The sequence below is a fragment of the Pyrus communis genome, chromosome 17 (genome assembly GCF_041283825.1).
Source record: "Pyrus communis isolate YQ-2024b chromosome 17, ASM4128382v1, whole genome shotgun sequence".
NCBI lineage: Eukaryota > Viridiplantae > Streptophyta > Magnoliopsida > Rosales > Rosaceae > Pyrus > Pyrus communis.
The window spans coordinates 1,197,815-1,337,500 of record NC_142581.1 but is presented as its reverse complement, the minus strand read 5'-3'; the positions used below and the strand labels follow the sequence as shown (position 1 = coordinate 1,337,500).

The window sequence follows — 139,686 nt, the reverse complement described above, 5'->3', positions numbered from 1 at the left end:
TACTAAATACTTAGATGTTGGAGGTTCACATGATGTTCAAATAATTGGAATTTGGGGCATGGGCGGCATAGGTAAAACAACATTTGCGAGAACCATCTGTAGCACATATCATCATAGTTTCCGTGGTCAATGTTACCTTGAAGAGGCGAGGATTAAAAAGAAAAATATGGTTAGTTTGCAAGAACAACTTCTTCGAGATATTTTGAAACGGCCTGACATTAAAATAAGTAGCGTTGCTGAAGGGACCAAGGAGATAGAGAAAAGACTTGGAAGCATGAAGGTACTCATCGTAGTTGATGACATAGATGATGCGGACCAATTAGATGAATTGGCGATAGAACATGACTCGTTTGGTCCAGGAAGTAGGATTATTATAATAACAAGAGATGAACAAGTGTTGAATATACAGAAGGTGGATAAAAAATATAAGGCACAAACGATGACGGATGAAGAAGCTCTTGAACTCCTTAGTTGGCATGCGTTTGGAAATCATTGTCCTGATAAAGAATATATTGAACTCGCAACAGATGTTGTTGATTATTGTGGAGGATTGCCGCTAGCTCTTAAAGTCGTAGGCCGTTTGTTGGCTACGAAAAAGAGTAAAAGCATATGGAAAAGTACATTGGATAAATTGAGAAATCTTCCACATGGAAAAATTCATGAAACACTTAGATTAAGCTATGATGGGCTAAGTGATGATCATGTGAAAGGTGTGTTCCTTGACATATCTCATTTCTTTATTAACTGGATTGGAACTCATGTCATGGCAATATTGGATAGTTGCAGTCGCTTTTGTGTAGAATCAGAAATCCGAACTCTTCAAGATCGATGTCTTCTAGATATTGATTCAGTAATGTTTAGGATGCATGATTTGATCCAAGACATGGGAAGAGAAATTGTGCGGGCAGAATATGCTATGGAACCTAGAAAACGTAGTCGATTGTGGCATCACGAAGATGTAACAAGCGTGTTAAGAGACGAATCTGTAAGTGCTTTCCCAAATCCCAATAAAAATTGTTATGTTGAATGTATGTAAATAACAGAAGCATATCCCACATCTAATGCATTGCATGAGCTGCATTTGTAGTTCATTCATAGATAGTCATGGCCCTGCTTGAATTAGATTTGTTCTTGTTTTCCCCAACAGGGAACGGAAGCAATTAGAGGGCTAACTTTAGTGTTGCCAGAAAATTCTGATGAGGATCCCTTCCGCACAAAAGCGTTTAAGAAGATGCGGTATCTGAAATTTCTCCAACTCAATTATGTAAAGCTCACAGGAAGCTACCGTCATCTTTCCAAGGAGTTAAGATTTTTGTGTTGGCATGGATTTCCTCTAGAGGTCATACCCGAAGATTTTGATTTACGAAACTAAGTTTGTATTGACTTGAGCTACAGCAAGCTTGTCCGAGTTTGGGAGGATTCCGATCTGGTATGATACATATAATTGTCGTAACCTCAACCAAATTATTAATCCTTTCCTCGTCCGTGTTTTGTAAATACCAACATCAGTTGACAGTCATTCAGCTCTCTTTCTCTCTTTCTCTTCTCTCTCTCTCTCTCTCTCTCTCTCTCTAATATGGATTATGATTTTGTTATATCTTTTTGTCAAACAGTTGCCGAAGAAGTTGAAGTTTCTTACGCTTGATCATTCCCGTAACCTGACTCAATTACCAGACTTTTCAAAACTCCCACATCTCGAGGAATTGAGCCTCAATGGCTGTAAGGGTGTGTCTGGGGGTTACCATTTCTTTACACAACTGAAGATGCTTCATGATTTAGATCTTAGAGACTGCAATATAACGGATGATGCTGTTCTTGAAAGCCTTCAGAGTCTACCTTCTTTAAGGACTTTATTACTAGATGGAAATGGTTTTCATAGGCTACCCATCCTCTGTGGCCTTTCCCAGCTTGAAATGTTATATCTAAATCATTGCACAAACCTTCAGGCAATCCCAGATTTGCCGAAAAGTTTGTTTTTACTGGAAGCAAATTACTGCACTGAACTGGAAATAATGCCCGACCTTTCAGAGATGTTGGAAATGACTGAATTGCAACTGAAAGACTGCCGCAAACGCAAAGATATTCCAAACCTGGATAACTTCTTGTGCAACATGGATACCATTCATATGGAAGGGTGCACCAGTCTCACTGCTACTTTTAAGGAGAACATCCTATTGGTATGGAACTTTCGCTCTTCCTCTCTGATTTTCGTATAGTTGCTTATGCTAACTGTGCACCTCGTGTTGTAGAAATGGGAGGGGGATGTAATTGGTGGACTTTCTCTCTCTGTAAATGATATTCCTCGCTCGTTACCCTATGTCGCGAGAGCGGATGAAACTGTCAAAGTTGAAGTGCCGCCTACTTTTGATTATATAGGAGGGTTGGCTGTGTGCATCATTTATTCTTCGGACAATTCAGACTGTACTGGGTCCCTATGCATTCTTGTTGTTAATCGTACCCAGCGAACATGTTTTCACATTTGGCCAATGGTGACCACCGTAACTGCTTCCCATGAATGTTATATTTGGTTGGGAAATCTTACAAATAAGAAGCTCAATCTGAAAGGTGGTGACAAGGTTCGTGTGCATGCAGACTTTATTGAAACAGAGGATGATCATCAAATTAAGGTGAAGAAAACAGGAGTGGATATCGTAGAATGGGAATTTTCAGCTTCAGATATGACATATGTGGACTATGATCGTATGCCATACGAGTCTGACGAGGAGGACACTGACGACGATACAGAGTTAAGCGATTACTCATCTGATGAGGTCCAACCTTGCAAAAGATTTAAGGTTATCTGATCTCAATATTGAAAGCTTTGACGATGAAGAAGAAACAATTGGGAAATGAAAGAAAGCATTCCAAAGTGTCTTCATAAAGTACTTGAATTTTTAATAAGAGTTTCAATGTGGGTATTATAAAAGCACTTTTAGCTGAAGCGTTTTGAGCGAAGCAATGCCGAATGAGTTCTTAATTAAACATATAAGTAGCTTATTTTCTTATCAAATAAATTATTGATTTTTCATTTGATTCATTAGTGACATTAGAGAAATTTACATGCAAGTGTGTCGTGTTTATCCCTCTCTCGGTCTCCCCCCACCCCATTTCAAAGAAACTAATTTCCCCTTTCATCTTTCGTCCACTCCCATTGTTGCCCTCATTTTCTATCCTATAATTAACCCTAGTTGTTTGATGTATGTGATTAACTCTAATTGTTACTAATCATACCCTGCAAATTCAGCATGGAAATTTTTTGAAATGTTATATGAACTTATACACTTCTTTTAATTTGTCATATCAATATTTCGAAATTATTAATTTGTCATATTACTCTAACTTTGTTAAGTTTTCCATCTAAAATAAGTCATGCGGCTTGCACATGACTTGTTTTCAAGGTTATTTCGGACATTTCAACTCCTCACTTCAAGATTATTTCGAACATTTCAAGGTTTTGGACATTTCTAATCTTTCTTTTTTTTTTAGCGACATGATTGACCATGTTGAATTCTCAAAGATTGCAACTTAGTTGCATGAAAAACTTAACGAAGTTACGTTGAGATGACAAATTAGTGAATTTGGAAAACTGATATGACAAATCACTTAAAATTTTAATTGTATGAGAAACTAAAAATGGCGTATAAGTGTGTATAACATTTCAAATTTCTCAACTCAATCTTCCTTCCGGTTGATGAATGTTGGGTTCGGTGGCTTAGATTTGAGCCAAGTTGAGTCCCACATCGGCTACTGAGGATGACCATGTGGTGCTTTATAAGCAATGATCACACAAACATGTTGACGAGGCCTTTTGATAAAATCCATACCCCTTTTTTTTGGTGGATAAAGTAGGTGGAATATCGGCAATACCTACTTGTGTGTGTGGGATCCGTTGGTGTGCTTCCGCATGACAATTGGTATTAGACCTTAGGCAACGCTTGTTGAAGTTGAAGAGCAAGCTCAATTGGAATTTGGTGCCTGTGGCCAAGGTGGAGCTCTATTTGCATTTGGATCGTGAGACATCATGGCTTGAATCACGCCAAGGTGGAGATTGGTGGTTTTAGTGGTTTAGATTTGAGCCAAGTTGTTGAGTCCCACATCGGCTAGTGAGGATGAGCGTGTAGTGCTTTGTAAGCAATTGTATCACACACGCATATTGCCGCTGCAAAGATCACATTCTTTCAAGGGAGGCTTGCGTATCTCTTGTTTCGATTCTACCAGATTCATTTCCTCTACATGTCCACATCCCTCGCTCTTATGAGCGCTGTTTTGCAAATTACACCGGCTTGGTTCTTGTCCATTCCGGCTGCGCTGCTGCTGGCCATGGAAGAGAGATAAGTCGAGGTAGTTTTGGTGACGGCGGTTCATCAGATTCTGTTGGAATACGGCACAGCAGCTATCCAAGATGAGATTCCAGGACAGAACGCCTACCTCACTGGCCTTAGCATACTTGGGGGCATTGCACTTTTCCCCTCCATGTTGGAAGTAATTTTCCTCTTTTCTAAACCTTATTCTTGTGAATTAATGCTTGCATTTGTGTTAATTAGAGTGATCGTAATGGCGTTTTAATTGCGTTTTTCCGATCAAATTACAGGGAGCGATTATGGGTCCTCTGCTGATGACAATGATGATTGCCTTCAAGAATCTGTATGTAGAATTTGTCCTTGCTTCTGGAAAAGAAGCCACTGCTCATTGATACAAGTAACTACTCCATATTTTCATGAAATTGGTGTTAAGTAATTTGATAGAAAAATATCAGAGTCCTAGAGTCTGTCCATATCATTACGCCGCTCATGTGGGTCAAAACTTTCCCGACAAGAAATTTCTCAACACTTCAAATCTAAACAGCATCCGCCATGTCGTGTAGCAGGAGATCGACATTGGGAACATAACCGTCCTCTCTCATTTTCGCCTCTAATTTTCCTAGTACTCCATAAATCTGATCAGAACCCCCCACCTCGACAACGCTCTGCCCGGACATCTTCTTTAACCTCTTCTCCTTTATCAAAGTTTTGAGATTTGTCACATTTTCCCATTTGTTATCCATGGCATATATATCTGAGAGCAGGATGTAATACCCTGGATGATTAGGATCCAACCGAAAAAGACTCTTTGCTGCAACCTCTCCAAGCTTTGTGTTGTTATGAATCCAGCATGCACCAAGCAAGGCTCCCCAAACATGCGGTCCAGCTGGATTGGGCATTCTCTCAACGATTTCCATTGCCTTATCCAGCTCTCCTGTCTGGCCAAGAAGATCAACAATTATCCCGTAGTGCTCAGGTCCTCGCTTAAGTTGGTATTCATGCAACATCGTGGTGAATATCTAGATGCCTTCTTCAACCAACCCCGAATGGCTACACGCAGATAAAATCGAGAGAAATGTTACATCATTAGGCTTGACATCTGAGTGCTTAACCATCCGATCAAATACTTTTATAGCTTCTTCTCCTTGTCCATGAACTCCATGACCTGCAATCATCGCGCTCCAGATAACGACATCTTTGTCTGTTATCCCTTCAAAATAATAGGCCAGCATTGTCTATGCCGCCGCTTTTTGGGTATAACTCTATGAGTGAAGCTCCAACAAAGATGTTATTATTGAAGGCGCGTTTAATCACATAAGCATGGAGGCAAAGAGCTTGTTGAAGAATCCCTAATTCCGAACAAGCTGCAAGAAGCTTGACCATAACAACTCGTCTGATAGCATGTCGCGAAAGACCCCAATTCACTTGTATGCCATTCTGTTATGAGCATACCCGCTCAACAAGGCAGCCCACGAAACCACATCTTTCTCTGGCATTCTATTGAAGAGATCACCTGCTTTTTCGAGTGCAGAGCACTTCATGTACATATCAATCAGGGCTGTAGCTACCTTGATATCTAACTCGAAACACTTCCTAGTAGCAATTTTGTGGATCTTCTTTCTTCTAAATTACCCGCCAGTGCACATGCTTGCAATGCACTTACCAGAGTCAATGAATTAGGTTCGGTTCTCATATCAATCATTTCTTTGAAAAGATTTAACGCTTCTATTACATCCCCATTATGAGTGTAACATGCAATCATGGAGCTCCAAGAAACCACATACCTAGCGGCAGTTTTGAACCTGTCTCTGCATATAGATTTAGCAATGCATTACCTAAAGATAAATTAGAGTTGAACCCGTTCCTAATAGAAACACCATGCACACAACTTCCAATTCTAAAATTTGATAACTGAGCACAAGCCGAAACAGCACTAACAAGCGTCACTCGGTCAGGATTAATGCGCCCCACCATCACCATTCGGGAGAGAAACTCCAATGCTTGTTCAGGATCACCATTCTGCTCATATCCAGTAACCATAGAAGTCCACAAAAACACATCCGGTTGCGAAAACTCGTCAAACACTATCACAGCTTCGCCCATTTCTCCGCATTTGGAATACAATTCAATCAACGCAGAACCCACAAACATATCCAATGCTACCCCCTCATGTTTCTTTACAAATCCATGTATTATTTTTCCACACGACAGCGCCCTTAACCTCGCACACGCCTTCAGAGCAATGGGAATGGTGAAATTATCAGGCTTTTCATCGTTACCTCTTGACTCAGACATCATGCTACGAAATAGACACAAGGTCTCCTGCCATAGGTCCTCTCTACGGTAGCTCCTGAGCATGGCGTTCCAGAGATAGACAGTTCTGTGGGGCGTTTCGTCGAACACCTTACGGGCATGACCGAGGGACTCATATTTTGCGTACAGAGAGTTGAGTTTTGTGGCAAAGAAGCTGTCCTGGGAAAGGCCGGTTTTGAGGGTTTGAGAGTGCAATTGCGCCACTGATTTCGCGCAGTTACATGATGCAAGCAGATTAGCAAGGACTTCCCTCCTTTTCATGCAGAAGACTCACTTGGTTACCCCAAAAGAATCTCACAATCTCATAAAACCAGATCGAATTTCGTTAGCGGTCACACTTGTGCCTATAAGTTGCCTGTGTTGAATCCAATCAAGTCGGTTTTCTTCTTTTTTTTTCACTTGTGTGGCGTGTTTTTATCTCTCCTTTACGAGATGTACAGAATTGGTATTAGAATTTTATAAACTGCGTAGCATTTGTATGAGAATTTCCGTCAAAATTAAGCAAGTGAAACATATGTTACATGCTTCGTTTGTTATAAATGGATGAAGGATAAATGCTCCACATTTTATGAAATTGAGATGCCAATTTTATGAATTAAGAGTCTGTCTTTGTTCCGTTTCGCTTGAGGAGATGAAAAAAGTACTATGAATCTAGACCATTTAGCAAATACATGAATTACTTAAATGTTTGTACAAAGTCAGCTTGTCATATGTATAACTCACAACTATGTGAACAACAGACCATAAATTATTCTCCCAAAATACCACTCTTTTCCTTTTTCATTAATTCTCTCATTGTCTACCAATTTTTATTTACCTATAGTTTTTTCCTTCAATAGTGAATAAGGTGCATTATCAACATGTACTATATAAAGCCTAATGATACTGATGAGGATGATTATCATACTATACTATATGATTTTGATGATGACGATGAAAAATCAATCAGTGACAAATAAAAAACAATGTACAATCCATGACTGATACGCTATTTCTTTGGTATAGTAAGAATCTTTTGTATTTTCCACTACAAATTCTTAGGTTCATACTTTCTTGTATGAACTTACATCAAACTTAATTGTGCTTCATGTCACAGAAAAAAAAGATGTTAACTCTTAGCCATCAATCAAACCAGTGATCAAGCTAATTACGGTCCAGAGGCTCTCATTCTCAATCCACCGCCCCCTTTTTTTTTATTATCAAGAACTAGGCTACTACATTTACCTGTTTTAGAGTCTATTTAGTTCCAACAATTCGTATCCAACATTGGTTGGTCATTTTTCCATTCTATGCAAAAGGTTTTGCAAAGCTCTTAAATTGAAGGGATCTTTGTCGAGTGATTGTCTAACAATAAATTATAAATGCAATATTAAAAGGGCACGTGACGATGAACTTGTCACATGGGAATTATTATGGTCAAATTTTAATGTTAGAACATCACATGACTATAAACATGTCACATATGAATTATTATGATTAAATTTCAATGTTAGTCGTATAAGTGACATATTACTATCATTATGTTTTGTTAATGTTAGAAATGGTCCTCAGACTTTGTCCTAATTGGAGCATTGATTCCCAAACTTTGGCTCATCTGTCCGCATTTAAAATACAATTCAGTCAATGCATAACCCACAAACATGTATCATGTCCAATGCAACCTTGTCATGTTTGTTGATAAACCCATGACATCCACCAACACCAATTGAACCAACCTATGCACCACCCTTAAAATAGAATAAGGTCGTGAACTAAGGGTGGGTTCAAAATACCGAATCGAGGCCTAAAAAAAAACCCAAAAAAAATCAAACCTAACCATAAAATAGAATAAGGTCGTGAACTAAATGTGGGTTCAAAAAACCGAATCGAGGCCTAAAAAAAAACCCCAAAAAAAAAAAAATCAAACCGAACCAAAATTACTTAATTTGGTTTCAATTTTGGTGATTCTAAAACCGAACCAAACTGAATATATACATTTAATTTTATTTATTTATTTATGTTAGGTATTTATTTTTTTACCCAATTTCAAGCCCAATTTCGAAACCCAAATATGTAAAAAGCCAAACTTCAAGCCCATGTTAAGAAAAGCCTTCTTACTGCAAACCCTAGCTAGCATGTTCTTTTCTCCTTCCTTTCTTCTTTTCTTTCTCAGCCGCAGCTTTGCATCTTCACTATTTTTCTCCTGTTCTCCCTCTCCAGCAGCCCCATCTTCCTTCCTCTCCCACTTATCTTTATTTCTTCCGTCTTCTTTCCACCGCCAATTCTGACTGAGACCGAGATCGAGATCGAGAGCTGGAACTGGAATCATTAAAGAGCAGTATCTCCTCTCTCTGCTATTTTCGATTTCAGTTTTGCATCTGTTTGAGCTGCCTTTCAGATCTTCGAGGGTTTGTTTTTGCAATACAATAATCAAAGAATAGGGGTCCTTAATTTGCTTTGCTCTCACATCTTCCAGCGATCAGGAGTTTCACTTCTTTACTTTAAATCAATGAATACCAGCAGATCCACCCATGCAACCGCCGCCTCTTCGTTTTTCTCCCGGCGTTCAAACCGCTGGAAGTACGAGCTGTGCAAGAATTCACGGCTACTTTTCTTTTTTCTTTGTTTTTCCCTTTTCTTGAAATCAGTGATTACCAGCAGCTCCGCCCATGCAAACCGCTGGAAGTACGAGGTGTTCCTGAGCTTTAGAGGAGTCGACACACGCAAAACCTTCACAGACCACCTCCACTCTGCGTTAAGCAAGGCCGACATCTACACGTTTGTAGACTACCAGCTCAGAAGGGGGGGAAATATACAGAGCGAGCTTGACCGAGAAATCGAAGGGTCGAGGATCGCCGTCGTCATCTTCTCGAAGAGGTACGCGGAGTCCCGATGGTGCCTGAGGGAGCTGTCGAAGATCATGAGTTGCCGAGAAGATCAAGAGGGGAAAGTAGTCTATCCAATATTCTACGACGTTGACCCTTCTCAAGTGAGGAAACAGAGCGGTAGTTTTGGGGAAGCATTTCGGAAGCATGAAAGGGATGAAGATCCAAATGAGGTGGAGCAGTGGAGAAAGGATCTTAAGGCTTGTGCGGATTTGGGTGGCCGGAATTTTAACACCACTGCGGACGGGTATAAATTCAAGTTTCCTCTTTTACAAAATTTAATTGCTTGCAACATCATCAGCCAAAGTCATGATGAATAAGGCATTTAGTTCATATGAATCTTGCTGTTGCATGGTGAATCATCTATTTGCATAATTTAAGTCTCATCAAAGTACTGAATCTGAAGAAGCTGAAAGATGTTAGCGATATAACAACATATACATATATATATATATATGTATGTATATACATACACCTTTGTGTTTGTCACCAAGAAGCCCCAATGATAATAGCCCTAGAAATCCAATGCTAGGATCATATTAGAAGAAGAATATAATGATTAGTAATTAGATAAGCGTCAGCCCTGACGGATTGATACCAAATGTTGGAACAAATATAGCAAAGCCTAATTCATTAGCAGATCATTAATCACATGGACGGTTGATAAAAAAAACTGAGGAAGCCATGGACGATTGATAAAAAAAAATGAGGAAGCCATGGACGATTTGATCAAAGAAGAGGTTCTAGTCACTGAGAACCTTATGTTGTTGCTAGTAATAGGGCTAGTCTTCTGTATAAATTCCCAGTGGGTTATCCACCAGTCATTCATGTCAGCTTAAAGGTCGACTAATTAATTCTTAATTTTAACATATATGATGAATTAGATTAGTTCATATGAATCTTGGTGTTGCATGATATGATGAATCATCTGTTTGCATAATTTGGATTTCCAATTGGCAGGCGTGAAGGACTGTTTATCCAGAAAGTTGTTTGAACAATTCAGTATGTCTTTTTTGGAAAGATTAGTCTCATGTAATAAACTGTCAATCACTATTTCATTTAAGACACTCCTTGAACAAAATTTCCTAATAATTCCTACTTTGGTGAAAAATTATATAAACGTTTGTTCAAGAATGGTTTTGGCAAGTTTAAAAATGGATGTTACCTATAGCCAGACCCAGCCGTTGGACATGATTGTTGCTCCTGCAAACATTGTTAGTTTCGATAACCTTTGATATGAGCTATCTCTATATATCATCAGGCCTTTCAACAAAAGATTAAGTTGCAACCGTTATTCATATTATAATTTTGTGTTTGTCACCAACATCCTTTATCTGCAAATACTGAGGAAGCCACAATGATAATAGCCATAGAAATCCAATGCTAGGATCATATTAGAAGAAGAATATAATGATTAGTAATCAGATAAGCATCAGCCTTTACGGATTAATGAGAAGCCAATAATATTGGCTCTGATACCAAATGTTGGAAAAAATATAGCGAACCCTAATTCATTAGCAGATCATTAATCACATGGACGATTGATAAAAAAAAAATAAAAAAATCCTGAGGAAGCCAATTCCCAGTGGGTTTATCCACCAGTCTTTCATGTCAGCTTAAAGGTCGTCTAATTAATTCTTAATTTTAAGATATATGATGAATTAGTTTAGTTCATATGAATGTTGGTGTTGCATGATATGATGAATCATCTGTTTGCATTTCAATTTGCCAGGCGTGAAGCATTGTTTATCCAGAATGTTGTTGGGGACATCAGCGCACTAACAAAAACCACAAACTTGCAAACAAGTCAGTCAAAAACCAGAGACTTGCAAACAAGTCAGTCAAAAACTGGGTTGGAATACCTCGTCGCGTGGGCCAGGGTTCCCTACCACTTTTTTTTTTTTTTTTAATTTTTTTTCTTGAAAGTCCAGCTCGCAATCAGACTTTTGTAATTGAATGCTTTCCCAGAGCCTAGTCAGCACTTTTTCTTTCTTTTTTTCCTTTATTTTTTCATTCCTTTTTTCTCATTTTGGTTATAAAGATTACTTTTTTTTTTTTTTCACCCACCCCACTCTCTCCTCCCTCGATTCGCTCCTCTCTCTCTCTCTCTCTCTCTCTCTCTCTCTCTCTCTCTCTCTCTCTCTCTCACCTATTACTTTTTTTCTTCTTTGATTCACCCACTTTCTTCTCTCCCTCCCTCTTTCCTTTCTCTGCTTCTCTCGAACTACTACAAGCATTTGAAGAAGAAGAAGAAGAAGAGGACCCATATAATCCAGTTCTCATATTCTTCAAAGCCTCGCTCTTCAACCCAAGACCCTGCGCGAAGACAAGCTCTCTCCAGCCGATGCCCACGATTTTGAGTATGGCGTCTACTCCCCCGACTACGACAACCGCATTCCGCTCCACATCGCCTTGCCCCAAGGCTGGATCCACGTTTCCGGTCCTTCCTTTCATGGTCTTCGGCTCTTCCTCGGTCAGCCCAATTGAGGACGTCTCCGCCAAATCCAACGCGAGCATTGATCCCTTTAACCCTGACGTGGGTTTTTGTCATTTTTTGCGTATTGTAATTGGAATTTCAATATATATTTTTTATTTTAATTTCGTTAATTCCTACTATTTGAGTTTTTGTTATTTTTGTTCATTGTAATTGGAATTGATTAGGAGAATATAAGTCGATGGTACAATGTAATTTGTGTTTGCTGTTATGAAGAATTTCTTGAATTGGAGGAATTTGTTGCAATTGTTTTTTTGGGTACAACATTGCAATTTTCAATTGGGGCAATTCCTCTTTAATTTATATCGAATTGGTGTTGAAGGAATACTAGTTGGAGTTAAACTTCAAATTTGTGACGATTGTGATGTCTCATTGCGTGTTGTGCATGCAATCTTGTGATTTCAGATTGAAGTTTATGTGGTGATTGTCTTCGAGATTGCTCCGGCAAGGGTCGCACCATGCACGATTGTGATATCTCATTGCGTGTTTCATATATCTTTTTTCGTTAAAGCTTCTTCATTGTAATTTGGTTCCTAAGTCTCTTGTTAAGCTTACCCATTGTTTTGTGTTTTTGCAGAAAAGTGGAGCCACTTTACCTTGTTGCTTGTACAAAAATCAAGTTTAGGGGTGGATTTCCATCTACATCTTCAGTTGCTGCTTCTCCTTTAAACCCGGGAAGTTTCTCCGTCCAAGAGCTTTATTGATTTTTTTTTCTTTTTTCTATACTTTTGTTGTCTATTTTCATTATTCCTATCTTCAATTTTTTTTAGTTCAAAAAAATACATAAAAATAAAATTTCGAAAAATCCAATATATATTAGTCTTGTTCTTATTGGCTACTTCCCAATTCACATATGAGATTCAGTCTTTATTTTCTTGTAACTTTCAAGAAATTTATACTTGACATTAGTTCTTTATATTATTTTTGTTTTGATCATATTTTTGGTGATCATGACTTGGAAAATTTATATGCACATAGCCATGTAAATGTGAAACTAGAGCATGATTTAATTCTTCATATGTAAATCTAGTGAGTTTATGTAACCATTGTGAGCTTTTGAGCCTCTTATAGATTGAACCATTATGTATCAATCTCATTTATTCTTGTGCGTATGATCTCATTTTACATGTAACAACCCGTTTCAAAAATTTCATTTTAATTAGTTAAAATTACGAAAATACCCCTAATGACAGAAACATTGACTTTCGTCCGTTGACGTAATATAATTCTTCGTTAATTTATTTCTGTAGCTCTTGTTGATACGAACGCGTATGCGTGAACAGAATCGAATTCGGAGCTAAAACGAAGCTCTTACAATTTTTGAATGACAAGGGCATTCTAGTAATTTCACCCGTGGAGATATTTCTCCACTTTTGGACCTCTACATGGGTGACACGTGGCACCCTATGCCTGGTGCCCTTTTTGTTCCTTCCCCGTGATCTCTCTCTAAAACTCTCTCCATTCTCTCTCTCTCATCTTCACTCTCTTTTCCTTTCCGACGAACTCACACACACAGACCATAATCACCACACTCCTTCACCTCTCCGATTTCACTCAATTTCTCTTTCTCAGCACTGTTGCACCAACACTGTGCTTGTGATCTTCGACGAGATCTCAAGCTTCTCCAACCAAGGTAAGGTCTAAAACGTTCTTAAAACTTCGTAGTTTGTGTTTAGAAGTGGGTCTAGGATGTTTTTTTAGCAACTTTCATGGTTGTTAGACACAGACTTAACTCGGGAATCATCTTTCCAGTTTTCCGGCGAAGGACCATTGGTTGCAAGCCATTTTCCTACCGATCCTGACCACGACTTAACCTCATCTTGGTATATTCTTGTTCCTTACTCTCTATCTTCATTTTGGTTTTGAAATAATTGGAAATGGTGTGAAATTGAGCTTGAATAGAGATCGGGAAGGTTTACCTAGATTCCGGCCGAACTCACAGCCTGGAACGAGTCAAACCTGACCCGAAATCCCAAAACCAGCCCAATAACTAGCCCAGCCCAAATCGGGTCCAACCCACTTAGCCCAGGCCCAACCCACTAAACCTAACCCAAGCCCAAATCAATATTGGCCCAACCCATTACTCCCAAAAACCCTTGGCCCAATCCACCCAACACAGCTTCTTGAGCCGGCGCGTGGCCTGTGAGTGGTTGCGCGTCATGGCCGGTGCGTGAAGCACATGCGCCTCCGCATGAGGTATTGTGCTTCGCCACCGTCCATGATGGCGCCGGTGACTTTTCCGATGACTTAACTCGGCGCGTAGCGGTGCATGCTGCAGCGCGTGGGGGAACCCGAGGTTCCTTCTTAGGTTATTCGACGTGTCGAATTTGAATCCGCTATCCGTTTTCCGGAATTTCATCGTTTTAGTAGAGTTTTATTAAATGGTCTCTGTTTGTGTTTAGGTGCATCGGTTGGGAGTGATCCAATCCACCCTAGTTCGAGTGGCTCTTTTATAGATGAGTATTTGTGAGTGGACCCCTTCTTAACTTACATGTTTTTATAAAATATTAGCCTAGCATGCATTTCATATTTCATGATTGAGCATGCTTTATAATATGTTTTATGGAGAATTTATGATTTCTTTAAATTACTTTTACGGAATATTTGTGATTTATAAATTTATGTTTTACTAAAGGTTATAAAATATTGGAATTTTGTATATGAATTTCTATGAATTTCAAATATGATTTATTTTGTGGGTTTACGAATATGAGATTCCATGGATTTATGGATATGACTTACTATGGATTTATGAGACGATGTTTAAGCTTTTGAGCTTTGGTGATTTGATATGAGATTGAGGTATGTTTTCGGTGCTTATCTAGCAAGTTATCATACATCACATCCACACAACACGGGTATAAATGTCTATGGTCATAGGACACAGTTGATGAGGAGGAGTGAGATATGATATATGTTATACCCCCAGCTTCACTGCCGAAAACAGTGTCGAATAGCTTCACTAGCCACAGCTAGTGTCGGTGTGTGATGTATATATTTTCTTCTCCGACGTAACCCAATGTCGTAAAGTTTCACCTTCGGGTGATGAGGCCTAACATGTTTCTTAACTGGCCTAACCCAGTGTCGTACAGCTTCACCTTCAGGTAATGGACAGGTACTACCTTCGGGCAACTATGATACCCCTAGAGAGTACAATATTGATGAGATTTATGGATTTACCTTGGAGTGATGATTTCATCGTTATTGAGCATGATTTTAACCATACTTGTTTTACGAATGAATTCATGGCCTGCTAGGGTTTTCAGAAAAACCTATTATGTAGTATTATATATGTTTTCAAAACATGGGGTTAGTATGTTCAGATAAAATGGTTTTCGTATTATTAGTATTGATGTAAATTATGATCCGCTCACCTTTTCTATTTTGCGCCCTCTCAAGACATAGCGACGAAGAGTACAATCCGAGCATCGAGGCCTTTCCCTATCAGTGACCTTGCATCCCTCTACTTGAGTATGATTTCTTTGATAATCACTTGTTTCTTGTTGTTCTACTTTTCTCTGGCACTTTATTTTGTAGTATGCTCTGGGATATACTCATGATCATTGAATACCTTTTTTCGTTCATGCTTAAATTAATTTATTATTGTTATTTCTTCTTAATATTGCGTATTCGTTGCAAATAGTTTTTTGGCATAATTTCTAGTTTGCTCGTTCCTTCATATTCTCATAGATTCATTCATTTATGCCTTTTGTCACCTTTTGGTGTCGGCCAGGTGTCATTAGGATATCTGGGTTGGACGTGTCAGTTTAGTATCATGGCCAGGTTGGTCCGATTTTTATTGATTATGTCCTTAAGTTTTGTCTCCTTGATCCGATTTTGTTGGTTCATTCCTATTGCTTACTGTCATTGGTCCAGAGCATAGTTAGGATTTCGTTCTATTCCCTTGATTGTTATTCATTTCCTCTGATTGCTATTTATTTCCATTGATTGTCATTTGTTTATGTTGATTATTATTTCCTCACGTTGACTGTTATTTCCTTTCGTTATTGATTATGAAATACTTACTTCCCCCTTCCTCACGTTCTTGATTGTGGAATACCTTGTTATGCTAAACTTCATTTTGGTTGTTTCTCAGAATCATGAATACTCGTGGCGAAAATGTGCCTCGTGGTGGTAATATTCCTCTGCGTCTATATACTGGTGTGTTAGGTGGATTTCACTAACTGGTTGCATCTTTAAGACATGCATTCCCGTGGAATAGTGGGCAGAACCGCACCTATGTAGAGATTGCCCGTAGTCATGGGGTGACTGATTTGAATATTGTGGGCGCCTGTGAGGAGGTAGAAGAGTGGCTTGAAAAAGTTGAGGATGTTTTTGAGGTGATGCATTATCCTAAGAATGAGCGAGCAAAGACAGCTGGTTATTTTCTTCGAGGTGGTGCTAAGACCTGGTAGGATTCTATTAGACGATCTCGGCCTGCCAACCCCCAATGACTTGGAGGACCTTTCGAGAGCTCTTTTCAGATTATTTTCTCAGTCCTCAGTACATAGCCAGGAAAAGATAAAAATTTTATACTCTTCGTCAGGGTAACATATCAGTGACCGGGCTTGATTGCAATTTCGGACGATACACCGTGATACCAAGAATTTTATTGGTATGGTATGAAGCGAGATATTGCTGACTATGTGAGGAAGTGTATAGTTTGCCAACAAGTTAAGGTGGAGAGGAAGAAACCAGTAGATTACTATAGAACCTTCCGATTTCAGTATGGAAATGGAAAGACATCACGATGGATTTTGTGTACGGGTTGTCGAAGACTTGGTCGAATTTTGATGGTATCTGGGTAATCGTGGACAGACTGACAAAATCCGTTCACTTTATACCCGTTTGGCAGAACTACAAACTCGAGAATATTGTCAAGTTTCACGGTGTACTGGTCATTATCGTCTCGGATTGGGACCTGATATTTACTTCTCGATTTTGGAAACTTTCCATGACGCCCTGGATACTAAGTTGTTGTATAGCACTGCCTACCACTCGCAGATGAATGGACAATCTGAGAGGACAATACAGACTCTTGAAGATATATTGAGAACCTGCATTCTTCAGTGGAAAGGTAACTGGGATGAGTATTTGTCTTTGGTGGAATTCGCCTATAATAACAATTACCACTCTAGCATCGGTATTGCAACATTCGAGGCTCTATACAGTAAAACATGCAGGACACCATTATGCTGGACTGAGGTTGGTGAACGCGTGTTTGTAGGACCAGAGATTGTGGATACTAAAAATGCCAACATCCTGCTAATAAAAAGAAATTTGAAGTCTGCACAGAACCGACAGAAAAACATCATTGATAAGCATTATACGGATCGAGAATATGCAGTTGGTGACTTCGTATTCTTAAAATTATCACTTTAGAAAGGTGTAATCCACTTCGGCAAGCGAGGAAAGTTAAGTCCTCGATATATCGGCCCTTACAGAATTACGGAGAGAATTGGTGTTGCTGCCTATAGACTGGTGTTGCCATCAGAGCTATCCCAGATACATGACATATTTCACATCTTCATGCTTCAGAAGTATATATCAGACCCATCGCACATTTTGTAGCCGTAACCACTAAAGGTGAGACCATACATAAGCTATGTGGAGGAACCTGTAGCGATTATAGACCGACAGGATAAGGTGTTGAGGGATAAAGCCATCCCGCAATTAAAAGTGTTATGGAAGAATCATGCACTTGAGGAGGCTATTTGGGAGACGGAAGAACTGATGCGAGCTCAGTATCCATTCTTATTTACATGAGGTAATGAAATTTTGGTGATGAAATTTTCTTAAGGGGGTATATTATAACAACCCGTTTCAAAAATTTCATTTTAATCAGTTAAAATTACAAAAATACCCTTATTGACGGAAACATTGACTTTCGTCTGTTGATTTATTAGAATTCTTTGTTTATTTATTTTCGTAGCTCTTGTTGATACGAACGCGTAGGCATGATCGGAATTGAATTCAGAGCTAAAACGAAGCTCATACGATTTTTGAACGACAAGGGCATTCTAGTAATTTCATCAATGAAGATATTTCTCCACTTTTGGACCTCTACATGGGTGGCACGTGGCACCTTATGTCTGGTGCCTTTTTCTTCCTTCCCCGTGATCTCTTTAGAACTCTCTCTATTCTCTCTCTCGTCTTCACTCTCCTCTCCTTTCTGACGAACTCACACACACACACACACACACACACTTACATACACAAAGACCACAATCACCATGCCACTATCACCACCACTCCCTTCCTTCTCTCCCTCACCTATCTGATCTCACTCACTCATTCTCTCTCGGCACTGTTGCACTAACAATGTGATTGTGATCTCCAATGAGATCTCGAGCTTTTCTGACCAAGGTAAGGACTAAAACATTCTTAAAACTTCATAATCTATGTTTATAAGTGGGTTTAAGATGTTTTTGAGTAACTTTCATGGTTCTTCTCCTTTCCGACGAACTCACACACACAAACCATAATCACCACACTCCATCACCTCTCCGATTTCACTCAATTTCTCTTTCTCAGAACTGTTGCACCAACATTGTGCTTGTGATCTTCGACGAGATCTCAAGCTTCTCCAACCAAGGTAAGGTCTAAAACGTTCTTAAAACTTCGTAGTTTGTGTTTAGAAGTGGGTCTAGGATGTTTTTTTAGCAACTTTCATGGTTGTTAAACACAGACTTAACTCGGGAATCATCTTTCCAGTTTTCCGGCGAATGACCATTGGTTGCAAGCCATTTTCCTACCGATCCTGACCAAGACTCAACCCCATCTTGGTATATTCTTGTTCACCAGCCCAATAACTAGCCCAGCCCAAATCGGGTCCAACCCACTTAGCACAGGCCCAACCCACTAAACCACCCAAGCCCAAATCAATATTGGCCCAACCCATTAGTCCCCAAAACCCTTGGCCTAATCCAGTTACTAGAACCCAACCTAGCTCCTTGAGCCGATGCGTGGCTTGTGAGTGGTTGCGCGTCATGGACGGTGCGTGAAGCACGTGCGCCTCCGCATGAGGTATTGTGCTTCGCCACCGTTTATGATGGCGCCGACGACTTTTCCGATGACTTAACTCGGCGTGTGGCGGTGCATGCTGCGGCACGTGGGGGAACCCGAGGTTCCTTCTTAGGTTATTCGACGTGTCGAATTTGAATCCGCTATCTGTTTTCCGGAATTTCATCGTTTTAGTAGAGTTTTATTAAATGGTCTCTATTTATGTTTAGATGCATCGGTTGGGAGTGATCCAGTCCACCCTAGTTCGAGCGGCTCTTTTATAAATGAGTACTTGTGAGTGGACCCCTTCTTAACTTACATGTTTTTATAAAATATTAGCCTAGCATGCATTTCATATTTCATGATTGAGCATGCTTTATAATATGTTTTATGGAGAATTTATGATTTCTTTAAATTACTTTTATGGAATATTTATGATTTATCAACTTTATGTTTTACTAAAGGTTATAAAATATTGGAATTTTGTATATGAATTTCTATGAATTTCAAATATGATTTATTTTGCGGGTTGACGAATATGAGATTCCATGGATTTACGGATATGACTTACTATGGATTTATGAGACGATGTTTAAGCTTTTGAGCTTTGGTGATTTGATATGAGATCGAGGTATGTTTTTGGTGCTTATCTAGCGGGTTATCATACATCACATCCACACAACACGGGTATAAATGTCTATGGTCGTAGGACACAGTTGATGAGGAGGAGTGAGATATGATACATGTTATACCCCCAGCTTCACTGCTGAAAGCAGTGTCGAATAGCTTCACTAGCCACAGCTAGTGTCGGTGTGTGATGTATATATTTTCTTCTCCGACGTAACCCGAAGTCGTACAGTTTCACCTTCGGGTGATGAGGCCTAACATGTTTCTTAACTGGCCTAACCCAGTGTCGTACAGCTTCACCTTCAGGTGATGGATAGGTACTACCTTCGGGCAACTATGATACCCCTAGAGAGTACAATATTGATGAGATTTATGGATTTACCTTGGAGTGATGATTTCATCGTTATTGAGCATGATTTTAACCATACTTGTTTTACGAATGAATTCATGGCATGCTAGGGTTTTCAGAAAAATCTATTATGTAGTATTATATATGTTTTCAAAACATGGGGTTAGTATGTTCAGATAAAATGGTTTTCGTATTATTAGTATTGATGTAAATTATGATCCGCTCACCTTTTCTATTTTCAAAACATGGGGTTACCCATTGTTTTGCGTTTTTGCAGAAAAGTGGAGCCACTTTACCTTGTTGCTTGTACAAAAATCAAGTTTAGGGGTGGATTTCCATCTACATCTTCAGTTGCCGCTTCTCCTTTAAACCAGGGAAGTTTCACCGTCCAAGAGCTTTATTGATTTTTTTTTCTTTTTTCTATACTTTTGTTGTCTATTTTCATTATTCCTATCTTCAATTTTTTTAGTTCAAAAAAATACATAAAAATAAAATTTCGAAAAATCCAATATATATATATATATATATATATATTTAGTCTTGTTCTTATTGGCTACTTCCCAATTCACATATGAGATTCAGTCTTTATTTTCTTGTAACTTTCAAGAAATTTATACTTGACATTAGTTCTTTATATTTTTTTTGTTTTGATCATATTTTTGATGATCATGACTTGGAAAATTTATATGCACATAGCCATGTAAATGTGAAACTAGAGCATGATTTAACGCTTCATATGTAAATCTAGTGAGTTTATGTAACCATTATGAGCTTTTGAGCCTCTTATAGATTGAACCATTATGTATCAATCTCATTTATTCTTGTGCGTATGATCTCATTTTACATGTAACAACCCGTTTCAAAAATTTCATTTTAATTAGTTAAAATTACGAAAATACCCCTAATGACAGAAACATTGACTTTCGTCCGTTGACGTAATATAATTCTTCGTTAATATATTTCTGTAACTCTCGTTGATACGAACGCGTATTACCGACGTTTGGTACAAGATTTGTCAACTATTGTCTTACCACTTACGAGGTTAACTTGGAAATGCGTGAAATTTGAGTGGGATGAAGACTACAAGCGGAGCTTCTAGGAGTTAAAGTATCGCCCTACTCACGCCTCTATTCTTGCCTTTCCAGATGAGGGCGGTGAGTTTGAGAGCTACAATGATGCTTCTTTGTCTGATTTGGGTTGCGTATTGATGCAACATGGGAAGGTCATTACTTATGCTTTGAGACAGCTTAAACCGCATGAGAAGAACTATCCCACCCATGATCTTGAACTGGTGGCAGTCGTGTTTGCACTGAAAATATGGAGACACTATCTCTATGACAAGAAATGTCATATCTTCACGGACCATAAGAGCTTGAAATACGTATTTACACAGAAGGGGCTGAACATGAAGCAGAGGAGATGGATTATGCTTATCAACGACTATGATCGTACGATTGAAAAAGAAAGTAGTGCCGTAAAACTAAAAATAAAATGTTTGATGAAAAAAAAAAAAAGCTATATACGGCAAGAAGAAGAGGAGAAGACAAAAAAGTGTAAAGTTCTGTTTAAATTCTTATTGCTTTCAAGCTATTTGAATTTATCTCTAAAAGGAAAATTTGGAGTGCTCTACAAGTTTATTAGATCTTTTTTTTTCCATTCCATTTCTTGTTTAGCCACAACCTTTAGCCACAGTACAACCTTGTGAAAGACCTTTTGATCCAAGAAATTACTTGGTATTGATAGCGAGCTAGGTGGACAAGCAAGTATATGGCGGGAATGTTTTGTGAGATCATTTGAGTGAAACACATTGGCCCACAAATATGAGTGAATGATTGTAAGCCTTGTGAGAAGCTCACGGGTTTGCATATGATGTTTTAAAGAAGCTTGGAATTGCATTGACATGGTTATTACACACACTACACTCCAAGTTGGTTCAATTCAAATTTGGTTAACTCTTGGATAATGTCTTGAACTATTGTTACTTATTTCTTGAAAATTATCTCACTGTTGTTGTTATCTTAAATATTAAAATTTGGGAAGTTAGCTATTATTTTTTTCTTTTGAGTCTTTGTGTTTTATTTTGGTTTGCTCGAGGACAAGCAAAATCTAAGTTTGGGGGTATTTGGTTGCGGCAAGGTTACGGCAAAGAGGAGAGCTACTTTAGAGTTTTTCTTTAATAGGGCTACAATGTAGCCTGATCGTAAATACTTAATTGCCTTGTGACATTGTTATTATCTAGTTTTTATTCCATATTGAGTATCTTTTGCTATTTGTAATGCGCTTGATATTTATTTAGATGCTTGATCACCATCTAAGTTTTAGTTAAGTTGATTTGATGGAAGTTAGAGTAGATGCCATACTTAACTTGGGTTTAGCTTCTTGCATTTGGCACCATAAACACCTATTTGTAGATGCCCTGCAATTAGGGTTTGTGTGATATTCCAATGATTTTCATAGAGTTTAATGGGTTCTTACTTGTTTAAATTGACACGCCCCGATCGTGATATTCCTCTAATACTAGGATGGGCACATGTTGGCCACCACCCGAGGGTGACGAAGCCATTTTAAACATGTCTACAAATAAAATATGTAATTAGAACGAAAATGCTAATGCACGAATGTGTTCAGAACATACAACTAATTAAGAATTATAATAAAAAGGTATGAACGAAGGGAAGAGTCATACACTGAGAAGACTCGAATATACCTATGTGGACGTACCTCGATGCTGGGATCGTGTGTCTCGAATATAACTCCTGAAGGGGCACAAATGTGTCCATAACTTATAATAATACTAATAATATGAAAAACCATTTTCTTTATGAACCTACTAACCCCCTATTTTGAAAACACATATAGTACTGCATAGTAAGTTTTTTCTAAAAACTCTAGCATGCCATGAATTCATTTGTAAAACTAGTACGTATAAAACAGTGCTCGAAGCTGGTAGTAAAACCACCCGAAGGAAAATCCTTAAATCTCAACCATATTGTACTCTCTAGGGGTATCATAGTCGCCCGAAGGCAATACATGTCCATTACCTGAAGGTGAAGCTGTATGACACTGGGTTATGCCAGTGAAGAAACATGGTAGGCTCCATCACCCGAAGGTGAAGTTGTACGACTCCGGATTATGCTGGAGAAGAAACATATACATAGATATCCTCATCTGTGTCCTATGGCCATAGACGTCAACATACCCGTGTTGTGTGGATGTGTTGTATGATAACCCACTAGATACATACCAAAAACATATCTCAAAATCTTATATCCAAATCCAGAGCTCTAAAGCTCAATGCCTCATCTCATAAATCCATATAATAAATCATATTCGAAAGCCATAGAATTTCATATATGAGAAACCAATGATTCATAACCTTTCATAAAACATAAATTCGATAAATCATAAATATTTTGGAAAAGCAATTTAAATAAATCATAAATATGAAAATCCTTAAAACATATTATAAATCATGCTCCATTCATGAAATATGCAATGCATGCAAGCCTAACATTTTATAAAAACATGCAAGTTTAGAAGGAGTCAACTCACAAATATTTTGTTGCTTGGGAACCGCTCGAGCTAGCGAGGATGAAGTCACTTTCCACCAATGCACCTAACCACAATTAGGGACCATTTAGTAAAACGGACGGCGAATTCGGATTCGGAACATCGAAAAACCTAAGGAGGGACCTCGGGTTCCTCCCATTGTGCCACTGCATGAGCGGCGGCCCGAAAGGCTACGCGCCGGCCGGCGGCCACGACTCGCCGAAAAATTTAACAACTCCAAAAATTTCCAAATTTAACAAGAATGAAGATCTCAATGATAGGAACAACTTTCATAACTGGGCCGAAGTCTAATTCAACTAGAAAAATCATGAAAACACCCTTGATCCATCAAAACCCTAGAATTGGGTGTTCTCGATTTAATGCCAAAACGAACTCCAACGCCTCATCCAATGCTTGGGCCTTGTTCCTAAGGTGGAGGGAAGTAGTTTGACGGTGGTAATAAGCTGAGTTAACTTCGAAATCAACGGATCACCACTGTGGAACCATCATACCTACCGGTGCGGTTCTTCATGAATCTGAGCCCAATTTCTTCGATTTTGGGGTGGAATTCATAGAGGAAGGGTCATGCAGTATTTCTCAGGTGGTAAGTGGCTTTAACTCATCGGAAAACTGCCATGAAAGGCGTTGGAAACCATGGGAGCCATTGGGTTAGGTTGCGGGTCAAAAAGGGAGTTCAGATTCCCTTATTCCCTTCTCCCTCCTTTCCCCTCCTTGCTCTTTCTTCTCATTAGTTCACTCTCCTCCTTTCTTCCCTGATTGGGCAGTTCCCCCTCATTTCTCTCATCTTCTTTCCATCACAGCCACACACGTGGCACCAGATTAATGCACCAACAAAATCTGGAGCCTTCCAGATTTATGGTCAAATAATCATTTTGCCTTCAACTTCGTTCGTTAATAACTCTTTCATTATAACTCCAAATTCGACTCCGCTTGAGCCCACGCATCCGTAACGTTGAGTACAACAAGAATACGTCAAGAAAACAGATCTTACATGACACGATAAGACGGTCAACAAAAGTCAACGCATTTGCCTCGAAGGGCATTTTTTGTAATTTCACATCTAAAAATTATAAAACCGTAATATTTGAGGACGGGTCGTTACATAAATCCATCTAGATGCCATATAGGGTTAACATGTAAGATACTTTTGATGCAACCAGATGTCATGGTCGTTGAATCATTTAGGAAAATCAAACATCAATATTGGAGAACTATTTGAGCATAACATATTAAGGGAACTAAGTAGAATTGGTTATGGTGAATTCAAATGCCCTAGGTCTACTTTTCTTATGTTTTCAATTTATTATTTTCAAGCTTTATTTAAATTTTAGTTAAATTCAAATCATATCTCTTTTTCATTAAAACTTCTCAATTGTAATTTGTTTCAATTTATTTAGTAAGACTTTGGAATAAATTTGATCTCTGTGAGACGATATCGGTGATTCAATGTAACTATCACTTGATTCGTATATGTGAGCACTAAAATTCGAGACTTAATGAGGTTAATTTTGGTTATCTAATTTTCGCAACAAACCACCTCAAAGCCCTTTTGAATATAAGCCAACACTGTTGATCGTATCGCTTCCACCTCCGTCATTAAACTAGATTCATATGGCAGGTCAACACCGCCGCCTACCCCCTAAAAAATACCAGCATAAGCTTTTGCCACCCATCCATATCCACCACCCGTGGTGAAGCCAGGAATTGTCAGGAGGAGGAAGAACTTAAAAGAAAGCGAGGTTCAAAAGAATGCCAACAGCCAAATCCTTTTATATAGTAATGTCTATCATAATTTATCAATACAATATAATTTAGTACATTTAACCCATTTATATAGACAAAATCCAAAGGATATATATGATTAAAATATATGAAACTATGCACACATCATGGTTTAGATAGAACCAAACTCCAAATGTCTAGTGGAAATGCTTTAACGGAAAAAGTCAACTTGATGTTGTGATTGAAGGCATCCTTTTTGATGTTCAATGTTTGAAACGGCAGTTGAGGTCAATGGAATTTATCTTCGCCCCTCGTGTTTGCAACAAGGCAGCGCATCTAGTAGCTTCTTTTGTTGTCCAAGAAGGAGGCTTTCATAATTGGGATAGTCTTAAGTCAAAATAGCTACTTAATATTTTAGCTTTGATGTAAACATTTTCATTTGAATATAATAAAGTTTCTTTCTTTTATAAAAAAAAAAAAAAAAAAAGGTAAAAAAGAGGTTTGTCAAGTCAAAGCGACAAGTTGTTGGCCACGTAAGCACCTAGCCAAGAAAAAAAAGAAAAAAAAAGTAGTAGTGAACTGTAGCCAAGCATATTCCAATGAGAGGTTTTATACTAGGATAGAAAAGTGATGGATATAATCTAATTTAATGATGGCTAAATAGTTAAAATGATCTCTGAGATTTGCATAATCAATAGAAATGGTCCCTGAATTGAAAATCAATAGAAATGGTCCCTGAGATTGTCCACCATCCATGATTTTGGTTATTTCGTTAAAAACTCTTTGAGCAATTTTCAAAGTTTCGTAACTCAATCGATTCTTAACCAAATTCAACCCATAATATATCAAAATGAAGACAGGAAAGTGTAGAACAAGATTATACCTATTTGGAAGCCCAATGGTTGCCGGAGATGGCCAGAAAATAGCCTGGAAGGTGACTGTTCCTTGGAAAAATTGGAAAACTTGCCGGAAACTGGGTAAACTTTAAACATCCATAACTTCTTCAATACTCAACGAAATCGAGTGATTCATAAACGAAAACCATACTTCTCAACAAGACGATACCTTTCTCGATGGCTAATTCACCACAATCTCAGGGACCATTTATATTGATTTTCAATCTCAGGGACCATTTTGGCTATTTAGCCTTTAAAGATTTGAAATTTTTTTGGGGCTTTAAGAGCATTCTTAATAGGGACTTTATTCTCCATGAGTACTACATTTCAAGTTTTAGTGAGAAATTTCATCCTTAATGAGCCGAAAAATGGAGGCTAGACCTACCCCTCGGGCTAGCAACTTCCTTTTTTGAGTAGCATAAATTGGGCTACATCTAGCCCCAAAATCTAGTGGGTCCCACAAAAAAGTAGTAACCTATGTGAGCAAAATTATATCACTCTCCATTCACTTGCGAATACACTTATACTCTCTTTTTAACATTTTTTTAATTCTTTTTTCTTACATATTTTTCTTGCAATTTGACTAATTAATGATTTTTTTTACAATTCCATAAGAATTAAAATTTCAAATTGATTTAATGTTCATGGGCATTAGTGTGTGAAATTTTCAAATAAATTTTTGTTTTCAAAATTATATGATACTAATTTACCAATAGTGCTAGGTAAATTGTTGTGTTGTATGTGAAAATCAAATTATTTTAGAGGCGAAATGGAGGTTTTTATTTTTCAACGGATGAGATTGAGATAAGAGAATCTAATCCAACGAATGGTTTATAAGTGATGAAATCTAATTTTGTCAGAATTTGAACTATTTAGGCTGAAAGGTTCATAAAAAGAATTTAAGATAACACGTCAAAAAATCAACTTAAGAAAAGTTAACTAACACACCTCAACTGAAATCAAGGTGTGCTAGCCGTCACGTGAGGGTGACATAGCCATGTGCACAGTGCGGAAGCAAAATATAATAATAAAAGTACGAATAAATAAAAACCAAACTACTAAACAATGTAGTTAACGTACAAGTGCAAGTGTAAGTGTGAAAAACAATATTCAGAGCACAGAAAGCCTATTGCAGTCCAGAGGAACAAATACTAACTAAACACACCCAGAGGTGGTCCTACACTGGTGATAATCTGTCAGATATGCCGTAGATTCCTCGTAAGCCACCAAAAGAGCAACCCAAACTAGAACCTGGAGGGGCGCAAAATAGAAACTGTGAGTGGGGTTTTGGTTTTCCGTATATACCTATATACTTGTGGTTTTTCCTAGAAAATGAAATGGAATGTTTATATGTTTTAAATGCCATGCATTGCGTTTGTCTATTTATTTATGCCTTAGTAGTTGCATATATGTATGTTTGGTGTTGCGGACGCACAGGTAAGTGCCAGGTAAGTTTATAGATTCTGATTGTGAATTAGTGGTTATGTGAGATGCACAGAGAGCTCATAACCTGCACCCCCGGTGTTAGTACTCCCACCCAGAGTAGGGCACAATCCTTCACGTGATGTTCACCTCCCGCACCACACGCTCATCTTGGATCCAAGTTAGGTGCATAGTCCTATTGTATAGACCACTACAGGTGGTTCCGACTCGTAAGTGACCCGCGATTATTCGCCCAGTCTTCACGTGATCATAGCACTTGAGCGTATTTATTTACACCCAGTCCTGTTGTACAGACCACTTTAGGTGGTTCCGACTCGTGTGCAGGTATAATTAGTGAGTTGGGGATTTGAGCTCTAGATTCAGCCGTACATGTCACGTTATGTGACTCCGGTGACATGTTACTTGCATTGATTGACATTACCTGGGTTACTTACATTTTATGTGGAGGCATTCAACATGACATATTTCTGAACATGTTTTTGATATATGTGTATATTCTATTTCCTGGGAAACTATACAGGTTTTACGGAGAGGAGTTAGAACTTTTGATAATGAAATGATCTCACGTAACGGCCAGCATGCCTCGACTCCGGTCGGGGTGTGTCATTAACACACACAAAAATTATCGCACATAAATAAATAAATAAATATATATAGCTTTATATAGAGTCCGAAAGAAATAGCCCCTCGTTTGAAGATATTCTTTTATAAAGCTCCAAAAATCCTCAGAGCTCTAAAATGGGTTATATCCACTACTTTCTCAGCCTCATATACAGCCCCTCATTGGGATGCTCTAAAAAGAATCTCTCCTAATGAGAGGCTATATACCCTTCGGGCTCTATATGGGCTATATATTTTTTATGTTGTAATTTGATTACGTGATGAATTTTTATCTTTATTTTTCTTAAGTTGATTTTTGAACGTATTATTTTAATTTTTTTTTAATAAAATTTTCAACCTAAAATATGATCAGAATAATTCACATGTAATGAGTTCGTTGTCACAGAATGTTTTAGTATTGTATGTATAATTTATTGTGAGATTTCACGCCATGATGACCCCTTCAATATAAGAGCTTTGCAAAACCTTTAGCATAGAATTGAAAAATGACCAATGTTGGAATGATTTGTTGGAACTAAATAGACTATAAAATAGGTAAAGTTAGTAGGCTAGTGCGAGCTACTACTTTTTACAAAATGGGCAGTGAATAGAGACTGAGAGCCTACGGACCCTAATGAGCTTGACCACTGGTTTGATTGATGGCTAAGAATTAGCATCTTTTTTTATGCAACTTAAACGTGTAATAATTTATAATAATTAATTTACAAATACAAAAAATTCCGTTGATGGGTACGTGACTGGAAACCCAATATCTTCCACGTGGTATGTTCAATAAAATCAGTCATTTAGTACCATTTATAGATGTCAACTTGGTTTATTGTTTCAATTAGTGCTTACATTTTTACTTTATAAACTTTCATGACGAATCATATTTAGTCATAAACTTTTTTAACATGTATCAATGACATAACCCACTGCAAAACCAAACTGTAGCACACAATTCATCACTACTATGACAACTAAGACATTCCAAATCACACAAGTTTACATACATTGGGATAAAACCCACAGTTATTCAGTGTTAAATATCATTACAATAAGTATACTTTTTTTGGATGCAACCACCCAACTACTATGATCCTTCAGCGCCCAATGTTGGATTTTCAAAGGCGAAGAAACTCCAGACAGTCTCCTTTTTGGCCTTGTTGCAGCTGCAGCTACTACTGTGTTACCACTTGGAAGTTGGATGCTCAGATTTTCCCGTGCATGGTGCGACTCTTGCCGAAGACAATCGCCACATAAACTTCAATCTGAAATCACAATAGTCACAAATTTGAAGTTTAACACCACTAGTATTCTTTCAACACCAATTCGATATAAATTAAAGAAGAATTGCCCCAATTGAAAATGGCAATGTTGTACCCAAAAAAACAATTGCAACAAATTCCTCCAATTCAAGATATTCTTCATAAAGTCAAACACAAATTACATTATACCATCTACTTATATTCTCCTAATCAATTCCAATTACAATGTATAAAAATACCAAAAACCCAACTCAAAGATCGTAGGAATTAATGATATTAAAATAAAAAATATATATTGAAATTCCAATTACAATATGCAAAAAATGGCAAAAACCCACGTCAGGGTTAAAGGGATCAATGCTTGCGTTGGATTTGGCGGAGCCGTCCTCAATTGAGCTGACGGAGGAAGAGCCCAAGACCACGAAAGGAAGGAGCAGCATGTCGATCCAGCTGTGGATTAGTAGGTGACCAGAAACATCGATCCAGCCGTGGGGCGAGGCGATGTGGAGCGGAGTGCGGTTGTCGTAGTCGCGGGAGTAGATGCCATACTCAAAATCATGGGTACAGTATGGATGAGAATTACGGATTTGCCTTCGGGTGGTTTTATAAATGAATTCATGGCATGCTAGAGTTTTCAGAAAAACTTATTATGTAGTACTATATGTGTTTTCAAAACAGGGGGAGTAGATGCCATACTCAAAATCATGGATATAGTATGGATGAGATTTACGGATTTGCCTTCAGGCGGTTTTATAAATGAATTCATGGCATGCTAGAGTTTTCAGAAAAAAACTTGTTATGTAGTACTATATGTGTTTTCAAAACAGGGGGTTAGTAGGTTCATAAAGAAAATGGTTTTTCGTATTATTAGTATTATTATAAGTTATGGTCCACTCACCTTTTCTGTTTTGCGCCTCCTTAGGAGTTAGATTTGAGGCACACGATCCCAGCGTCAAGGTACGTCCACATAGGTATATTCGAGTCTTCTCAGTGTATGACTCTTCCCTTCGTTCATACCTTTTTATTATAATTCTTTCATATTATTCTTAATTAGTTGTATGCTCTAAACACATTCGTGCATTAGCATTTTCGTTCTAATTACATATTTTATTCGTAGGCATGTTTAAAATGGCTTCGTCACCCTCGGTGGTGGCCAACACGTGCCCATCCTAGTATTAGAGGAATATCGAGATCGGGGCGTGTCAATTTAAACAAGTAAGAACCCATTACGCTCTATGGAAATCATTGGAATATCACACAAACCCTAATTGCATTGCATCTAGAAATAGGTGTTTATGGTATCAATTGTAAGAAGCTAAACTCAAGTTAAGTATGGCATCTACTCTAACTTCCATCAAATCAACTTAACTAAAACTTAGATGGTGATCAAGCATCTAAATACAAATCAAGCGCATTACTAATAGCAAAAGATACTCAATATGGAATAAAAACTTGATAATAACAATACCACAAGGCAATTAAGTATTTATGATCAGGCTACATTGTAGCCTTAATAAAGAAAAACTCCAAAGTAGCTCTCCTCTTTGCCGCAACCTTGTTGCAACCAAATACCCCCAAACTAAGATCTTGTTTGTCCTTGAGCAAACCAAGATAAAACACACAGACTCGAAAGAAAAAAAATAATAGCTGACTTCCCAAATTTTAATATTTAAGATAACAACAACCGTGAGATAATTTTCAAGAAATAAATAACAATAGCTCAAGACATTATCCAAGAGTTAACCAAATTTGAATCGAACCAACTTGGAGTGTAGTGTGTGTAATAACCATGTCAATGCAATTCCAAGCTTCTTTAAAACATCATATGCAAACCCGTGAGCTTCTCACAAGGCATACACTCATTCACTCATATTTGTGGGCCAACGTGTTTCACTCAAATGATCTCACAAAACATATCGCCATATGTTTGCCTGTCCACATAGCTCGCTATCAATACTAAGTAATTTCTTGGATCAAAAGGTCCTTCACAAGGTTGTATTGTGGCTAAAGGGGCTAACTTGGAAAATAATTGTAAGGGTTGGTTATAAAGGCTCAAACAAAAGAAACAAATGTCTATATCATTTCCATGTTTGTTACGTGAATTGATGAATGTAACGAGAGGTATAAAGCAAGTTCTAGAGATACATGTAATGACACGCCCCACCCCAGATATTCTAATGACACCTGAATGGCACGTGCTGACCGACACCAAAAGGTGACGAAAGCCATAAATGAGTGAATCTATGAGAATATGAAGGAACAAGAAAACTAGAAATTATGCAAAAACAATATTCGCAACGAATACGCAATATTAAGAAGCAATAACAATAATAAATTCAATTTAAGCATGAACGAAATAAGTTATTCAACGATCATGAGTATATCCCAGAGCATACTACAAAATAAAGTGTCAGAGAAAAGAAGAACAACAAGAAACAAGTGATCATCAAAGAAGTCATACTCAAGTGGAGGGATGCAAGGTCACTGATAGGGAAAGGCCTCGATCCTCGGATCTTAGTCTTCGTCGCTATGTCCTGAGGGGGCGCAAAACAGAAAAATTGAGTGTACCATAATTTATATTAATACTAATAATACGAAAACCATTTTACTGAACATACTAACCCCTTATTTTGAAAACATATATAATACTACATAATAGGTTTTTTCTGAAAATCCGAGCATGCCATGAAATCATTCATAAAATAAGTATGGTTAAAATCATGCTCAATAACGGTGCAATCATCGCCCGAAGGCAAATCCATAAATCTCATCAATATTGTACTCTCTAGAGGTATCATAGTCGCCCGAAGGTAGTACTTGTCCATCACCCGAAGATGAAGCTGTAAGACACTGGGTTACACCAGTGAAGAAACATGGTAAGCCCTATCACTCGAAGGTGAAGCTGTATGACTTCAGGATACACCGGAGAAGAAAATATTTACATCACACACTGACACTAGCTGTGGCTAGTGAAGTTGTCCGACGTTGCTTTTGGCCGTGAAGTTAGGGGTATAATATATATCATATCTCACTCATCCTCATAAAACTGTGTCATATGGCCATAGACACCTATACCCGTGTTGTGTGGATGTGTTGTATGATAACCCGCTAGATAAGCACAAAAAACATACCTCAAAATCTCATATCAAATCACCGGATCTCAAAAGCTCAAACCTCATCTCATAAATCCATAGTAAGTCATATCCGTAAATCCATGGAATCTCATATTCGTAAACCCGCAAAATAAATCATATTCGAAATCCATAGAAATTCATATACGAAAATCCAATATTTCATAACCTTTAGTAAAATGTAAATTCATTAAATCATAAATATTCCGTAAAAGTAATTTAAAGAAATCATAAATTCTCCGTAAAACATATTATAAAACTCAATCATGAAATATGAAATGCATGCTAGGCTAATATTTTATAATAAAAAATGTAAGTTAAGAAGGGGTCCACTCACAAGTACTCCTCTATCGAAAAGCCACTCGAACTAGAATAGACTGGTTCACTCTCAACCGATGCACCTAAACATAAATAGAGACCATTTAATAAAACTCTAGATGAAATTTTGGAAAACGTATAGAGGATTCGAATTCGGCACGTTGAATAACCTAAGGAGGGACCTTGGATTCCCCTACGCACCGCCACGGGGCGGCTCCCTGGAAGGCAATGCGCCGAGTTGGGTCACCGAAAAGTTCACCCGAAAAGTCGTCGGCGCCGCAGTGGACAACAGTGAAGCACAGTACCTCTGGCAGAGGTGCGTGTGCTCCACTCGCCAGCCATGATGCGCACCCACCCGTCAGTCCAAGGAGCTTGGCTGGGTTCTGGGTAACTGGATTGGGCCGTGGGTTTTTGGGCCTAATAAGTTGGGCCATTATTGATTTAGGCTTAGGTTAGGTTTAGTGGGTTAGGCCTGGGCTAAGTGGGTTGGATCTGATTTGGGATGGGCTTGTTATTGGCATAGTTTTAGGGTCCCGATCTTAATTTCACACCATTTCCAATGATTCTAAAACCAAAATGAAGATAAGAGAGTAAGGAACAAGAATACAAGATGGGGTTGAGTCGTGGTCGAGATCAGCCGGAAAATTGTTTGCAACCAACAGTATTTTGCCGGAAAACTGGCAAGATGATTCCCGAGTTGAATATGTGTCCAACAACCATGAAAGTTACTCAAAAACATCTTAAACCCACTTATAAACATAGATTATGAAGTTTTAAGAATGTTTTAGACCTTACCTTGGTCAGAAAAGCTCGAGATCTCATTGGAGATCACAATCACATTGTTAGTCCAACAGTGCCGAGAGAGAATGAGTGAGTGAGATCAGATAGGTGAGGGAGAGAAGGAAGGGAGTGGTGGTGATAGTGGCATGGTGATTGTGGTCTTTGTGTATGTAAGTGTGTGTGTGTGTGTGTGTGTGTGTGTGTGTGTGTGTGTGTGTGTGTGAGTTCGCCGGAAAGGAGAGGAGAGTGAAGACGAGAAAGAGAAAAGAGAGAGTTCTAAAGAGATCACGGGGAAGGAAGAAAAAAGGCACCAGACATAAGGTGCCACGTGCCACCCATGTAGAGGTCCAAAAGTGGAGAAATATCTTCATTGATGAAATTACTAGACTGCCCTTGTCGTTCAAAAATCGTATGAGCTTCGTTTTAGCTCTGAATTCAATTCCGATCATGCCTACGTGTTCGTATCAACGAGAGCTACGAAAATAAATAAACAAAGAATTCTAATACGTCAACAGACGAAAGTCAATGTTTCCGTCAATAAGGGTATTTTTGTAATTTTAACTGATTAAAATGAAATTTTTGAAACGGGTTGTTATAATATACCCCCTTAAGAAAATTTCATCACCAAAATTTCATTACCTCATGTAAATAAGAATGGATACTGAGCTCGCATCAGTTCTTCCGTCTCCCAAATAGCCTCCTCAAGTGCATGATTATTCCATAACACTTTTAATTACGGGATGGCTTTATCCCTCAACACCTTATCATGTCGGTCTATAATCGCTACAGGTTCCTCCACATAGCTTATGTATGGTCTCACCTTTAGTGGTTACGGCTACAAAATGTGCGATGGGTCTGATATATACTTCTGAAGCATGAAGATGTGAAATATGTCATGTATCTGGGATAGCTCTGATGGCAACACCAGTCTATAGGCAGCAACACCAATTCTCTCCGTAATTCTGTAAGGGCCGATATATCGAGGACTTAACTTTCCTCGCTTGCCGAAGTGGATTACACCTTTCTAAAGTGATAACTTTAAGAATACGAAGTCACCAACTGCATATTCTCGATCCGTATAATGCTTATCAATGATGTTTTTCTGTCGGTTCTGTGCAGACTTCAAATTTCTTTTTATTAGCAGGATGTTGGCATTTTTAGTATCCACAATCTCTGGTCCTACAAACACGCGTTCACCAACCTCAGTCCAGCATAATGGTGTCCTGCATGTTTTACTGTATAGAGCCTCGAATGGTGCAATACCGATGCTAGAGTGGTAATTGTTATTATAGGCGAATTCCACCAAAGACAAATACTCATCCCAGTTACCTTTCCACTGAAGAATGCAGGTTCTCAATATATCTTCAAGAGTCTGTATTGTCCTCTCAGATTGTCCATTCATCTGCGAGTGGTAGGCAGTGCTATACAACAACTTAGTATCCAGGGCGTCATGGAAAGTTTCCAAAATCGAGAAGTAAATATCAGGTCCCAATCCGAGACGATAATGACCAGTACGCCGTGAAACTTGACAATATTCTCGAGTTTGTAGTTCTGCCAAACGGGTATAAAGTGAACGGATTTTGTCAGTCTGTCCACGATTACCCAGATACCATCAAAATTCGACCAAGTCTTCGACAACCCGTACACAAAATCCATCGTGATGTCTTTCCATTTCCATACTGAAATCGGAAGGTTCTATAGTAATCTACTGGTTTCTTCCTCTCCACCTTAACTTGTTGGCAAACTATACACTTCCTCACATAGTCAGCAATATCTCGCTTCATACCATACCAATAAAATTCTTGGTATCACGGTGTATCGTCCGAAATTGCAATCAAGCCCGGTCACTGATATGTTACCCTGACGAAGAGTATAAAATTTTTATCTTTTCCTGGCTATGTACTGAGGACTGAGAAAATAATCTGAAAAGAGCTCTCGAAAGGTCCTCCAAGTCATTGGGGGTTGGCAGGCCGAGATCGTCTAATAGAATCCTACCAGGTCTTAGCACCACCTCGAAGAAAATAACCAGCTGTCTTTGCTCGCTCATTCTTAGGATAATGCATCACCTCAAAAACATCCTCAACTTTTTCAAGCCACTCTTCTACCTCCTCACAGGCGCCCACAATATTCAAATCAGTCACCCCATGACTACGGGCAATCTCTACATAGGTGCGGTTCTGCCCACTATTCCACGGGAATGCATGTCTTAAAGATGCAACCAGTTAGTGAAATCCACCTAACACACCAGTATATAGACGCAGAGGAATATTACCACCACGAGGCACATTTTCGCCACGAGTATTCATGATTCTGAGAAACAACCAAAATGAAGTTTAGCATAACAAGGTATTCCACAATCAAGAACGTGAGGAAGGGGGAAGTAAGTATTTCATAATCAATAACGAAAGGAAATAACAGTCAACGTGAGGAAATAATAATCAACATAAACAAATGACAATCAATGGAAATAAATAGCAATCAGAGGAAATGAATAACAATCAAGGGAATAGAACGAAATCCTAACTATGCTCTGGACCAATGATAGTAAGCAATAGGAATGAACCAACAAAATCGGATCAAGGAGACAAAACTTAAGGACATAATCAATAAAAATCGGACCAACCTGGCCATGATACCAAACTGACACGTCCAACCCAGATATCCTAATGACACCTGGCCGACACCAAAAGGTGACAAAAGGCATAAATGAATGAATCTATGAGAATATGAAGGAACGAGCAACTAGAAATTATGCCAAAAAACTATTTGCAACGAATACGCAATATTAAGAAGAAATAACAATAATAAATTAATTTAAGCATGAACGAAAAAAGGTATTCAATGATCATGAGTAAATCCCAGAGCATACTACAAAATAAAGTGCCAGAGAAAAGTAGAACAACAAGAAACAAGTGATTATCAAAGAAATCATACTCAAGTAGAGGGATGCAAGGTCACTGATAGGGAAAGGCCTCGATGCTCGGATTGTACTCTTCGTCGCTATGTCTTGAGAGGGCGCAAAATAGAAAAGGTGAGCGGATCATAATTTACATCAATACTAATAATACGAAAACCATTTTATCTGAACATACTAACCCCATGTTTTGAAAACATATATAATACTACATAATAGGTTTTTCTGAAAACCCTAGCAGGCCATGAATTCATTCGTAAAACAAGTATGGTTAAAATCATGCTCAATAACGATGAAATCATCACTCCAAGGTAAATCCATAAATCTCATCAATATTGTACTCTCTAGGGGTATCATAGTTGCCCGAAGGTAGTACCTGTCCATTACCTGAAGGTGAAGCTGTACGACACTGGGTTAGGCCAGTTAAGAAACATGTTAGGCCTCATCACCCGAAGGTGAAACTTTACGACATTGGGTTACGTCGGAGAAGAAAATATATACATCACACACCGACACTAGCTGTGGCTAGTGAAGCTATTCGACACTGTTTTCGGCAGTGAAGCTGGGGGTATAACATATATCATATCTCACTCCTCCTCATCAACTGTGTCCTATGACCATAGACATTTATACCCGTGTTGTGTGGATGTGATGTATGATAACTTGCTAGATAAGCACCGAAAACATACCTCAATCTCATATCAAATCACCAAAGCTCAAAAGCTTAAACATCGTCTCATAAATCCATAGTAAGTCATATCCATAAATCCATGGAATCTCATATTCGTAAACCCACAAAATAAATCATATTTGAAATTCATAGAAATTCATATACAAAATTCCAATATTTTATAACCTTTAGTAAAACATAAATTTATAAATCACAAATATTCCGTAAAAGTAATTTAAAGAAATCATAAATTCTCCATAAAACATATTATAAAGCATGCTCAATCATGAAATATGAAATGCATGCTAGGCTAATATTTTATAAAAACATGTAAGTTAAGAAGGGGTCCACTCACAAATACTCATCTATAAAAGAGCCACTCGAACTAGGGTGGATTGGATCACTCCCAACCGATGCACCTAAACACAAACAGAGACCATTTAATAAAACTCTACTAAAACGATGAAATTCCGGAAAACGGATAGCGGATTCAAATTCGACACGTCGAATAACCTAAGAAGGAACCTCGGGTTCCCCCACGCGCTGCAGCATGCACCGCTACGCGCCGAGTTAAGTCATCGGAAAAGTCACCGGCGCCATCATGGACGGTGGCGAAGCACAATACCTCATGCGGAGGCGCATGTGCTTCACGCACCGGCCATGACGCGCAACCACTCACAGGCCACGCGCCGGCTCAAGAAGCTGTGTTGGGTGGATTGGGCCAAGGGTTTTTGGGAGTAATGGGTTGGGCCAATATTGATTTGGGCTTGGGTTAGGTTTAGTGGGTTGGGCCTGGGCTAAGTGGGTTGGACCCGATTTGGGCTGGGCTAGTTATTGGGCTGGTTTTGGGATTTCGGGTCAGGTTTGACTCGTTCCAGGCTGTGAGTTCGGCCGGAATCTAGGTAAACCTTCCCGATCTCTATTCAAGCTCAATTTCACACCATTTCCAATTATTTCAAAACCAAAATGAAGATAGAGAGTAAGGAACAAGAATATACCAAGATGAGGTTAAGTCGTGGTCAGGATCGGTAGGAAAATGGCTTGCAACCAATGGTCCTTCGCCGGAAAACTGGAAAGATGATTCCCGAGTTAAGTCTGTGTCTAACAACCATGAAAGTTGCTAAAAAAACATCCTAGACCCACTTCTAAACACAAACTACGAAGTTTTAAGAACGTTTTAGACCTTACCTTGGTTGGAGAAGCTTGAGATCTCGTCGAAGATCACAAGCACAGTGTTGGTGCAACAGTGCTGAGAAAGAGAAATTGAGTGAAATCGGAGAGGTGAAGGAGTGTGGTGATTATGGTCTGTGTGTGTGAGTTCGTCGGAAAGGAAAAGAGAGTGAAGATGAGAGAGAGAGAATGGAGAGAGTTTTAGAGAGAGATCACGGGGAAGGAACAAAAAGGGCACCAGGCATAGGGTGCCACGTGTCACCCATGTAGAGGTCCAAAAGTGGAGAAATATCTCCACGGGTGAAATTACTAGAATGCCCTTGTCATTCAAAAATTGTAAGAGCTTCGTTTTAGCTCCGAATTCGATTCTGTTCACGCATACGCGTTCGTATCAACAAGAGCTACAGAAATAAATTAACGAAGAATTATATTACGTCAACGGACGAAAGTCAATGTTTCTGTCATTAGGGGTATTTTCGTAATTTTAACTAATTAAAATGAAATTTTTGAAACGGGTTGTTACATGTAAAATGAGATCATACGCACAAGAATAAATGAGATTGATACATAATGGTTCAATCTATAAGAGGCTCAAAAGCTCACAATGGTTACATAAACTCACTAGATTTACATATGAAGAATTAAATCATGCTCTAGTTTCACATTTACATGGCTATGTGCATATAAATTTTCCAAGTCATGATCACCAAAAATATGATCAAAACAAAAATAATATAAAGAACTAATGTCAAGTATAAATTTCTTGAAAGTTACAAGAAAATAAAGACTGAATCTCATATGTGAATTGGGAAGTAGCCAATAAGAACAAGACTAATATATATTGGATTTTTCGAAATTTTATTTTTATGTATTTTTTTGAACTAAAAAAAATTGAAGATAGGAATAATGAAAATAGACAACAAAAGTATAGAAAAAAGAAAAAAAAATCAATAAAGCTCTTGGACGGAGAAACTTCCCGGGTTTAAAGGAGAAGCAGCAACTGAAGATGTAGATGGAAATCCACCCCTAAACTTGATTTTTGTACAAGCAACAAGGTAAAGTGGCTCCACTTTTCTGCAAAAACACAAAACAATGGGTAAGCTTAACAAGAGACTTAGGAACCAAATTACAATGAAGAAGCTTTAACGAAAAAAGATATATGAAACACGCAATGAGATATCACAATCGTGCATGGTGCGACCCTTGCCGGAGCAATCTCGAAGACAATCACCACATAAACTTCAATCTGAAATCACAAGATTGCATGCACAACACGCAATGAGACATCACAATCGTCACAAATTTGAAGTTTAACTCCAACTAGTATTCCTTCAACACCAATTCGATATAAATTAAAGAGGAATTGCCCCAATTGAAAATTGCAATGTTGTACCCAAAAAAACAATTGCAACAAATTCCTCCAATTCAAGAAATTCTTCATAACAGCAAACACAAATTACATTGTACCATCGACTTATATTCTCCTAATCAATTCCAATTACAATGAACAAAAATAACAAAAACTCAAATAGTAGGAATTAACGAAATTAAAATAAAAAATATATATTGAAATTCCAATTACAATACGCAAAAAATGACAAAAACCCACGTCAGGGTTAAAGGGATCAATGCTCGCGTTGGATTTGGCGGAGACGTCCTCAATTGGGCTGACCGAGGAAGAGCCGAAGACCATGAAAGGAAGGACCGGAAACGTGGATCCAGCCTTGGGGCAAGGCGATGTGGAGCGGAATGCGGTTGTCGTAGTCGGGGGAGTAGACGCCATACTCAAAATCGTGGGCATCGGCTGGAGAGAGCTTGTCTTCGCGCAGGGTCTTGGGTTGAAGAGCGAGGCTTTGAAGAATATGAGAACTGGATTATATGGGTCCTCTTCTTCTTCTTCTTCTTCAAATGCTTGTAGTAGTTCGAGAGAAGCAGAGAAAGGAAAGAGGGAGGGAGAGAAGAAAGTGGGTGAATCAAAGAAGAAAAAAAGTAATAGGTGAGAGAGAGAGAGAGAGAGAGAGAGAGAGAGAGAGAGGAGCGAATCGAGGGAGGAGAGAGTGGGGTGGGTGAAAAAAAAAAAAAAGTAATCTTTATAACCAAAATGAGAAAAAAGGAATGAAAAAATAAAGGAAAAAAAGAAAGAAAAAGTGCTGACTAGGCTCTGGGAAAGCATTCAATTACAAAAGTCTGATTGCGAGCTGGACTTTCAAGAAAAAAAATTAAAAAAAAAAAAAAAAGTGGTAGGGAACCCTGGCCCACGCGACGAGGTATTCCAACCCAGTTTTTGACTGACTTGTTTGCAAGTCTCTGGTTTTTGACTGACTTGTTTGCAAGTTTGTGGTTTTTGTTAGTGCGCTGATGTCCCCAACAACATTCTGGATAAACAATGCTTCACGCCTGGCAAATTGAAATGCAAACAGATGATTCATCATATCATGCAACACCAACATTCATATGAACTAAACTAATTCATCATATATCTTAAAATTAAGAATTAATTAGACGACCTTTAAGCTGACATGAAAGACTGGTGGATAAACCCACTGGGAATTGGCTTCCTCAGGATTTTTTTATTTTTTTTTTATCAATCGTCCATGTGATTAATGATCTGCTAATGAATTAGGGTTCGCTATATTTTTTCCAACATTTGGTATCAGAGCCAATATTATTGGCTTCTCATTAATCCGTAAAGGCTGATGCTTATCTGATTACTAATCATTATATTCTTCTTCTAATATGATCCTAGCATTGGATTTCTATGGCTATTATCATTGTGGCTTCCTCAGTATTTGCAGATAAAGGATGTTGGTGACAAACACAAAATTATAATATGAATAACGGTTGCAACTTAATCTTTTGTTGAAAGGCCTGATGATATATAGAGATAGCTCATATCAAAGGTTATCGAAACTAACAATGTTTGCAGGAGCAACAATCATGTCCAACGGCTGGGTCTGGCTATAGGTAACATCCATTTTTAAACTTGCCAAAACCATTCTTGAACAAACGTTTATATAATTTTTCACCAAAGTAGGAATTATTAGGAAATTTTGTTCAAGGAGTGTCTTAAATGAAATAGTGATTGACAGTTTATTACATGAGACTAATCTTTCCAAAAAAGACATACTGAATTGTTCAAACAACTTTCTGGATAAACAGTCCTTCACGCCTGCCAATTGGAAATCCAAATTATGCAAACAGATGATTCATCATATCATGCAACACCAAGATTCATATGAACTAATCTAATTCATCATATATGTTAAAATTAAGAATTAATTAGTCGACCTTTAAGCTGACATGAATGACTGGTGGATAACCCACTGGGAATTTATACAGAAGACTAGCCCTATTACTAGCAACAACATAAGGTTCTCAGTGACTAGAACCTCTTCTTTGATCAAATCGTCCATGGCTTCCTCATTTTTTTTTATCAATCGTCCATGGCTTCCTCAGTTTTTTTTATCAACCGTCCATGTGATTAATGATCTGCTAATGAATTAGGCTTTGCTATATTTGTTCCAACATTTGGTATCAATCCGTCAGGGCTGACGCTTATCTAATTACTAATCATTATATTCTTCTTCTAATTACTAATTATTATATTGTTCTTCTAATCATTAAGCTACTTATACAAGATGTTGCAAGCAATTAAATTTTGTAAAAGAGGAAATTTGAAATTATACCCGTCCGCAGTGGTTTTAAGATTCCGGCCACTCAAATCTGCACAAGCCTTAAGATCCTTTCTCCACTGCTCGACTTCATTTGGATCTTCCTCCCTTTCATGCATCTGAAATGCTTCCCGAAAACTACCACTCTGTTTCCTCACTTCAGAAGGGTCAACGTCGTAGAATAGTGGATAGACTACTTTCCCCTTCACCTCTTGATCTTCTCGGCACTTCATGATCTTCGACAGCTCCCTCAGGCACCATCGGGACTCCGCGTACCTCTTCGAGAAGATGACGAGGGCGATCCTCGACCCTTCGATTTCTCCGTCAGGTTCGCTCTGTATATTGTCCTCCCTTCTGAGCTGGTTGTCTACAAACGTGTTAATTCCGGCATCGCTTAAAGCAGAGTAGAGGTGGTCTGTGAAGGTAGTGCGTGTGTCGTCGCCGAAGCTGAGGAACACCTCGTACTTCCAGCGGTTTGCATGGGCGGAGCTGCTGGTATTCACCGATTCCAAGAAAAGGAAAAAACAAAGAAAAAGGAAAAGTAGCCGTGAATTCTTGCACAGCTCGTGCTTCCAGCGGTTTGAACGCCAAGAGGAGGACGAAGAGGCGGCGGTTGCATTGGTGGATGTGCTGGTAATCATTGATTTCAAGTAAAGAAGTGAAACTCCTGATTATTCTTTTGGATCGCTGGAAGATGTGAGAGCAAAGCAAATTAAGGACCCCAATTCTTTGATTATTGATTTGCAAAAGCAAACCTTCGAAGATCTGAAACGCAGCTCAAACAGATGCAAAACTGAAATCGAAAATAGTAGAGAGAGGAGATACTGCTCTTTAATGACTTCCAGTTCCAGCTCCTTGTCTCTATCTCGATCTCGGTCTCGGTCAGATTTGGCTGTGGAAGGAAGATGGGGCTGCTGGGGAGAGAGAAAAGGAGAAAAATAATGAAGAAAGAAAGGGAGAAGAGATGCAAAGCTGCGGCTGTGAAAGAAAAGAAGAAAGGAGGGAAAGAATATGCTAGCTAGGGTTTGTGGAAAGAATATGCTAGCTAGGGTTTGTAGAAAGAGGGCTTCTCTTAACATGGGCTTGAAGTTTAGATTTTAAGATGTTTGGGTTTAGAAATTGGGCTACAAATTGAGTAAATTTTAAATACCTGATAAATATATAAAATTAATATATATTTGGTCCAGTTTGGTTTCGGAATTACTGAAAAAAAAAAAATCAAATCAAATGATTTCGGCTCGGATCGATTGTTTTTATTCCTTTTTTAGATTTTGGTTTGGTGTTCGATTCGATTTTTTATTTTGTTTTCGGTTTTTTAAACCCACTCTTAGTTCACGACCTTATTCTATTTTAAGGGTGGTGCACAAGTTGGTTCAATTGATGATGGTGGACGTCATGGGTTCATGAACAAACATGACAAGGTTGCATTGGACATGGCACATGTTTGTGGGTTCTGCATTGATTGAACTGTATTTTAAATGCGGAGAGATGAGCCAGAATTTGGCAATCAATGCTCCAATTAGGACAAAGTTTGAGGACCTGGACCAATTCTAACATTAACCAAACATAATAATAGTAATATGTCACTTATGCAATATGCTAACATTAAATTCTGATCAAAATGATTCACATGTGATGAGTTCATCGTCACGTAACGTTTTAATATTGCATGTATAATTTATTGTGAGACGTCACGTGACGAAGACCCCTTCAATTTAAGAGCTTTGCAAAACCTTATCATTGAATGGAAAAATGACCAACCAGTGATGGAGATGATTTGTTGGAACTAAATAGACTATGAAACAGGTAAAGGTTAAGCCTAGTGAAATGCGTGCTACTGCTGTTTAATAGTTCTTGATAAGAAAAATGAGCGGTGGATAGAGAATGAGAGCCTAAGGACCCTAATGAGCTTGACCACTGGTTTGATTGATGGCTAAGAATTACCATCTGTTTTTTTGTGTGACTTAGAAGCACAATTAGGTTTGATAAAGTTAATACAAGAAAGTATGAACCTAAGAATTTGTAGTGGAAAATACAAAAGATTCTTAATATACCAAAGAAATAATGTATCAGTCATGGGTTGTACGTTGTTTTGTATCTGTCACTGATGAATTAGTTATTATCGTCGTCAATGTCATCGTCAAACTCATATGATATAGTATGATAGTCCTCCTCATCGGTATCATCAAACTCTATATAGTACATGCCCATAATTCACCTTATTCACTCATGAACGAAAAAACTATAGGAAAACAAAAATTGGTAGAAAGTGAGAGAATTAGTTCATGGAGAGAATTAATAAAAAATAAAAAATAAAAGAAGAGAGTGGTATTTAGGGAGAATGATTCTATACTTTCGGATAATGATTCTATGGTATGTTGTTCACATAGCTTTGAATTATATACATTACAAATTGACTTTGTACAAAAATTTAAGTGATTCATATATTTGCTAAATGGTCCCAATTCATCATACTTTTTTCATCTCCTCAAGTGAAAATGAACAAAGATAGACTCTTAATTCATAACTTGGTATCTTAATTTGATAAAATGTTGAGCATTTGTCCTTTACATATCCATAACAAATGAAGTATGTAACATGTGTTTCACTTGCTTAATTTTGACAAAAATTCTCATGCAAATGCTACATATTTTATAAAATTCTAATAGCAATTCTATACATCTCGTCAAAGAGAGATAAAAACACACCACACAAGTGAAAAAAACGAAGAAAACAGACTTGATTGGATTTGACAAAGGCAACTTACAGCCACGAGTGTGACTACTAACGAAGCTCGATCTGGTTTTACAAGGACAAGGCTATGACTGAGCTAGTAATATGAAAGGTGAGCTAAATGGCCTTAAAACAAAGATTTTGAACAAGTATCCTTAAGCATCTATGTTCATTGTTTTGCACACCAACTTCAACTAGCTCTTGTAGTAGTTACAAAGGGAATTGATGGTGTTGCCATTTTCTTCAACAATGCTAGTAGTTTGGACAATACTATTGGTTCATCATGTAAGCATCGTGATGCATTTAGAGAGAAGCAACAAGAAAAAATTAAGAAAGCTCTTGATATTGGTGATCTTGGAACTGGTATACAGTTAAATCAAGAGATTAGTCTCATGTGTCCTTGTGATACACAGTGGAACTCAAATAATGGTACTATAGTTAGTATTATTGTTATGTTTTAAGCCATGGTGGAGGTGCTTGAATGGATTAAAAATGATGGCAACCAAGACAATTTTAGTGAAGCAAGTAAGTTATTCCACAACATACAAACTTTTGATTTTGTGTTTCACCTTTTTTTTATGAGACTTATATTGGAAATTACACATGAGTTATCACAAGCATTACCAAAGAAAGATCAAGATATTGTGAATGCGATGGCGTTAGTGGAAGTATGCAAACAAAGACTACAATCCTTGAGAGATGATGACTTTGGGAACGTGCTTGATGATGTACGAAAGTTTTATGAGGAGCATGAGATTATCGTTCCTAAAATGGAGGATTTGCATTTCTTACCTGAAAATCAAGGTGTAAAGCTCCAAGATTCACAAACTTCCATTACTATCGTGTGGACCTCTATTTTCAAGTCCTTGATATGCAACTAAAGGAATTAAATGATCGCTTCAATGAGGTAAACACCAAGTTACTTCTTTGTATGACATGTTTGAGTTCGGTGATAATTTTATATCATTTGACAAAGCAAAAATTGTTCGTATAGCCCAACTTTATCCTGAAGATTTTGATCGTATGGAACTCATGAATCTTCCAATTCAACTTGACAATTACATTTATGATATGAAGATGCATGGTGACTTTTCATCATTGAGAGGAATTAGTAATCTTGCGAATGAGTTCGTGAAGACCGGGAGGTGTGCAAGCTATATGTTAGTGTATAAGCTTCTTATATTGGTTTTAGTGTTACCGGTTGCAACAGTTTCGATGGAGAGAGCTTTTTCTGCTATGAAGATTGTGAAAACACCATTGCTTAACAAAATGGGAGATCAATGGTTAAGTGATAGCATGCTTGTTTACATTGAGAGAGATGTATATGCTTTTATTGATAATGAGCTTGTTATGCGACGTTTTCATAACATGAAACCTCACCAGCAACAATTGCAATTTGTTTGTATTCATAAATTATGGATGACATTACTATATAAAAGGATTTGGTTGTTGTCATTCTTTTGAACCTCGCACTCTTTTAAGTTCGCCCCTTCCCCCGACAATTCCTGGATTTGCCACTGCTTGGACATACTCAAACTTGTTGTAACAAATAATCTCACCTTTCATATTACTAATATGACTAATAACTAATATAACCAAAAATGCAATTAATCAATACCAATAATCATACAAATTATTCAATAAAGAAAATTTCAATTCAACTAATCATATGAATAATCGTATACATTATTTAATAATTCAATTAATTAATCAATAATCAAGGATTCAAATTTTACCCTAAACAATAATTTCTTTCATCAATAATCATAAATTTATATCACTAATCAATAACCAATAACCAATAACCATATTAGTGTATTACCATATGATTCTAACCAATTAAACAAAAATTCGTATTAAATAATTAACTAGGGTTAGGGATTATAGATTTAGAAATTAAAAAATTTACCTAAAAATTGGGAGTGGCTTTGAAAGCTGGAAGCTAGAGTGGCTTGAAGGCTGGCGGCGACTAGAGTGGCTAGCGGCAGCAAAATGGGAGTAAGTCTGCCGTTGCTGGGAATTGGGGCATAGCAATGCTCTATGATTGGAAAATGGTGAAAAGAAAGGGCCAAAGGGTTTGAGAGAGAGGTAACGGGGGACGACCGAACCCCCTGTATTTATTTATTTTTTTCAAACAAATACGAAATGGCGTCGTTTCTTTAGGATTTTAATAACTTTTTTTTATTTTACCAGGACCAAAACGATGTCATTTTGGCCTGGATTAAAAAAATATTAAATAAAAAACCCAGGTCTGCTCAAGGTTCTAAAAGATGATAGGCGTTAGTCGGGTGACGGGTTAGGGCCTAGCGCTTAGGTGGCTAAGCAGGGTGCCTAAGCAGACTAGGAGGATTTAAATAAATTCATTATATTTCATGTAAATAAGTGTATGTTTATACTTAAAATATATATAATCTCATCATAAACTACAAAATAGAATGACATATATATTATGAAGTTTTGGAATATAATGAAAACATAGGGAACAAGCACATAATGTATGCTCATTTAAGTATTTGACAAGTCTCTTACAATTTATTGAAGGAACAAAAAATAAAATGCAAAATGAAAGTTATCTATTTTTTGTCTAAATGAGTCGCAACTTAGGTGGGTCTGAGTGGGCTAAGGGTGCCTAGGCGATCTAGGCAGGCACCTCAGCAGGTCTAGATGCCATTTCTTTATTTTCAAACACCTAAGCATTAATCGAGACTGTGGCCAGCCGCCTAGCGCCTAGGCAAGGCCTAGGTGGGAATTTTTAGAACAGTGACTCTGTTGCGCAGTAGCAGAAGCAGATCACCGAAGTGGCCTATGTGTGTTTTCCGATGAGGGGAAGGGCTGAACCAGTGCTCGTAGGCATGTTTTTCGGCAAGGGTAGGGGTGGTCGCCAGTCCTTCCCCTCATGTAGCTTCGCCACTGGCTATGATACCCAGACTTCACTGAATACAACCCCACCTTTGTATGATGCCATATTAATTTATCCATACACCCAATCTTGCTTAACGGCATACTCATAATAATTTGAGCTTCGTCATTACTAACATAGTCACAACGTCACTACGTCATTGGCCAATGCTACCATCAATCAAATCCACCACTCGTTCCAGCATATTCTCATGGTAAAGTTCTAGGAGTAGGCAACCATGGATTGTGCTTAACTCGTATTTGTTTCCCATCACCAACCCTCTATCGGATTCCAGCTCGTAGGATCGTCCGTCCTTGCAATATCCCTTTCCAACCCCATGATGTGCCTCTTCCTGTTGAAGCCTCCAAAAAAGTAGAATTTGGAAAGTATTTGGCGTGCAAAATTTGTCCAAGAAAAAAGTCCGGTTCCATAATAAGCCTCCAACCTATTTTTGCAAGCAAAGAGGGATTGAAGGAGATAATTTCTTTGAAACCAAGACCACGCATTGCCTTTCCATTCTCTAACTTATGCCAAGCCATAATGCATGCCCTTTTTTGTCTTCTGATCCGTCACCAAAATCTTGAAATTACGCTCTCCAATTCTTTTGCCAACTATACAGGGAGTTTGAAGCATGACACGGCATAATTTGGCAATGTTGTAGCCACACTTTTAATAAGGACTTCTTTTCCTGCTTGTGAAAGAAATTGCTCAACCCATCCATTAACTCGTTCATCCATTATATTTCTCACCTCTTCAAACACTTTCTTTTTAGAAGCACCAAAGTATTTGCCAAAACCTTCCTGGCGTTTAATGTTCAGAACCAACAGCAAAAGCCTCTTAGTGTGCTTAGGACAATTAGCACTAAAATGCACTAAGCTCTTATCAAGATTTATTAATTGGCCTGAACTTTCCACATAGCTTCGTATGAGGGAATTGATACACGCCGCCTCGGACTCCGTCACCTGACAAAACACAAGGAGTCATCCACGAACAAACATGGGACAATTGAGCAAACTCTTTTCTCTACTCGGTCTAAGACCTCAGCGGCAACCGTCTCCCCCTCCACGCGAGTTGCAAAAGGACGGTTCCTCCCTCCCCTAGCCGTTGCGGCTGCTTCAATCAATGGAAGAAGGTCAAAAAGGTCCGAGTCTTGGGTCATGTTTCTCTCCTCCGAAACTGGATGTGCTCATTGCTCAGCCCCTTCATGAACGGGATGTACATGGTCAATTTCAGTCCCACCAACCGACTCTTCCTCCTCTACAGACGCTACAACATTAAGATCAAAGCCAACCCCATGACTTGCAGTTGTCACTGTCTCCGGGGGGTCATTCAAGTCTACCACTCCACCAGGTTTAATGAGGCCAGCATCAAAAGCTCATTCCCGTAACCTTGTCAGCACATTTTTCTTTTTCTTTTTCTTTTTTTTTTCTTTTTGGTTAAGAAGATTACTTTTTCACGTACTTTCTTCTCTCCCTCCTCTCTCTCTCTCTCGTATTCACCCATTTTCTTCTTCTTCTTCTCTCTTTCTCTCTCTCTCTCTCTCTCTCTCTTCCTCTTTCATTTCTCTGCTTCTCTCGAACCAGAAGAATTACAAGTATTTGAAGAAGAAGAGGAAGAGGACCCAGATGATCCAGTTCTCATATTCTTCAAGTCTTGCACTTCAACCCAAGAGCCTGAGCGCGAAGGCAATCTCTCTCTCCAGTTGATGCCCACGATTTTGAGTATGGCGTCCACTCCCACGACTACGACAACTGCACTCTGCTCCACATCGCCTCGCTCCAAGGCTGGATTAACGTTTCCGGTCACATACTAATCCCCGGCTGGATCGACATGCTGCTCCTTCCTTTCACATGGTCTTCGGCTCTTCCTCCGTCAGCCCAATTCAGGCTGAGTTTCGTGTGATAGCATGCTGCGAAAGACCCCAATTGACTTGTCTGCCATTCCGTTATGAGCATACCCGCTTAACAAGGCAGCCCACTAAACCACATCTTTCTTTGGCATTCTATTGAAGAGAACACCGGCTTTTTCGGGTGCAGAGCATTTCATGTACATATCAATCAGGGCTGTCGCCACCTTGATATCTAACTCGAAACACTTCCTAGTAACGATTTCGTGGATCTTCTTACCTTCTTCTAAATTACCTGCCAGTGCACATGCTTGCAATGCACTTACCAGAGTCACTGAATTAAGTTCGATTCTTATATCAATCATTTCGTTGAAAAGATTTAACGCTTCTGGTACATCCTCATTATGAACGTAACAGGCAATCATGGAGCTCCAAGCAACCACATCTTTTTCCGGCATCTTCATGAACAACCTAGCGGCAGTTTTGACAGAACCCGTCTTTGCATAGAGATTTAGCAACGCACTACCTAAAGAAAAATCTGAGTCTAATCCGTTCCTAATAGAAACACCATGCACACAACTTCCAATTCTAAAATTTGATAACTGCACACAAGCTGAAACAGCACTAACAAGCGTCACTCAGTCAGGATTAATGAGCCCCACCATCACAATTCGGGAGAAAAACTCCAATGCTTCTTCAGAATCACCATTCTGCTCATATCCAGTAACCATAGAAGTCCACAAAAACACATACGGTTGCGGAAACTCGTCAAACACTTTCACAGCCTCACCCATTAATTTCTCCGCATTTGGAATACAATTTAATCAACACAGAACCCACAAACATATCCAATGCTACCTTCTCATGTTTCTTCACAAACCAATGTATTATTTTTCCACACACCAGTGCCCTTAACCTCGCACACGCCTTCAGAGCAATGAGAATGGTGAAATTATCAGGCCTTTTATCATTGCCTCTTGACTCAGGTATCATGTTACGAAATAGACACAAGGTCTCTTCCCATCAATTCTCTCTATAGTAGCTCCTAAGCGTGGCGTTCCAGAGATAGACAGTTATGTGGGGCGTTTCGTCGAACATCTTGCGGGCATGACCGAGTGACTTATACTTTGCGTACAGAGCGTTGAGTTTTGTGGCAAAGAAGCTGTCTTAGGAAGGGCCGGCTTTGAGGGTTTGGGAGTGCAATTGTGCCACTGATTTCCCGCTGTTACATGATGCAAGCAGATTAGCAAGGACTTCCCTCATTTTCAAGCAGAAGAACCACTTGGTCACCCAAAATAACCAGATCGAGTTTCGTTAGTGGTCACACTTGTTGTGGCCATATGGTGCATGTGTCGAATCCAATCAAGTCGGTTTTCTTCGTTTTTTCCCCTTGTGTGGTGTGTTTTCTCTCTTTGACGAGATGTATAGAAATGGTATTAGAATTTTATAAAACTTAGTAGCATTTGCATGACAATTGTCATCAGAATTAAGCAAGTGAAACGCATGTTACATGTTTCGTTTGTTATGAATATGTAAAGGACAAATGTTTCGCATTTAATCAGATTAAGATACCAATTTTAAGCATTAAGAGACTATCCTTGTTTTGTTTCGCTTGAGATGAAAAGAGTACATGAAATCCAAATTTATGAATCTAAACTATTCAGTAGATACATGACTCACTAAAATGTGTGTACAAAATCAACTTGTAATGTGTAAATATTCAAAGATATGTGAATAGACAGACCATCGAGTCATTCTCGCAAAATACCACTATCTTTCTTTTTCACTAATTCTCTCACTCTCAACCAATTTTTGTTTTCCTATAGTTTTTACGTTCAGGAGTGAATAAGATGCATTATGAGTGTGCACAATATGAGCCTGGTGACACTAATGAGGAGGACTATCATACAATACTATATGAGTTTGGTGATAACGACGACTAATATGTCAGTGATAGATATAAAAGAACACACAATCCACGACAAATACGTTATTTTCCTTTTATTTAAGAACCTTTTGTATTTTCCAGTACAAATTCTAAGGCTCATACTTTTTTGCATTAACTTATATCAACCCTAATTGTGCTAGAATTCATAGAAAAAAAAATGTTAATTCTTAGCCATCACTCAAATCAGTGGTCAAGCGGCTTCCAAAAAAGGAAAAAAAAAAACAGTGGTCAAGCTCATTAGTGTCCTTACGCTTGCATTCTCTATCCACCGCCCATTTTTCTTATCAAGAACTAGTAAAAAGCAGTAGCACACACTTCACTTTCACTAGGCTACTACCTTTCCCTGTTCTATATTTTATTTAGTTCCAACAATTCTCTCCAACATTGGTTGGTATTTTCCATTCCATGCAAAAGGTTTTGCAAAGCTATTTAATCGAAGGGATCAGCGTCACGTGTTGTCTCGCTCCAAATTATGCATATAATTTTAAAACGTTATATGTAATCATTCTCAAATTTTATAAAAAAATAGTTGCAATGGTTCTTCAACTTTAACCAATTGGAGCGTTGGTCCATTAACTAAAAATATGTGATCATTGATCCTTTAACTCATCAAAACGTGCAGCTATAATCTTTTCGTCAACTTCATCAGAATTTCCGTCAAAATGAGCATTGGTGGAAGGACTATTGAAACAACTGAGTTAAAGTTGGAGGACCATTACTTCAATTGGGTTAAATATGTGACCATTGATATTTTAACTCATCAAAACGTGCAGCTATAGTCCCTTCGTCAACTTCATCAGAACTTCCATCAAAATGAGTCATGGTGGAAGGACTATTGAAACAAATGAGTTAAAATTGGGGGACCATTGCTTCAATTGGGTTAAAGTTGAGGGATTATTACTTCAATTGGGTTAAAGTTGAAGGATCATTGATACAATTTTCTCATTTGATTTTTCATAGTTGCCCTTTGACTCAGCCTAACGTACGTTGCACGAGACCCATTTTGACGGAAGTTCGGACAGAGTTGACGAAAATGATCATAATTACACGTTTTGATGAGTTAAGGGACCAATGATCATGAATTTTTAGATGAATGATTATTGCTCCAATTTAGTTAAAGTTGATGATTATTGCTACAATTTTCTCTTTTCCATTCCATGAAATGGTTTTCAAAGCTTTTAAATCAAAAGAATCAGTCACGTGAATTCTCACTCCAAATATGCATACACTATTAAAACGTTACATGACGATAAACTGATCAATGTAAATCGTTCTCCGAGTTAAAGGTTAGCCAAAAGCTCACGTTATTTCTTTCTTACTTTTTCTTTTCCATTTTGCCCACTCGAACATGCGTCAACCTAACCGGCCTATGTGGCTACTCTTAGGCATCTATTTAATAAGACATATTTATCTTCTTCTTCTTCTTCTTTTTTTTTTTTTTTGTCACAACCCTAATAATATAATGCTTCCCATCAAATACACCTGGCACATTTCATTGATCCAAATGTAAAGATATCATACAAGAGTAGAACCAAAACGCAAAAGGGATTGTCTTCTAACAATTATTATTTATGAGAATGGAGAAGACTATGATAGAATTGGATTTTGCACTTGTAATGCAAATGATTTTTAACCGTAAAAGTGAATAAATATCTTTAGGAAGTTTAATTAGTTTCGAATTGTCATTAGGCATCAAATTTGGTCTTGTAAAATTCAAAAAATATTTATCTTGAAAAAGAATTTTATTGTTGGTCTAGTATTTTCTGAGCAAGTTTCTCTTTGAGGTTTCTGCCCCTTTTTCAATCAAAAAAATTATCTTATGAGAAGACTTTTTAGTCAAAATGGTATGTGAGATTAATATTACTACTCATTTTGGTTTTTGAAAATGAAAATCGACGTGATTCTTGAGTTTGTCCATTGTATATCATTTTGGTCATTTCGTGAAAAATTTATTGATATCCTCGTTAAATATTCACGTGAGCAACCATGTGCCTACCCTTTTAAGGATATTTTGTCAAAACAAATCCTCCACTTAACGTGGATATTGATATATTTTTCACAAAAGAAACAAAACTAAAAAGTTTTATTAACAAAATATGTCAATATCCTTGTTAAGTGGAGGGGTTGGTTTCACATAATACCCTTAAAAGGCTGTCAAGCGGTTGCTCAACGAGGAAATTAACAGATTTTTCACAAAATGACCAAAATAATTTACAATTGACAAACTCAACGACCACTTCTATTGATTTTCATTATCAGAGACCAAAATAAGAAGTTATGTCAATCTCATGGACTATTTTGGCTAAAAGAGGTTGGTTTGACAAAAATAACCTTAAAAAGTGGTAACATGGTTGCTCATCTGATAATTTAATGACGATGTTGATAGATTTTTCACAGATGGGCCAAAATGATTTTACAATGGATAAACTCAATGACCATGTCTATCGATTTCCAATCTACATGGTTAAAGAAAAAAATGCCAATATCAGAGACAATTATGTTTATTATTATTATTTTTTTTATTTTTTTTTTGAGAATCTATGCAGACGAATACTTTGTTTTTCTAAAATCTAACTGCTTTTAATTGTTGAAGAACATCTGTAAACGGTCACAATCAAGTTCGAATAATTTATACACCCGAAAATCAATTCATTAATTAACTTATTTGAATCGTGTCTTTTTGGCATTCGATCTTACGTTGTTTGACGATGCACCTATAGCTATAGGGCAACGAAGGTCTACGTGGATAAGCTGAGGTGCAAAACACACGAGTGCAGCTAAATAACTGAAAGGGACAGAGGGAAGAAGCAGAGCATCCGATGACAAATGGTTTTCCTTGGATATCCTTCTCTCTCTCTCTCTCCTCTCTCTCTCTCTCTCAGATATAAAACAATGCATTGCAAGTTTGCAACATAGATTTTTCACAAACCCAGAGAGAGTTGGAATGTCTCAGTTCTTCTGCTTCGAGCTCCAAGTCGAAACCGATAACATTTCATGATCAAATCAACGTAAGCTTACCCATCTCGTGTCTTTTTACAAATTTTGCTTCTTCGTTCTTGTTCATCATTTTTTTTTTTTGAAAGATTTCATTTTTCTGATGTTGTTATATATTGTCAAAGATGTAATCCTTTTCAAGAGATGTAGGTTAGGCAAGTTGGTTGCGTCAGCGTGCCATGTTGCACGCTAGTTCTATCCCGTCTCTAGAGATTAAAGTAGTTTAGAATATCGCTTTGTCGAAAAAGAATGTAACTTTTTGTTTTTGGGTTATGTATGTGTTTGGGGTTGAATGCAATGCAGATTGGAGCTGGAGTGAAGCCAATTGTGAACAGAAACAAGAGGGAGGTCCTGGCTCAGAACGATGCCGTTGAATATAGTGAATAAGGGTGATGGATTTCCCCGAATCATACTCACCGAGCCAACTGGTTCTTCAGCAGAGGTTGGTTTCAAATTTCAATTAATCATGTTCTCTCCTTTTTGCTAATATTGATATGATGGCCCAGAGTTAACAACATGATCGTAGACCTTGGCGTAGCCAAGTTGGATAGAGCAGTTAACACTCTATGCACCCGAGTTCGAATTCCTTTCTTCCCCAGTACTAGTTTTAGATTAGATTGTTTAGGTTCATATCGCTTGAACTGAAAAAAAGTTGACAACTCGATCAGTGATCCATGATTCATATGATGATGGGTAAATTAATGTGCAAGTTGTGGTCACCAGCTGTTTGATATGGTGCAAATTGTTTCAGGTGCTTCTATATGGAGGGCAGGTTGTTTCGTGGAAGAACGAAAGACGCGAAGAATTGCTCTTTATGAGTAGCAAAGTATGAAGATTAAACATTCTTCCAGCGTATGCTTGATTTAGAATTTGAGATTGTTTTAATTCCCTTTGTACTTGATTAATTATGGGGCTGTTTTCTACTCTTGTGTAGGCTACTTGGAAACCGCCTAAAGCGATCAGGGGAGGCATACCCGTCTGCTTTCCTCAGGTTGGAGAGTGAGATATTATTACAATTGACAAGCATGTTAAAAGGCTTTATGTTCCTGTTCTGAATTCTGATTGAGCATTCTTCATCCTGCTTGTTGCAGTTCGGAAATCTTGGTTCACTGGAGCAGCATGGGTTTGCAAAGAACAGATTGTGGTCTGTTGATAGTAACCCTTCGCCTTTGGCTCCAACTAACAATCAGACGTCAGTGGATTTGATCTTGAAGTCTACAGAAGAGGATCTAAAGACATGGCCGCGTAGGTATGCTCTCGGAATCTAATCATTTCAATGGATGTGATTACTGCTGAAGGGCATCACCACTTGTCTAATCCTGTGAATCTTTCTCTGTGGTTTGTTTAAGCTTTGAGCTCCGGCTTCGTGTTTCTCTCAATGCTGGCAAGCTCACTTTGATTCCCCGTGTTAGGAATACGGATAGCAAGGCCTTCTCCTTTACATTTGCCCTGATTAACTACTTATATGTATCAGATATCAGGTGCGCCTTTTAACTATTTTTGTGACGTTTAAGATCGTTACCTGTATGACGTTCGCAAGTTCTCAAATTTATTGTTGATGTTATTGGAGAGGGAAATGATTGTCACATTCTCCCCCTACACACCCGCTCTTTTTCTAGCCTTTGGATTGAAAACCAAAGGAGAATCAACGGACATAAATTATCAGGGGTGTGCAGATGGAGAAAAAGGGTGTATGAATTTCATTTCCCGTTAAAAGAAAATTCTATGTCGAGTATTTTATTAGCCGCTGAGGCGGGAAGAAAGTGTATTTCATCCTTTTCAGAGACGTTGCATGATGCTGTTTAATTTGCAGTGAAGTGCGCGTGGAGGGCTTGGAGACGCTTGATTATCTCGACAATCTGATGCGCAGAGAAAGGTTCACAGAGCAGGCAGATGCTATTACCTTTGATGAGGAGGTACAACTACCTTCGATTTCTCTCGTTTTAAAAGCCGCCTTTTGTATGAACTGGTGGTAACTCATTAAGTTGTTTCTGTTTTCTCAAATTCTTGTTCTCGTTAGGTCAACCGAGTGTATTTGGGCACGCCTACAAAGATAGCCATGATAGACCACGAGAGGAAGAGAACCTTTGTTCTGCGGAAGGATGGCATGCGGGATGCAGGTTCTTATTATCTTGGATTAGTTTTGTAAATTATTTTTTTCCCTTTTGTTGATATGATCCTAGTTATACGAAGTTTCTCACTTTATGCTAGAAAATCGTGTGATCTGCAGTTGTGTGGAACCCTTGGGATAAAAAGGCCAAGACCATCCCTGATTTGGGAGATGAAGACTACAAAACCATGTTATGTGTAGATTCTGCGGCCATTGAAACCCCAATTTTCTTGAAGCCTTCCGAAGAGTGGAAGGGCCGTCAAGAACTCTCTACCGTTTCATCAAGCTATTGCAGTGGGCAGTTGGATCCTCGCATGGTTCTTCATGGCCTTTACTGACCAAACCAGTGGCGTAAACGGAGGTCTTGTTGTAATTTAAGTCCCCTTACTTGATGCACCTGAGACATCCTCTCGTTGTTCATGTATTATCCTTGTTGTGGTACTTAGGATTTTCTTGAAGCGAAACAACGTTAGCTGCGTGTAAAATGTGAGAATAACATTTGCAGGATTGCACTGTCGCAGATCGGCAACAGAAGGGCCGCTGTATAAGGGTTAAGAATACATGTTCTGTATTTGAATGTTGTTTAGTGAATGAGTTACATGATGCCTTAGCGTGTTTCATTTCATTAATCCCCTTCTGCTTCACCAGAAACCGTAATAGCAGATGTCGAAAGGACCAATTTTGAATCATTAAGCTCTAATTATGTTATTAAGTGCATAACCAAGTCGGTAAACAAAAACAAGAAAACAAGAAAACAAGAACACAATCTCAATTCTTTCCTTATGGAGTAATTGCTCCGCCCCTAGGCGGTTGACTTTTAGATGTTTTTTCGTGCTTAGAAGAGCGAATGTTCCAAACTTCTCCTTCGCATCCTTGTCGAAGGGATCGTCTCCCAGATACATGTGGACATAGGCTCTTGATCGAAGCTCCTCGTTCATCTTGCCACCAGTTAGTTTCTTGATCGAAGCTCCAAGGCCTTCGTCGAAATTCTTTCTCACCATGTTCATGGTGAGGTTTGAAAACACGATCGCCAACCTCACCAGCATTCCGGCGTCACTGTCGATCACCAGCTGATACATTTCCTTCGTGGGTTTTGCAGGCGCTTTCCCAATTTTTTACTTGAGAAGGTCTCTCAGCTTCTCGTTGTCTGTATAAATCCCTGCAGATCGGAGAACGAAATGGTTAAAAGGGTTTGTATTTTTTTCACTTCCCTTTTGATTATTTCGTTAAACTTCGTAAAATCGACTAAAAATCGTGGGTAATAGTTCCCAATTTTTATCAGGCCGTGCCAGCGACGGGCCCAAGTAAAGCCCATCGAACACAGGCCTGCGACAATAAATTCTCCCTTATGAGCCCAGAAGAAAGCGCGAAACCACAAATTTGCAGAGCAAGGGTTTTTGCAGACGACGAAGAAGAAGAAGGGTTTTAGAGGCGCAACGAAAAGCAATGGCCGATAACGAATCGAGCAAAAAGCGGAAGAGAGCAGGGCGTCGCAATAAATCTCACACCCAAAAGCTCAAGCTTTCCACCGAAAGAGAAAGCACTTCCCCAAAAGTTGAAAGAATCAATGAAGAAGCAGCAGAGAATCCAAAAGCTTCTGCTTCTGCGTCTGCTAAGCGCTTAAAATCGCAGGGAAAGCTCTCGAATTCGTCAAGCTTTCTCGATAAGGTGCGTGTTTTTATCGAAAGAATTTAACTTTATGTGAAATTAATTGACGGAAATTGTTGAGTGGAGTTGTGGGTCTTGGTTGCAGATGAAAGCAAAGCTGTCGGGAGGCCATTTTCGGATGATCAACGAGAAGCTCTACACTTGCACGTAATATTTTACTGCCCATTTCTTATTGTTCGTTCTAATTTGTTTACTTTAGTTAATGGGAATTCAAGGCCAATTTTTTTTTAAGCACTTTGGTGCTTCTCTTCAAGTGCTTTTTCATTTTTATTAAGGATTGGTTCCAAAAACATTTTCACCAAAAACGCGTTCCGTTATTCTTCCAAATGAGCACCCGTGTTTTTATGTTGAATTGTGAAACATAAGTTGGGATTAAAAAGTTTTCGATTGTTTTCTAGTTGTGTAATGATGATGAAATTTCGCATCGAATGTGTATATGTATAAGTTTTAATGATAATGAAATTTCGCCTTGAATGTGTATATATGTATAAGTTTTAATGTTTGTTACATTGCTTCGATCAGTGAATGTTTGGCTTAATTTCCTATGTGAAAAGAAATTTCGCCTTTGCGGATTCACTTTAATTTGATTCCCGTATTTTTAGTGGAAAAGAGGCGCTTGAGTATTTCAATGACGACCCGACATTGTTTGATACAGTAAGATTTCTTCTTTATAAAGAACTCGTTTCGACCACCATATCTGCTGTGCGTTCTCTCATATGAGATTGTGGAGTTTTACTTTGAGAGTTGACGTGCTTTATTTACTTGCTTGGCCAGTACCACACAGGATATCAAGAGCAAATGTCACATTGGCCTGAGCTGCCAGTTGATATAATCATCAAATGGCTTAAAGAGCATAGCCCTTCTCTGGTCGTGGCTGATTTTGGATGCGGTTAGAGTTTAGCTAACTCCATTTTTCGTAGTTTGCTGGTTGTTTGTTTACTCTCACATGTCGACATTCATTTGGTGGCTACATTTAGTAATTTTGTTCTGTTGTTTTACAGGGGATGCACGCCTAGAAAAAAATGTGAAGAATAAAGTCTTCTCCTTTGATCTCATATCCAACGATCCTTCAGTAATATCCTGTGATATGGCAAATGTATGTGCTTTCATTTGGATTTTAGGTTGAATCATAAAATTTCTTATACTTATGCATAGATTTATAGAAAATTTTTTTGGCTCTTTGCTAATTTGCAGAGGATAGTATTTATATACTTGAAGCAACCAAGCTGCGTATGTTAATATTTAAGCAAAATTGTTACTGTCATGTATGTGCTGTTAAAAATTTATCTCCTGTTTTTTCTTGCGTATTCTATTAAGAATTCATTCCTTCCACATGTTTGCAGACACCCCTCGGCTCTACATCTGTAGATGTTGCTGTCTTCTGCCTTTCGTTGATGGGGACAAATTTCCCAAATTACCTGAATGAAGCACACAGAATACTTAAGCCACGGTCTGTGTGCCATAATCTTTTGTACTTTTGATTCACTTATCCTACTGAGTTCTTATCCAACTGACGGGTTGGTTTTTTCATAGTGGTTGGCTTTTGATAGCAGAAGTGAAGAGCAGATTTGACTCAACTACTGGAGGAGCCGATCCAAAGACATTTACAAAAGCCGTATGTGATCTAGGATTTACCTCTGTGTCGAAGGTATCTATATGTTCCTCTCATTTCCTCAGACGGCTCAAGATAATTTTTTTTGTGCTAATTGTATTGTACGTGCATTGCTTGCAGGATTTCTCAAACAAGATGTTTATATTGTTTTACTTCAAGAAAAAGGTTAGACATTGGTGGAATAAACTCAGTCCTATGATTTACGCATCAGTTACATGTTTCTGGATCTCGTAAGGTTCCACTGTTATTAACAATCTCTACATCTGCTATTCTCTAGGAGGAGCAAGATTCAAAGAAAAAGGATATTGAATGGCCTGAGCTGAAACCTTGTTTGTATAAGCGCCGCTGAGAGGGAAGCCACTGTTGTTTGTGACAAGTTCATCGTCTTCATTACTCACTTTTTCGGTCAAAGATGAAGTTGTACACCGGTTGCCTTTACGTTAGAATTGACAATTCTTTCAGCCGCTTTAGTTTCTAAGTACTGCTCATCAGTATATTTCTATTTTAATACCAAAAGAAATACAGTTCTACTTGTTTTTCTTTCGGTCATAAATTTTGTATTGGTTTCATATGTATCTCAAACGAACTCATATATGTTTTCGTGCGGTTAATTTTGTGGATTGCTACTGAAATTGTTTTCCCGCTGTATCCATCGATGATTTGTAGGATATACAATGTATTTACCACGTTATGCGCAGTTGTTGCAGTGATATTACCTCTCTCTGAAGATTTTGAACCATCGTGTTGGTGGACGGTTTATGCAATTTAAAGCCTCTATTTACACAGTTGAGAGAGCCTGTTTTCAGTCATACGCGTGGAGGACCAACAGGATGACCGAAGTTTGTAGCCTAGTCCGTTTTCTTTTCCGTTAGTTGCGTGACGTTACACAACCCCTTCGGCCTTCTCTTCTGTCAATTCAAACACAACGTTGTTCATGAAATCAACATTTTCTTTTCCGTTAGTTTTTAGCCCAATCCGTTTTCTTTATCATTCTCGATCCTCAAAAGATGTTTAGTATTTGCACGAAAATTTTCATGAGCAATAATATTTTAGTTTAAGAGCGTTTGGATAAGTATATTCGCTCTCCAATTTGATAGAAAGTGTTTGAAATGTAAGACATACTCTGAAATCAAAAGAACAAGAAGACAGTCACGAATACACTAAACTACATTGACATGAAAAGAAATAAACTTATCTGCCCAAGAGGAGGAAGAAGAAGCCATGGTTGCTAGAGTTTCTAAGAGTCTTCTACTTCCAACAAGCAGAAGTGTTCCAGTAATAATGGGACTCCAAATCTTAATTAGTTGCATAGAATAAGAACTCCAAATCTTAAATAAAACAAGATTCCATAACTTCCTCAACACCAATTAACTCGTTGGCCAAGTTAATTGATTACCAAGATATCAGTAAATCATATTCATTGACACTCATACGTTTACAGGAAAGTGCGTATTAGATAGGATGTTTTTCATGTAATCGATACTGTATAGATACGTGATTCTATTGTATCTCTAGATTATAGGATTCCTTATTGTAGAATAGTTGTATCTATTCACATTTTATCAATGAAGCACATAAGTTGCCGATATTCTTTTTCTACACTGCAACTAGGACTACGATACCCTCCCTCCTGCTCCTCCTAAATTTGCTGCTCGGTCTGCCGAATGAAGACCGCAAAATACAAATGCATTCCCTCCGGCGTGTTGGCAAACATTCTTTTCAGGCTGCCTGTGAAATCTCTGAAGCGGTTCGAATGCGTATGCAAATCCTGGTATGATCTCATCAAAGACCCTAGTTTCACCATCCAACACCTCCATCATTCCAAAAACGTGAATCAGCATTTTCTCCTTCAGAAAGGTATACGTTATGGTCATGTCTCCTTGCTTTGTTTGGACGAAATATCGCTTCTTTCTCGGCATCGGCTAAACTTACCCTCAGTCTTTTCTGAAATTCTGGGTCCTTGCAATGGAATCTACTGCTTCATAAGGCTTAACGTCGAATTCGAACTGGACCTTATTGCACTGGCAAATGTTTCACTCAGAGAATTCAAGGTTGTTCCAGACTTGAGCATCTCCCATCCTCACAGCCAACGTCAAAGCGTCAAACTATATGGATTTGGATTTGATCGTAAAACCAATGATTACAAGTTGGTTTTAATTCTCAGTTACACAGATAGAGCAACGGGGATCGAATTCAATTGTAAGGAGGTTGTATATAGCTTGCGTTCTAAGTCATGGAGAGAATTAGATCATACTTTTCCGTATGCTGAAGTTACCCATTGGACTTCTCCGTATTGTAAAATTAGCTATTGGCCTTACCTTTTGACGAGTGACAGTGGCACCTATGTCAACGGGAATTCTCACTGGTTGGTCAGTGATACAACTCATTGGTTGGCCAACGATGTTGTTGGTTATATAATTCGTTATTTTGACATGGCTGATGAAGTGTTTCAACGGATTTCGCTTCCAAAGTTACCAGAGTTTTCCTCGTACGGTGACATCTATGTGAATATTAATGCATGTACACTGATTCCGTGGTTGTTCTTCCGAAGTCTTATATCCCTGACAAGACTTGTGAAGTATGGATCATGCACGACTACGGTGACGATGAATCTTGGACTAAACTAGTTACGATAGGCCAATTGAAGGCATTGCAAGGTCACTGAAGCTGTTGGGATTTTGGCAAAGTGCAGAGTTTCTTTTCGAATATGACGAAGAACAAGTGATCTCATACAACCCAAACACTCAGAAGATCACTCAGAAATTCCGAATTTGTGGATCATTGCGAGCTTACGCAGAGAGCTTGGTTTCAATCATAGGAGATCAACGGGACAGACCAAAATTTGTTGTTTGATATTGTTAAGGAAAGTGATGATCCAGCTCTTCAACAACCCACATTTTTGTAATGATAATTTAGTTCGTGTTTATATAATTTACTCGTTGATTTTTTACGTTGTTAGGTGGCCGGATTGCCAAAGGAATTGCAATACCTTCTTTTGTTTTGTTGATAGGATATTTGGCTTAGGCTTTTTTTTTTTCAGCGAAATACTTGCTTGATATTTCAAAGTTTAGCATGTGTTTTTGTCTTTTAACGAACACAACGACGTATTTGCAACAAAGAGCGGTGAAATTGAACTAAAAGACACAATAAATAGGTCATTTATAATTTAACATCGGACACCTCTTACGTATTTATTTACCTTAAACTTTGATACTTCAATCCATTTGCGTCCAACCTGAAACTAATTCACACATCCTCATTGTCTTTATGTCATATTTGTCACCTTCAAGTTTCAAAAACGCCAAAGTAATGTATTTTACTTTCTAATAAGACATTGATAATTCAATTTTTGTGATGGGTTTTTGGGCAGTGGATACCAAAACGGTACTTTCTAGAAGTTCCACTTATATAATTGTATGGTACTTTCTAGAAGTACCACACAGGATATCAAGAGCAAATGTCACATTGGCCTGAGCTGCCAGTTGATATAATCATCAAATGGCTTAATTAGAGCATAGCCCTTCTCTGGTCGTGGCTGATTTTGGATGCGGTTAGAGTTTAGCTAACTCCATTTCTCGTAGTTTCCTGATTGTTTGTTTACTCTCACATGTCGACATTCATTTGGTGGCTACATTTAGTAATTTTGTTCGTTGTTTTACAGGGCATGCACGCCTAGCAAAAAATGTGAAGAATAAAGTCTTCTCCTTTGATCTCATATCCAACGATCATTCAGTAATATCCTGTGGTTGGCCTGATCACGAGCATGGTGCGCAACAGGTTGAAGACGGCCGTGGCGATTGGCCTGATCACGGTGATATCCTGAATCTCACAATCTCCACGTAACAAACAGATTAGTAGTCACACTCGTTGTGGCTTCAAGTTGCCTGTGTCAAATCCAATCAAGTCGTCTTTCTTCGCTTTTTCTCTTGTGTGGCGTGTTTCTCTCTATCTTCAAGTGACGAGATGTATATATGTAAAGAAAATTGGAGCAATAGATCTTGAATTTTGACAAATCTGTAAGTATTGGTTTACAAACTTATTATAATGCAGTGCGATAGTTTTTTGGTTAGGTTCATTAGAACTTCCATCTATTTTCTATCATTTTAAATTCTTTATTTTGGATGAAAGTTTTAAGGGAATTAATCAAAAATATTATTGCTCCACATTACAACGAATTCAGGGACCAATGCTTACGGAGCTTTTATTCAAGAGCCAAAAGTTTAGAGACTCTTGCTCTAATTACCTCAAATGTAAAAGTAGAAGAATGGATGCTTATTTATAGATTAAATTATGGGTACGATGAAATCGACCACTTAGGAGACATTGGCATGATCTGCACGGCTGCCTCTGAGATTTCGAGGGCTCTGTGTGAAATTTATAAAAGAACCCTCTTTAAGATATTTTAAAAAGTAGAACAATAGATTGATGTTAGAAAACAATAATTTAAATCAAAACAAACTTTAGTACGTACTGATTGCAAGTTTATAAATGTCATTAATTATAAGTAAAAAGAGTTACAAATATAACTTTCACTAAATAAATAAAAGAAGTTCAATCTTAAATAACCAAACATGAAAAAAAAAAACTTCAAAACTCTAAACTTTAAAGTTTCACTTGAATATAACACATTACTATATAATAAAATTAAAAAATATATCGGTTTTTAGGATGTTATTATTAACACTGAAAATATCTCATTGTACTCCAAATTTTTATATTTAGAAACGAAAAAATTACTCTTCTAGAATGCATAATGACATTATTACATAATATTAGATAGCAAAAATTTTAGGGGCCCTTCAAATTTGGAGACCTGTGCAACTGCACCTTTCACTCTCCCATCGCCCACTCTGGTGATCTGAAAATTTTACGATCTTGAAACCATCGTGAAGTTCTAAGGGTAAAGTCAAATACGATCCAAAGTTTGGGTAAGAATGGTCTTGAATTTCTTTGTTGTGTTTTTATTTTATCATGATCATAATTACAATGTACAACCACCATATATAAGGAGAAGACTTTCCTTGATTTACACCACAACTGATGGCTTAGGGAAGGCAAACAACAACTCCTTAAATTAGGGCATTGACACTATGATTAAGGGGAGATGACAACATAGACTCCTATACAAAGGAACCATACTATTAACCACCTGGGGAACAACCAATACTCGGGAGGAAACAAGCTTGAGCAGTTAACAAAACGCCTTAATACCTAATGACACAGAAACCATCCTAATATCTAGGAAACCTTAATAACCACTGGGCTACTTCCAATACTCCCCCTCAAGCTGGATCCAGGAGGTTTATGGAGCCAAGCTTGGACAGAAGTCGTTGAAACTGATGCGAGGCCAAGGGCTTGGTGAAGATGTCGGCCAGTTGGTCAATGCTTTGGGTATAATGTGTCTGAATCACCTGTGACTGAACTTGTTCCCGAATGTAGTGGCAATCAACTTCAATGTGTTTTGTCCTCTCGTGAAACACTGGGTTGGATGCAATATGCATTGCGGCCTGGTTATCACAAAATAAGGACATAGGGAGCGTGGTTGGTTCACCCAAATCACACAGAAGACCCTTTAGCCATATCAAGTCACACGCAGTTGAAGCCATGGCACGATACTCGGCCTCTGCACTTGATCTGGCGATGACAGTTTGCTTTTTACTCTTCCAGGTGACCAAGTTTCCACCTACAAAGGTGCAATAGCCAGTAGTGGACTTACGATCGATGGCGTTGCCTGCACAATCAGCATCGCAATACCCCATGATTTGGGTATTTTCATTCTTCTTCATGATGATACCACGACCCACTGAACCTTTCAAGTAATGTATGATCCTTTTAACAAGATTCAGATGTTCGAGTCTTGGGGATTGCATGAACTAGCTCACGATACTCACAGAATAGGTGATGTCGGGTCTGGTGATGGTTAGATAAATCAACTTACCCACCAGCCTCTGATAATAGCTTATATCCGTGAGTGGCATACCATCCAAGTTAGGTTTGATTTTGTTGTCGAGAGGGGTAATGGCAGGTTTTGCATCGCTCATGTTAGCTTCCTTGAGTAAGTCCAAGACATACTTCCATTGGTTAAGGAAACCTTTTTCTAAGAGATTGTTTCAGGTTGCAGATCTCGTCAGGATTATCCCCCGTGATTATCAGGTCATCGACATAGATCAGTACAACCAGTTTGCCCACAGCTCCAGTGCAAACAAAGAATAAGGAATCTGCATTGCTACTTTTGAAACCAACGCTGATGAGTACTGAGCTTAACTTGGCATACCAAGCTCGGGGAGACTGCTTCAGCCCATAGATAGATTTGTGCAATTTGCACACTAAGTCAGGTTCATTGCTTTGGGGATGCCCTGGTGGTAACTTCATATAGACTTCTTTTTTGAGATCATCATGCAAGAATGCATTTTTTACGTCCATTTGGTACATGGACCACCCCTTGTTTACAGCCACAGACAATAGAACCCTAACTGAGTTCATTTTTGCCACAGGTGCAAATGTTTCTTTGTAGTCCACCTTGAACGTTTGAGTGAATCCCCAAGCCACCAACCGTGCTTTATGTCTCTCAATCGATCTATCTGAATTGAATTTGAACTTGTAGATCCATTTACAGCCCACGGCTTTCTTGCCTTTTGGAAGTTTGGTGATGCTTCAGGTTTTGTGTTGGTCTAGGGCTTGAAGTTCTTCGTTCATTGCTTTCTTCCACACTCCTTGGCTGTTAGCATCATCAAAACTCTGAGGTTCACTATATCATGAAATGCTACTTAGGTAGGCTGCATGTTCCTGTGTCACTCTTTTGTACGACACATAGTTGGAGATGGGATGTGTGGGTTTGTAGGTGACAAAGTCTTGAAATCTTATGGAAAGTTGTCTCGCACGCATTGGATTTCGGCGTGGAGCAGGAGTAGTTGTCTCACATCCATTGACACCTTGAATTTCATTGTGAGTATCATCTTGGTTGTCCCCACCTTCGTGCAGTGTATCTTCTGAAGTGCAGCCATCAATGTCACCATCAGTGATTCCATGGTTGTGACTTTGCTCTGATAAAGCTTCAAGCTCGATTCTTGGCAGTGGGAACACATCTAATATACTATTATCCCCTTGGCTTGTTATTTCACATTGTTTGCCAAAAAAAAAGGGCTAGTTTCATGGAATTGAACATCTTTGGACACAAGTAATCTCCTCAGTTAGGGATTATAACACTTATATCCCTTGTGTGAAGAAGAGTAACCAAGAAAAATACAATTAGCAGCTTTGGGATCTAATTTATCTCGGTGATGAGATTGAATGTGGACAAAGCATATGCAGCCAAAAACTCTAAGGTGTGAGAGGTCGATCTTGCTTCCTTTCATAACCTCAAAAGGGGACTTGAACTCCAAGACTCGGCTGGGGAGTCTATTGATGATATAGGCAGCTTTCATAACCCCTTGAGACCAAAATCTCTTTGGTACATTCATTTGTAGCATTAGAGCTCTAGTTTTTTCAAGCAAGTGATGGTTTTTTCGTTCGGCAACACCGTTTTGCTGAGGTGTACCAACGCAACTTGTTTGGTGCATGATGCCATGAGTGCTTAAATATTGTTTCATGATATGAGATGCGTATTCGGTGCCATTGTCAGACCTGAGAGTTTGGATTTAAGAGGAGAAATGGTTTTTAACAAGGTTATGGAAGTCTTTGAACACTTCCATTACTTCATGCTTAGACTTTAGAAGATATAACCATGTGACTCGAGAGAAATCATCCACAAAGATCACAAAGTACTTATAACCATCAAAAGATTCATTAACTGGTCCCCATACATCATAATGGACTAGTTCAAAACATCTACTAGTTCTGGACAATGAAGATTTAAAAGGTAACCGAGTGGCCTTAGACAAATGGCAGGTTTCACATGAGGTTAAATCCTTTCCTAGATTTGGAAACAAAGTCGACAAAATGGTTGAGGCCGGGTGAGCTAAACGTTGATGCCACAATTGGTTCTCTTGAATGGGATTGAACTTGGCTTAAAACCTTCTGGGATTGTTCTTTGACATGTAATAGAGACCATATAGGAAAAACCTTTCACCAATCATCTTCTTGGTGGCACAATACTGAAAAATGACATTGTGAGGGGAGAATATGGCCAAACAGTTCAAGGTTTTTGTGATTTTACCCACAGATAGGAGTTGAAATGGGAAGGAAGGAACATATAGGGCCACTGACTCAATCACATCAGACATTAGGTTTATTTTTTCCTTTCCTAAAACCATTGCATTCTCCCCATTTGCAGTTGAAACTTGAGAGGGATTTGATAATTTTTCAAACTTATTAGGCTTGGATACATGGTTGGTCATATGATCTGTGGCACCCGAATCTACAACCCAAAAATCAAGCAACATATTTATATTAAGAGCATTTTTAAAAGCTTTCATGATACCTTGCATGTCTTCTTGGGGTATGGCTTTTGTGTCCACCAGGAAACCAGCAAACTTGCCTAGTAAAGCCGTCGAGTTCTCTTCTTCCAAGTTGTCTCCTCGGTTGCTTCCAGCACCTCCTTTCCTGCCTTGAAGGTACAACGCAAACTCACTTATGAGTTCAGCAGGATTTGCTGTGAAGGTTTTTAATGTGTCAGACCCCTTAGAAGTAGAGGCAGAAGCATGATTGGCACGATGTACAGTACGGTTCATCCTCTGTGTACCCTTGTTGTCCTTCATGAAGTCCAGTTTTAATTCTGGATGTAAAATCTAGCACGTGTCCTTAACATGACCTGTATAGTTACAGTGTTGACATTTCAAATGTGGGTGCTTTCCTTTGTACTTCCTCTCGTTGGTCAAATAAGCCCTGGTATCAGGTACACTAGCCTTTGTACCCATGTTCATGACCTTCCTCCTCACTTCTTCACGTTGGATTATTGCACATACACTGGTGAAGGAAGGGAGTTTAGAGTTCATGAGTATGTGACTTCGTAGATCTTCATATTCTGAATCGAGACTAGACAGAAGTTGAAATATCTTGTCTTCTTTTGCTCTTTTACGAATCACAGCAGCATCGATCGTATGAGGACGATATGTTTCTAACTCATTCCACATGCTTCAGTTGGAAGACTCGTGCAGCATTATTTTGACTGCCATACATTTCCTTGACAGTTTCCCATAGTTGAAATGAAGATTCTGAATAGTTGAATATTTCAGCTACCTTATGATCCATGGAGTTTATGAGCCACGACATAACCAGCTGATCTTTGCTAAGCCAGGATTCATAGTTTGGTGAGGAAGCATCAGGTACTTCGATGCTCCCATTTATGAACCCTAACCTGGACCTTCCACCTAGAGCGAGGGATACAGCTCTCGACCAAGGCAAATAGTTAAACTCATTCAACAGAATTGAGCTTAACCTTTGATTTGGATTAACGTCCATCTCAGGCACATTCACGGATGAAATCACCGGTGAACTTTCAGCATCTGATCCTAATGGATTTTCTTCAGCCATGTTGGAGGATGAACACGCTCAGCAAGTAGTAAAGCAGAAGCAGGTTATTTTTCCTGCTCTGATACCATCTTGAATTTCTTTGTTGTGTTTTTATTTTATCATGATCATAATTACAATGTACAACCACCATATATAAAGAAAAGACCTTCCTTGATTTACGCCACAACTGATGGCTTAGGGAAGGCAAACAACAACTCCTTAAATTAGGGCATTGACACTATGATTAAGGGGAGATGACAACATAGACTCCTATACAAAGGAACCAGACTATTAACCACCTGGGGAACAACCAATACTCGGGAGGAAACAAGCTTGAGCAGTTGACAAAACCCCTTAATACCTAATGACACGGAAACCATCCTAATATCTAGGAAACCCTAATAACCACTGGGCTACTTCCAATAAATGGTTAAAGTTGGGCAGAAGTTTCCCCCAAAAACCTGTTTAGGCTAATTACAATGGTCCTTAAACTTGTCACCGAGTTTTACTTTCGCTCTTAATTAGCTTTCGTTCTTTATTTATTTATTTATTTTTTTATGGTTCTCAAACTCACCTTCATGTGTACTTTAATTTTTTTGTTTGTTTAACCATTTATGTCGTAGCATGAGATTTTTAAATTTATTCTTTCTAGTTAACGGAAAAATAGATGAAGTTGACAAAAGGATAAAAAAACCATCCAAAAAAAAAGGGCGAAAATGAAGATAAATGACAAATTCAGGAACCATCCATGTAGTTAATCCTAATTGTTTTTTGCATGCATAAATCATAAAGGTTTATTTTATTTGCTATGACATTTGCATCTTCTCTCCCTCTTCTTTCTTCATTATTTTTTGCTCTCACATCTTCCAGCGATCCAAAACAATAATCAAGAGTTTCGCTGGGGAATCTTGGGAAAGACTTGTTTTCTTTAGACTGAAACGAACAGGAGTTTCACTTCTTTACTTGAAATCAATGAATACCAGTAGCCCCGCCCATGCAACCGCCGCCGGTTCGTCTTCCTCTCGGCATCCAAGCTGGAAGTACGAGGTGTTCCTGAGCTTTAGAGGCGAGGACACACGCACTGGGTTCACAGACCACCTCTCCTTTGCGTTACGCAATGCCGGAATCAACACGTTTATAGACTACCAGCTCAGAAGGGGGGAAAATATACAGAGCGAACTTGACCGAGAAATCAAAGGGTCGAGGATTGCAGTCGTCGTCTTCTCAAAGAGTTACGCGGAGTCCCGATGGTGCTTGAGGGAGCTGTCGAAGATCATGAGAGAGGGGAAAGTAGTCTATCCTATATTCTACGACGTTGACCCTTCGCAATTGAGGGAACAGAGCGGTAGTTTGGGGGAAACATTTCAGAATGAAGATCCAAATGAGGTGGAGCAGTGGAGAAGGGATCTTAAGGCTTGTGCGGATTTGAGTGGCCGGACTTTTAAGACCACTGCGGGCGGGTATAAATTCAAACTTCCTCTTTTACAAAATTTAATTGCTTGCAACATCATCAGCCAAAGTCATGATGAATAAGGCATTTAGTTCATATGAATCCATCTGTTTGCATAATTTGGATTTCCAATTGGCAGGCGTGAAGGACTGTTTATCCAGAAAGTTGTTTGAACAGTTCATTATGTCTTTTTTGTAATAAACTGTCGATCACAATTTCATTTAAGAAACTCGTTGAACAAAATTTCTTAATAATTCCTACTTTGGTGAAAAATTATATAAGCATTTGTTCAAGAATGGTTTTGGCAAGGTTAAAAATTATATGAAAATCCTTCATGATTGTTGCTCCTGCAAACATTGTTTGTTTCGATAACCTTTGATATGAGCTATCTCTATATATCATCATGCCCTTCAACAAAAGATTAAGTTGCAACCGTTGTTCATATTATAAGCTGTATGTATAAAGCACAACAAAAGAATCCCTTAAAAGTCCCACTTTGGTGAAGACATGGTTGCCTTTTTTGTTTTTTTGTTCTTAAGTCTCATCAGAGTATTGAATCTGAAGAAGCTGAAAGATGTTAGCGAGATAACAACATATATATACCTTTGTGTTTGTCACCAACATCCTTTATCTGCAAATACTGAGGAAGCCACAATGATAATAGATGCTAGGATCATATTACAAGAAGAAAATAATGATTAGTAATTAGATAAGCATCAGCCTTCACGAATTAATGAGAAGCCAATATTATTGGCTCTGATACCAAATGCTGGAACAAATATAGCAAAGCCTAATTCATTAGCAGATCATTAATCTCATGGACGATTGATATACAAAACTGAGGAAGTCATGGACGATTGATCAAAGAAGAGCTTCTACTCACTGTGAACCTTATGTTCTTGCCAGTAACAGGGCTAGTTTTCTGTATAGATTCCGAGTGGGTTGTCCACCAGTCTTTCATGTCAGCTTAAAGGTCGTCTAATTAATTTTTAATTTAAGATATATGATGAATTAGTTTAGTTGATATGAATCTTGGTGTTGCATGATACGATGAATCATCTGTTTGCATAATTTGGAATTTCAATTTGTAGGCGTGAAGCATTATTTATCCAGAATGTTGTTGGGGACATCAGCGCACTAACAAAAACCAGAGACTTGCAAACAAGTCACTCCCCCCGGCTGGAATACCCTGTCGCGTCTGCAACGGTTCACTACTTTTTTTTTAATTTTTTTTTTTTTTTTTTATTCCGCCGATTCTGTGGAACGCTGTGTTGTACTTTTCTTTTGTCATTTGAATGCTTTCCCATAGCCTAGTCAGCATTTTTTATTTTTTTCTCCTTTTGGTTATAAAGATTACTTTTATTCACCCACCCACTTTTTCTTCTTCGATTCACCACTTTCTTCTCTCCCCTCTCCTTCCCTGCCTCTTTCCTTTCTCTGCTTCTCTCCAACCAGAAGAGTTACAAGCATCTGAAGAAGAAGAAGAAGAAGAATAATAATAATCAGAACAGGACCCAGATGATCCAGTTCTCATATTCTTCAAAGTCTCGCACTTCAACCCAAGACCCTGAGCGCGAAGACAATCTCTCTCCAGCCGATGCCCACGATTTTGAGTGTGGAGTTTCTTCGCCTTTGAAAATCCAACATTGGGCGCTGAAGGATCATAGTAGTTGGATGGTTGCATCCAACAAAAATCAACTTATTGTAATGATATTTAACAATGAATAACCGTGGGTTTTATCCCAATGTATTAACTTGTGTGATTTGGAATGTCTTAGCTGTCATAGCAGTGATGAATTGTGTGCTACGGTTTTGCAGTGGGTTATGTCATTGATACCTGTTAAAAAAGTTTATGACTAAATACGATTCGTTATGAAAAGTAAAAATATATGCACTAATTGAAACAATAAACCAAAGTTAACATCTATAAATGGTACTAAATGACTGGCTTTATGGAACATACCATGTGAAAAATATTGCGTTCCCGATCATGTACCAATCGACGAAATTTTTTGAACTTGAAAATTAATTATTATGAGTTATTACACATTTTAAGTTGGAACCAGATCCCCTCCCGAGCAAATCACATGGATTGTTATATTTTGATCTAACGGTTACAATTATTATAACTTTTAGAGAAACCTCCTGTTTATAGCCGTTGAATCAAAATCTAAAGTTCCGTGTAATTTGTTCAGGAGCCTCAGCCTCCTAAGCTAAGGAGGGGATTCGATTCCACGAAAAAAGAGATGCTAATTCTTAGCCATCAATCAAATGGTCAAGCTCATTAGGTTCGTAGCCTCTCATCCTCTTTCCACCGCCCATTTTGTAAAAAGCAGTCGCTCGCACTAGCCTACTACCTTTACCTATTTTATAGTCTATTTTCCAACAATCGTTCCAACATTGGTTGGTCATTTTTTAATTCTACGCTAAAGGTTTTGCAGAGCTCTTATATTGGAGGGGTCATCGTAGCGTGACGTCTCATAATAAATTATTGTTGACTTTAAAAACTACCAAGGCTATGTGGCGTGTAGGCCGAGTAATTAGTAAGCTAACTACATCCTTCAGTTGAATGCGGGGCGTGCCAAGTCGTTGGTCAAGTCAGTTGAGGAGTAAAATATTTTGATGTGGCGTTGGACGAGATGCTGACTTCTTGATCTTGCGACTGCAACTGAGGAAGGAACACGTCTCGACTTTCGGGTTCTAGAGCCTGAAGACAAGGCTGCTAGTTCTGCAAACTTCATAAATCGTCACCCGTCATTTTCGTTGAAATCTTGCAGGGTGATGTAGCCAACATGATCATCGTAATAGCGAGCTCGAATCATATTAACCTCGAATGGTTGATTGTCGGCCGGATGAACCATGGCTGACTTGTCGTCCCAGAAGATGAGGACTTGATACAATGACGAGGGGATAGAGCCAATTTGGTGAATACAGTCCCTACCAAGCAATGCATTATACTTGGTCTTTGAATCAACTATAAAAAACGCGGTCATGTGACTTCGACCTGCGATATTCACATATAAAGGAAGCACCCCTTTAGTCTGAGATTTGTCACCAAAAAAGCTGCTCATGGTTACTCATGATGGAATGAGTTTGTCTTTGGAGCGATATAATGCCTTCATGACAAAAACGAGCATGATGTTGATTGTTGCTCCACAGTCGACAAAAATCTTGGAAATCGGGTATCCTTTAATATGGACCGGGACATACAACAACCTCAAATGATGAAGATTAACGGATGAAGAACGGGGACACAGTTTAGTGAGAGCTTCTTTAAGCTTATCTTCCTTGCTTACTTGCTCAATTTCTTTAGTGGCCACAAAATCAACTTGCGTGGCCTTCTCGGCAACCACATCGCTGTCTAGGAAATTTGGTTGAGATGTGGTTAGCCGGAATTCAGTACATAAAACATGAACCATGCTGATTTCCATGTTGTCGAGGATCGAAGAGCCTATCGGGTCGTAATCTTAGTCCTTTGGATTTTCGGGCGAGATATCTTGCTCATGGGCATTATTCGTTTGGTCATCTTCGGCTGCCACGAGAATACATTTATGCGGTATATCTATCAAAGCTGTTTCATTTTGAATGTCGACCTTTGACTCGCTCGGAGTTAGGACTTGGTCTTACGCTTATAAAACTTTACGAGTCCGCTCTTGATATACGATGCAGGCGTCTTTTGTGTCTAGATAAGCATCTAAACGCGCCACGCACTCTTTTTCATTGGCTGTAAGACCGAAGAGGGAAACAGTTGAGAAAAATTTAAAATGGTATCGTAAATAATGGAGGTCCTTGAGAGAGAAAGGGAGATCGGCATCACCAATATTAGTATATGGGTCTACCTCAAAGTTGAGAACTCAGGCCTTGCGTATATGTTGGAACCTAGCCTTCATTCCTGGATCCGTGGTCTTTTGGATGATCTGATCGACATTGGGGCAGGTTAATGCTAGATCAAGGGACTCTTGGCCTTCTTTTTGCTAGCCATACAAGTCATTAGTTGAATGTTTCTTGTGGAACTCCAGCATGTGTTCCAAAGTTTTGTCGAGAAACGACCGGTAGAGATTTCGTCTGACTTTAATTAATGGCTCTTATAGGGGTAGCTGAGGAAGTTTGTTTTCGACTTCCTTCAGGAAGTGCTTGAGGCGAGCTCTTATTTCCCATGGCCAAAAAATGAGTTTAATTTGCTTCTCAGATTCTTCAATTGTGGTTTCAAAATTGTGATTGATTACCTTATTCCCTTGAAGCAGCTCGGTCATAATTGCTAAAGGTTTTCGGTCATCTTTGCTACCCACCGTTTCTTTCGATTTCCATTTGGTGGCTGGGGTAGCCTAAACTATTCGTCGGCGAGCCATATAGTCTATTTTTAGCGATGACATTTCTGTGATTTGGACAACGTATTATATGTAGCAGTAGGGGAGTTGTAGCTGTACCAACGCTGGTCGTGTGACTCAAGTGGCTTGAAGGTTCGATGGTTCGTTGGTTCGCTGGTAAACCTGAGCTACTAGAGTTGCGTGCATAATGCTCTTCATTGTAAAATGACACGTTGAAATCAAGTTGTTGTCTGGTCGAAGACGGCTTGCTATTCTATGTTTGGAGGCTGAGCCTATTGAAAACTCTCTGGCATTAGCCTGTACCGAGTATTTTTTTAGATGTTGCCGTAGCTGCATCTCTCAGTTGTGGTGCCTCGGCCTGAAGTGGTTGTTCCTTTGGCTCATTTAAGATGACGTTTGATTTGCACCGACTACATAAAACTATTAACCCGTTAGTTTCCTCTGTGCTGAAGTCCGACATTAACTCGACATAAGCTGAGTTTGAAAAGTATTTGGGTGGCTTATTCGAAGATAGGTTAATTTTCAATCATGGCTGAGAGTTCTGCTTAAGGACGAACTGCGTTGGGATGAACTACATTGGGACAAACTCGGCTTTTCCTTTTCCTTTATACTTAGGTAGATGAGCATCTACCATGCTTACCGTTGTCGAGGGGAAAGGATTGGCATCAACGATAATTTGTTTGTCGGGAAACTTGAATTTACCATTGTCGATCCAGCTTTGGATGACGTCAGGAAATACAACACAGTTGTTTGTCGCATGCTTGTTCGAGTTATGGTACTTGCAATACGTCTTTCCTTTTGAAATCTTCGGCTTTGGGAATATTATGCCCTGGCTGAAGCTTGACGATTTTTGCAAGTAACAACTTGTCGAAGATGGGGTAGGCTTTGGTGATGTCAAAAGTATAGACCTTTGATGTTTTGACGATGGTTTCCTCAAAGGCCAAACATGTTTTAACATCTTTGGAGTTAGCATGAGCCAACGCTTTATATACGTACGGTTTGTCAATTACTATTTTGGCCGCATCTATACTGGCATATTAAGACTCTTCGCCTTCGGCGGATGCATAACTTATCGTTGGGTTTTTATAGATCGTCCCTCGGGTTTTGGATTTCGAGATTTTCTCTTCTCGGAGCAAATAATCATATTGCTCGACATGTTAAACCAGTTCATACATATCTCGGAAGTTTACTCCCAAGAATTTCTTTCTGTACTCCATATCCAGGCCATTCAGGGCAAGCCTAACAAACTTGACTTCGGGAAGGGGTACTTGACACCAGTTTCCGACTGACTTAAACCTTGTAAGATATTCCATTGGTGATTCATCAGATGCTTGAGCCATCTTGGCCAAAGAAGAAAATGACATTTCCATTCCTGGCTGATAGAATTGCTCATGAAATTTCTTGACTAATTCCTCCCAGCTTTGGATAAAGTTGGGTGGGAGATTGATGTACTATGCGATCGCTGAGCCGGTTAACGAGAAATTGAATAGTCGTAGTTTATGAAAATCACTATTAACGTCTCCACATTGAGCAGTGAATCGAGCCACGTGTTCTAACAAGGACAAAGATGATTATCCAGCGAAAAGGCTAAAGTCTGGAATCTTGAATCCCAAGCCTACGTGGCACGCATGCCAAGTAATTAATAAGCTAACTACGTCATTCGGTTGAATTTTGGTTGAATGTGAGGCAAGCCAACTCACCGATCGAGTTCGTGCGGGGAGTAAAATATGTTGATATGGTATTGGGTGCGTTGCTGACTTCTTGACTTTGCAACTGCAGCCAAGGAAGGAACACGTCTCGACCTTCGGGTTCTAGAGCCTGAAGAGAAGGCTGCTAATTCTGTGAAGTTCATAAATCGTAAGTGCTAGGTTCGATCTGGGTAATTATATTCATAAGAGTATAAATATGCTGAACTGGTACCAAACTATAAAATATAAGTACTCGAAAAAGATAAATGTCTTCATTGTAAATGTGGTTCGGCCGTCAAAATGCCAAACTCTAAAATTTATTTGCAAATACCTAATCATAAAACAAAACTCGGCTTTCAATATGCCGAGCCTAGTAACCTGGCAACACCTCATGACACACCTCGACCTCAATCGAGGCATGCAGGTCATCACGTGAGGATGACGTAACCATGTACGTTGTGCGGAAGTGGTAATGATATGAAAATGCGAATAAATAAAATCCACTAGTTTTCTTACCTTAGACTAGCCTATAAGTACACTTAAAGGTGAATAGAGTAAAGATACACATAACCAGAGCATAGGTATTAAAGTGCAGTCCAGAAGACTAAGTAATAATTATACAAAACATAAAAAAAAACCCTACACTGGTGAATGTCTGTTAGAACTGCCGTGAAGTCCTCGTGAGCCACCGACACGAACTTCTATCTAGAACCTAGAGGAGTGAAAAACAGAAAATGTGAGTGGGCAAAAACAAAGCTTTTCAAAATAATTTATCTTTCCAAAAGTAATAACCCCTCACCGTAAAACCTATATAAGTTTCCCAGAAAATAATATTGTATACATATATAAAAACTAAGCTTGAGAATAGTAAAACCATGAGTATGACATGTTAATCATCTTAACCATGAATGAGTAAGCCAGGTGAATTGCACTAATATAAAGTGACATATCAGCCGAAGTCACCTAATGTGACATATACGACTAAATCTATAACTCAACAATCAAATCAAATCCTGCACACAAGTTAGAACCACCAATGTGGTCTGTACGACAGGCTAGATGTAAATAAATACGCTCAAGTGCTACGATCACGTGAAGGCTGTGCGAAGGATTGCGAGTTACCTACGAGTCGGAACCACCTAATGTGGTTTGTACGACAGGCTGGCACCTGCCTTAGATCCAAGGTGAGTGTGTGGTGCGGAAGGTGAGCGATCAAGTGAAGGCTAGGCCCTATCCTCGGGCGGAACATTAACACCGGGGTGCAGGATATAAATCACTAAAAGAAACTCCTTATAATCATACACACTAACATCACAAACATCACTATATACTCACTGAAGCTTACCTGAATGTCCACAGCGTCGAGCAGTAATATTCACAGCTATATTAAGGCATATACTAATATGTAATGCATACGACATGGCATTTAAAATGTAAAAACCATTTAAACAGCTTCTGGGAAACATAAGGCATATATATATATATATATATATATATATATATATATATATATATATATATATATATATATATATATAACTCAAAAGCTCACTCACTGGTATGTAGTCGAGTCGTAACCCCCAATGCCTATGAACGTTAAATTTGAAATTTTAATTCTTATGGAATTTAAAACAATAATTAATTAGCCAAATTGCAAGAAAAATTTGTAAGAAAAAATAATTAAGAAAAAAAGAATAAAAAAAGAGTATAAGTGTATTTTCAAGTGAAGGGATAGTGATATAATTTTGCTCACATAGGTTGGCTAGATGTAGCCAAATTTTATGCTACCCAAGAAAGAAAGTTGATAGCCCAAGTGGTGAATCTAGCCCAATTTTTCGGCTCATTGGGGATAAAATTTCTCACTAAGGCTTGAAATGTAGTAGTCTTATGGAGAATAAAGCCTCATTGAAAATGCTCTTAAAGCCCCAAAGATTTTTCAGAGCTTTAAATTAGATTGTATCCATCATTTTTCTAGCCTCATATAAAACCCAAAAACAAACAAATCAAGCACTCGGTTGGAATACCGTGTGTGCAAGGCCGCAACAGTTCACTACTACCTTTTTCTTTTTTGGAAAATTTTATTTAAACCCATGTAACATATTTCTACACCTAACTTAAATTTTAAATGTTAATCGTCTTTTTTATCTTATTGCACAATTACTATTAAGTATAAATGAAATTAATAATAAAACTCAAATTTATGAATAAACCCAAACTATAATTAGACCCTACCATCATTCCTTGTTTATCCTACTTTCATTCCGGCTAAAACCCTAATAGCTATTATAGAGAAAAACAATTTTTTTTTTTAATTGATGGATGGTGATTTTGAAGTTTTAAATCCTCCAACTAAAGTATAACTCGATTTATGGATTTTTTTTGTTCATTTGATTTAAATTTTTTTAGAGTTTAGAAGATGAGTATTTGGGTTTCAATTTTTTCTCATCAATCTTGCATAGTTTGTTAAACTTTTTGCAACATCAAATTGTTGCAAATACTCTCCCGATCTCTCTCTACACCCCAAGACACTAAAAGAACTTGCAGACATTGCAAGGACTTTCGATTCCATTTGCTTCTTCTTTGGGTCAAATTTCATGCATTTTATATTATATTTTTATTGTTTTTCTCTGCTGCTACCATCTCTTCCCTCCTCCCTCCTCCCAAATTTCTGGGCAGTTTCATTATCAGGATATGACAATGGGTGAGATGGTAGGTAGTTACAGGATAGCCATAGGATGTACTGATGTGCAGTGCTGGTGAACTCCTGTAATGGGGTTGTTGCTTTGAGTCAATCACTTGGTACAATTTTCATATGGAAGCCTATAAGCTCTGCTCCTCTGTGTCACAAAGGACCCGTCTCTGCAATCACACTCCACCATAACGATCACCTCATGGTGAAATCTGGGAACGAGAAGAAAATTAAGATTTGAGACTTGAGGAAACTTGAGGATGAACCACTCCAATACGATTTACTGTCATTAATCGAAATAAAAAATCAAATAGGTGTAAAGATAAATTTACATATTGAATTGAGTTTGTAAAGGCGTTTTAGGTAGTAAATTTAGTTTTAAAGAGATAATGATAGTTTAGTTAAAAATCAAATGGGTGCAAAGAATAAGTTGGGTGTAGAAAGAGGTTAGACGGGTTCAAATAAAATTTCTTTTTTTTTTTCTTTTTTACTTGGCTAAGTGCTTATGTGGCCAACAAGTTGTTGCTTTGACTTGACAAATGCCTATATCATTGTAAGTAGGGCTGGGTTCGGTTTTTTTCGGTTCGGTTTTTTCTCAAAACCGAAACCGAACCGAAATTTCGGTTCGGTTCGGTTCGGTTCAAATTTTTTTCGGTTTTTTTCGGTTCGGTTTTTTTTCGGTTCGGTTTTTTTCGGTTCGGTTTCGGTTTTTTTCGGTTTTTTTTTTTTTTTTTTTTTTTTTTTTTTTTTTCTTTCTCCCTCCAAAATTATTAAAAAAAAAAAAGGAAATATGAAAGTTCACATTCATATTAATAGCCCAGGTGGAATGAAAAATAAGGAGGAGGAGGGTTAGGGCTACAGTTAAGGGTTTTGTTAAAAAGATTAAAAAATTAAAAAAAGTCTCACAAATCCTGGAGGCATGAGGGTTCGAACCCATGCCTCCATGCTTGTAAAGTTTCACTGAAACCAACTTGGCAACAGGTTCTGTTTTGTTATGATTGTATGACTAAACTATTTATAAATATTCACAAAAATTATATATATATATATCGGTTCGGTTCGGTTCGGTTCGGTTTCCGAGCCTCAAAAACCGAAACCGAACCGGTCAGATTCGGTTCGGTTCGGTTTGACAATTTCGGTTCGGTTTTTTTTTCGGTTCGGTTTTTTTCGGTCTCGGTCCGGTTCGGTTTTCGGTTTTTTTCGGTTTTCGGTTTTTTGAACCCACCCCTAATTGTAAGGGTTGGCTAGAAAGGCTCAAATGAAATAAACAAATGTCTATTTCATTTCCAAGTTTGTTACATGAATTGATGAATGTAACGAGAGGTATAAAGCAAGTGCTAGAGATACATGTAAAATGAGATCATACGCAAAAGAATAAATGAGATAGATACATAATGGTTCAATCTATAAGAGGCTCAAAAGCTCACAATTGTTAAATAAACTCACTAGATTACATATGAAGCATTAAATCATGCTCTAGTTTCACATTTACATGGCTATGTGCATATAAATTTTCCAAGTCATGATCATCAAAAATATGATCAAAACAAAAATAATATAAAGAACTAATGTCAAGCTTAGATTTCTTGAAAGTTATAAGAAAATAAAGACCAAATCTCATAAGTGAATTGGGAAGTAGCCAATAAGAACAAGACTAAATATATATATATATATATATATTTTTTTTTTGGATTTTTTGAATTTTTTTAAATTTTATTTTTCATGTATTTTTTCGAACTAAAATGAAGAAGACTAAAAAAAATGAAGATAAGAATAATGAAAATAGACAACAAAAGTACAGAAAAAGAAAAATAAATCAATAAAGCTCTTGGACGAAGAAACTTCCCAGTTTAAAGAAGTGGCAACCGAAGATGAAGATGGAAATCCACCCCCAAACTTGATTTTTGTATAAGCAAGAAGGTAAAGTGGCTCCACTTTTTTGCAAAAATACAAAACAATGGGTAAGCTTAACAAGAGACTTAGGAAACAACTAGCAAGAGTGCCTGTGCGGTTCTGTGGGTTTTCAAACTGTACAAAACATGGAGAAAGTTTTAAATGTATATATGACAAGCCATACTACTTATAGACATGTGGAAAATGTACTTACAACACTATCCACAATAAGGAACAATGAACTTCCTTGATCTAATGGGCTTGTTTTCATTTTGCTTAGCATCATTGACTAAAATTAGGAGAGAAATAGAAAAAAAATATTCAAAAATTGTCTATGAAGGAAACAAATTCAATCCAAATTATATATAATAGATTATCTATTACCTATAAGGAAGAAGACTTGGTAAAACCATTTTACCACATCAGGAAACGTCTGCTCATATGATTTGTAATTCATTGCAACAAATTTATTTCCATCACCAATGCCTCGAACTTGCAGGATCTAAATTTAAAAAAAAAAATTAACAATTATTAATGGACATTGATCACCAAAAATGAAATTATGGACCCTAAAACTTCCATTATGGTGAAAAATATAAACATTGCGAAACTGGAAAAGAAAACAATTCTAAAGAGAAACTGAGAAGAGGGATTGCATTGAATGGAAACCGCAAACACAAACTGAAACAATTCTTATAGGATAAGTCAGTCGAACTTACAACAGAGTGAGGAGTGTGCAATCTCGCTGCCAATTTGCTAAACCAAGATTACCTACACCAAATTAGAACATTTTAAATGTTTTTCTCAAGTTGATTTTTGAACGTATTATCTTAAAGTTTTTCAATAAACTTTTCAATCTAAAATATGATCATAATAATTTACATGTAACGAGTTTGTCATCACATGATGTTTCAGTATTGTATGTATAATTTGTTGTGAGACGCCACGCTATGATGACCCCTCCAATATAAGAGCTTTGCAAAACCTTTAGCATAGAATTGAAAAATGACCAACCAATGTTGGAACGATTGTTGGAAAATAGACTATAAAATAGATAGGTAAAGTTAATAGGCTAGTGCACGCTACTGCTTTTTACAAAATGGACGGTGGATAGAGAATGAGAGCCTACGGACCTAATGAGCTTGACCACTGGTTTGATTGATGGCTAAGAATTAGCATCTTTTTTTCCGTGGAATCGAATCCCCTCCTTAGCTTAGGAGGCTGAGCCTGCTGAGCAAATCACATAGAACATTGGATTTTGATTTAACGGCTACAAACAGGAGGTTCCTCTAAAAGTTATAATAATTGTAACCGTTGGATCATTCGTGGGATTTTGAACCCGAAGGCTGATACGTGTTCCTTCCTCAGCTGCAGTTGCAAGATCAAGAAGTCAGCAGTGCGCCCAATGCCACATCAACGTATTTTACTCCTCACACAAACTCGATCGACGAGTTAACACGCCTCGCATTCAACCGAATAACGCAGTTAGCTTATTAATTACTCGGCCTGCGCGCCACATAGGCTTGGGATTCAAGATTCCAGACTTTAGCCTTTTCACTGGATAATCATCTTTATCCTCGTTAGAACACGTGGCTCGATTCACTGCTCAATGTGAAGACGTTAACAGTGATTTTCATAAACTACGACTATTCAATTTCTAGTTAACTGGCTCAACATTCGCATGGTACATCAACCTCCCACCCAACTCTATCCAAAAGTTGAGAGGAATTAGTCGAGAAATTTCATGAGCAATTATATCGGTTAGGAATGGAAATGTCTGTTTCTTCTTTGGCCAAGACGGCTCAAGCATTTGATGAATCACTAATATAATATCTTATGAGGTTTAAGTCGATCAGAAACTGGTGTCGAGTACCCCTTCCCAAAGTCGAGTTTGTTAGGCTTGCCTTGAATGGCCTGGATATGAAGTATAAAAAGAAATTCTTGGGGGCAAACTTCCGAGTTATGTACGAATTGGCTCAACATGTCAAGCAATATGATTATTTGCTCCGAGAAGAGAAAATCTCGAAATCCCTAACCTGAGGGACGATCTATAAAAACCCAACGATAAGTTATACATCGGCCAAAGGCGAAAAGTCCAAATATGCCAGTATAGCTACGACTAAGATAAAACCGTACGTATGTAAAGTGTTGCCTCACGCTAACTCCAAAGATGTTAAAACCGGTTCAGCCTCTTAGGAAACCGTTGTCAAAACATCAAAGGTCTATACTTTCGACATCACTAAAGCCAACGCCATCTTCGACCAGTTGTTACTTGCAAAAATCGTCAAGCTTTGACCAGGGCATAATATTCCCAAGGCCAAAGATTTCAAAAGGAAAGATGTATTGCAAGTACCACAACTCGAACAAGCATACGACAAATAATTGTGTTGTATTTCGTGACGTCATCCAAAGCTGGATCGATAATGGTAAATTCAAGTTTCCCGAGAAACAAATTATCGTTGATGTCGATCCTTTCCCCTCGACAACGGTAAGCATGGTAGATGCTTATCTACTTAAGGACAAAGGAAAATGAAAAGCTGAGTTCGTCCTAATGTAGTTCGTCCTTAAGCGGAACTCTCAGCCATGATTGAAAATTAATCTATCTTTGAATAAGCCACCCAAATACTTTTCAAACTCAGCTTATGTCGAGTTAATGTCGGACTTCAGCACAGAGGAAACTAACAGGTTGATAGTTTTATGTAGTCGGTGCAAATCAAACGTCATCTTAAATGAGCCGAAGGAACAGCCACTTCAAGCTGAGGCACCACAACTGAGAGATGCAGCTACAACATCTAAAAAAATATTCGGTACAGGCCAACGCCAGAGAGTTTTCAATAGGCTCAGCCCCCAAACATAGAATAGCAAGCCATCTTCGGCCAGACAGTGACTTGATTTCAACGTGTCATTTCACAATAAAGAGTATTATGCGCGCAACTCTAGTAGCTCAGGTTCACCAGCGAACCATTGAACCTTCAAGCCACTTGAGTCGCATGACCAGCGTTGGTACAGCTAGAACTCTCCTACTGCTTCATATAATACGTTGACCAAATCACAGAAATGTCATCGCTAAAAATAGACTGTATGGCTCGCCGACGAATAGCTTAGGCTACCTCAGCCACCAAATGGAAATTGAAAGAAACGGTAGGTAACGAAGATGACCGACAACCTTTAGCAATTATGACCGAGCTGCTTTAAGGGAATAAGGTAATCAATCACAATTTTGAAATCACAATTGAAGAATCTGAGAAGCGAATCAAACTCCTTTTTTGGCCATAGGAAATAAAAGCTCGCCTCGAGCATTTCCTGAAGGAAGCGGAAAGCAAACTTCCTCAGCTACCCCTATAAGAGCCATTAATTAAAGTCAGATGAAATCTCCACCGGTCGTTTCTCGACAAAACTTTGGAACACATGCGGGAGTTCCACAAGAAGCATTCAACTAATGACTTGTATGGCTAGCAAAAAGCATGCCAAGAGTCCCTTGATCTAGCATTAACCTGCCCTGATGCCGATTAGATCATCCAAAAGACCACGGATCCAGGAATGAAGACTAGATTCCAACAAATACACAAGGCCCGAGTTCTCAACTTTGAGGTAGACCAATATACTAATATTGGTGCTGCCGATCTCCCTTTCTCTCTCGAGGACCTCTATTATTTGCAATACCATTTTAAATTTTTCTCAACTGTTTCCCTCTTCGGTCTTACAGCCAATGAAAAAGAGTGTGTGGCGTGTTTAGATGCTTATCTAGACACAAAAGACGCCTGCATCGTATATCAAGAGCGGACTCGTAAAGTTTTATAAGCGTAATACCAAGTCCTAACTCCGAGCGAGTCAAAGGTCGACATTCAAAATGAAACAGCTTTGATAGATATACCGCATAAATGTATTCTCGTGGCAGCCGAAGATGACCAAACGAATAATGCCCATGAGCAAGATATCTCGCCCGAAAATCCAAAGGACTAAGATTACGACCCGATAGGCTCTTCGATCCTCGACAACATGGAAATCAGCATGGTTCATGTTTTATGTACTGAATTCCGGCTAACCACATCTCAACCAAATTTCCTAGACAGCGATGTGGTTGCCGAGAAGGCCACGCAAGTTGATTTTGTGGCCACTAAAGAAATTGAGCAAGTAAGCAAGGAAGATAAGCTTAAAGAAGCTCTCACTAAACTGTGTCCCCGTTCTTCATCCGTTAATCTTCATCATTTGAGGTTGTTGTATGTCCCGGTCCATATTAAAGGATACCCGATTTCCAAGATTTTTGTCGACTGTGGAGCAACAATCAACATCATGCTCGTTTTTGTCATGAAGGCATTATATCGCTCCAAAGACAAACTCATTCCATCAGGAGTAACCATGAGCAGCTTTTTTGGTGACAAATCTCAGACTAAAGGGGTGCTTCCTTTATATGTGAATATCGCAGGTCGAAGTCACATGACCGCGTTTTTTATAGTTGATTCAAAGACCAAGTATAATGCATTGCTTGGTAGGGACTGTATTCACCAAATTGGCTCTATCCCCTCGTCATTGTATCAAGTCCTCATCTTCTGGGACGACAAGTCAGCCATGGTTCATCCGACCGACAATCAACCATTCGAGGTTAATATGATTCGAGCTCGCTATTACGATGATCATGTTGGCTACATCACCCTGCAAGATTTCAACGAAAAATGACGGCTGACGATTTATGAAGTTTGCAGAACTAGCAGCCTTGTCTTCAGGCTCTAGAACCCGAAAGTCGAGACGTGTTCCTTCCTCAGTTGCAGTCGCAAGATCAAGAAGTCAGCATCTCGTCCAACGCCACATCAAAATATTTTACTCCTCAACTGACTTGACCAACGACTTGGCACGCCCCGCATTCAACTGAAGGATGTAGTTAGCTTACTAATTACTCGGCCTACACGCCACATAGCCTTGGTAGTTTTTAAAGTCAACAATAATTTATTATGAGACGTCACGCTACGATGACCCCTCCAATATAAGAGCTCTGCAAAACCTTTAGCGTAGAATTAAAAAATGACCAACCAATGTTGGAACGATTGTTGGAAAATAGACTATAAAATAGGTAAAGGTAGTAGGCTAGTGCGAGCGACTGCTTTTTACAAAATGGGCGGTGGAAAGAGGATGAGAGGCTACGAACCTAATGAGCTTGACCATTTGATTGATGGCTAAGAATTAGCATCTCTTTTTTCGTGGAATCGAATCCCCTCCTTAGCTTAGGAGGCTGAGGCTCCTGAACAAATTACACGGAACTTTAGATTTTGATTCAACGGCTATAAACAGGAGGTTTCTCTAAAAGTTATAATAATTGTAACCGTTAGATCAAAATATAACAATCCATGTGATTTGCTCGGGAGGGGATCTGGTTCCAACTTAAAATGTGTAATAACTCATAATAATTAATTTTCAAGTTCAAAAAATTTCGTCGATTGGTACATGATCGGGAACGCAATATTTTTCACATGGTATGTTCCATAAAGCCAGTCATTTAGTACCATTTATAGATGTTAACTTTGGTTTATTGTTTCAATTAGTGCATATATTTTTACTTTTCATAACGAATCGTATTTAGTCATAAACTTTTTTAACAGGTATCAATGACATAACCCACTGCAAAACCGTAGCACACAATTCATCACTGCTATGACAGCTAAGACATTCCAAATCACACAAGTTAATACATTGGGATAAAACCCACGGTTATTCATTGTTAAATATCATTACAATAAGTTGATTTTTGTTGGATGCAACCATCCAACTACTATGATCCTTCAGCGCCCAATGTTGGATTTTCAAAGGCGAAGAAACTCCACACTCAAAATCGTGGGCATCGGCTGGAGAGAGATTGTCTTCGCGCTCAGGGTCTTGGGTTGAAGTGCGAGACTTTGAAGAATATGAGAACTGGATCATCTGGGTCCTGTTCTGATTATTATTCTTCTTCTTCTTCTTCTTCTTCAGATGCTTGTAACTCTTCTGGTTGGAGAGAAGCAGAGAAAGGAAAGAGGCAGGGAAGGAGAGGGGAGAGAAGAAAGTGGTGAATCGAAGAAGAAAAAGTGGGTGGGTGAATAAAAGTAATCTTTATAACCAAAAGGAGAAAAAAATAAAAAATGCTGACTAGGCTATGGGAAAGCATTCAAATGACAAAAGAAAAGTACAACACAGCGTTCCACAGAATCGGCGGAATAAAAAAAAAAAAAAAAAATTAAAAAAAAAGTAGTGAACCGTTGCAGACGCGACAGGGTATTCCAGCCGGGGGGAGTGACTTGTTTGCAAGTCTCTGGTTTTTGTTAGTGCGCTGATGTCCCCAACAACATTCTGGATAAACAATGCTTCACGCCTACAAATTGAAATTCCAAATTATGCAAACAGATGATTCATCGTATCATGCAACACCAAGATTCATATCAACTAAACTAATTCATCATATATCTTAAATTAAAAATTAATTAGACGACCTTTAAGCTGACATGAAAGACTGGTGGACAACCCACTCGGAATCTATACAGAAAACTAGCCCTGTTACTGGCAAGAACATAAGGTTCTCAGTGAGTAGAAGCTCTTCTTTGATCAATCGTCCATGACTTCCTCAGTTTTGTATATCAATCGTCCATGGCTTCCTCAGTCTTTTTTATCAATCGTCCATGTCATTAATGATCTGCTAATGAATTAGGTTTTGCTACATTTTTTCCAACATTTGGTAGCACAGCCAATACTATTGGCTTCTCATTAATCCGTCAAGGCTGATGCTTATCTATTTACTAATCATTATATTCTTCTTCTAATTACTAATTACTAATTATTATATTGTTCTTCTTCTAATCATTAATCTAATTATACAAGATGTTGCAAGCAATTAAATTTTGTAAGAGAGGAAATTTGAAATTATACCCATCCACCGTGGTTTTAAGATTCCAGCCACTCAAATTTGCACAAGCCTTAAGATCCTTTCTCCACTGCTCGACTTCATTTGGATCTTCCTCCCTTTCATGCTTCCGAAATGCTTCCTCAAAACTACCACTCTGTTTCCTCACTTGAGAAGGGTCAACGTCGTAGAATATTGGATAGACTACTTTCCCCTCTTGGTCTTCTCGGGACCTCATGATCTTCGACAGCTCCCTCAGGCAACATCCGGACTCTGCGTACCTCTTTGAGAAGACGACGACGGTGATCCACGACCCTTCGATTTCTCCGTGAAGTTCGCTCTGTATATTTTCCTCCCTTCTGAGCTGGTTGTCTACAAACGTGTTGATTCTGGCATCGCTTAACGCAGTGGAGAGGTGGTCTGTGAAGGTAGTGCGTGTGTCGTCGCCGAAGCTGAGGAACACCTCGTACTTCCAGTGGTTTGAACGCCGAGACGAAGACGAAGTGGCGGCGGCGGCGGTTGCATGGGCGGATCTGCTGGTATTCATTGATTTCAAGTAAAGAAGTGAAAAACTCCTGATTGTTTCAGTCTAAAGAAAGCAAGTCTTTCTCAAGATTCCCAGTGAAACTCCTGATTATTGTTTTGAATCGCTGGAAGATGTGAGAACAAAGCAAATTAAGGACCGCAGTTCTCTGATTATTGTTTTGCAAAAACAAACCCTCGAAGATCTGAAAGGTAGCTCAAACAGATGCAAAACTGAAATCGAAAATAGTAGAGAGAGGAGATACTTCTCTTTAATGACTTCCAGTTCCAGCTCTTTGTCTCGATCTGGATCTCGGTCAGAATTGGCGGTGGAAAGAAGACGGAGAAAAAACAGATAATTGAGGAGAAAAATAATGAAGAAAGAAGACGGAGAGTAGGAAGGCTTTTCTTAACGTGTGCTTCAAGTTTAGCTTTTAACATATTTGTGTTTAGAAATTGGGCTTCAAATTGGGTAAAAACACAAATACCTAATATTAATAATTAAACAAATAAAATTAATATATATTCGGTTCGGTTTAATTCACTGAAATCGAAATGGGTAAAAAAATAAATACCTAACATAAATAAAATTAATATATATTATGTTCGGTTCAGTTCAGTTCTCCTTTTAATTTGGTTCTTTTTTTTCTTTTTTTTTTGGTTTTTTTGGTTTCGATTCGGTGTTTAGATCTTTTTTTTTTTTTTCATTTGTCGATTTTTTGAGCGCACCCTTAGTTCACGACCTTATTCTATTTTAAGAGGGGTGCACAGGTTGGTTCAATTGATGTTAGTGGACGTCATGGGTTTATGAACAAATATGACAAGGTTGCATTGGACATGGCACATGTTTGTGGGTTCTGCATTGATTGAATTGTATTTTAAATGCGAACAGATGAGCCAGAATTTGGTGATCAATGCTCCAATTAGGGCAAAGTCTAAGGACCAATTCTAACATTGACAAAACATAATAATAGTAATAATATGTCACTTGTGCAATATGTTAACATTAAAATCTGATCATAATAATTTACATGTGACGAGTTTATAGTCACATGACGTTTTAATATTGTATGTAATTTGTTGTGAGACATCACGCGAGTCCCCTTCAGTTTAAGAGCTTTTGCAAAACCTTTAGCATAGAACGGAAAAATGACCGGCCAATGTTGGAGATGCTTTGTTGGAACCAAATAGACTATAAAATAGGAAAAGGTAGTAGGTTAGTGCGTGCAACTGCTTTTTACAAAAATGGGCGGTGGAATCCAATCAAGTCGGTTTTCTTCATTTTTTTTTTTTCCCTTGTGTGGTGTGTTTTTTCTCTCTTTGACGAGATGTATAGAATTGGTATTAGAATTTTATAAAACTAGTAGCATTTGCATGAGAATTGTCGTCAGAATTAAGTAAGTGAAATGCATGTTACATGCTTCTTCGTTTGTTATGAATATATAAAGGATAAATGCTTCACATTTTATCAAATTAAGATACCAATTTTAAGAATTAAGAGGCTATTCTTGCCTTTTTTCGCTTGAGGAGATGAAAAAAGTACATGAAATCCAGATTTATAAATCTAATTTATTCAGCAGATACATGACTCACTTAAATGTGTGTACAAAATCAACTTGTAATGTGTAAATATTCAAAGATATGTGAATAGACAGACCATTGAGTCATTCTCGTAAAATTCCACTCTCTTTCTTTTTCACTAATTCTCTCTGCACTAATTCTCTCACTCTCTACCGATCTTTGTTTTCCTATAGTTTTTATGTTCATGAGTAAATAAGGCGCATTATGAGCAAGCACTATATGAGCCTAGTTGCACTAATGAGGAGGACTATCATACTATACCATATGAGTTTTGTGAAATCCCGTTTTCGAAATTTCATTAATTAATTATGTATTTCTTGATTCAAATTTATGTTTCGTTTATGCGATTTTAATTATCTTAAATTCATTAATTTAAGAATTTTAGCTTGTAGTTATAAAGTTTGAAATTAAGTAACTAATTTGAAAAAAAGAAAAAAAGAAAAAAAAAGGGATTGGATGGGTGAGATGTGGGAGAGAAAAGGAGAGAAGGGGGATCCAATCAGAGGAGAGAGCAAGGAGGAGAAAAGAGAGAGAACCGAGTTGGGTCATTTTTGACCCGCAAACTATCATTTTTGACCCAGCCATATCTCCTTTATTCGACTTCCGTTTTGGGTGATCTTGGTGTCCATGGAAAGCTCTTGATGAGTCCTACATCCCTGTAGTGTTATATTTCCATTTTTCTTTTCCATTTTGCTAGGTCAAAGCCACAAAATGCCGATTGTTTTCCCGCGAGTTTTCTCATGTTGCAGTGATTCCGACAATGATTACCATCAATTACCATCAGCAATAGACTCCCCTCAACCCCTGGAGCAATTTCCAAGCATTTGATGAGGTGTTGGAGTTTGTTTTGGCGATGAATAGAGGAACACCCATTTCTAGGTTTTCCGGCGGGTTTGAGGGAAATTGGAGCTTTTTCGGTTAATTGGACTTGGCCACAGGTATGAAACTTTCTCCATTCACTGATATTTACTTGCCTGTAAAATTTGGTAATTTTTTGAAATAGTTGAATTTTCCAGCGAGTCGGGGCGGCCACCTGCGGTGACACGTGGCCAATGGGCCGATGATGTCTATCTAAGTCCAATTAGATGCCCTGAATTCATAATTGATATCCATATGAAGTGGTTTGATTGTTTGAACTTAGTTTCATTATGATTCATCACTTGATCAAAATTTGAATCGACGATCCGACCATTGGAACATAATGAAATTTTATTATGTTGTTTTAGAAACATAATGTGGTTCTTTAGAAGTTACAGATATGAAATCCAATGTGTAGATCTTTTGGATCGAATTACATAGGGTTGTGGGTACCACCATTGATCAAGCATTGACTTCTAGTCAACATGTCTCGAATCGTTTATAAAATTAAAATTAGCATTAATAGAAGCATAGTGAGGATAGGTGGGCTTATCTCGATGAGTGACTTTAATATATGTGATATGGTGATTACCCAATTCTTTATATTAATATCCTTGGTGGATAGGACTTGGTTTTATAAATGTGTTTTATGTTAAAATGTGATTCTTTTATACTTGGCCATCGATCTATTTTTATTAAATGTGAATTGATTCATGGATTGGTAATATTAGTGAAAAGGTGATTTGAATTGCATATTGAAAAGTTTGTTAAACCTGAGGGCTAGTAGGGGACCGTTACCCTAGTGTCATGGGGTTAGGTGACATCGAGTATGCACACATATAGCAGTGGTACATGGATGGTCCTGCTTGGTTAATTCGTGTTGGGGGACCATACTATTTATGGATCGCACTTGGCTAATCCTCATTAGGCGATCCTTATGGCCATTTATACTTAGGGGTGATCATGCTTGGTTAATCCGCATTGGGTGATCACTGCCTAACAATTCTGTATGTGTGACTCTGCTTGGTTAATCCGTGTTGGGGGGTCACTACCTACTTGGTTATCTTGACCCTGCTTGGTTAATCTGCATTAGGGGACCATACTATATATGGGTTGCGCTTGGTTAATCTGCATTAGGCGATCCTTATGGCCATGTATGCTTAGAAGTGATCATGCTTGGTTAATCCACATTGGGTGATCACTTCCTAACAGCTGTAGGAGTGATTATGCTTGGTTAATCCACGTTGGAGGGTCACTGCCTACTTGGTTACTTTCTCATGCGTGGCTCTGCTTAGTTAATCCGCTTTGGGAGCCCACTTCATGTTTGGTTACTTATGTAGGCTTCGGCTGAACTGGCGTCCCTCTAGCCCTAGTTTTTAATGTATTTATGAATGATGGTTTTGAGAATCTTTTGGTTTGAATTAGAAAAACTGTTGGATGTCTGGGTGACTCTTTTGGAGTTTTTAGTAACTTAACTATGATTTCATAAAAATATGATTTTATATTTGAGGTTTATAAACCGTGATCGATGGTCTGTTTTTATTTATTATCTCATATATTGTATTATTGTCACTCACACGAACTTTGCAGCCTATCCGAGTTCTTGATGCCAATGCACCATTCCCATGGTGTAGGCACTGATTGTACAGATGTCAGGTTTGAAGAGATTACAAGAGGTCGTTTGGTATCTTGGTTGGATTCTTTTGAGTGGTCCGGAATCCTAACTCTTGCTCATTTCCATAAAGGTAGTCCGACCCTAGAATCGAGTGAATATGAATTGCTCACAGTAGACATTGTGTATAAATTAGACTTATCATGTTAGTACTTGGAATCCAGGTAAGGAATTATGTAGGGTTCCTTTATTAAAATTTGTGAATTGATATGGGATCTTATTGATTGAATAACATAGTAAATGTTGATATCATGCATCTTTGATTTTTAGGATTGATTAATTAGAGTGATTGTGGAGTGATGTGGGATATGATTGTATTATTATGATTAGTCTCGTTGCTCAAAGTGGCTTGAGAATAATATTGTGCTTTGTTGGTTCTTGGATATGTTACATGTTGTGGATTAAGGCTTCATGTTGAAAACATAGTGATTTATATGATGGACGAAGTGGAAATGTTGATTGTCATATTGAATTGTTATGTAGCCCTAAATCTAGCACTTCCATACTTGTCAAGTTCTAATGATTGATTGAGGAATGTTATATCTTATTGCTTGAACGTACTGTGGTAAATGTAGATGGGTAGTGAATGATGAACTACGAATGGCTTGATCTCTATTTAGGGTAGGTAGGCAGTCTAATGAAGAGGTTAGATGCAACCATGAAATGGAAGAAAATTACTACGCACTTGGAACTTGAGTGGTGCTTTATACATAGCTGGAGGCAAGGTACGATGGATATACAGGTATTTAGTGACGTCATGTGTCAATCTTGGACGTATGTCGGGATCGGAGCGTGACAAGTTTGGTGATGATGACGACTAATCCGTCAGTGACAGATCTAAAATAAGGCACAACCCATGACAAATACATTATTTTCCTTTTATTCAAGAATCTTTCGTATTTTCCAGTACAAAATCTTAGGCTCATACTTTTTTGCAGTAACTTATATCAACGCTATTTGTGCTAGAATTCATAGAAAAAGAGATGTTAATTCTTAGGCATCAATCAAACCAGAGGTCAAGCTCATCATAGTCCGTATGCTTTCATTCTCTATCCACCGCCCATTTTTCTTATCAAGAACTAGTAAACAACAGTAGCATGCACTTCACTAGGCTACTACCTTTACCTGTTCTATATTTTGTTTAGTTCCAACAAATCTCTCCAACATTAGTTGGTATTTTCCATTCCATGCTAAAGGTTTCACAAAGCTATTAAATCGAAGGGATCAGCGTCACGGGCTATCTCGCTTCAAATTATACATACAATTTTAAAACGTCACGTGGTGATAAACTCGTCATATGTAATCATTCTTAAATTTTAGAGAAAAAAAATAATTGCAATGGTCCCTCATCTTTAACCAATTGGAGTATTGGTCCTTCAACTAAAAATATATGACCATTGGGCTTTAACTCATCAAAACGTGCAGCTATAATCCTTTCGTCAACTTCATCAGAACTTCCGTCAAAATGAGTCATAGTGGAAGGATCATTGACACAATTGGGTTAAAGTTGGGAGACCATTACTTTAATTGGGTTAAAGTTGAGAGACTATTACTCCAATTGGGTTAAAGTTGAGAGATCATTACTACAATTTTCTCATTTGGTTTCTCATAGTTGTCCTTTGACCCAGCGTAAAGTACGTTGCACGAGACTCATTTTGACGGAAGTTTAAACAAAGTTGACGAAAATGACCATAGTTGCACATTTTGATGAGTTAAGGGACCAATGATCATGAATTTTTAGGTAAATGATCATTACTCAAATTCAATTAAAGTTGAGAATCATGACTACAATTTTCTCTTTTTTAAAATCAAAAGAATCATGGTCACGTGACTTCTCACTCCAAATATACATACACCATTAAAACGCTACAAGACGATAAACTTGTTAATATAAATCGTTCTCAGATTTAAGGGTTAGCCAAAAGCTCACGTTATTTCTTTTATCTTTTTCTTTTCCATTTTACCCACTCGAACATGCGTCAACCAAACCGGCCTATGTGTGGGAATGAAGAAGATTACGATAGAATTGGATACTGCACTTTGTAATGCAAATGATTTTAAATGTAAAATTAAATAAATATCTTTAGAAAATTTAATTAGTATTGAATTGTCGTGCTATTATGCATTAAATTGGTCTTGTAAAATTCAAAACATATTTATCAAGAAAAAGAATTTTATTGTTGGTCCAGTATTTTCTGAGCAAGTTGGTCTTGTAAAATTCAAAACATATTTATCATGAAAAAGAATTTTATTGTTGGTTCAGTATTTTCTCAGCAAATTCCTCTTCTTGTTGTTTGCTAGTTGCAAATAGCTAGGGTATCAAGATCTTATGATATCCTTATGTAATCTTTTTTTTTTTCCTTGAGGCTTATGCCCCATTGTCAACCAAAAAAATTATCTTATGAGAAGACTTCTTAGTCAAAATGGTCTATGAGATTAGTATAACTATTCATTCTGATCTCTGACAATGAAAATCGACCTGGTCCTTGAGTTTGCCCATTGTATATCATTTTTGTCAATTCATGAAAAATCTATTGATATCCTCATTAAATCTTCACGTGAGCTACCATGTGACTACCTTTTTAAGGATAATTTTGTCAAAACAAATCCTCCACTTAACGTGGATATTGATAGCTTTTTCACGAAAGGAACAAAACTAAAAAGCTTTATTAACAAAATATGTCAATATCTTCATTAGGTGGAGGGGTTGGTTTCACAAAATACCCTTAAAAGGCTGTCAAGTGGTTGCTAAACGAGGAAATTGACAAATTTTTCATGAAAATAACCAAAATGATTTAGGTAAAGTACAAAAAACTATCTCAACTATTGGGGTCACGACATTTTCATACCTCATCTTTTAAATTTGACAATGTCATACCGCATCTTACGAATTTCTGACAATGTCATACCTCCGTCAATTTTTCTGTTAAGCGCTGACGTGGCAAGAGACGGGGTCCACTTTCTATTAAAAAATTATTATAAACTAAAAAAAATATTTAATATTTTTTAAATATTAAAATAATAAATAAAAGTTTAAAAAAAAAATTTTGAAAACCCCACCCCAACCCCCCCCCCCCAAGGAGAAGGAGGAAGAACCGAATAAGAAGAAGAAGGAGGAAGAAGAGGAGGAGGGAAAAAAAAAAAAAAAAAAAACAAAATTTGAAAACCCAACCCCACCTGCCCTACCCCTCCCCAGCTGAAGGAGGAAGAACCGAAGAAGAAGAAGAAGAATGAGGGGTTGAGTTGATGGGTTTTCTTCTTCCTCTTCCTCCTTCTTCTTCTTGTTCTCCTTCTCCCTTCTTCTCCTCCTTCTCCTCCTCCTTCTTCTTCTCCTTCTCCCTCCTTCCTCCTCCTCCTTCTTCTTCCTTCTTCTGGTTTTTTTTTGTTTTTTTGTTTTTTTTTTTTGTCTGGGTTGCAGTTTCCATTTTTTTTTTCCTCCTCCTCATCTTCCTCCTCCTTCTTCTTCTTCTTCGGTTCTTCCTCCTTCAGCTGGGGGGGGATGGGTGGGGTTGGGTTTTTCAAAATCTTTTTCTTTTTTCCTCCTCCTCTTCTTCCTCTTATTCGGTTCTTCCTCCTTCACCTGGGGGGGGGGGGGGGCAGGTGGGTTGGGTTTTCAATTTTCTTTTTTTTTTTTTTTTTTGTATTAAAGATTAAGCAGAAGAAGATGAAGATGGGGAAGGGAGAGAGGGGGAGGGAAGGGACGACAAAGCTTTTTTTTTTTTGTTTTTTTTTTAATTTTACTTTTATTTATTATTTTAATATTTAAAAAATATGAAATATTTTTTTTAGTTTTTAATAATATTTTATTAATTTTTTAATAGAAAGTGGTCCCCGTCTCTTGCCACGTCAGCACTTAACAGAAAAATTAAAGAAGGTATGACATTGTCACAAATTTGTAAAATGCAGTATGACATTGTCAATTTTAAAAGATGAGGTATGAAACTGTCATGACCCCAATAGTTGAGGTAGTTTTTTGTACTTTACCCAAAGTAATAAATTATGTCAATCTCATGGACTATTTTAGCTAAAAGAGGTTGTTTGACAAAAATAACCTTAAAAAAGTGGTCACGTGATCGCTCACCTGACGATTTAATATATGTCGATGCTGATAGATTTTTCACGGATAAACCAAAATGATTTTACACTGGATAAACTCAATAATCACTTCTATCAATTTCCAATCTCAATGATAAAAATAAAAAAAATGCCAATATTAGAGACAATTATAATTAAAAAATTTCATTTGAGAATCTATGCAGATGAATACCTGTTTTTCTAAAATCTAACTTCTTTTAATTGATGAAGAACATTCATCTCAAAAAAATAAAAAATAAAATAAAATAAAATAAAATTGATGAAGAACATTTGTAAACGGTCACAATCAAGTTCGAATAATTTATACACCCTAAAATCAATTCGTTAATTAGCTTATTTGAATCGTGTCTTTTTGACATTCGATCTTTACATTGTTTCACAATGCACCTATAGTTATAGGGCAACGAAGGTCTACGTGGATAAGCTGAGGTGCAAAACACACGAGTGCAGCTAAATAACTGAAAGGGACAGAAGGAAGAAGCGGAGCATCCGATGACAAATGGTTTTCCTTGGATATCCTTCTCTCTCTCTCTCTCTCTCTCTCTCTCACAGATATAAAACACTGCATTGCAAGTTTGCAACATAGATTTTTCACAAACCCAGAGAGAGTTGGAATGTCTCAGTTCTTCTGCTTCGTGCTCGTAGTCGAAACCGATAACATTTCATTATCAAACCAACGTACGCTTAACCATCTTGTGTCTTTTCACAAATTTTGCTTCTTCGCTCTGGTTCATCATTTTTTTCTTTGAAAGATTTCATTTTTCTGATGTTGTTTTATATTGTCAAAGATGTAATCTTTTCCGAGAGACGTTGGTTAGGCAAGTTGGTTGCGTCAGCATGCCATGTTGCATGCTAGTTCGGTCTCTAGAGATTAAAATAGTTTAGAATATCGCTTTGTCAAAAAAGAATGTAACTTTATGTTTTTGGGTTATGTATGTGTGTGGGGTTGAATGCAATGCAGATTGGAGCTGGAGTGAAGCCAATTGTGAACAGAAACAAGAGGGTGGTGCAGGCTCAAAACGATGCCGTTGAATATAGTGAATAAGGGTGATGGATTTCCCCGAATCATACTCACCGAGCCAACTGGTTCTTCAGCAGAGGTTGGTTTCAAAATTCAAATTTCAATCAATCATGTTCTCTCTTTTTTGCTAATATTGATATGATGGCCTAAAGTTAACAACTTGATCCTAGACCTTGGCGTAGCCAAGTTGGATAGAGTAGTTAGATTAATAGATTGTTTAGATTCATATCGCTCGAACCCAAAAGAAGTTGACAACTCGATCGTTGATCCATGATTCATGTGATAATGGGTAAACTAATGTACGAATTGTGGTCATCAACTGTTTGATATGATGCAAATTGCTTCAGGTGCTTCTATATGGAGGGCAGGTTGTTTCGTGGAAGAACGAAAGACGCAAAGAATTGCTCTTTATGAGTAGCAAAGTATGAAGAATAAAGTCTTCTCCTTTGATCTCATATCCAACGATCCTTGAGTAATATCCTGTGATATGGCAAATGTATGTGCTTTCATTTGGGTTTTAGGTTGAATCATAAAATTTCTTATACTTATGCATAGATTTATAGAATTTTTTTTTGGCTCCTTGCTAATTTGCAGAGGATAGTATTTATATACTTGAAGCAACCAAGCTGCGTATGTTAATATTTAAGCAAAATTGTTACTGTCATGTATGTGCTGTTAAAAATTTATCTCCTGTTTTTTCTTGCGTATTCTATTAAGAATTCATTCCTTCCACATGTTTGCAGACACCCCTCGGCTCTACATCTGTAGATGTTGCTGTCTTCTGCCTTTCGTTGATGGGGACAAATTTCCCAAATTACCTGAATGAAGCACACAGAATACTTAAGCCACGGTCTGTGTGCCATAATCTTTTGTACTTTTGATTCACTTATCCTACTGAGTTCTTATCCAACTGACGGGTTGGTTTTTTCATAGTGGTTGGCTTTTGATAGCAGAAGTGAAGAGCAGATTTGACTCAACTACTGGAGGAGCCGATCCAAAGACATTTACAAAAGCCGTATGTGATCTAGGATTTACCTCTGTGTCGAAGGTATCTATATGTTCCTCTCATTTCCTCAGACGGCTCAAGATAATTTTTTTTGTGCTAATTGTATTGTACGTGCATTGCTTGCAGGATTTCTCAAACAAGATGTTTATATTGTTTTACTTCAAGAAAAAGGTTAGACGTTGGTGGAATAAACTCAGTCCTATGATTTACGCATCAGTTACATGTTTCTGGATCTCGTAAGGTTCCACTGTTATTAACAATCTCTACATCTGCTATTCTCTAGGAGGAGCAAGATTCAAAGAAAAAGGATATTGAATGGCCTGAGCTGAAACCTTGTTTGTATAAGCGCCGCTGAGAGGGAAGCCACTGGTGTTTGTGACAAGTTCATCATCTTCATTACTCACTTTTTTCGGTCAAAGATGAAGTTGTACACCGGTTGCCTTTACGTTAGAATTGACAATTCTTTCATCCGCTTTAGTTTCTAAGTACTGCTCATCAGTATATTTCTATTTTTGTACCAAAAGAAATACAGTTCTACTTGTTTTTCTTTCGGTCATAAATTTTGTATTGGTTTCATATGCATCTCAAACGAACTCATATATGTTTTCATGCGGTTAATTTTGTGGATTGCTACTGAAATTGTTTTCCCGCTGTATCCATCGATGATTTGTAGGATATACAATGTATTTACCACGTTATGCGCAGTTGTTGTAGTGATATTACCTCTCTCTGAAGATTTTGAACCATCGTGTTGGTGGACGGTTTATGCAATTTAAAGCCTCTATTTACACAGTTGAGAGAGCCTGTTTTCAGTCATACGCGTGGAGGACCAACAGGATGACCGAAGTTTGTAGACTAGTCCGTTTTCTTTTCCGTTAGTTGTGTGACGTTACGCAACCGCTTCGGCCTTCTCTTCTGTCAATTCAAACACAACGTTGTTCATGAAATCAACATTTTCTTTTCCGTTAGTTTTTAGCCCAATCCGTTTTCTTTTCCGTTGTTTTCTTTATCATTCTCGATCCTCAAAAGATGTTTAGTATTTGCACCAAAATTTTCATGAGCAATAATATTTTAGTTTAAGAGCGTTTGGATAAGTATATTCGCTCTCCAATTTAACAAAAAGTGTTTGAAATGTAAGACATACTCTGAAATCAAAAGAACAAGAAGACAATCACAAATACACTAAACTACATTGACATGAAAAGAAATAAACTTATATGCCCAAGAGGAGGAAGAAGAAGCCATGGTTGCTAGAGTTTCTAAGAGTCTTCTACTTCCAACAAGCAGAAGTGTTCCAGTAATAATGGGACTCCAAATCTTAATTAGTTGCATAGAACAAGGACTTCAAATCTTAATTAAAACAAGATTCCATAACTTCCTCAACTCCAATTAACTCGTTGGCCAAGTTAATTGGTTTCCAAGATATCAGTAAATCATATTCATTGACACTCACATGTTTACAAGAAAGTGCGTATTAGATAGGATGTCTTTCATGTAATTGATACTGTATAGATATGTGATTCTATTATATCTCTAGATTATAGGATTCCTTATTGTAGAATAGTTGTATTTATTCACATTTTATCAATGAAACACATAAGTTGCCGATATTCTTTTTCTACACTGCAACTAGGACTAGGATACCCTCCCTCCTCCTGCTCCTCCTAAATTTGCTGCTCGGTCTGCCGAATGAAGACCGCGAAATACAAATGCATTCCCTCCGGCGTGTTGGCAAACATTCTTTTCAGGCTGCCTGTGAAATCTCTGAAGCGGTTCGAATGCGTATGCAGATCCTGGTATGATCTCATCAAAGACCCGAGTTTCACCATCCAACACCTCCACCATTCCAAAAACGTGAATCAGCATTTTCTCCTTCAGAAAGGTATACGTTATGGTCATGTCTCCTTGCTTTGTTTGGACGAAATATCGCTTCTTTCTCGGCATCGGCTAAACTTACCCTCGGTCTTTTCTGAAATTCTGGGCCCTTGCAATGGAATCTACTGCTTCATAAGGCTTAATGTCGAATTCGAACTGGATCTTATTGCACTGGCAAATGTTTCACTCAGAGAATTCAAGTTTGTTCCAGACTTGAGCATCGCACATCCTCACAGCGAACGTCAAAGCGTCAAACTATATGGATTTGGATTTGATCGTAAAACCAATGATTACAAGTTGGTTTTAATTCTCAGTTGCACAGATACAAAGGGCATCGAATTCGATTGTAAGGAGGTTGTATATAGCTTGCGTTCTAATTCATGGAGCGAATTAGATCGTACTTTTCCGTATGCTGAAGTTACCCATTGGCCTTCTCCGTATTTTAAAATTAGCTATTGGCCTTACCTTTTGACGAGTGACAGTGGCACCTATGTCAACGGGAATTCTCACTGGTTGGTCAGTGATACCGCTCATTGGTTGGCCAACAATGTTATTCGTTATATGATTCGTTATTTTGACATGGCTGATGAAGTGTTCCGACGGATTTCGCTTCCGAAGTTACCGGAGTTTTCCTCCGACGGTGACATGGATGTCAATATTAATGCGTTGTACACTGATTCTCTTTCCGTGGTTGTTCTTCCGAAGTCTTATATCCCTGACAAGACTTGTGAAGTATGGATCATGCACGACTACGGTGACGATGAATCTTGGACCAAACTAGTTACGATAGGGCAAATTGAAGGCATTGAAAGGTCACTGAAGCTGTTGGGATTTTGGCACAATGGAGAGTTTCTTTTCGAATATGACGAAGAACAAGTGATCTCATACAACCCAAACACTCAGAAGATCTCCCAGAAATTCCGAGTTTGCGGATCGTTGCGAGCTTACACAGAGAGCTTGGTTTCAATCATAGGAGATCAACTGGACGACCAAAATATGTTGTTTGATATTGTTAAGGAAAGTGATGATCCAACTCTTCAACAACCCACATCTTCGTAATGATAATTTAGTTCGTGTTTATATAATTTACTCGTTGATTTTTTTTGTTGTTAGGTTGCCGGATTGCCAAAGGAATTGAAATACCTTCTTTTGTTTTGTTGATATAATATTTGGTTTTGGATAGCAGAATACTTGCTTGATATTTCGAAGTTTAGCATGTCTTTTTGTATTTAATATGCACAACGATGTATTTACAATAAACAGCAGCGGATTTGAACTAAAAGACACAATAAGCATGTCATAATAATTTAATTTATTTACCTTAATCTTTGACACTTCAATCCATTTGCCTCCAACCTGAAATATAATTCACAAGTCCTCATTTTCTTTATGTCATATTTGTGATGGGTGAATTAGATTTGGCTTATTTGCCTCCAACCTGAAAGCCAAATTAATGTACTTTATTACTTTCTAATAAGACGTTGATAATTCAATTTTTGTGATGGGTTTTTGGGTAGTGGATACCAAAACGGTACATTCCAGAAGCTCCCATTTTACAGTTGTATTGTATTCTTCTGACCGTCCATTTTACCTTTTTTTATCTTCGTAAGCATTTTCTAAACATACACAAACAAAACAACAATAAAGTCTTGTCTCCATTAAATTAATGAAATCGGTTGAATGAATTTTAAAACGTCATTGCGCTCGATTTTGAGTCAAGTTTTCTAGTAGCTTTTTAAAATTCATTATCATAGAGATTCAACATGAAAATAAAGTGTCGGCTGTCGCCTATTTGACACCCTCTTCCTCTTCTGTTATCATAAGATAAACTTACAAATGCAAAGTACACAAGATAAACTTACATAGACAAAGTATGTAAGATAAACTTCCATAAACAGAGTTTATTGCATAGAGCCAATTAAATAAATAAGTCACATATCTTTCACTTGATTGTAATATGTATTTTTGTTCAAAACTGTATTTAACTAATTTACTTAGAGCAGTGCATTTATGTATTTGTACAGATCTCGAAACATCTTTTTATCAATCTTAGAATCGATGATATGAATATAGTCGCGTATTTTCCATCTTGGTTCAAAATACATTCTATTGCACGCATGTCGGTAATTTGATTAAAGGGTAATAATATAAAGAATGAATTTGTAAACTAAATGTTGAAAATTAAATAATATGAAAGTTGATGATTGATTTATTACTTAAACGTTGATAACGTACTAATTGTTATTGATGACACATAATTTAGTTTTCAAATTTAATCTCCCTAAAATTACCCTTTGATTAAAATAATGTGTTTATGCGTTTAAATGTTCCAGGCTCAATAATTTAATTGTATTAATTAAAAGATTGCTGGATTATATGTGGATATATATACTATTTATTTAGTAATTATTTTATTTTATGTTTTAATTAAAAATTAAGGGGAAAGGAAGAAAAACATTAAAACAAGGGGAGCACGCTATTCCCTGACACTGACAGAGACTCAAGTTTATCTCTGGATCCAGAAGACAAAAAATTCCACACGCGGAGAAGACCTAATAAATTAATCGCAACTGCACTCACTTCCCACCCACCACCACCGCCGCCACCGACGCCTCCACCAAACTCCCAAATCTCCCCACCTAAGTCCTCTCAGTTTCATCCTCCTCTGCCTCCCTCAACTTTATCTGCTTTGCTCTCTCTCCCTCCCTCTCTCTCCCCCCCCCCCCCACAAAAAAAAAAGCCTCTGGGTTTTTATTCTTTGCCCCCCAAACAAAAGGCACACCCTAGATTTATAGGATCCTCAACCGTGATTCTGGGGATGGGTCTGTTTTCTGAAACCTACGGTACCAAGCATGTGCTTTTATAATAGAAAGTCTTCATCTCTCTCCCTCTTCAATCATACAAAATCTCCTTCCTTTATTACTATTACCTTTATTCCATTTTTATCCTGACCAAAGCTTCTATCTTTACTTCAAATGTAGTCCTACAAATAAAGGGTGCCCCTTGTTTTGGTTAATCAGTCCGTGTATGTTGTTTTTGTTTTAGAATTTTAGAGAGAGAAAACTATGGGATCTGGAAATGGGGTTTATTCAGTTGGGAATTTCGATTTGGATGGCAAGTGGCTGATCGATCCAAAGCAACTTTTTGTTGGTCCGAGGATTGGGGAAGGCGCACATGCCAAAGTGTACGAGGGAAAGTAAGTCAAACCTCAGTACAACCTCTCTGTTTGTTTTGTCTTAGATTCTGAATTTCTGGTCTCTCAGGTTTAGCAATTTATAATTTTGTCTTAGATCTTGTTAAATATAAATGCAAAGTTGAATTGGGTTTTAGCAGAACTAATCAAAGATCGAAACTCTTCAGTTTTCTGATCAATCCCAGGTCTGGTGTTGTGCAATTGTGGTGTTTATGATGCCGAATATGTGTTTTTCGTGTCGACTTACAACGATGATGTTCTGTTGTGTTTTGTGTTCTTAATCTGTTTGGTGTTGTGTTTTGTTTGTTCTAGATATAAGAATCAAAATGTTGCTGTAAAAATTGTTCCTAGAGGAGAAACCCCAGAGGAGATTGCCAAGAGAGAAGGTCGGTTTGCGAGGGAAGTGGCAATGATGTCGAAAGTGCAGCACAAGAACTTAGTGAAGGTTGTTTGTTTAATTTTCGTTAAGTAGTTGTGATTAATACTCGGCGTACTTGCAATATCTGATGGGTATTTTGTTACCTGTGTATTACCAGTTCATTGGTGCCTGCAAAGAACCTGTAATGGTCATAGTGACCGAGCTTCTTCTAGGCGGGACTTTGCGCAAATACTTGTTCAATATGCGGCCAAGGTGCTTGGACACATGTGTGGCGGTTGGGTTTGCGCTTGATATTGCTCGTGCTATGGAGTGCTTACACTCCCATGGAATCATTCACCGGGACCTGAAACCTGGTATGTGGTTTAATTGATTGTTTAACATAAAAGCTTGACCTTTGAGAAGAATTAGTGAAGTATATCTGTGAGCATGCCTTGAATGTGGAAATCCGAAGAATTGTTATTAGCATAGGTAGCTGATAATTTGGCATTCAACGTGATTGAAGACTTCCGTACTTTTATAGCAGAATTAACTTCAGGATCACAAAAACGAATTGCTTTATTTCACTTAACTCTCATTTCTTCTGCTTAGGGATGTAACTATTGTTAGGGCAAAGTTTATTTCCGAAAACAGGGATTGTTCCACAATCTCACACTGTTGTCCTGTCCTTTTCCCAGAGAATTTGATCTTGACCGCCGACCATAAAACCGTCAAACTTGCGGATTTTGGCTTAGCAAGGGAAGAGTCGTTGACAGAGATGATGACGGCTGAAACTGGGACATACCGGTGGATGGCTCCTGAGGTACGGTGCTTAACTTGATCATTTAAAAGTTGAAATTATGTTTCTCGTATGGCTTGTGAGAGTGTTTTATATCAGCAAACTAATTATCCACGTTTGTATTTGGTGGCAGCTTTACAGCACAGTTACATTACGACATGGAGAGAAGAAGCATTACAATCATAAGGTGGACGCTTACAGCTTTGCAATTGTGTTGTGGGAACTCATCCATAACAAGCTGCCTTTCGAAGGCATGTCAAATTTACAAGCAGCGTATGCAGCCGCTTTTAAGGTAAGAAAATACCGAAATAGTCTTATTCTGTTACTCATAGCTTGGTGCTTGTTTGGCATTGCAATCTGAGGTTATACGAATTGTTTCAGAATGTTAGGCCCAGTGCCGAAAGCCTACCTGAGGATTTGGCTCTGATCGTCACTTCATGTTGGAAAGAGGATCCCAATGACCGGCCCGACTTCACCCAAATTATACAGATGCTGCTGCATTACCTCTCTACTATTTCGGCACCAGCACCCGCTATCCCCCAACGGATATTCAAATCTGAGAATGCTGTACTCCCACCAGAGTCACCCGGTACTAGTTCATTGATGGCTACACACAACTCCGGTGAAACCACTAAAACCAACACGGACATGGAAGATAAAACTAGAGGTTTTTTCTCCTGCTTTAGACAGTGTTATTGATACTGAAAGCTGTAATCTTAGGAAAACAACGATAATTTTCATTTAGCGGCCTACGGTCTGATGTTACTGTCGAAATTCAGATGGTGTTTAGGTTTAGTTTGGTCTGATTGAGATCAAATCGAAAGGAATTTTTTAGAGTAGTGGAGTTGGGGTTGCTGTGATGTACTGACATTGTAAAAATAAGGGTTCATCCAAAAGCCTATGCTCCTATTCAATAAAATCTCTTCTGAATATGCCATAATCTCGCGGCCTTCTACTTAAGTTCGAATCTTCATTCCTGTACGCTGAAATTTAATTTGAACATCGTATTTCGCGATGAGAAAAAAGTAACTGGGAAGAGGTCCAAATCTTTGGGTTTCTAGAGTCCAGTAACAGAACTCACAAACCAAAAACTACGAAAAAAGGGACAAAAAATCGCCGTTGCCGGGGATCGAACCCGGGTCACCCGCGTGACAGGCGGGAATACTTACCACTATACTACAACGACATTTTGATGCCAGTTTCTTCTCCAAAATATATTTAATTCAACATATTAATATTTAACAAGCTGCCCCAGCTGGCTACTGGCTGGTACTTGCTGCCCAAGACAATCAGTCACGTCACACGGGCAGAAGGGCCGCAATTGCGGGGAATTGCAGGGGTAAAATCGATAAGCCACAAAAGTCCACAGAACGTTTCCACATGTAGCTTGGGGAGCACGGTAGCCACCTCATCAAGTCCGACAGTAAATTACCATAATGGCACTTACTAGGTTTTCGAGCCCCCACAAAAGCTCGACAGGACAGCTTCGTTCGCTCCGAACCTCAGCCTCGGACACAGGTTTCGTCAACCTCCGGGCCCCACTGTGAAAGCCTGGCGGCGGGTCCGCGTCCTCGACGACCAAAGATTCTGAGTCCAAACCTGAGGCCCGGAGGCAAAGGCTCGTCTGGTCCGAAGCTGGATTTTCCCGCTCACACAGACACTCTCCCCCTCTGCTTTAACTTAGTCCAGTGGAGAAAGGGTCGAGCTCTCTCTCTCTCTCCTCTTTCTCTCTCTAAAACTCCATATAAGTTGGGACGCGCTTCGTCGAACGCGGTCTCCTACTTCGAAGAAATGGCAAGGTGAGAAACCCCCACACTCATCAGTGGAAAATATGGCCGGACATGATATAAATGCATAAATAAATTAATAAACAAATAAAAGAATTTCTGGAAAGCTTGTTTTGATTGGATACAAAATTTTCCCAGCTTCTTCAACCCATGTAAATTTTTCTTGTTTTGTTTTGGTTTCTGGGTTTTTTTTTTTTTTTTTTTTTCGGATGAACAGACAGTTTCGAAATGTTTGCTTTGTAAGTGTTGAGATGCTGGATTTGGATTTAAATTTTGTTTTTTTGGGGATTTTGTGGGAAGCCCTTTAAACTGCAAGATTCAATCTAGCTCTTTGATGTGTAAAGATTTTTAATTTATATGGGAGTTTCCTGATTTGGAATAAATGTTCAGACGTTGTCAGGGCTTCTATTTTAGTAATGTTTGGTTAAAAAAGGAAACTTCCTTAATGTTGAATGAAACATGACGTACAGATGTTTGATTGATTCAGTGGCTTTGTTAATTTTCTTGTGAATTTGGGGTTTTTCTGAGAAACTCATGTCTGTTTTCGCCTTTTCGATTGTACGGGGAATGTAGAATGGATGAATGAAAGCTTTTACGATTGAGAAATAAGGGTGCGTGGTAGCAAAGGTCTTTCAACTTTATCTCATGTTTAGTTTTCGTCCATGAACTCTCATATTTGTTTCTCTCGTCCTCTAGCTTAATTTTGCGTTGCATGAGTGGTCACAGCTTTGGTTTCAGGTGTTTTCTCTGTTGGTCACAGCTTCTTTAGGGGTTCTAGCTAAAAATTGGTTTTGTGATAAAATTTTGTGGCTTATAGTGTAATGTTCTTGTAGGGCTTGGCTGATCAACAGTAGAGGACTTGCAAGCAAAGTGAAGAATGCTGCTCGGTCAACCGCTTGTCCAATCAAAGAGTGCGGGGCAAATCGTGAATGCCCGAATTGCCATTTTGTTATAGATAACAGCGATGTAAGCTGGATTTTTAGTTATGTTCCTATGTAATTATTTATATGTTCTCCAAAACAAAAAAACTCAACTTTCTGCAAACATGTAAGCTTTTTATTCTTTTAAGTGCTTCTGCAAATCCACTTGTGTAGGTTTTATCGGAATGGCCTGGCTTACCGGTTGGTGTGAAGTTTGATCCATCTGATGGTGAACTCTTAGTACACTTAGCGGCTAAGTGTGGTGTCGGAAACTCACAGCCACACTTGCTTATCGATGAGTTCATCCCTACACTTGAGGGGGATAATGGAATTTGCTATGATCATCCCAAAAACCTTCCTGGTAAGTAGTTCCCATACTTCATATTTCTGATTCCATGTGTTCATCGTGCATCATCTACTCGTGCTTGTAAATGATATCGACTGAACCAAATTGAACTTATACTTGGAACTTTTTTCCCCTTTTTTTGGTGTCGAAGGACGCAACTTAATGAGATTAGCTTAGCTGCTCTCTTTGTTCTCGTGTCTGTACAATGTGCTTCCTCTCATTACTTTCAAATCTCGATCTGTAGGTTTAGGATTATTGAATTGTGGTTAGGTCATTGTACTTTGTTTTGTTTCAGGTGCAACGAAAGATGGAAGCAGCATCCACTTCTTCCATAAAACAATGAATGCATATGCTACTGGTCAGAGGAAGCGCCGCAAGGTTGATAGTCAGCGTAGCGTGGCTTCAGAGGATGTCCGCTGGCACAAAACGGGTAAGACCAAGGCTATATTAGAAAATGGAGTTAAGGGCTGGAAGAAGATCATGGTCCTTTACAAAAGTTCGAAGAAAGGTACCAAGCCAGAAAAGGTTAACTGGGTGATGCATCAGTATCACCTGGGAGCTGAAGAGGATGAGAGAGAAGGCGACTATGTGGTGTCAAAGATATTCTACCAGCAGCATAAGCAGTCAGAAAGGAACGACAACAATGGGGTCGCTGAAGATTCTGATGTCAATGCACTTCGAACTAGCCCCAGGACCCCCGTATCCAATCCTCCAATTCCACCCAGACCAGGGAAATCTGTTTGGTTTGAGGATGTTCCTGATGAAGCTATGCTCCGCTCATCTGTCAAGGTAGGCGGTCTGTGATTTGTATACCTCATTAGTTAAAAAGCTACACTGCTGTAAATAGAAAAGAGAAAATGGAATTTTGAAATTGTTCTGTCTTCGGAACTTGACATACATACTCAGTATCCCATGGACGAAACTCTAGAATTTTTTCTTTGATTCCGAAAATCCTATAGTGTGTTGGATTCTTACTGAGCTATATTTTGTGGAATAGGAACCGGAGCTTGCCCAGGAAGCATATCATGTCCCTCAACCTAATACTCGGTTTGAAGACAATATTGGGGAGCCTACCTGGCTGGCAGGCGAATCTCAGGCTGACGATTTGCATAGCTTGGATGAAACCTTGTTATGCAAGGAGATCTTTGCTTCAGCACCGAATATCATATCTAACACTGACTTCAATAACAATACATACGAGGTGAATGGAAACAGCAGCACGTCGTGTGGACTTCGTGACCTTGAGAATATTGGACTTGATTCTCCTCCAGATTTCCAGCTACCTGTAAGCTTCCTGCTTACCCCTTCTTCTGCTTTGTTAGATTTTTCAGGAAATATTGTACTAAAATTCACTTTCATGATGCAGGATTTGCCGTTTTCTTCCCAAGACAGTCTACTTAATTGGCTAGACAGGTTTAACTGACGATGAAAAAGCTTCCGGGAATGACATTGTGCAATCGTAGAATCCATTCGAATGGCCTCTTTTTCTGCATGCTCTTCAAGGGCAACGAGGCAACTTCAGCGCTTTAAGATACGCATGGAGTTTCCCCTTGCCCTTTGCAACTTCTCCGAGCATATGAAGTGCGTAGGCATGTAGCCACGGAGATATAGATTCCTATCACTCAGCTGTCGACTACTTAGATTAGTATTCAGAACTCAGAATGTTCAACCAAAAATTAGCAAGGATGATTTTATGTTCCGCCCTTGGCCTTGGCTTCTCCTATGTGCCAAGTTCGGGTGATCGTTGTATTTTTAGTATTGGCATTGTGTGCTTGTGAACAAGTGAGACTGTTTTTGCAACCAGTGTATGGCAGATCAAAGCATCTCGTGGGATGCTCATACATTGTTGGCAATAGCAGTTATGTGCCATTCTACATTTGTTGTTGCGTTGTGTAATTTGGAATTTATTGCTTCTTGACAAATGCTTGCTGTATAATCAATGGTTTGTTTTATTATTTATTTATTTATATCAGCAATTGTTATCTTTGAGATTTAAACGAATTACATGTGTCAACAAAGTGAAGATTGTACTAATATACTAAGAGGAAAAGGGACGAGTTTACCCTTACAAGGAGCTAGCAATAATGTGGTTCAAATTCGTTTTTGGCAAAAGTTGAAACTTAAGATCTTTCATTTACAAATGAAGAGAAATATCATTAGACCGTAACACCGGTTTAAATGGTCATGTACCCGTTGCTTTTTTTATTTCTCTTCGTAAAAATGTTTTATTAATTAGATACTATACTTAATATCGGCCCAAGTCGATAAAAGAACAAGGAATCGGATGCCAAATTTTAAATTGCGAGAATGATGACCGAGACACCAAGGTGATAACGCCCCAAAAAGCTAAAATTATCAATTGTTGCCATGAAAAATGTTAAAACACGTGGTGAAGTTAGTTTAATCACAAATTACACCTCCAATTAAAAATCAATATTATTTCTTATTTACAGAAAATAAGCCCGGCATAGAGACCTAATTTAGAGGTGTAGTCGATTTGGATTTCAGAAAATTTTAATGGACTTTTTTAAGTGACAGATTTCAAAAGATTTTAATAGATTCTACAATTTTATATGGATTTTAACAGATTATTATGGATTTCAATGAATTTGTAAAGATTTTTTTCATGGATTTCGTAGGATTTCTTTTTTGACTCCTACAACATAAATTCTTTTCTCAGTGCACAAAATGAAAAAGACATAAATGTTGTAGCCTATATTATCTGACAATTGTGTTTAGGATATATGTTAATACAAGTTCATATAGGAAAGAATAACTAGAATTAAATCTAATCTAGCATTTACACAATTACACTTAAACTAGGAAAGTTCACAACAATAAACATATTAATATTGATACGGAAATATAAACCAATCAAACATGTCTTTTCTTTTCCTTTCTCATTTCAATTGTGATTTCTTTAAGAAAAATAATTTTAACTAACCAAAATTAACCCTTTTTCCTCAACAATTGATTAGTTCATAATGTGTTGTTCAGTTAAGTACAGCCACCAATATAAATAGGCTTTGGAAGATGCTAGCACCCTTGCGCTAACATGATTACACAAAAAAGAACAAAAAATTTGAATTGGCAATAAGATTCTTAGTAGTAATTTTCAAGAGTTCAATTAATATGGTAAAAAATCAGCACTTTCAGGTAGAACGCATAATCATTACAAGAATTGCTAATAGCCATTAACAATTCCCATCAAAGCATTACAATAAATTACTTTTACACAGTCCAAAATAAAGGAAATAAAATTTTCAAAAAATTCAAATTTGCAACTGGGATGGTGACGGATGAACGTGAAGGGAAATCAAGTTGGTAGTTTCTATGTTTGGAAGAAAATGAAGAGTGAGAAAGAAAGATCAAGTTGCATAATGAAGAAAGAGAAAGAGCAAGGGGGTTGAAAAGAAATTTTAGGGGTGGATGTAGGATTTTGTTATGTTTATAATCCATTCTCAAATCCTACAAAATCTTTTACTGAAAGAAATTCTTCAAAATCTGTATGGACTCTATAAAAATTCTAGTTGACTATACCAGGATTTTAAAGTTCTTTAAAATCCTTTAATCGACTACCATATATTTGAATGAATTATTTTAAAATCATTTAAAATTTTAATTGACTACACTATGATTCTAAATTCTTTTAAAATACTCTACGATCCTCATTTGACTACTTCCCTTAGTCAAACAGGCCCAAATGCCAAAACCAAACCCAAAACCTAAAACCCTGAAAAATCTCAGTGCCATTGAAGTGGAGAGGGAAGAAGGGAATGAACAGAGCAAAGCACTCGATTCGCGATTGAGGCCCGTCGCCGTTCGATTGAAGCCAGCCATCAATGTTCGCTGCGAGGAAGCTCAACAGCCACAGCTTCAAGTCCGCCTCTTCTCTCCTCCAATTCAATCCCTCCAAGTACTCTTTCTGTCCTAATTACCCTCTGTTTGGTTGCTGAGAAAGTGAATGAATAGTTGCGCGCAGTCTAGTCAACGTCTATGCTGCCAATATTTGCTTTTTGCCTTTTCATTAGTGACATTTTCTCAGCAACCAAACAGAATTTCTACCTCCGTATCATTTATCTGGTTTGACCCATTTACTCAATGTGATTTTCATGTGGAAAGAACAAGTCTTTTTTAGTTGGGCGATATCGTATTTGTTATAATATCGAAAATTTGAATGCTTTGTTTTAGTGCTTACCATCAATCATTCATAGAGATGGTTTATTTCTCCGAGAATTCTCAGCATTCGATCCGAATAAGTGAGTTTAGTTTGGTTTATCTTTTGAATTTGTTGCAGAAATGCCTTGTTAAGAGATGTCTCGGCGAAGGTTTTATCAAGCAATGTAGTTCAGCCAAGTAAACCGAGTGACGATTGTTTCTCTTCTTCATCGAGACCAGCCAATCCCTTCGATGGGTGGTCTAGGTCAATGTCGACATCTAGAGGGAGTAGTAGCATGAGGAGCAAAGTCGCTAAGCGGATGCAAAAGGAGTCTGGTAAGACTCTAAGAGAGGTTCGCAGAGCGAAAAAGCTTCAAAAGAAGCTGATGACCGAAAATGAGAGGCTCATTTACAACCTCAAAAGAGTATGTTTCAACTTCTGCTTTGCAGCTACTAGCTTCTTAATGATACCTGGTTTCCAAATTTTATCTGTGCGGCTTTGCATAGTCACACCAATTGGTCTAAACTAAAGCATTACTAACAGAAAAATGCAAGTAGGCATGTGACTGACTAGTTCTCGGGTGGTTTCTTTTTTTTCCATAGATATAAAAGAAGCTCTTCGTAAGTTAAATGAAAACAATGACGTTTTGCCAAATACTTCAACCTTTAATAGCCGATAACTATTTTGAAAACTTTAGGATTACTTCCACAATTTTGTTTCTTTTAAGTAGTTTTGAAGTTTTCCCTCCTGTATTCCTGGCCTACAATGTCTTCTTTTTGACATATTGAATTCATCAGATAACCGTTTGGACTATATGACTTATTCAGGCCAAGAGGAAAGTAGCATTACTGCTACAAAAGCTGAAAAAGTACGAGCTTCCAGATCTGCCCACACCCCGTCATGATCCTGAGCTAGTAACCCTCGAGCAGCTTCAGGCATTGAAGAAGATTGGCTTCAAAAATAAAAATTATGTTCCTGTTGGTGTTCGTGGGGTCTTCGGAGGAGTTGTCCAGAATATGCATCTACACTGGAAGTTTCACGAGACTGTACAAGTTTGTTGTGATAACTTCCCCAAAGAAAAGATCAAGGAAATGGCCTCTATGATTGCAAGACTGAGTGGTGGTATAGTGGTAAACGTACACAATACTAAAACAATCATCATGTTTCGTGGAAGAAATTACCGGCAGCCCAAAAATTTAATACCTTTCAATACCCTTACAAAAAGGAAGGTGAGTAAACATAAGGGTGTCCCATTCTAATATTCGATTGTATTGGCTTTGCATTAATCGAGAACATTTGCAATGGAGTGTTAACTTCTGCATCTTTACGTGCAGGCATTATTCAAGGCAAGATTTGAACAAGCCCTCGAATCTCAGAAGCTAAACATAAAGAAGATAGAACAGCAGCTCCGCCGAAGTGGTATTAATCCTGAGGATCCAGTTGCCATTGCAAGCATCCAGAGAGTAGCTTCCTCATTCTTTAATGCAATTGATCAGAAGGACGGAAGTCCTTATATCTTCCATGGGGACAAACCGTCTGTAGCAGAGCCTGATAATAAATTTAAACATCCAGAGCCTCCTGATGAGGAAGAGGAGGAGGAGTTGGACAAATTCATAGCTGAAATTGAGGATGCAGCGGAACGAGAGTGGGCTGCGGAGGAAGCAGCTGAGAAAGAGGAGTTCACCAGAATGAGGTATTGGAACAGAGAAGAGTATGGTGGGAGATTTAGAAGATCTGAAGAACCTGAAAATGATGATTCTGATGATGAGATCCCAAGGGTAAGGGATTGGAGGCAAACACATGGCAAGCAGAGGCCTAATGGTGATTATGAAGACGACGATGAGGAATGGCGTTCTAATAATGTTGTGGGCTCTAGTGTTCTCGACAGTGATGCTGATGATTCTGATGGAACGCCTGAGAAGTTCAAGATATCTCCAAGAGACAGGGGGAGGCAGGATAAGATTGGCAGGGCGAAGAATGATGAACACTTTTATAGAAATTCTGAAGCTAACAATAGAAGGGCTAATAATAGAAAGATTATGGTGGACGATGGCACTGAATCAGAAAATGTGCTGAGCGATCTTGATACTGCAATGTGGAAATTCAATTCTGAGGAAGAGCACTACTCAACAGCATCAAGAGCTGCGAACTATGATTTCCGAAGTAGCAGTGATGAAGAAGAGGACTTAACATACACAAAGGGAGGCAAGGAGTGGGTAAATGATTCCGAAAGCAACACTGGTTATTCCAACAAAGCTCGTGGCAAGTTTGAGGCATCAAGAGTTGCAAGGGGGAAACATGATAGGAGGATTGGCAGGGGCAACAGTGAGTATTTCAAAAGAAATGCTGATGTTAGCACAAGAAGAAAGCCGGTTGAGGAGGATGTCAAGTCCAAGCATATCTCCGGTGATTCTGAAAACGAAATATGGGAATTAAACGCTGCCAGCGACTCTGGAGCATCGACAGGGAGAATCAATTACAACAGCAGCGACGAAGAGGATTATCAAGTGAGGAGGGAAGAGAAGAAAGGAAATGGCAATAAAAGCACAAGAACAAGAAAAGACTTGGATGAGGTTTGGGACAGTGATTAGGGCTTTTGCATTTGAAGCCCAAAATATATAATGGCCCAGCCTGTTATTGTAAGAAGCCCATTGGACAGTGGCTGTAGGACTCAAACCATATATTATGTCTACATTTTATTTTAGTTTTTTAGTTATTTAATAAAAATTTAAATTCAAAAAATATATATTATAAATGTTTCTCATTAGGCCCGGTGGTGGATGTTCACGAAAGTCCATGACACGGGAGATTCTATCATGCAACCGGAGATTCTATCTCTAATTGAAAACTTATTTGCATGTAATTTCCATCAACTTTGTTATCAAGGTTTAGTGATCCATGCACACGAAGTTCCATAACACCAAATTTATTGAAACTTCCGTGACAGCATTTTATTACATTTCAACCGGGAATAGTATCATGTCCAGTTGCAACGATCTTAAATTAGACGATTTCGTTTAATCTATATATGTCATCTCACAACCTAAGGTCTACATCTCCAACACATAAAAACGAAAGAAGAATTCTCAAAAGAAACTGGAGAAATTTTTCAATATGCTAAAAAACACAGCCCAATATATAAAGTGTTATAATTCAAATTGTAAGAATTTTTTTTTTTTTCCTAACTGAATGCATAGATTGTTAGAAGGAGTTCTATTATGCATATACCTACAGTATACCATCCAATTATCTTATTCCCTCTATGAGGGAGAAAGAAAACTAAGGAACCCAGTAATATTGGCAAAACTACAACTAATGTTAACCAAGGAAAATTATTCATGGTAAAAACAAGATAAACTTGGACCAGAAAACTCATGCTCAAAATAAATAGTTTTTGAGCGTAGGTTTTTGTCAGTAAAGGTAAAAAAATCGAATGTATTCAAGTAGGGTTTTATGGAACGTATTAATAAGTCATACCCAATACTTGTATTATAACATTTACTGTATCAGGCCGCTCTAAAAAATATCTCAAAAAATTGATGTGTTTCATAAAAATAAAATTGTTGACTTGCCCAAGTGATCAAGTCGAGTCAATGTGAAGTTTGCTTGCACACCAAGTAAACTCATGATCCACCCCACCAATGTGGTGCAACTATTGGTAAGAAAGTAATTTGGAAGATTGATTGAAAGTCAAAAGAACATTTGTACATAAGTATTTGGAACTAGTTTATACTTCTCAACTGTCCATCTCTGTCCATGTTTGAAGGGTTGCGTTTAGTTTTTGAATTTATTTTTTTTATTTTTTTGGTTCAACAAATACAACCTGTATTTTCCAAAAATGAAAAGTCCTTGCCATTCTGATATTGGCAAATTAAGATTAATTTTTGCTACAAGCGATACTGTAGAGAAAAAAAAGAGACGGGCTTAGAATTAAAAAAAAAAAAAAAAAAAAAAAAAAAACATGACTAAATTTATTTTGCATAGAAACTTACAAGAAAACTCGACGATATGTGTAAATTGGATAGACAAAGGGGTGAGATATGTTAAATTCTGGACTAAGCAAAGCCTTCATACTATATGCTATTTTTAGGAGAAAAATGAAGTTTGAGATGAGCTATATAGCAAATGCAGCCCAAAGTATGATTCCATCTTCTTAGGGAATCGAACATAATATTTCGCGTGCAAAAATAAATATTTTAATCACTTGAGCTACAAATTCCGTACTGTAAAATGAATTATAAATGTATACACAGTGGACCAAAATATCAGAACTTTCTAGGAAATTCCCCAAATGATGCTATCACTGCAATGTGTTCAACTACCATGTGCTCCAATTACCTAACAGAGATTGTAGGTTAGAGTATTTTGTTGCCTATGCTTGCCTGGGGAGGTAATTTGCGTGGATAATACTATATAGTATGTGGATAAAACCTTTGATTTTTTTTTTTAATATAAACAAGACAAGTCAAGTGAAGCCACCAGACATGTTTTGGGAGTCCAACCGCTCATTAGTGTTGGATATAAATTGCTTGACCAAGGAAGTGACTCGGTAGCCTCTCTTTTCGCAACCAATAAAACTAAAGCGTAGGTATCGCTGTCGGTAGAAATATTGACATGCAAATTTGTTGAAATATCGATGAATATATCGATATTGGTTGTTTGCGATGAAATGATAAAATTTGTTTAAAAACGTAAAAATTTAAAATGAAATTTTAAATAATATTATATGGTAGTTTATCTATATTAAAAGCGATGTGTCGAAAATATTGACGAAAACTATCAATTTTAACTAAAGTTTAAGAATTTCTCAGATATTGGGTGAAGTTTAGACTTCACATCACTCATCTTTTCTTTTCTTTTTTTCCGATATTTACAAAAATATCAACCTCATCGAAATAATTTCAAAAAGTAATCGAAGACATATTGACCTCATTCTCTCTTTTTCATCTCTTTGTATATTGCCGATAACATGTAAGAATCTCACGTTATATGGGGATTAAAATTTAGGAAAACTAATGAAAAAAATTTGAAAACTTTGAGTTTTAACGATAAGGACAAAATAAATGGTAAAGTGAATAGTAACAGAATTGACTTTTTAATATAAAAATGTGATTTTTCGTTAAAATTAACAGTACCAGGAGTTTTTCGTAAAAGTTACCTTAAAATTTCGACTTGTAATTTCATCAGCATCTGTTCCCATGAACTACGGTTTTAGCTGAGTTGTTGTGTTAGCCCATGAAAGTTGTTTGCTCTATACAAAGGATCCACTTCAGAACATTCTAAACCAACACCTACGATGGAAATTTTGACCTCGGTTGTAAGGGGCGAATATATTGTCATGACCAACTGTCATAATTCACGCCGGCCTCATCGAAATCTCTTAACGCAACACAATGGAATAACAAAAAATTGACTCATTCAGCAGTCAGCAGCAGCACATGACAACAGACAAGCAAAATACGAGTCAAAGCACATAACAAAACAGAGTGTTTTGCTTAAGTTGCGGGATGTCCTGAACAAACCAACCTCCACGTCAAATTTACAAGTCATCAAGCAAGTAAACCATACTTTCCAGATTTCAAGAGCACCCGAAAAAGTTCACATCAGTGCACCTAAATGAAACAGATTCGAAAAGAAACGAAAAGACAAAACGACGGTAAACTAGAAAGGTAAACCTCCGCAGTAATCGTATGTAGACAATCGAAAATCGAAGGGAAATCAGATGACGAAATATAATTTACTCTAAGAAATAACAGTTCCCATCAAAGAAAATCCTGGGAAACGTCAGTTGTACTCTCATGCATTTGGAACTAAGCTACATCAACAAGTGGTGGGTACATTCGAAAGCTTCCGCTCATGGAAAAATCCTCAATTGCAAATTGAATTGATATGCCATCTACGAGGGAAGAAGCCTAAGAAAAAGGAAATGTACATAATCTCCCGATAATTTGCAGGACGCCATCCCTGTTCTTCCCAGTTGCTCTACGCGAATGACCTAGAATCTTTCGGAAAAAAGGTGTATTTGTGTCGCTGCCACACCACAGCCATCAATTTTCCAATAGACTACTATCTGGTCATATTCACAAGAGTTTAATCATCAATTTGCCTGTCCAACTGATTGAACAGGCACCTTCGTCTTCAAGACTTAGCCATTTTCCCTCTTGCAGTTTCCGGGCAATAGGTATTTATACTTCTCAGCATTGTTCAACAAATATGCAGGGAGATGAACCGCTGAATGAGATCTAGGAATAGGTCCCATCTTTCCAATAATCTCCTTAAATGTGTACTCCTCGGGAAGCATGTCAAATAGATCAGCCCCTTTACATATTACATCTTGGATCCTTCGAGGGTTCAGATAATGAGAGAACCTCACCCGATCATTGTGGCTGTAAGCTTTCATCTTGAATATGAACTCGCTGATATGGCGGAAACAAAAGCTGCAATGCCAACCTGCATCTGGCAAAAGGTAGTCGCTCTGTCTGAAGTGTGCATAGGTAGTATTACCAGTCTGGTACCTGTGAACGGATGCTCTCCAGCTCTTGTCATCCACATAATATTCAAAAGAGTACAAGTAATCCCTCAGCCCAAGATGAACAACAGGCGGGGTGTCATCACACCACCTCAAGAGATCAATTGTGTGGGCACTAGGAATCTCATCAACATCGGACATGATCAGCAGGTCATCATCTTCTATACCAGCAACTCTAAGAATCTGGTCAAGTGCCACTCTTTGATACGCCTCCTCATAAAATGGGTTTACACCTTTCTGAAATCTTCCTCCTGTCGTAACATAAGTAAGCCGGTTTTCAACAAACTTAAACTTCTCCCGGTTTTTTCCAAAAATCAATGGCTTTGGCAAGCCAGTAAACGTTGAGTTTGATTCGAGGAGAACAAACTGTGTCACAAAAGGATACAATTCATTCCATCGGATTGTAAGCATGTCTACTTCATTGCTGAAAAGAACTGCATCATAGACTCGTCTAGGTGATTCCCGAATCTTCCATCCGTGAAGCCTGCAAAGAGTTTCCATGGACACATTCTGATTATAGTAGTGTGGAATATCAATGAAAGGCTTCGGAGGTTTTTCCCAAAGAGGTCTTAGGAAATACGAGATCTTCTGCCCATGTAAATATATCCCAAATACGCCTAATGGAACAACCGCAAACAGGAAAATGTAAATCTTCAAATCCAAGCCCCGCAAAATGCACCGCAGTCTAGACATGCTCAACGCCGCTTGCGATCCCTGCTGTGCACGAAACCAAAAACTTTCTAAGATAACCGGATTCCATATACAAAAAAAATCTAGTAACACTCTGGATGCAGTAAAGCAATTCTAAAAACAACCATAAACATTAAGTGAATATATAAAACATCTTAAGTAATCCCATTACGCAATTAAACAATCGCCATAACCGCAACTGGAAATTAAAGGCCCCCAATACAAATTCCACAACTTTAATTTCAACACCACAAAACAATTATAAAACTAAATGAATACATTAATCAAAATATTAATAGTTTTATTACTAATTGAAAATTAAAAGATACAAAATACAATCCCAGTAACATGAAATTGAAAACCCACCACAGCCACTACCAAATACAATCAAAAATCCAAACTTTAACTTCAAACAGAGAAAATGGCGATTTTATAGATACCCAAAATTCAATTCGAGATAAAAAAAAAATGAAAAAAAAATACCTGTCCACAAACGTCGTCGCAGACATCGTCAGTCTTCTTCGAACTGTAATACCCATCAGCCATGGTGAAAATTGAAGGCAAAAAGGAAATGCCCAATAAGACCCACGCTCCAGTAGCTTCGCCGTCTCTCTCACAAACTCTGCAACATCAGATCCTCGCGACCCAAATCGAACCCAGACGGCCAAATTTTATTGGGGAAAATTCGGCAGCAGGGAAAGAGAAGGCGACGATATTTTATAGAACCCCTCTCTCTCTCTCTCTCTCTCTCTCTCTCTCTCTCTCTCTCTCTCTCTCGTCCTCTGAAAATCTGCAACGCCAATTATAGCCGTTTGGTGGTTATTTTGCTCTATCGCCAGATACACCCTCCCTCCTATTCCAAAAAACTGGCAGTGACAGAGATAGAGAACTAAATAAAAATATATAAAATCTCACATCCTTAATTTAACCAAAAAAATTTAAAAAAAATGTAATTTCCACAAATAATGGCTTGGGGTAGGTTGTTGCGGCCCACAGGGTATGCCATCCCGCGGTCATTTCAATGTGATACTCAGGTGTTATGTACATCAAGAATTCGGTTATAATTAGTTTTTGAAATGATTGAAAGTGTTTTTAGTAAAATTATTTTAAAAATTAATTCTTACAATGATTTTAGAACCCATAATCAATTTCATCAACAGCACTTTCAGCCTTTCAGTCATTTGAAAGCACTTCTAAACTAGCTCTTAAACTTGAATGCAAAAAGAAAATTACACTTATAAATTCAATCTATTTTGTTTAAATTTATTTCTCATAAAAATTTTAAGTAGTTTTTAATAAATAAAAAATTATCTATTTTAAATTACGGAGAGTAATTCAAACTCTGTTGTATTAGAGTGTATATTCGCTTTAATCAATATGATTATGTTTACGTCTTAAAAAATCAACTGTTGTAATTATTTAAAAATTAATGTTAAACTGTGAGATAACAGATAATTTATAGAGAATTTTACTTTTACGAGAGTCTCTTTAACATTTATCTTGATAAAGGTATGCTCCATGATATTATCCTTTGTTGTTGAACCGCGGATGATTGATTACTGAAAATATTACAAGGAGCCATCGTTTTGTTAATGTTAATACGCTGTGTTTCCAAATTTGGCCTTGACTTCTCAGTGACTTCAATACCTGTTGCTGGTTGGTTTTTATGAGTTTCCACACGGAGGGGAGGGTAGAATAGTGATTTGACATTGTCTTGTCATCCTACGTGGTTTTTCGGCGGAGAACGTCCGTTAATTTGCCCTTTCTGTTCCCTATTTTTTTCTCAAAAATAAAAATAAACTTTTTAAACCCAAAAACTAAAATTCAAAAAGCCAAAATATTTTTTTATTCATAATATTTTTTTCTGGTAAATCAAAATCATTGTTTTATATTTTTCATAAATGAACGTGAGGAGAGGAAATTTAAACTCGGAATCACTAAGTATGTGATTTATACGAAATTGTCTTTTGAAACCTAGAAATACATTGATGATTTGTAATAAAACTTATGCTTAATAGTAATATTAATATCGTAGAAAGTTGACGAATGAGGTGCATTCCTTATAAATTTAAAAATTTTGGAATAAATATGTTCGCTCTTAGATAATCATCAAACACAATAATAACTAAGAATCGACAAAAAAAATACGTCAATTCATCATTGATAATGAATGTTCATTCATTCTACTTGGAAATTGAATGATAGATATTAATTTAAACTTGAACCATCCAAAATTTGTGATGAGGAATGAAGATAACTTCATATCACCATTGAAAAAGAAAATGAAATTAACAAAAGAAAAGCTTCGTGGGGATTCATGTATGTTACGAGGATCACAGAAAAATAGAAATATTCTCATCATTTTCTTCGCGTAAATATGCTATGTCACTACGTGTTGTAAGTGTTGTAAATAGGTATTTTCTGGTGATAAGTGTTAGTGTGCTCAGAATACGGGACAATACCTTGTATGTCAATATAAAAGTGGAGGAATTTTTTTTCCTAATTCTCTCCAATTATTTAATGATATGTAGTGTATTGTCTGGTGTTCTAAACACACTAAAAGATCTCTTCGTTTTTCTACCACTTGGTACACAAAAATTTGTGAAGTTTTGGACCAATATTTTTTATAGCTAAGTTCACTTGCGATGGGAATCCCACTCCTCTTTGGCTCTTTGTTTATATACTGCCATAAGTTCCATTAGAGAAATTTTATTTGATAGCGAAACATAAATTATGTGGTATATTATTTTATTGTAAAAGGTTGACGATATGATTGATGTCACATTTTTAAAACATATTATATAATTTAAGTGGAATAATAACGTCATGTTTCCAATACGAGTGGAGCGAAAAAATGAAAATAGTTGATCTTTTTTTTTTTTTTTTTTTTTTAATTTGTAATATTGTGTTATGTGTGCATTGGCTTGATTGGGTGATGTAGAATAACGAATCCATGTTTTATCTTAAACACTACTTGGCTACTGCAAATTCAGCAACAGCTCTTGCTTCTACCTGTTACAAATAGACATGTGTCTAGTCTATGTTTACAATTTTAATTATTTGGATACATGTCCATTTGTAATTGGGTAGAAGCAAGAGCTGCGGTTGAATTTTCAGTAGCCAAGTAGTGTTCCTTTACTTTTATTTTTGCTAAGTAATAAAACACAATTTTGCGATTTTAACAAGTTAAATCAAGGTAGATATTCTAAAGTTGTAGTTTTCAGTGGTACACAAAATATCTCATGCTTACGTCGTGTGAATCTATTGACTCTTGAAAGTGACGATGAGGTGGATTGTATATGTTATGAGAAGATATTTTTGTGCAATTGTAAATTAGGTTAGTTCGTTAAAACAGTGTACTTGCCAATTTTACGTTTTAAGCTGAAATTTATTGAGATCGTAATCACGTAGTGGTAGAGGGTTAATCAAAATCTATTTTAATAAATAAATAACGTTATCATAGCTTGCGTTAGAGTTATGTACACTTGCAATATAATTATGCCACTACAGCGAATTAGCTGCAGCTCACAATGATAATCTATCGTATTGAACTCACCGGAGACAACTACATCTACAAGGATTTCTAGAGTGGGTAGTAAAATGATAATTTTAACATGTTTCAAGTTTTAACTAAATAATAGTCTCTTGCCACACGCACTCACGCATGTGACAATTTATTCTTTTATATATCATTCGTAAATAACATCGAATTAATACCATGTTGTCCAAAAAAAGTAAAAAAAAAAACATATTAGCATATTAAGTTGCAAATAATAGACGTGAACGATCGATGAAAGGAGAAATCAACTTTATAGTTTTTTGTTTATGGCAAAAATGTATTCATCAACTTAGAACTCGTTTGGAAGTGTTTTTAAAAGGATTGAAAGTACTTTTAGAAAAAAAAATGTTTATGGGTTCCAAAAGCATTTAAAGTGTTTTCTCTATATTCATTTGCATTTTTACTAAAAATTGATTTTAAAAATATTTTCTTGAAAAGGGCTTTTAACGATTTTAAATAAAGTTCCAAACGAGTCCTTAGTAACATTGAATTTGGCATTTGGGTTAATATTTATATTTTAGGGCAAAAAAGAGGAAAAAAAATAAGAAACATGTGTCTTGGTGGGAATTGGATCCGCTCTAGATCTTAGTGTCTGGATTCTAGAGATCAACATATTTGGGCCATACAAATGAATCCAATGGTTTTCATTAACTCATTTTGTTGGTCTACCACACACAAATCAATAACTCTAATTTCTTTTACACATTGATCAATAGTTTATATGTGTTGATTCTTAGACTTCGTACACTAAAATCTAGAACGGATCCAATTCCGTATCGATGAAATTGACAGCACATTTGATTGGGACTGGAATTGTGAATGTGGGGTTTTATAATACGTAACTTGGTAGAAAGTTATACACAAATATTTGGAAATATCGGAATTTGTTGCCTTTTCCAGGCCAAAATCCTGAGCATATTCTCTGTTTGACGGCAAACCTGTTGGATATTTTGATGATAGAGATGCTTTTAACTATTAATTAAAAAGATTAATACTAAACAAATGTTTCTATAATTTAGCTTACTGCCCTTATTGGTAAAATTCTGCGTGATTTGGTAAATTGCATCCTCAATTGGTAATTAACTTGTTTACCACTACTTGAACAAGTGGATGTTCTAAACTTTTACTCGTCTTTCAATAAAAGTCAAGTAAATATTCTTTTTGGTAAATTGAGATTCGGAGACCAAGAGATTCGGACTATTAATTTCAATCTTAGGGAGCTCATTAGCTGATTCCATTAATTTACCTCACACAAATCAAAGGTTCGGATCTCACTCTCTTTTTTCAGTTGTTTAAGTCTTTGGATCATTGAGCTTTAGACACAGAGATTCGGATAGAATATCGATTCCTTCTTTACACTTTTGATTATACCCACTTTTATGCTTGCTTTGCACGACACAACCTTTGTTATGGAAAAAACTATGTTTCTAAATTCTAATAGATAACTTTGCAGTTTTTATATTCCAAAGGTAAAAGTTTAAAGGTACATTGTTGGAGTCTTTAACTTAAATGTCGATCAATGCTAACTTTAGACGCTTGCTTGCAAACTGATCTTAATCGCAACAGATTCTTGTGAAACGAGGATAGTGATACATCAACAGTCCAATTTTTAACATAAGTATGTATGTATGACTGCCTGTGACATTGTTCTATACTTGATTGACTTGGAAACATTTATACTTACAACCTAAAAGGTATACTCAGTCTTGACAATTTCTTGCAAAATCTGTTGGCCCGACAATAAACGAAACAAAAATAACGGTATTAGGGTCAACCTAATAATGAGTCGGGTTGTTACCATGTCACACGTTAAGAACTCGTTAATGAGTCGGGTGGTTATTGGGTCACCCGATAAGATATCTTTGCCAAATGTAAACATTAGACATGACAATTTCTTGCATGACCTATTAATCTGACACGACTCGTTAATGAATTAGGTCATTAACGAGTTACTAATTAAGAATTCGTTAAGATAAGAAATTTAACACGATACAACCCGTTACGATATATATGTGACAAACACAACAAACACGATTCGTATGCCTGACTTAATATCGACCACCCACTCATAGAAATGTTAGGCTTTGCTTTGAAATGTTGATGAAATTCTTACTACTTTTGGGGTGTGAATGCCAAGTGAAAATTTCACAACCCACATATCCAAAAAGGCTCATCAGAGTTTTAGGCATCCCACCCAAAGACTTTCAAATGTAGACCTTTCACTAGGATACAACCTTTCATTACCTACCATATTGGAAGGGCTTGTTTGGATCCACCTCCAACTTTTACAGTTTTTCCAAATCTCTTTAATTTTAAACAAATTAATTAACTGGTAATTGCATTTGTTAATTAATGATAATTAAGCAAATTGCATGCAGCAACACAACACATGCATATAGAGCACATAGCCCATGGCGCGGGGATTCATGTCCTAAACTTTTTGACCTTTATTGCCTTTTTAGCATAAATTCATAACATCAAAGAGACTGACCTAATTAAATAATAAATTAAACATAAAGGTATCAAGTTATCAATACATGTTATTAGATTTTTTTATTTTTTTTTTAACTTGAGACAAGAATTCTAGTTTGCTACACACTTATTAGAGGTGGGTATGCTCTATTGACCCAAGGGCTCGAGGCGTGCTTATGTAACCTCTTTATGAGTGATAATGAATCTCTCATCCTTCTTGATTCAAATCAGCATATAAGCAATTATTTTAATGCCCTACTTAGTTATAAGTTCACGTTACAAGATTCGGCCGAACCTGTTATTAAGTTAGAAGTGGATGGATTGAGAAAAAAAAGAAGATGAATTGGTGAAGAAGAGAAGCTTCTCTATCCAATTTTCGAATTGCACTGTTCCTTCCTCGAAGAATTTCCTCATGTAAGCAATCATCTGAGGAGATAGATAGATATAAAAAAAACATTGCACATTGTGATATGAAAATATTTTCTTTTATGAAGGCTATAATCAATGGAAATTCTTTCGAAGTTCACTATCAACCATTAAGTATGAGCAACATCCCTCAAGCTTGATTGGGGATTGGGGATTTGACGTTTAAAATTAAAATTTTACATGGCAAAACCTACCACTAAAATCTTCTGCCTTGAAGAGAGTGAAGCAATGTATAAGCCCAAAGCCAATATTGGGCCGGGCCAACTCTATTTTCTTAATGGGTTTAGTTTTTTTATATCCAAATATTCACTTTCCCAAACCATATAACTAGGTACAGGGCCTTGAAGGCCCAACAACCCGAAGACCCGAAGACCCGAAACCCTTCCGAAAACGTAAATTGCCACCTGTAATTAATTCGTCTTCTTCAAGTGGAGAAATTTTTAGTTATGACGGGCACAATACATTACGTATTTTTATATAAATGATGAAATTTTTTAATTTTTAAGTTATTAACCTCTAACACATATATCTCATCATTTATACAAAGACACATAATCTTCCACGTCATGTGACGGTCAAAAAAACCTCTCATTCGATTGAGAGGGAGAGAGAGAAGAGTGTTAGCAAAGGTGTGTGCTGCGTGTTTTGATCGGGATTTTATAAATAAAAAATAAAAAATAAATAAAATCGATCGCTGTCGAAGTCGAAGGTCTCTGAGATTTGATCGATTGAGTACTCCATCTCTGATTCGACAGCTTCATCGATCGTCTTCCCGCTTTCTCAAGCAGGCAAGTTTCAATCTTTTTTGCGGCTTTTCCAATTGAAATTTCGGGTGAAATTTGACTGAATTTTGTTTGGGTGTTTGGCTTCAGGATTTCTCGAGTCGAATTGCGACCTGGGAAATCAGCGAAAAATGGATTTGGTCTCTGGTTACAAGGTCACCTCACCTCTCTCTCTCTCTCTCTCTCTCTCTCTCTCTCTCTCTCTCTATCTATCTCGCTCTTTGAACTCAATTGGTATGTGATGGCTCCTCGTGCAGGGAGTTGTGGGGCTTGTTTTCGGCAACGAGAAATCGGGTTCTTCGAATGAAGATAGGTACTTATCTTCTTCTACATTCGTCATATTCCATCACCCATTGTTGCCCATCGCAAATTCCCAATTTCCCACTTTCAATTTATGCTCACGCTTGTTTCGTATGTGACCAATCTACTCTGCCATTGTTTTTGATATGTATAGCTATGTCGAACGTTTGCTCGACTGTATAAGCAATGGTAAACTGGCAGAGGACAGGAGGACCGCTATGCTCGAGCTTCAGTCTGTTGTGGCAGAAACCTCTGCTGCCCAACTAGCATTTGGAGCAATGGGTGGGTGATTGCTTCCCTCTTGTTTGCAACTTTGCTTTTGTTTTCTAGTTTTATGCTTGTCATATGTGACATTTTTTTTTGTTCTTTTCTTCTGCAGGATTTCCTGTTATGATGGGCATATTAAAGGAAGAACGGGATGATGTTGAAATGGTTGCTATGATTACTTGTTCTTTTTCCTTTTCCTATGATCTCATTGTTTTATTTATGAGTTATTAACTGATCATGATGGAAAGTCGGTAATGGTGATTATCGAAACTGTTTTGGTGCCACTAGAAATTTGTTAACTTGGGATGTGAGCTTTGTTGTTTCCAGTATAGATATTTCGCTTTCAGTGCATTCTTTGGTTTCCCCTGTAAGACTTGCTTATTTATTCCACAAATGCAGGTCCGAGGTGCCCTAGAAACTCTTGTGAGTGCCTTGACTCCGATTGACCATGCAAAAGGCCCAAAGAATGAGATTCAACCAGCTATAATGAACACTGATTTGCTTTCCAGGGAAGCAGACAGCATTTCGCTTCTTCTAAGTTTGTTGGTGAGAGTTCTCTAGTAATATTTAGAAAATACTGCTGTTAATTTTATTTTAAGGTGCTTGATATATGCAATATTTTTAGTGGTTCATGCATATAGTTTCACAACATAAATATATATGTTTTTTTATACTTTTGTTGTTTTTGCAGTCAGAGGAGGATTTCTATGTACGATATTACACTCTTCAACTTTTGACAGCTCTTCTCACGAATTCTCGAAATAGGTATTAGTTTTGAGCTATTTTTTCTTTCTCTTTTGTCTAAAAATTTTGGATTATTTTAGAAAGAATTTCTTCTGAGTGCTTTCTTCAGGTTACAGGAAGCCATTCTGACCATACCTCGTGGTATAACTCGTTTAATGGATATGCTTATGGATCGTGAGGTACAATTTGTTGAATGATGTTTTATCATTTTCGCATTTAACTCTATTGTCTCGCTGTCCAGTCTTACGAAACTGTGGTGCCTTCCTTCTAGGTTATACGAAATGAGGCCTTATTACTTCTTACTTACTTGACTCGCGAAGCTGAGGTGAGGTTTTCTATCCTTTGCCTTATATCTTTATTTAATTATTTGGCGAACCTGTCATGAAAAGTGTATACTTTACTTTTTGAGAAAAAAATACTAAAACTTTTGTTGCTGTAAACAACTAAATTACAAACCGGTGGCAAGTTTACCACTCCAAAAGTCCAACAGAACACTTAACATAAAAGCTATCAATCACTAAACCATCACAGCTGAAAGTGTGTTTTGACTTTTGTATTAACTTGTAGATTCTTATGATTTCAGGAAATTCAAAAAATTGTGGTCTTTGAAGGTGCGTTTGAAAAGATTTTCAGCATCATCAAAGAGGAAGGTGATTCAGATGGTGGTGTTGTTGTGCAGGTAATTCTTTGTTATAACTTTGTTGATAATTGATTGTTTATACATCTTGTTTAAGCTTCATTGCTGGTAAACCACCTGTGAGGCATCATTGTATGGATCAATTTTCTGAAAATAACGTAATCTGAAAGCCTTTTTCTCATAGGTAAATTTCAGCTTTATAATTATACCAATTATGCACCAACGATTATAGGAATTGAAAGTTTTACCGCACTTTAAAGTATGCAAACATTTGTTTCTTACACAAAAATTGTAAAAACACTTAATTTTGGTCATGTTCCATTGCCTTGAATATGGCGGAGATTGCTATTTGGCATACTTTGTGTTGGAAGATAAAATGCCTTTATTTACTAAATCAATTTCTAATACCACTAAAAGCATTTGAGAAATCAATTGCTATTGAAAATGTTTCTAACGTAATACACTTCTGCAGGACTGTATTGAATTGTTGAACAATCTTATTCGGAACACTGCATCTAATCAGGTTTTGTTTTAATTTTTGCTTTTATTCTTGTAACTGTTGTCATTTATATATTTTGTTTCTTCTTTCTTCTAATTAAAAGATGTGTTGTATAGATACTACTGAGGGAGACAATGGGATTTGACCCCTTATTGTCAATTTTGAAGCTACGAGGGAGTACTTACAGTTTCACTCAACAAAAGGTTAGATACTCGAAATTCATAATTTTGTACTGTTTACTTATATTTGTTATGGCACAAACCTTACTGGTCATTTGTTGTTGACTTCAAAATAAATGCCATGCCAGTAGACAATTAATCTACTCAGTGCGTTGGAAACTCTTAATTTACTAATAATGGGAGGGTCGGAGGCTGATCCTGGAAAAGATGCAAATAAGCTAACAAATAGAACCACCCTCGTTCAGGTATTTTCAACTCCTATAGTACCGTCTCACTAGAATATAAATTTGGTGATATCTGATGTTTCAATTCTTTTATTTCCTGGGAGTAGAAAAAAGTCTTGGACCATCTTCTAATGCTGGGTGTGGAAAGCCAGTGGGCTCCTGTTGCTGTCCGTTGTTCAGTAAGATATTTCTTCACTTTCTTCTCTAACACTAACACACATACCAAACACTGTCCGATAGTATATTACTATATTGTATATGACCAATCAACGTCTGCAGGACATAAAGAGTACTTTACCTGTATATAATTATATCTTCGAGCTTGTCCTTAGATAACTTTTTGACTAATTATATGAACTCTGGGCCATTTTCCCTGAAACTTATGTCGCATACTATGTGAGAAAATGAATACTGATTTATAAAGTAAGACACGTTTGGTTTATTTGGGTTATGAAGTTTATATAGTGCGTTCAATGCCTTGTAGTCATTGAGTCCATTTGGAATTATTAAGTTTATTCCCTTTGTCAGGCGCTAAGTTTATTCACTTTGTCAGGCGCTGCAATGCATTGGTAATCTCATTGCTGGACATCCCAAGAATCTTGATGCGCTTGCAAGCAAATTTCTTGGAGAGGGGCCACAGGAACCTGCTTTGAACTCGATTCTTCGAATCATATTGCGGACATCCAGTATGCAAGAATTTGTTGCAGCAGATTATGTTTTTAAGAGATTTTGTGAGGTTGACATTGTGTATATGCTTCTTATATCATCCAGTATGCAAGAAATGCAAATTACATCTTGATTGTGTAGTTTTCACTTCTAATCTTTTATTTTAAATTTCTTCATCTCATTTAAATCAGAATAATGTTGATGGCCAAACTATGTTAGCGTCAACATTGATTCCGCAACCGCATTCCATGATTCATGCACCCGTTGAGGAGGATGTGAACATGTCCTTTGGAAGGTTTGTTTATAGCATGTGCAGTTTCACTGCATTCTTCTAAATTCTCTGTTTGTTATTTATTCAGGTTGAATTATCAAAACTTTGTTGCATCAGCGAAAGCTTGATCATCTATTTTTTATTCATTTCGCAAGGTTGCAAAAGCTACTCACATCAAGTGATCTTGTAAGATTTTGATTCTTTTGCAGCATGCTATTACAAGGTCTTAACTTCAGCGAGAAAGATGGTGATCTTGAGGTAATGTAACAGTCCAGTAGCATTTGAGTTTTTGAAAGACTAGAATATCTCGGATCCGTTACCTAATATATTGAGGTGCAGACATGCTGCAGAGCTGCTAGTGTTCTTTCTCATGTAATGAAGGACAATCTCCAGTGCAAGGAAAGGGTAATGCAGTTATATTCTTAATCTAATATCTGATTCACCTAATTTTTTTGTGTTGAAAGGTGACCGCTCTTAATATCTTCTACTCATCTAAAAAACTTGCAGGTGTTGCGTATTGAACTTGAGGCACCTATTCCATCTCTAGGTGCACCAGAGCCTCTAATGCACCGTGTGGTAAAATACTTAGCCATTACCTCTTCCATGCAAAACAAAGATGGAAAGTCAAGTGGAAACTCATATGTTCAACCAGTTATCTTGAAATTGCTTGTCACTTGGCTAGCTGATTGCCCTAGCGCTGTGAATTGCTTCCTAGATTCACGTCCCCATGTCACTTATCTGCTTGAGTTGGTCTCCAATTCAACTGCTACAGTGTACATAAAGGGGTTGGCAGCTGTTCTTCTGGGAGAGTGTATGATCTACAACAAATCAGTTGAAAGTGAGGACGCCTTTACTATAGTTGATTCCATCAGCCAGAAGGTTGGGCTCACGTCATATTTTCTGAAGTTCGATGAGATGCAGAAAAGCTTCCTTTTCACCTCTTCAAAATCGGCTCAGCCCCGCAAAGAATTAACCAGATCCGCTTCTGCTAGTATGGTAGATGTTGATGAGAGTGATCTCTCTGATCAGAAAACTGAGGATCATCCAGTTCTCTCCTCAATCTTTGATGCTCCATTTCTAAACTTAGTTAAGAGTTTGGAGGCAAACATCAGAGAAAAAATCGTTGAGGTGTACAGTCAACCGAAGAGCAAGGTGGCAGTGGTGCCAGCAGAACTGGAACAGAAAAGTGGGGAAAGTGATGGAGAGTATATAAAGCGGCTGAAAGCATTTGTGGAGAAGCAATGCTCGGAGATACAGGTATAAAATTATAATGTAGAACAATTGGTTTAATATTTTCTTTGTTTCATTCACCCCCAAATAAATCGTTGCCGCAGTATGCATGTTGATTATATAATTGATTTTGTTTGATATTCTTTTTGATCTTTTAGGACCTACTCGGCCGCAATGCAAGTTTGGCTGAGCATGTGGCAACGATCGGTGGGGGAAGTTCCAGGTCTGAGCAGGGTGCGGGCTCTGATAGAGTCCAGGTAGAGACACTTAGGCGAGATTTTCAAGAAGCATCTAAACGGTTGGAGTTGCTCAAGGCAGAGAAAGCCAAGCTTGAATCTGAGGCATCCCTGTATAAAAACTTAGCCGGAAAGATGGAATCTGATCTAAAGAGCTTATCCGATGCTTACAACAGTCTTGAGCAGGCGAATTTCCATCTAGAGAAGGAGGTCAGAGCTAAGAATGGTGGAGGAGGATCTTCGTCCATTCCCGATGTGGATGCAATTAGAGCCGAGGCAAGGGAAGAAGCTCAGAAGGAGAGCGAGGCAGAACTGAATGATCTTCTCGTGTGCCTCGGACAAGAACAGAGCAAGGTGGAAAAACTAAGTGCAAGGTTGTTGGAGTTAGGAGAGGACGTCGACAAGCTGCTTGAAGATATCGGAGATGACGTGGGGTTGCCTGGAGACGGCGAGGAGGATGAAGACTGATGACGATGGTGATGGTGATGATGATGATGATGATGATGCTTTTCCCTTTTTATGTTTTTAGTTCATCACGTGATCTCATCATTCAGCACGTGATCTCCTCCTTGTGTACATTTCTGGTTGAATTTGTACAGTTGATAATTTCTTGTTATCGTTCTAAGATTGATTCAGCTTATTCCATTTGGGGAATGTTTACTTGACACGTACGGAACAAGAAATTAATTGGAGAACTAAAAAAAAAAAGGAGAAATAAAGAAAGGGAATTGTATCAATTAGTCATCCTAGTCGATGTGATTCTTGCTTTTGAGATATTTGATTATAAGTTTTAAGGAAAAAATTAAAAATGTATGTAAGTAAATTAAACGGAGACAAAATTTAAGGAGTAAATGCAGAAAACTCAAGAATCAAATTGGTTATAATTGCTATTCTTTGTTGGTAAATTTGCCTTGATGTCGAAAAAGAGAACTCATTATTATCTAGGCAATTGAAAATGTACATACAAATTAAACCGGTGTATATACAGATTGACTATTGTTTAATAAAAAAATTAATGAAAAGAATTTTTCAAATTCATACAAATTCATGTATAATCAATTGGGAATTTAATTGACATTTTTAAACGTCCATGCAAATCTTTGCGTATTAAAAAATTGTGGGATTTCCATAAGTTATCGATTTGAAGACATTGAGTTTTCCTATATACATTCCAAATTGAAAACTTATGCTCTCTAAATTATTATAATTTCATCCCTTTTTCTTTTTAATAATAAAAATACAAAGAAAAAAAAAAACCTCCCTTACAAAAATTCAAATATAAATCCCTTAAAATACTACGAATCTTATCCGAGTCCTTGAAATTTGATTCAACGACTATAAATAAAGGATCTCTTTAAAAGTTATAATAATTGTAGCCGTTGAATTAAATTTCAAAGATCCGAATCCCTAAGACTTGGGAGAGATCCGGAGGGATATCTTCCCAAATTTGACCACTTGACTACACCAAATTCAAATTCAACTATATATACTCCCCCATGTTCCCTCTCAAATCAGAAAACCTTGAACCCTAGAAATCACAGACACTTGAAATCGAAATCCTCCAACTTTTATAGAATCCATGGCGACAATCTCCGATATCCAGCCGCACCTAAAGCGCCATTGTTTTCCGCGAAACTGGATCGGTCGAACCCCCTAGAGTTTGTGGAGAAGGCGCTGGCATTTCTGGCTCGGGAGAGCGACTTCTTACACAGAGAGAGGGTGGAGAGGGAGGTCGCGTCGGTCGTGCGCACCCTGAGGGAGAAGGAGAGGAAGAAAGTGGAGAGGAAGAAGAAGGCGGATGCAGAAGCAGCAAAATTAATGGAAATGGAAATCTCTGAAAAGAAGATGACATCTGAAACTTCCTCCTCATCTACGATTATTTTTTTATTCAATTTAATTATTGATTAATATCGATGGATCGATCAAACTTTTTTCGTTTTTGTTTTGCTTTGAACAACTCAAACGACTCCTAAGAATTAAAACAACATTAGTTAAACACTAATCGGATGACAACGAACAGTCGGTTTTACTTACGAAACTTTAAACATCGTTTTGGAAGATGAAACAACTCTAGATGGCCAAAATCCATCGTATGTCACAACAAAGTGGTGAGTTGAACTATTGGTCTCGTTCCCTTTCTGAAAAGATACGATAAGCCAAAATAGGAGCTCATATGCTACATATGTAAATTCCCACTGCATCATTTTGTCTTCTGACGGTTAATTTCCTTATTCGATCTATTATATCATTTGTCCTACATCATAAGGGGAATGGGATAAGTGGGAAACGAACCTACACCAAAATACATAAATATAAGGGTTAATGACAAAAAACTACCTCAAGTATGGGTCAAATGACACTTTAATACCTCATCTTTTAAAATTGACAATGTCATACCTCATCTTACGAATTTGTGTCAATGTTATACCTTCCGTTAGCTTGGCCGTTTATTTCTCAGTTAAATGCTGACGTGGCTTGATCCGGGACCCATTTTTATTAAAAAATTATTAAAAACAAAAAAAATCATTTAATATTATTTAAATATTAAAATAATAAAGAAAAATTATTTAAAAAAACAAAAAAAAAAAAACCAACGTCCGTCCCTTCAACCCCCCTCTCTCCCTTCTCCCCATCATCTTCTTTCCCTTTCTGCAACTACAACCCAGAAAAACAGAAGAGGAAAAAAAAAAAAAAAAAAAAACCCAAACCAAACCAAACCCAGTTCATCCCCCCTCCCCCCACCACAAACTCAACCCCTGCAACCTAGAAAGGAGGAGGAAGAAGAAGGAAACACAAAAAAAAAAAAAGAAAAAAAAAAAAAAAAACCAATGGGAACCCCAGTTCGTCCCCTGCAGAAGAAGAAGAAGAAGAAGAAGAAGAAGAAGAGGGAAGAAGAAGAAGAGAGAAGGAAAAAAAAAAAAAAAACAGCAGCAAACCCGTCCCCTCCCACCCAACCCCACCCTCCCCCCCCAACCTAACTCGCAGAAGAAGAAGAAGAAGAGGGAAGCAAAAGAAGAGAGAAGAAAAAAAAAAAAAAAAAAAAAAAAAACAAACAGCAGCAACCCAGTTCGCCCCCCTCACAACCACCCTCTCCCCTCCACACCCATTTCCCCCAACACCCCGCCCCCCCCAACCGCGCCCCCGCCGCCCATTTTCTCCTCGCCCAGGAGAATGGGTTTTTTTTTTTTTTTTTTTTTTTGGGGTTGTAGGTAGTGGGTGCGAGGTTAGGTGCAGAGGGTGGGGTGTGAAGGTGGGGAGGTTGGGTGCGTGGGTGTGGGGAGAAGAGGGGGTGAGGAGCAAGGAAAGCAAATTGGTTTTTTTTTTTTTTTTTTTTTTTTTTTTTTTTTCTTCTCTTCTGTTTTTCTGGGTTGTAGTTTCAGAAAGGGGAAGAAGATGATGGGGAGAAGGGAGAGAGGGGGGGTGAAGGGACGGACGTTGGTTTTTTTTTTTTTTTTTTAATAAATAATTTTTCTTTATTATTTTAATATTAACATAATATTAAATGATTTTTTTTGTTTTTAATAATTTTTTAATAAAAATGGGTCCCGGATCAAGCCACGTCAGCATTTAACTGAGAAATAAACGGCCAAGCTAACGGAAGGTATAACATTGACACAAATTCGTAAGATGAGGTATGACATTGTCAATTTTAAAAGATGAGGTATGAAAGTGTCATTTGACCCATACTTGAGGTAGTTTTTCGTAATTAACCCTAAATATAATTACTTTTTGCCATTACGGTAAAACATCGTATGCTTCACCATGTCTAACTTTCATACTATTGTACATTTGTACTGAGAGGAGAGTCTGAAACGTATGAGTCAAAGATGTGAATGCTAAACTATTGCAGGATTACAAAAATGAGGCTAGCCAAACCAGGCACACGTTAATGCGTTATGTCTGGACCGCGTACGGGGCTGCGGCCATTTTCTTTGTTATTTGCATTCTGCAATACAATATTCTAAAGGATTTCTTATCACAAATGGTTCCTAAGATTGATCAAACTCATCATTTTGATTCTTCACTTTCAAAACCAATCAATAACGTTCATGACATTCACTACCGCACATCAATTTGGCCATTCCGTTTAGATTCCGTCAACTATTCTGCTAGTTTGTATGTGGGACCCACAAACCCAATAAAATGGTGACACGTGTGGATTACACAAAATAATGATTTCTATCACAAATGGTTCCTGCCATTGATCAAACTCCTCAATTTGGTTCCTGACTTTCAAAAATCGATGAATTTGGTCCTGACTTTCACTACCGCACATCAATTTAGTCCTTCCGTCTCGTCAATATTTTTTGTTACTATGTGTTTGGGCCCAAAATATCTTGGGCAGGCCGAGCAGTCAGATGTGCTCGGCCCAAGGTAATAACAGATGCTATGGGCCGAATAATAAGGCCCGGGCCAGCTAACAGGGTCGGCCAAATCCTATCATTAATGGTCCAGATAAACAGAAGGGTCGAGGGAGTCCTGTTGCGACTGGGATTCTCGACCAGCAAGGAATGAAGTCCCGAAACGAAGGAAAATTCAGAATCCCAGTAGGAGTAGGTTTGTTCGAAGAAGAAGCGAAATGGGACAAGGACTCCCAATCCAAATCGGAGTCAGTTTCAAGGAATGGGGCACTATAAATACAAGAAATCATGCAAACAGAAAGGACCTTCAGAATCAGCATACAATTGCCCTGCGCAAAACCTCTCAAACACCTTGAGATTTTTCCTTTTCTTTTCCTGCCGACACACCTTCAGTTTGGATAAACAGCACTGTGGAAGCGCCCGGCGAACACCTTCAGTTTGGATAAACAGCACTGCTGCCGCAGAATCAGCCGACCGAGAAGCACCTTCAGTTTGGATAAACAGCACTGCGTCGAGGTCGACCGATTATCTATCCAAGTCTCGGTCGAGAAAGGTTTTCGAACCTTTGTTGGCAGAGGTCACCTTGCTAAGCTTTCTCGGCATAGTTAGGTGTTACGAATCACATTGCTCGGCGTACAGGACGCCGAGTGGTTTTATGATTGGATACTCGCAAGTAGGTTTCAGGGTTCGGCATTCCGACGGCCGAACTACGTTTACCATCAAGACATACATCACGTTCGAGTACCTGTGCCCATACACCTTGGTCTCGATTCGACGTGCTTATACTCTCACGAATATAATCACGGTGACCGAATCGGGCTCCGACGATTATTGAACTCCGCAGAATTGGCAGCCTTGTCTTCAGGCTGTAGAACTCAGAGACCGAGAGCGTTCCTTCCTCGGTCGCAATCGCAAGATACAGAAGTCAACGACGCGCTCCAAGCGACATCAACAAATTGTACTCCTCGGCCGACGAGTTGGCACGCCCCGCATTCAACCGAAGGACGTAGTTAGCTTACTAGTTACTCGGCCTGCGCGCCACGTAGGTTTTGTAATTATTAGGGTCAACATTTTGGCACGCCCAGTGGGACCATTTGTGCTAAACCTTCGGAGTTCATGACCATTGAGACACGGTCTACGAAGCAGAAAACAACCATGGGAAAGTCAACGACTGACTTGCCAGTGCAAGGCCTTGGGCAGGATTTGCACTCTACAAAAAATCCGATCATAATTGCGCCGCCCGTGGCCACAAGTGTAACACGCCGAGAGAATGAGGTCTGTCTCGGCGGGCAACTTCACAACCCCGCAGTCCCGAATCAAACAGCTGGAATGTTCATGGAAGGGATTGTGGAAGATTGTGATGACGATGGCGGGGAAGGTTCCGATCCACCAACTAGGACTTTCCTTCGAAGACGACTGGATGAACAATATCGTCAGGTCGAGCAGTCGATTGGTCAGAAGATGAATGATTTGCTAGACGCAATACGTAGTAACAGCGATACACAGACCAGAATGCTTGAACTACTAGTCAGTAAAGCTTTCGAAGATGGACAGGTCGGCCAACCGCGGCAGTTCCCGACAAATGTGCCCATACCAGCCGAGAGAGGGTCCGCTCGGCCGCAGCCAGTCCCCTTAGAGAGAAGAGGACCAGGAAATAGATCCGAGGGACCAAGCCAGGGAGATGAAGATGCTTCCATAAACGTGACAGAAATCCAGAGAATGATTGATTCGGCCCTAAAGAAAGGGCCGAAGTTTCCAAAATTCATTCACCCATACCCGGCTTATGTGGAAAGGTTTGAATACCCACGAGGATTTAAGATCCCCGATTTCAGCCTCTTCGCCGGGGAATCATCTTTATCCTCACTAGAACATGTGGCTCGGTTCACAGCGCAGTGTGGGGACGTCAATAGTGATTTCTACAAACTACGGCTGTTTAACTTTTCACTGACAGGCTCAGCCTTCGCCTGGTACATTAATCTTCCACCCAACTCCGTGCAGAGTTGGGAAGAGTTGGTCGAAAAGTTCCATGAACAATTCTATCGGCCAGGGATGGAGATGTCCGTATCATCCTTGGCCAGGATGGCTCAGGCATCTGATGAATCTCCAATGGAATACCTAACAAGGTTTAAATCGGCCAGGAATTGGTGCCGAGTGCCACTCCCCGAAGTGGAATTCGTCAGGATCGCCCTCAACGGATTGGACGTGGAGTACAAGAAGAAGTTTCTGGGGGCAAATATTCGAGATATGTACGAACTTGCTCAACACGTCGAACAATATGAGTATCTGCTCCGAGAAGAAAAGATATCAAAGTCACCATCCCGGGGGACGTTGTATAAGAACCCCACGGTGAGCTATGCATCGGCCGAAAGTGAAGACCCTCAGTATGCGAGTGTGGATGCGGCCGAGATCATAATAGACAAACCCTATGTTTGCAAGGCTTTGGCGCAAGTAAATACCAAGGACGCCAAAACCCGTTTGACCGCCGAGGAAACAGGTAAGTCATCAAAAGTATACACTTTTGATATCACCAAAGCTGACGCAATTTTCGATCAGTTATTGGCAGCAAAAATCATCAAGCTTCGGCCGGGGCATACTATCCCTAAGGCCGATGAATTAAAAGGAAAGATATACTGCAAGTATCATAATTCTAATAAGCATGCAACCAATAATTGTGTTGTGTTCCGGGACACAATTCAAAGCTGGATCGAAAAAGGAAAGTTGAAATTTCCGGAAAAAATGGCGGTCGACGTTAATCCTTTCCCTTCGACAACGATTGGTATGGTGGATGCCCACCTTCCCAAGAACAAAGGGAAGGCCGAATATGTCCCGGTGCAGCATATCCGTCAACAAAATGGTCGAACAAGACTAAAGCTTGATATATTTTCAAATGCACCGCCAACGGAACAATCAGTGCGACCCGCCGAGGAGCCGATGACAAGGTCAAAATCCGACGGAACTTGTGGCTCGAAGGTTTTATGTGACCATTGTAAAACACCAGTCGAACCTGGGAAGAAATCTTCAACATCACCTACGGCCCTTACATCATCAAAGGGATTAGGTCCACGACGTCAAGTGTTTGATCAACTCGGCCCACAAGTACAGCCGAAAGACCAGACCTCGGCCAGGCGGCGTCTTGATTTCGACGCACC

At 38.0% G+C, this 139,686-nt stretch overlaps 15 protein-coding genes, 1 long non-coding RNA gene, 1 other non-coding gene and 3 pseudogenes across 28 annotated transcripts in view; 13 read left to right on the top strand and 7 right to left on the bottom strand.

The window, feature by feature from the left end:
- Positions 1 to 14, top strand: part of LOC148689207 (toll/interleukin-1 receptor-like protein) — an 816-nt gene extending 802 nt beyond the window's left edge. The window contains exon 2 of the mRNA XM_088689409.1: positions 1 to 14. This exon is cut by the window's left edge and continues 116 nt beyond it. Within this exon, the coding sequence (XP_088545535.1) occupies positions 1 to 14 (14 nt within the window).
- A 44-nt stretch (positions 15 to 58) lies between these two features.
- Positions 59 to 3,037, top strand: LOC137707936 (disease resistance protein RPV1-like). Its single transcript, XM_088689083.1, has 3 exons — positions 59 to 985; positions 1,614 to 2,177; positions 2,250 to 3,037. The coding sequence occupies exons 1-3, from the start codon at positions 59 to 61 to the stop codon at positions 2,802 to 2,804; spliced, it is 2,046 nt and encodes a 681-aa protein (XP_088545209.1). The 3' UTR covers positions 2,805 to 3,037.
- A 1,576-nt stretch (positions 3,038 to 4,613) lies between these two features.
- Positions 4,614 to 8,508, bottom strand: LOC148689206 (putative pentatricopeptide repeat-containing protein At3g01580 pseudogene; annotated as a pseudogene). The gene has a single exon (XR_015958431.1). The product of XR_015958431.1 is annotated as a putative pentatricopeptide repeat-containing protein At3g01580 pseudogene (transcript).
- A 193-nt stretch (positions 8,509 to 8,701) lies between these two features.
- LOC137709297 (toll/interleukin-1 receptor-like protein) lies at positions 8,702 to 13,110 on the top strand. 3 transcript variants are annotated; one of them, XM_088689079.1, is made up of 2 exons: positions 8,702 to 9,725; positions 11,211 to 12,218. In XM_088689079.1, exons 1-2 carry the CDS (start codon positions 9,103 to 9,105, stop codon positions 11,386 to 11,388), a joined length of 801 nt encoding a protein of 266 aa, XP_088545205.1. In that variant the 5' UTR covers positions 8,702 to 9,102; the 3' UTR covers positions 11,389 to 12,218. The 3 variants fall into 3 exon arrangements, with proteins under 3 accessions (XP_088545205.1, XP_088545206.1, XP_088545207.1); XM_088689080.1 differs by lacking the exon at positions 11,211 to 12,218 and adding an exon at positions 12,550 to 13,110 and having other exon boundaries at positions 8,708 to 9,725; XM_088689081.1 differs by lacking the exon at positions 11,211 to 12,218 and adding an exon at positions 10,439 to 10,753 and having other exon boundaries at positions 8,710 to 9,725.
- Positions 13,111 to 29,058: 15,948 nt separating this feature from the next.
- Positions 29,059 to 30,353, bottom strand: LOC148689205 (uncharacterized). The gene is made up of 2 exons (XR_015958430.1): positions 29,788 to 30,353; positions 29,059 to 29,452 (listed from the first exon to the last, which is right to left on the bottom strand). It is a non-coding gene; the product is annotated as an uncharacterized LOC148689205 (long non-coding RNA).
- An 8,816-nt stretch (positions 30,354 to 39,169) lies between these two features.
- LOC148689204 (toll/interleukin-1 receptor-like protein) lies at positions 39,170 to 43,166 on the bottom strand. 3 transcript variants are annotated; one of them, XM_088689077.1, is made up of 2 exons: positions 42,119 to 43,132; positions 39,170 to 39,506 (listed from the first exon to the last, which is right to left on the bottom strand). In XM_088689077.1, exons 1-2 carry the CDS (start codon positions 42,742 to 42,744, stop codon positions 39,380 to 39,382), a joined length of 753 nt encoding a protein of 250 aa, XP_088545203.1. In that variant the 5' UTR covers positions 42,745 to 43,132; the 3' UTR covers positions 39,170 to 39,379. The 3 variants fall into 3 exon arrangements, with proteins under 3 accessions (XP_088545203.1, XP_088545202.1, XP_088545204.1); XM_088689076.1 differs by lacking the exon at positions 39,170 to 39,506 and adding an exon at positions 39,838 to 40,829 and having other exon boundaries at positions 42,119 to 43,166; XM_088689078.1 differs by lacking the exon at positions 39,170 to 39,506 and adding an exon at positions 41,287 to 41,601 and having other exon boundaries at positions 42,119 to 43,130.
- Positions 43,167 to 44,178: 1,012 nt separating this feature from the next.
- Positions 44,179 to 48,943, top strand: LOC148689203 (uncharacterized; annotated as a pseudogene).
- LOC148689202 (putative pentatricopeptide repeat-containing protein At3g01580 pseudogene) lies at positions 47,317 to 50,891 on the bottom strand (annotated as a pseudogene).
- Positions 50,892 to 54,338: 3,447 nt separating this feature from the next.
- On the top strand, positions 54,339 to 57,236 carry LOC137708186 (putative glucose-6-phosphate 1-epimerase). Of its 2 annotated transcripts, none has more exons than XM_068447201.2 (9): positions 54,339 to 54,537; positions 54,827 to 54,965; positions 55,275 to 55,349; positions 55,458 to 55,514; positions 55,615 to 55,772; positions 55,873 to 56,004; positions 56,337 to 56,439; positions 56,544 to 56,643; positions 56,754 to 57,236. In XM_068447201.2, the coding sequence occupies exons 2-9, from the start codon at positions 54,888 to 54,890 to the stop codon at positions 56,969 to 56,971; spliced, it is 921 nt and encodes a 306-aa protein (XP_068303302.1). In that variant the 5' UTR covers positions 54,339 to 54,537; positions 54,827 to 54,887; the 3' UTR covers positions 56,972 to 57,236. The 2 variants fall into 2 exon arrangements, with proteins under 2 accessions (XP_068303302.1, XP_088545607.1); XM_088689481.1 differs by having other exon boundaries at positions 54,348 to 54,537; positions 56,735 to 56,916.
- A 720-nt stretch (positions 57,237 to 57,956) lies between these two features.
- Positions 57,957 to 60,563, top strand: LOC137708185 (S-adenosyl-L-methionine-dependent methyltransferases superfamily protein). 3 transcript variants are annotated; one of them, XM_068447200.2, is made up of 9 exons: positions 57,959 to 58,301; positions 58,387 to 58,448; positions 58,904 to 58,955; positions 59,076 to 59,190; positions 59,303 to 59,373; positions 59,645 to 59,751; positions 59,835 to 59,949; positions 60,034 to 60,078; positions 60,191 to 60,563. In XM_068447200.2, the coding sequence occupies exons 1-9, from the start codon at positions 58,080 to 58,082 to the stop codon at positions 60,260 to 60,262; spliced, it is 861 nt and encodes a 286-aa protein (XP_068303301.2). In that variant the 5' UTR covers positions 57,959 to 58,079; the 3' UTR covers positions 60,263 to 60,563. The 3 variants fall into 3 exon arrangements, with proteins under 3 accessions (XP_068303299.2, XP_068303301.2, XP_068303300.2); XM_068447199.2 differs by having other exon boundaries at positions 57,963 to 58,301; positions 59,303 to 59,397; XM_068447198.2 differs by having other exon boundaries at positions 57,957 to 58,301; positions 59,303 to 59,397; positions 59,835 to 60,078; positions 60,191 to 60,466.
- Positions 60,564 to 70,184: 9,621 nt separating this feature from the next.
- On the top strand, positions 70,185 to 70,915 carry LOC148689201 (toll/interleukin-1 receptor-like protein). The gene has a single exon (XM_088688757.1). The coding sequence runs from the start codon at positions 70,336 to 70,338 to the stop codon at positions 70,894 to 70,896; it is 561 nt and encodes a 186-aa protein (XP_088544883.1). The 5' UTR covers positions 70,185 to 70,335; the 3' UTR covers positions 70,897 to 70,915.
- Positions 70,916 to 87,088: 16,173 nt separating this feature from the next.
- LOC148689200 (toll/interleukin-1 receptor-like protein) lies at positions 87,089 to 89,157 on the bottom strand. Its single transcript, XM_088688839.1, has 2 exons — positions 88,303 to 89,157; positions 87,089 to 87,751 (listed from the first exon to the last, which is right to left on the bottom strand). Exons 1-2 carry the CDS (start codon positions 88,821 to 88,823, stop codon positions 87,529 to 87,531), a joined length of 744 nt encoding a protein of 247 aa, XP_088544965.1. The 5' UTR covers positions 88,824 to 89,157; the 3' UTR covers positions 87,089 to 87,528.
- An 8,794-nt stretch (positions 89,158 to 97,951) lies between these two features.
- On the top strand, positions 97,952 to 99,690 carry LOC148689199 (ribosomal RNA-processing protein 8-like). The gene is made up of 6 exons (XM_088688758.1): positions 97,952 to 98,104; positions 98,373 to 98,521; positions 98,769 to 98,875; positions 98,959 to 99,073; positions 99,158 to 99,202; positions 99,315 to 99,690. Exons 2-6 carry the CDS (start codon positions 98,513 to 98,515, stop codon positions 99,384 to 99,386), a joined length of 348 nt encoding a protein of 115 aa, XP_088544884.1. The 5' UTR covers positions 97,952 to 98,104; positions 98,373 to 98,512; the 3' UTR covers positions 99,387 to 99,690.
- A 1,030-nt stretch (positions 99,691 to 100,720) lies between these two features.
- LOC137709299 (F-box protein CPR1-like) lies at positions 100,721 to 101,965 on the top strand. The gene has a single exon (XM_068448386.2). The coding sequence runs from the start codon at positions 100,721 to 100,723 to the stop codon at positions 101,963 to 101,965; it is 1,245 nt and encodes a 414-aa protein (XP_068304487.2).
- A 1,397-nt stretch (positions 101,966 to 103,362) lies between these two features.
- On the top strand, positions 103,363 to 106,193 carry LOC137708203 (serine/threonine-protein kinase STY13). Its single transcript, XM_068447224.2, has 6 exons — positions 103,363 to 104,102; positions 104,412 to 104,544; positions 104,636 to 104,831; positions 105,153 to 105,277; positions 105,387 to 105,545; positions 105,635 to 106,193. Exons 1-6 carry the CDS (start codon positions 103,972 to 103,974, stop codon positions 105,950 to 105,952), a joined length of 1,062 nt encoding a protein of 353 aa, XP_068303325.2. The 5' UTR covers positions 103,363 to 103,971; the 3' UTR covers positions 105,953 to 106,193.
- A 174-nt stretch (positions 106,194 to 106,367) lies between these two features.
- On the bottom strand, positions 106,368 to 106,439 carry TRNAD-GUC (transfer RNA aspartic acid (anticodon GUC)). The gene has a single exon. It is a non-coding gene; the product is annotated as a tRNA-Asp (tRNA).
- A 583-nt stretch (positions 106,440 to 107,022) lies between these two features.
- LOC137709301 (SUPPRESSOR OF GAMMA RESPONSE 1-like) lies at positions 107,023 to 110,278 on the top strand. Of its 2 annotated transcripts, none has more exons than XM_068448387.2 (6): positions 107,023 to 107,052; positions 107,874 to 108,006; positions 108,135 to 108,321; positions 108,602 to 109,095; positions 109,304 to 109,591; positions 109,673 to 110,278. In XM_068448387.2, the coding sequence occupies exons 1-6, from the start codon at positions 107,045 to 107,047 to the stop codon at positions 109,727 to 109,729; spliced, it is 1,167 nt and encodes a 388-aa protein (XP_068304488.2). In that variant the 5' UTR covers positions 107,023 to 107,044; the 3' UTR covers positions 109,730 to 110,278. The 2 variants fall into 2 exon arrangements, with proteins under 2 accessions (XP_068304488.2, XP_088545690.1); XM_088689564.1 differs by lacking the exon at positions 107,023 to 107,052 and adding an exon at positions 107,079 to 107,192.
- A 1,734-nt stretch (positions 110,279 to 112,012) lies between these two features.
- Positions 112,013 to 115,144, top strand: LOC137708540 (CRM-domain containing factor CFM9, mitochondrial). The gene is made up of 4 exons (XM_068447641.2): positions 112,013 to 112,222; positions 112,604 to 112,889; positions 113,293 to 113,694; positions 113,800 to 115,144. The coding sequence occupies exons 1-4, from the start codon at positions 112,149 to 112,151 to the stop codon at positions 115,054 to 115,056; spliced, it is 2,019 nt and encodes a 672-aa protein (XP_068303742.2). The 5' UTR covers positions 112,013 to 112,148; the 3' UTR covers positions 115,057 to 115,144.
- A 3,030-nt stretch (positions 115,145 to 118,174) lies between these two features.
- LOC137708406 (uncharacterized) lies at positions 118,175 to 120,647 on the bottom strand. 2 transcript variants are annotated; one of them, XM_068447471.2, is made up of 2 exons: positions 120,168 to 120,647; positions 118,175 to 119,711 (listed from the first exon to the last, which is right to left on the bottom strand). In XM_068447471.2, exons 1-2 carry the CDS (start codon positions 120,228 to 120,230, stop codon positions 118,611 to 118,613), a joined length of 1,164 nt encoding a protein of 387 aa, XP_068303572.1. In that variant the 5' UTR covers positions 120,231 to 120,647; the 3' UTR covers positions 118,175 to 118,610. The 2 variants fall into 2 exon arrangements, with proteins under 2 accessions (XP_068303572.1, XP_068303573.1); XM_068447472.2 differs by having other exon boundaries at positions 118,175 to 119,708; positions 120,168 to 120,585.
- Positions 120,648 to 126,680: 6,033 nt separating this feature from the next.
- LOC137708580 (golgin candidate 6) lies at positions 126,681 to 132,913 on the top strand. Of its 2 annotated transcripts, XM_068447694.2 has the most exons (20): positions 126,681 to 126,929; positions 127,014 to 127,078; positions 127,181 to 127,236; positions 127,378 to 127,505; positions 127,603 to 127,655; positions 127,890 to 128,036; positions 128,182 to 128,255; positions 128,344 to 128,413; positions 128,506 to 128,559; positions 128,818 to 128,913; positions 129,344 to 129,394; positions 129,487 to 129,573; positions 129,681 to 129,794; positions 129,881 to 129,952; positions 130,327 to 130,509; positions 130,631 to 130,734; positions 130,920 to 130,968; positions 131,050 to 131,115; positions 131,218 to 131,967; positions 132,099 to 132,913. In XM_068447694.2, exons 2-20 carry the CDS (start codon positions 127,055 to 127,057, stop codon positions 132,642 to 132,644), a joined length of 2,724 nt encoding a protein of 907 aa, XP_068303795.2. In that variant the 5' UTR covers positions 126,681 to 126,929; positions 127,014 to 127,054; the 3' UTR covers positions 132,645 to 132,913. The 2 variants fall into 2 exon arrangements, with proteins under 2 accessions (XP_068303795.2, XP_088545053.1); XM_088688927.1 differs by lacking the exons at positions 126,681 to 126,929; positions 127,014 to 127,078; positions 127,181 to 127,236; ... (1 more) ...; positions 127,603 to 127,655; positions 127,890 to 128,036 and having other exon boundaries at positions 128,184 to 128,255; positions 128,351 to 128,413.
- Positions 132,914 to 139,686: the final 6,773 nt, after the last annotated feature.

Coding starts and splice junctions, on each gene's coding strand:
- LOC137707936 (XM_088689083.1), top strand. CDS start 59: ATGGGCGGCATAGGTAAAACAACATTTGCGAGAACCATCTGTAGCACA. Junction 986..1,613: donor GCGTGTTAAGAGACGAATCT/GTAAGTGCTTTC, acceptor TTTGTCAAACAG/TTGCCGAAGAAGTTGAAGTT. Junction 2,178..2,249: donor TTAAGGAGAACATCCTATTG/GTATGGAACTTT, acceptor CTCGTGTTGTAG/AAATGGGAGGGGGATGTAAT.
- LOC137709297 (XM_088689079.1), top strand. CDS start 9,103: ATGAATACCAGCAGATCCACCCATGCAACCGCCGCCTCTTCGTTTTTC. Junction 9,726..11,210: donor TTTAACACCACTGCGGACGG/GTATAAATTCAA, acceptor TCAATTTGCCAG/GCGTGAAGCATTGTTTATCC.
- LOC148689204 (XM_088689076.1), bottom strand. CDS start 42,744: ATGATTACCAGCACATCCACCAATGCAACCGCCGCCTCTTCGTCCTCC. Junction 40,830..42,118: donor CTTAAAACCACTGCGGACGG/GTATAATTTCAA, acceptor TCAATTTGCCAG/GCGTGAAGCATTGTTTATCC.
- LOC137708186 (XM_068447201.2), top strand. CDS start 54,888: ATGCCGTTGAATATAGTGAATAAGGGTGATGGATTTCCCCGAATCATA. Junction 55,515..55,614: donor TACCCGTCTGCTTTCCTCAG/GTTGGAGAGTGA, acceptor TGCTTGTTGCAG/TTCGGAAATCTTGGTTCACT. Junction 56,440..56,543: donor CTATTACCTTTGATGAGGAG/GTACAACTACCT, acceptor TGTTCTCGTTAG/GTCAACCGAGTGTATTTGGG.
- LOC137708185 (XM_068447198.2), top strand. CDS start 58,080: ATGGCCGATAACGAATCGAGCAAAAAGCGGAAGAGAGCAGGGCGTCGC. Junction 58,302..58,386: donor CGTCAAGCTTTCTCGATAAG/GTGCGTGTTTTT, acceptor TCTTGGTTGCAG/ATGAAAGCAAAGCTGTCGGG. Junction 59,398..59,644: donor TATCCTGTGATATGGCAAAT/GTATGTGCTTTC, acceptor ACATGTTTGCAG/ACACCCCTCGGCTCTACATC.
- LOC148689201 (XM_088688757.1), top strand. CDS start 70,336: ATGAATACCAGTAGCCCCGCCCATGCAACCGCCGCCGGTTCGTCTTCC.
- LOC148689200 (XM_088688839.1), bottom strand. CDS start 88,823: ATGAATACCAGCAGATCCGCCCATGCAACCGCCGCCGCCGCCACTTCG. Junction 87,752..88,302: donor CTTAAAACCACGGTGGATGG/GTATAATTTCAA, acceptor TTCAATTTGTAG/GCGTGAAGCATTGTTTATCC.
- LOC148689199 (XM_088688758.1), top strand. Junction 99,074..99,157: donor GATTTACCTCTGTGTCGAAG/GTATCTATATGT, acceptor CATTGCTTGCAG/GATTTCTCAAACAAGATGTT. Junction 99,203..99,314: donor TGTTTTACTTCAAGAAAAAG/GTTAGACGTTGG, acceptor GCTATTCTCTAG/GAGGAGCAAGATTCAAAGAA.
- LOC137709299 (XM_068448386.2), top strand. CDS start 100,721: ATGAAGACCGCGAAATACAAATGCATTCCCTCCGGCGTGTTGGCAAAC.
- LOC137708203 (XM_068447224.2), top strand. CDS start 103,972: ATGGGATCTGGAAATGGGGTTTATTCAGTTGGGAATTTCGATTTGGAT. Junction 105,278..105,386: donor ACCGGTGGATGGCTCCTGAG/GTACGGTGCTTA, acceptor ATTTGGTGGCAG/CTTTACAGCACAGTTACATT. Junction 105,546..105,634: donor CGTATGCAGCCGCTTTTAAG/GTAAGAAAATAC, acceptor GAATTGTTTCAG/AATGTTAGGCCCAGTGCCGA.
- LOC137709301 (XM_068448387.2), top strand. Junction 108,007..108,134: donor TTGTTATAGATAACAGCGAT/GTAAGCTGGATT, acceptor CCACTTGTGTAG/GTTTTATCGGAATGGCCTGG. Junction 109,592..109,672: donor CTCCAGATTTCCAGCTACCT/GTAAGCTTCCTG, acceptor TTCATGATGCAG/GATTTGCCGTTTTCTTCCCA.
- LOC137708540 (XM_068447641.2), top strand. CDS start 112,149: ATGTTCGCTGCGAGGAAGCTCAACAGCCACAGCTTCAAGTCCGCCTCT. Junction 112,890..113,292: donor TCATTTACAACCTCAAAAGA/GTATGTTTCAAC, acceptor TGACTTATTCAG/GCCAAGAGGAAAGTAGCATT. Junction 113,695..113,799: donor ATACCCTTACAAAAAGGAAG/GTGAGTAAACAT, acceptor CTTTACGTGCAG/GCATTATTCAAGGCAAGATT.
- LOC137708406 (XM_068447471.2), bottom strand. CDS start 120,230: ATGGCTGATGGGTATTACAGTTCGAAGAAGACTGACGATGTCTGCGAC. Junction 119,712..120,167: donor GCGACGACGTTTGTGGACAG/GTATTTTTTTTT, acceptor TTTCGTGCACAG/CAGGGATCGCAAGCGGCGTT.
- LOC137708580 (XM_068447694.2), top strand. CDS start 127,055: ATGGATTTGGTCTCTGGTTACAAG. Junction 127,506..127,602: donor ACTAGCATTTGGAGCAATGG/GTGGGTGATTGC, acceptor TTTCTTCTGCAG/GATTTCCTGTTATGATGGGC. Junction 130,969..131,049: donor AGAAAGATGGTGATCTTGAG/GTAATGTAACAG, acceptor ATTGAGGTGCAG/ACATGCTGCAGAGCTGCTAG.